Here is a 144,179-nt window from a genome sequence, read left to right on the forward strand (position 1 = left end):
TGCCGACATTTCTTTACGTTGACATAAATCATATCTAGCTTGTGGTTTTTCACCTAGCTAGTGCTTTTTCACCAAATGGCATTGCAGCCAATCCTCACACAGTGGAATGCCAGACCACTCAGAGTAACCTAGATCACTAGAGGTAGCTCTACAAATGGTTAACTATTCATGACATTGCTTTTTCTTTTTTTACCTTGTACCATTACAGCTGTCAAATTCTGCATTACCTTTTATCTGTAGATAATTTTATTAAGGATAATTCAATCTTGACTGCAAGACTCCCAGCACTCTGAAAATTATTCTTGGTGTAATGAGAACATGCATTGAACTTAGTTAAGTCAATTCAAAGGTCACACAGTTCTACCGGTTCAAGGAAAAGAGCCATGTTATATTTCATAAAGATTACAATACTTAGGATTAATAAAGAAGCAGAAGGATAATCTAGATTTGACTAATTTATCAAATCCTTTTTGTACATGGTAAGTAAGAACACAATTGGACAGTCAAAAACAGAGACATGCATTAGGCTTACTTTACTGGACATTGTCAAGGTTTTGCCTTATTAATTAAACCATCAATTTTCATTACCAAATCCACTTAATCCAATTTAAGATCATGGCAGCCAAAGCCCAGCCAGGCAGCTCTGGAAAGAAGGCAGCAATAAACAGAAGTCCAGAACTACACATTGTAACAGAAACACTCAAAGTCATTCATACTGGGCCAGATGAAGTTGGATGAGTAGTGTCCTTGGTGTTATGTTCACCCCAAGAAAAATGAGCCAAAATCCTAGAATTTTTTTTCCAACAAGAAAAAATGTTAGCAAAAGCATGTAAATACAAAAACATCAAAATAAACTCAGTAGATAAGGTATGTCTAGTGTTCACTGCCATACCAATGCAGATTTAGTGCATGTCCCTTGTGTGATATGCTTTCAGAAAGTCAACAACACAGAGAGGACAGCTGAAACGTGTTTCTTTGCATAGTGTTGCTTGCTCATGAGAGGGTAAAATGCCACTGCCTGACCTAACTGATTGACACACCCCTTGTGTTACTGTAGGCTATCATATCGCATGGCTTAGTGACTTTCCAATTTCCCCTTACACGGACATTTACAGCAGTCACATTATGAACAGTGCTTAGGGGTCTTATGTCTTGCTTGTCTTTGTAGTGGATTGCAATTATTTTGCCTTTTTTCACACAGCTACCGTTGCACCACACTGAAACTTCTTCACGGAACCAAATTCACTGGGCATGTCATGTCAGTACGGTTATACAATGCCATATCGTGCATCAATTTTTACTTTCCATATCAATGTCTGATGATCAATTCACTTCAGCCTCATTATCCCTCAATTCAAGCAATGGTTCAGTTTGAGTTCGTTCTAGAACTGCTTTTATTTTTTTCATTTGCTATTGTGTTTTTAGTTAAAGGATCCTCCCCACTCATGAATATTGATAAGTTACCACAGATTGGCAAAACACATATATTTATGATATTTTTGCAGCATGATGTTATTTCATTTACTAGATAGCAACAGAATGTTGCTCCAAGCATTATTCATGCTTAAAATGCAAACCAGATCATTATATGTTACTCGTATCTGATTCATGGTTAATCATACTTGCATAGAATTCTGAGGGCAAGTCACATTCGGGGTAACGCCAAGGAGGTTAATTTAACATCCATCTCATTGTGATAGCAAAAGAAAACTCTCTCTATTATAAAAAAAAATCCTGGGAGAGAAAGACTAGGGAGACCAGACATGATCTTCACGTGAAGATCATGGAAGACACTTAAAAGACCTGCAAGACGAAAGAGATTGGCCACGGAGCGTCTCGCGGGGACCTTAAACATGAGACTTTGTGCCAAGAAAAAAATGCAAAAAAGAAAAAGAATAATCTATGTACAAATTCAGAAAATAAGGTAATCAGCCCAAAGAGTAAAAGACAAAGTAGAATTTCATAAAGACGTTCAAAAACGCTGGTGCTATACACATGCAGAGCAGATTAGAGTTAATGAAAACAGTGGAATTCAAAAGACTCAAAAAAAACGTAGGCGCAAAACACACATGCAGAGCAAGATACAGAATATCAAAGCAGAAAAAAACGAAAGGGTCAAAACAAAGAAAGTAAAGATCGCATTAGCGCAAACAAACAGAAATTATTACTCGGAGAAATAGCGAAAAGGTGAATAGAGATTGAATATATGGACATAGGTGATATGTAATATTGTAAGGTTTTGAAGTTTAAGTCAGAGAATTTCAAAAGCGGGGTTTACCTCACATGCATTTATTGGTTACTTTGCAAAAAAATTCTTAACTGCTGATGATGTAGATCATTTTGTCTGTGCTGAAATTCAAAACAGAGAAACCTATCCTAAATTATGGCACAAAGTCATTAAACACATGTCTCATGGACCTCATTTAAAAGATTCAGCATGTTCAGACTCGAAAGATTCCAAATATTGTTTTTACCGAAGTTCTGAAATAAAATTGAAACTAATGAAATAGAAACAATTCAAAGAAAAAAAAATCTGGAAAACCAAACATGGGGGTTGGCAAGCGAAGCGAGCAGGGGGCAAAGCCCCTAATAGTACAGAAAGAAAAATCCACAGACATGGGGTCAGCATGCAAATTCAGAATAGAACAAGCCTGAGCTGGGAGTAGAACCCAAGACTCCAGCGCTGTGAGATGCAGTGTTAAGCCAAGTGACAGTTTCTAATATACTGAGTAATATTGAAAGCATTATCTATGCAATATATGTCCCACCTATGGTTGGTTTTGGATTGACTCAATGGGTTACAAGTCATCAATATGAACACTATTAATGGGTCAGTCAACACCATGATTCTTAAATGGATTAGGGAGGCTCAGTAAAAGATGGACGTGTTATGGCCATAAATCTACAACTATTTGCACTTAGTATTAGTAATAAAAACCATGGTGTCTTATTTTATTAGATTAAAAGTCATCCTTCTCTGGGCTTTTAAAAGTATTTTCTGGTTGAGGTCTAGTATACAATGCCAGAAATTCCAGTCCACCTAGGATCCAGTGATGTGTATCGATTATGTTTTTTGGGGTCTTTGTTACAGACTGAAGGTTTTGTGTAGCTGCAGGAAACCACACACCACATTGGAGATGAACATCTACTAATAGAGAATAGACAAACAATAATTAAATGGGAACTATTGTAAATAAGCATTTGTTATTTTAGAATATAACACACACTTAATGCACAACAGCTTTCAGTTGTATTGTAAACCATGTAAAAATAAAGTCACATTTCTGCCAGATGCATGGAACAAATGCATGGCTGGTGCCAAGAAACACAAGGGAAGAGTTAATTAAATACAAGGGGAAGAAACAATGAACAATTCAGCAAATATTCCCGTAAGACCAGAACATATTTACTACAGACCCATCAAGGAACCTAAGGAATGAATGAGTAGACCTTTAAAATATGTGCTCTCTGAGTCCATTTTCTGACCTGCTTAATTTAGTCCATTGTTCTAGAGGGGCAGAGTAAATCGCAGCAGCATCAGGCACATTGCAGGAATCAATCCCATCTGCAAATAACATTTTTTTTGTAAGGTTCATGCCAAAGGGCAAGTGAAGACAAGCAGCAGTTCCTGAGACGTGACAATCGAATCAGCTGAATACAATGACCTTTTCAGTCAGATGGAAAGGGTTATTTTGTGTACAGACTCACAGATCCTTTTGCTTTAATGACAGCCTTGAGTCTGTTGGGATACTTCTCTATCAGCTTTGCACATCTAGATTGAGCAATATTTGCTCACTCTTCTTTACAGAACTGTTCAAGTTCGGTCAAATTGGATGGTGAGCGTTGATGGACTGCTATCTTCAAATCTTTCCATAGATTTTCAGCGACATTTAGGTCTGGGCTCTGACTGGGCCATACGAGGACATTCACTTTTTTCTCCTCCGACCACTGTGTGGTCAATTTTGCTGTGGGCTTCCGGTCGTTGTCGTGTTGAAAGGTGAACATTCATCCCATTTTCAACTTTCTGGCAGAGGGTAGCAGGTTTTCCTCAAGAGTATTTTGCCCCATCCATTTTTCCTTCTATCCTAATGAGAGCCCTGGACACGGCGGGAGAGAAACACCCCCACAACAGGATGCTGCCACCTCCATGCTTTACTGTAGGTATGGTGTGTTGTGGATGGTGAGTTGCATTGGATTTCCACCAGGTGTACCGTTTGGTATTGAGGCCAAATAGTTTGATTTTGGTCTTATCTGACCATAAGACCTTTTTCCACTTGGCATCAGAATCTTCAAGGTGCATTCTGGCAAAGCTCAAACGAGCCTTAATGTGTCCCTTCTTGAGAAGTGGCTTTTTCCTTGCGACTCTCCCGAACAAGCCACAATTGTGGAGTGCTTCTGAAATTGTTGTCACATGCACACAATGACCACTCTTTGCCATAAAATCCTGTAACTCCTTCAAAGTGGCCATTGGCGTCTTGGTAGCCTCTCTTACCAATTTCCACCTTGCTTTTCCATCCAGTTTGGAGGGACGGCTGGATCCAAGGAGGGTCTTAGTAGTACCAAGCGCTTGCCTCTTCTTTATTATGGACTTTACTGGGCTCCTTGGGATTGATAAAGCCTTTGAGATTTTTTTGTAACCATCTCCTGCCTTATGTCTATCCACAACTCTATTCCTGAGATCTTTTGAAAGTGGCTTGCCACCCATAGCCACTTGTTTGCTGTCAGTTGCACTACCAAGCAAGGGAATGAATGCTCCAGGAACATCTTCACTAATCACACTGATTACAGTTGATCATAGGTGGAAGCCAGTAACCATGGTCTGCAATGGAAATGGTGGGCACTTACACCTGATTGAGTTTACAAATATTGTTTAAGAAGGAGGTGATACTTTATTAATCTCAGTATTTCTTGTTTTTTATTTTTTTAAAAGTCTTCTGAACTGTTGCTGTGATAACTTTCACTTGGATGTTATAGATTGCATTGAGTAAGTAAAGCTGGAAAAAATGTTGGTTTGTGTGTTTTCATTTAAGGTTATAAAGCAATAAAAAGGGAATATTTCAAAGGGGGTGATTCTTTTCTATGCCCACTGTATGTTTGGGAAGACAGTCAGTCCATCACACTGCACATTCTTACACACGTTCACACAGCAATCATTTAGTTGTACCAACTAATGCCCGTCTATGAGATCTAAGAGAAAATTTATAAATTAATCATTACCACTATGAAAAACAGTAGCTTTCGATTAATTACATTACTTTAACTGTTAAACCACTTAAAAGAAAATCAGAAAAAAATAAATATTAATTATTGTATGCTGTATTATTTTATTTTCATGGTTACAAATATATTAAGGTTCAAATCTGAAAAGATACATAATAAAAATATACATTTATATAGTACAGTAAATGTTTTTGATAATTTCAAACATGTATAAAGCAGCAAAATGAAAACGTCAACTAAACATTTTGTCAATGCTACAATTTTCCAAATGCTGTGAAAAGGACAGCACTTGTGGTCTACCTCTGACAGACCCAAGTTATAAATACTCTGAACCACAGAAACATGTTGGCTGAAGTGCCACTTTACAAAGCATGGCTACCACAGCCACAGCCAAGACTCCCAAGATTTACTAAGACAGTGATTTGTAGGGGAGTGTAATGCACTGCTTTATTTACTTTTAGTTCTACATGAAACTACAAATTCTACTTTGTCATTCATTTTACGAGATACTGCTTGCTTGCATGGTACAGTATTTGTTTACCTCTTCAGGTCCAATGCCAAATGACAGGTATCAGTATGAAGCAGGGAAAATGAAATGCTTTACCATTCAGAAAACAAAGCTATTATAAGTACTGTAATGCTAAAATATAATAAGGTGAAGACTCTTTAAAGCAATATTTAATCTTTGGATAAATTTTCTAATATCACAGACAATTTTACATTTAAGATCAGGAATAATAATTTATTAAAAATGTTTAATAAAGTCAATACCTAAACTACTGAATCTTTGAAAGTTTATAGAAGTGGTGTCTTGCGTTGCAAGTCAAGATATTGACACCCAAACAGCAACTCATAATGGAAGTTACATTTTATTTATATATTAAAGCTATGGCTAAATTGAGGTTCCTCTGAAAAGTATTCTTCATATGATGACATCCATTTACTGAACTCACTTAGGTTAACTCAATGAGCACAGGGTGTCATTGGGCTCAAAGCAGTAATCTATTCTGGGATGGGCACCCATGCACAACCCACATTCGCTCATACCGTGCCAGTTCGGAGTCATCAATTAAATTGACACACTTCCATTATATGGCCAAAAGTATGTGGACACCCCTACAAATTATTGAGTTGTTTCCGCGGCACCTATTGTTAACCAGTGCATAAAATCAAGCACATTGCTATGCAATCTCCATTGACAAGCATTGGCAGTAGAATGGGTTGTACTGAACAATCACCTATAAGTGCTATTATTGTGAAGTAGAAGAATCTAGAAGCAACAACAACTCAGCCACAAAGTGCAGTACATAGTAAAAAAAAAAAAAACAGAGCAGTGTCACCAACTGCTGAAGAGCATAGCATGTACAAATCAGCTATACACTGTTTTAGCACTAACAACAGAGTTCCAACCTACCTCTGGACAAACATCAGTACAAGAACTGTGCGCCAGGAGCTTCATGAAATGGGGATCCATAGCTGAGAAGCTGCACACAATCCTAATATCACTATGTACAAAGCTAAGTGTTGGCTGAAGTGGTGTAAAGCACAACTCAATTGGACTCTGGAGCAGTGAAAATGTAATCTCTGGAGTGATCCCCATGCTTTACTATCTGGCAGTCTAATGAATGAATCTGGGTTTGGTGGATGCCAGAAGAATGCTACCTTCCAGACTGCATAATGCCTATTGTAAATGCTTGGTGGAGGATGGACAATGGACTAGGATTTTTTCAGGGCTTGGGCTAGAGGTCTTGGATCCAGCAAGGGGTACTTTTAATGCTACAGTATGCAAAGACATTTTAGACACAATTGTGAATTTCATGTTTGTGGCAACAGTTTGGGGGACATTCTTTTCTGTTCTAGCATGACTGTGCTCCTGTGCACAAATCCTGGTCCAAGAAGACATGGTTTGACGAGTCTGGTGTGGAGGAACTCTGTTGCCTTATTTGGAGCCCTGATCTCAACACCACGGGATGAAATGAAACACTAGTTGTGAGCCAGATTTTCTTTTCCAACATCAGTACCTGACTTTACAAATGTATTTTTCTCTGAATGGACACCAATTCCCACAGACACACTCCAGAATTTATGAAAAAACCTTTCCAGAAGAATGGAGACTGTTATAGCACAAAGCAGGGAAAACAAAATGAATGCCCTTGGTTTTGGAATAGGATGTCCAACTAACTCATATACTGTAGGTGTGATGGTCAGGGATCCACAAAGCTTTGGCCATATATTGTTTTCTTTCATATAAAGGAGAAAATCTGCCCAGACACTCACTAGGCCAAGATTCAATTCCAAGCATACTGGCGCAGTGAAACAGAAATATCTACTGTGCTACCTGTAGACAAACTTTTTAAACCATAATTTATAAAATTGAGAAAAATTGTATATGTCTGTCACTGGCATTATAGTTATAATTTTGTGAAAAGGAACATTAAAAAAAATCACCTTAATCAAAATCACCTCATTAGAAACAGATTTAAAAAAAAAAAAAAAGATTTTCATACAAAATATGTTTCCTTGTTCATTCACATAAAATGTTTTCTACTTTATATGGTGCAAATGCTAATGCAACAACTGAATTTCTGTTTTATATTAATGTTTCATTAAATGAAACATTTTACAATATTTTTCATCTTAAATTCTTTTTCCGCTATCCAAATGTTAGTGTATGACTTTTATAGCTATTTATAGGAAGTGTTATAGCAAACGAAACATAAAACTGTTTTAGAGCAACAAAAAGCAAACCACATTTCCAATTGTCATAATTGTTTCTTTCTTCCAGGGTATATTTTTCAATAATATTTGAATATTAAATAATACTTATTTGATATGATATTTTGCTAATGTAGATAATCACTCAACAACAACATGCTGTATCTTCTCTTGCTTTGAAAAAGTGAGATATTTATCTATCATTCATAATTTCTGATTCTTCACTATCTAACACTTCCTTCACCTACTCATGACAGCTGTTTTTACCTTAACTCATGAACTACATACCTTAAGTTTTCAGTGAAAGATTCTTTCTCCTCTCACTGCCCAGTTAATTTCGTTCTAGCACAGAGAGGGTCAGCAACTTTGTCATTTTGTATTAGACTAATTAGAGAAAAATAATTATATCATTTCATGTTATATTATGTAAACATTCATAAAAATATTTTTTTAGGATTATAAAATCTTTTATATATGTCAAAATACAGAAATAAATATATAAATATATGACAGACACTGAAAGTAATGGAAATCAATTAGAGAGGATAACAGTTCCCTATTTTTTAATCAAAACAGCACACACTTTAGCTAATAGGGGCAAAGCAATTAAAGAGGCACTTTACAATACTTTTATTGAGATAATTTTGACTTTAGTAAGGCAAGCAAATCTTTATAACTTTAATTATTTAATTGTCATAGCAGTAAACTATACTACTTGTAAACTGTGTGCAAGATTCAATTTTGAGATGGAGAGAAGGTTGCTTATCATGTAGAATAATACCAACAATAATCCACTTTATTTCTGATTGTGTAGTTTGTACTGTATGTATGAAATTAAAGTGCATCCAGTGCTTTAATTGTTTCTCCGTTTTACCACAAACATCTGTAATTTACACAGTGAAGCAGAGGAGTGAAAATTTTAAACAGTATTTAAATTTTGTAGTAAAATATACTGTTTAAAAAATAACTTATGGTACATTATTTGTAGTCATTATCAAGCCAAGTTCAGTTTCCCTGTTACCACTGCAATAGCAGCTTCAAAAAGAAAAAAATAAATAATATATATATATATGTATATATACACACACAATCCACATAATTTATATATATATATAAATATATATATATATATATATATATATACAGTTATTTAAATCAAACTTCATTAAGTATTTTGATTTCCTTTCTATTCATTCCTTTGAATGTTAATTTACACACCTACTGAAATACCTTCCTTGAATTTAGTTAACAATAATAAAAATAATTTTTATCCATGAAAATATTACATGGACTACTTCAAGAAAAAGTGATGTATAAATGTTTGGCACTTTTGAAGAGCACCACAAATCACTGTTCATCAGGCTCATAAAATAAAATAGAATATGGGTAATACAAATGTATCCATTCCCAGTGCACAGTGACACTTCTGTATTACCTTGTTCTAAGAAACTCAAGCCAACATTTATCACAACATAGGCCGATGTTACATTTTTCACAGTATAATGCAAGTGGAGGAATGGGATTTCTTATCTTGAGAAACTGGGTTATGCTCAGTACTGTCCGACTCTGTAGAGTCTTTATTTTTACTGGAGAAATTATCATTCATGGTTTTACCATCAACTTGACTAGATGTGTTAAATTTTGGTTGTTCATTCTGTTGACCGTCTTCCATATTCAATTTGTTTCTTTTATCTGACGTTTTGTTTTCCATGGATGACTTCCTTCTGAATAGGGAATTCTACAGATAAAGAAAAACTTAGGTAAGGAAAAAAAATTACAGGTTTTTTAATAGGCTTGCACATGATATAACATTACCATAAAAATCCATTTTATGTTTGATGGCAATTACAAATTGACATCATAATAGATGGCCTGGATTTGAAGGTTGATCAGTCATGTTATGAACCAGCTTACTGCCTTCTATAACATACTCACTAGGACCAAAGATTATTCTGGGAGCAAGACAGCAAGCAGTAATATGGCAGAGGAAACCAGAACACTCAGGGAAAACCTATGTAAACTCTAAACAGGGAAGGTGGGAAATTAACCAGTATCCCTGAAACTATGTATAATGTAACAGTGCTAAAGGTTATTTTTGAATGCACTACCTCCTTAAACTGACAGTAAACAGACAAAAAAAAAAAACACAGACATCTTTTATAAAAAAAAATAGGTAGGAAATTTCACAGGTTAATGTTAAAGAAAGCACTATTTGATGCATTATTAGCTGTGGATGAGTTAAAGCACAATGCGTCTTTTATACAGATACGTGACAGGAAAGAGGATGTGTAAGCCTTCCTTCAGAATCAGTGTAAAAAAATTATTATTTTTAGAATATTAAAACAAGAGAACAACAAAAGGCCATTCAGTCCATCATAGGATGTCAATCTCTATTCAACTATCTCTTGAAAAGTAATATCAAGTTTTGCTAGTCCCCGAAGTACTACTGTCTGCCACAAAAATTGTAAAGTTTCAACTCCTTTAACTTTCTTCATTAGAACATTTTGTTTAAGGAAGTTTATTAGTGCATAGGTTAATGAAGAATTTATCAGATATATTTGATAAGAGGTAATATTCTGCTGCTTATGTAAGATTATGCAACATTAACACTATATCATATAATTTATAGGGAATTGAACATCTCATGTGCCATTCTTTTGTAAAATGCAGAACAAAACATCAATATTGTAGATGTGGCCTTACTATAGTGTTAGTCCATAGATTAACGATAACCCTTGTTTACCTATACAGTGGTGTGAAAAACTATTTGCCCCCTTCCTGATTTCTTATTCTTTTGCATGTTTGTCACACAAAATGTTTCTGATCATCAAACACATTTAACCATTACTCAAATATAACACAAGTAAACACAAAATGCAGTTTTTAAATGATGTTTTTTATTATTTAGGGAGAAAAAAAATCCAAGCCTACATGGCCCTGTGTGAAAAAGTAATTGCCCCCTGAACCTAATAACTGGTTGGGCCACCCTTAGCAGCAATAACTGCAATCAAGCGTTTGCGATAACTTGCAGAGTCTTTTACAGCGCTCTGGAGGAATTTTGGCCCACTCAACTTTGCAGAATTGTTGTAATTCAGCTTTATTTGAGGGTTTTCTAGCATGAACTGCCTTTTTAAGGTCATGCCATAGCATCTCAATTGGATTCAGGTCAGGACTTTGACTAGGCAACTCCAAAGTCTTCATTTTGTTTTTCTTCAGCCATTCAGAGGTGGATTTGCTGGTGTGTTTTGTGTCATTATCCTGTTGCAGCACCCAAGATCGCTTCAGCGATTGAGTTGACGAACAGATGGCCGGACATTCTCCTTCAGGATTTTTTTGTAGACACTTGAATTCATGGTTCTATCTATCACAGCAAGCCTTCCAGGTCCTGAAGCAGCAAAACAACCCCAGACCATCACACTACCACCACCATATTTTACTGTTGGTATGATGTTCTTTTTCTGAAATGCTGTGTTCCTTTTACGCCAGATGTAACGGGACATTTGCCTTCCAAAAAGTTCAACTTTTGTCTCATCAGTCCACAAGGTATTTTCCCAAAAGTCTTGGCAATCATTGAGATGTTTCTTAGCAAAATTGAGACGAGCCCTAATGTTCTTTTTGCTTAACAGTGGTTTGCGTCTTGGAAATCTGCCATGCAGGCCGTTTTTGCCCAGTCTCTTTCTTATGGTGGAGTCGTGAACACTGACCTTAATTGAGGCAAGTGAGACCTGCAGTTCTTTAGACATTGTCCTGGGGTCTTTTGTGACCTCTCGGATGAGTCGTCTCTGCGCTCTTGGGGTAATTTTGGTCGGCCGGCCACTCCTGGGAAGGTTCACCACTGTTCCATGTTTTTGCCATTTGTGGATAATGGCTCTCACTGTGGTTCGCTGGAGTCCCAAAGCTTTAGAAATGGCTTTATAACCTTTACCAGACTGATAGATCTCAATTACTTCTGTTCTCATTTGTTCCTGAATTTCTTTGGATCTTGGCATGATGTCTAGCTTTTGAGGTGCTTTTGGTCTACTTCTCTGTGTCAGGCAGCTCCTATTTAAGTGATTTCTTGATTGAAACAGGTGTGGCAGTAATCAGGCCTGGGGGTGGCTACGGAAATTGAACTCAGGTGTGAAACACCACAGTTAGGTTCTTTTTTAACAAGGGGGCAATTAATTTTTCACACAGGGCCATGTAGGTTTGGATTTTTTTTCTCCCTAAATAATAAAAAACATCATTTAAAAACTGCATTTTGTGTTTACTTGTGTTATATTTGAGTAATGGTTAAATGTGTTTGATGATCAGAAACATTTTGTGTAACAAACATGCAAAAGAATAAGAAATCAGGAAGGGGGCAAATAGTTTTTCATACCACTGTACAGTAATTTAGGCAGTGTGCTCTATAACACATCATCTGATTAAATCTTCTGGGTATTTTGTCTGGCAGTGAACAGTGACAAATCCAATGGAAGTCTAAAATCTATTACATTCAGTGTACTTTCTAGGTGTAACCTCCAATTGCACAAATACATTAAACACAGGAATATTTTTTCTTTCATGAACAACTTAACATATGTTTGCATTAAACCTTCATACAGTCATATGAAAAAGTTTGGGAACCCCTCCTAATTCTTTTAATTTTTGCTTATCATTGGCTGAGCTTTCAAAGTAGCATCTTCCTTTTAATATATGGCATGCCTTATGGAAATAGTAGTATTTCAGCAGTGACAATAAGTTTATTGGATTAACAGAAAATATGCAATATGCATTATAACAAAATTAGATAGGTGCAAAAATTTGAGCACCCAAACAGAGATATTGCTTAGTTGAGCCTCCTTTTTAAAATATAACAGCCTCTAGATGCCTTCTATAGCCTTTGATGAGTGTCTGGATTCCGGATGGTGGTATTTTTGACCATTCTTCCATACAAAATCACTCCAGTTCAGTTAAATTTGATGGCTGCCGAGCATGGACAGCCTGCTTCAAATCATCCCATAGATTTTCGATGATATTCAAGTCAGGGGACTGTGACACACATTCCGGAACATTGTACTTCTCCCTCTGCATGAATGAGTTTGTAGATTTCGAACTGTGTTTTGGACCATTGTCTTGTTGGAATGTCCAACCCCTGTGTAACTTCAACTTTGTGACTCATTCTTGAACCTTATCCTGAAGAATTTGTTGATATTGGGTTGAATTCATCCGACCCTCGACTTTTAACAAGGGCCCCAGTCCCTAAACTAGCCACACAGCCCCACAGCATGATGGAATCTCCCCCAAATTTGACAGTAGGTAGCAGGTGTTTTTCTTGGAATGTGGTGTTCTTCTTCCACCATTTTCTTATGACCAAATAACTCAATTTTTGTCTCATCAGTCCAAACCACTGTGTTCCAAAATGAATCTGGCTTGTCTAAATGAGTATTTGCATACAAAAAGCGACTCTGTTTGTGGCATAAGTGCAGAAATGTTTGTGGCATAAGTGCAGAAAGGGCTACTTTCTCATCACCCTGCCATACAGATGTTCTTTGTGCAAACAGCGCTGAATTGTAGAACGATGTACAGACACACCTCTGCAGCAAGATGTTCTTGCAGGTCTTTGGAGGGTTAGGGTTGTCTGTAACCATTCTCACAATTGTGCGCATATGCCACTCCTGCATTTTTCTTGGCCAGCCAGATCTGGGTTTAACAGCAACTGTGTCTGTGGCCTAGCATTTCCTGATTACATTCCTTGCAGTGGAAACTGACAGTTTAAACCTCTGAGATAGCTTTTTGTATCCTTCCCCTAAGCCATGATACTGAACAATCTTTGTTTTCACATCTTTTAAGAGTTGCTTTGAGGATCCCATGCTGTCACTCTTCAGAGGAGAGTCAAAGGGAAGCACAACTTGCAATTGACCACCTTAAATACCTTTTCTCATGATTGGACACACCTGTCTATGAAGTTCAAGGCTTAACGAGCTAATCCAACCAATTTGGTGTTGCAACTAATCAGTACTGAGCAGTTACATGCATTCAAATCAGCAAAATTACAAGGGTACCCAAATTTCTACACAGCTAGTTTTTCACATTTGATTTAATTCCATACAACTAAATACTGCCTCACTAAAAATCTTTGTTCAGAAAACACACCAATACTCAGATGTTCCTAGGAAATGAAACACATACCACTATTATCTTTTTTGTTGAAAGTAGAGTAAATTATAATGCAGGCTGAGAGGGGTTCCCAAACTTTTTCATATGACTGTATTTGCGCAAGACTGAATTTTTTGACTACATGTGCACCAATTTAACATTTTCTACCATTATTCCAGCTGCATTGTTTAATCTTGATATGCAGTAGTTCTTTTTCTCTACACATTTTTACACACTGTTAAAGTAGGTGCAACTAAACATGGCTGAAGATAACTTTCCCATACAGGAAGGTAATGGAGTTCTTTTCAACACAAAACCTCCCGTCTTTGTTAAGCAATAGGGGGCCAATCTGACTACTTTAACATAGTGCAAGTATAAACACTGACACTCATGTTCTTTCCCTTCTTTTCTTCTGGCTTTGGCAGAAAACTACTCAATTAAAATGCAAAAGCCAAAATACCTAAGATGATTTTCTTCTAGTAGGGAATATAAACTACTATTTGAGCTGTAAGCCATGTAATTCAATTTAAATGAAGTGTATGAATTAATGGTGTTTTTATATAGCAGGTAAATTATCATTTTCACCTCTTTCCAGGAGCACCTGCATGCCATAACTCTCCAGGGCAGCCCTGCTATCTGAAAGCTCACAGATGCTGTCACTGACTTCCCATTCTTCCTTGCTAGCAGGCAGATGCTCTAACTACACAGACCACAGCACAAGAAGTGGGATGCTGAGGGTGATGAACATTAGGTGATCAGTTATATTATAAAAAATAATTAAAAATAATTTATAGGCAATTTGAGTAACACCAGTGCTTACTGGTTAAAATAGCAGGGTGAGAGCAAAGAGTTATGTTTTAGATAGTTTAACAGAATACATACTGTACATTTGAAAAAGAGTCAATCATGACACTATAAATAACAATACTGACACTACATTTACTGGCCAGAAATACATTTCAGATTTATTTTTTACTACATTTTTTTTTTCTTAAAAAAGGGCAAAATAGCAGAGAAAGTCACAACATGTATATCTAGGACCAGCACAGTAAATAATTTTGTAAAATAGCAGGCTACCTGCACATATACAGGTTCCTTGAAATCATTACCAGTTTCAAGCATATATTTAAGTAAAACATCGGTTTTATATTATTTTTCAGCAACTGTGCAGCATACTTTCCATATTAAACCTGGGGACCAAAGTTTGCTTTTGCATGTAATCCTTAACAGCTGTTCTTATTTTGGATTGCTGCTAAAATCTATAACCCATCTATAAGGAATTTTACATGTTTTTTGGGACTGAAAAAAATGGAGTCATTTAGTGAATTTATATTGTAACACACCCCAGCCAACAATGAATGATGCAGCAGGCTGGTCTTTTGCACATACTGTAAACCCAAGTGCAGCCACTACTGCAGTTCCCACTGTTATGGCCACAGGAGAAATGTGCCATCTACTCATGCTCTAATCACACCAGAAGCTCTTGTATTCTCTCGTTCCCCCCATAGATCCATTACTATTCCCAGTTTTTTCCACTATCCTTGAAATCTTCCAGCTCAGCCTATATAATTGCATACCAAGATCCCTTTCTATACACCCACTGACATCATCTATGAGCACTTGATTAAACATCTGTTCTGTTCCTGCTTAGTTTACTATTAATTATTTTTAAAGACATTTTTTCCTTAACACGTCCTTGTAAAGGAGTTGCTTATTTCATAGAATTCTTTCTGTGACTTATTTATGTAAAATATAATACTGTAAGTCAGTAGGCTCATTATACTGTATGCTCATTATTTATGTTGTCAGCTATTAGTTAAAACAAGAAATGATGTCACAAACTTAATTTTTCATGGCAACACCCCATTCCTTAAAATATTTTCCAATGTTTCTGCCATAGACATGTAAATTAAGAACCCATTTTTCCCTACCCATCCATACATTGCTTAAAGTACAATTTGTAGTGCTGCTGCCTTGCTACAAGGAGAACAGGGTTCAAGTCTACGTGTAGTCTGCATATTCTTCCCATGTCTGTATGGGTCTCCTTTAGGTACCTAATTTTTCTCCCCAAGTCCACAGAGCAACAAATTAGGTGTATTAGCAATGCTATATTGGCCCTGATAGGTGTGTGTGTGTGTGTGTGTGTGTGTGTGTGTGTGTGCGTTTACCCGGCAATGGGTTGGCACACTGTCTGGGGAATGTTCCTGGCTTACACCCAATGCTTGCTGGGGCAGGGTCCAGTTTTCCCAGAACCCTGCAATGGATAAACAGGTTTAGAATAAGGGCAGATGTCTCAATTTCCAGTATTATCTTTGATAATATCTGTCGGTAATCTTCAAATTTATTCACTGGCATTAACAGAAAGTAACTTTAGGTCCCAATCTATTCCTTAAAGTCAACTGGACATATCATAGCATAGTTTATTATAAATTCATACAATAATAATGTCACTCTTTTTCAGAAACCTATTTGGCAAAAACATATAAGCTTATTTTACAATGTTTGCCTGTTTTTCTGTCTGCCATTAGATATTAGATTTAGTGAACAATGCCTTGCACAGATACAAAAGTGAATGCAGCAGTCACCACCCATCTTGAGAGAAATTTTGCAAATCTGAGCTAATACCACTGCCTCCATTTTCCATTCCAGTTAAGGAGTTAAGTGCTAAGCTGAAGAGTAGAACTGACAAGTTAGTCTTCCTTGAAGTTGTACTAGTTCTGCATGCAACCACAGGTAAAAATGACAAAATCAACATTTTCAATGTGTGTCTCAGATTTTAATGTAGGGTCATAGGTTTATGGGACATTGGGACACTTTCTGAAACAGATGAGACCAGTGCTGCTGTAATGGTAACCAGAGGGGCCCTGGTGTATTGAACAGATATAAGATTAGGTTAGCCAATTGTTTAAACTATGGAATGGAGAAGTTTAGGACAGGCCAGGTTAGTAACTTCATGAGAAAGTAGTATTAATACAAATACAAAAGGTACATTAGAAATTACTATTAATTAATAAGCAGAAATAAAATGTGTTATACATTACTTATTTCTTGACTTAATACTAGAAGCATCAAAAGTAAAAAAAACTAGTTGGTTATGTCTGAAGATGATACCAAACAAGGTGAAATGGCAGAAAATTTATAATCAGCCTAATCATTACAGGTGTACAGAATTCAGACTTGGACAAATCTGTGGCAGATACACAATGTGAGATTTGAAAATTAAAAGCACCTTATACAAAGGACCAATAAGTTGTACTGGACTTTTCAATTTCTACATCTAGACAATGCACAGAAGTGGTTAAGAAGGCTAATAGGATTTTATGTTACATAACCTGATGTGTGCAGTACAAGTCAAGGCAGGTTATGCTTATGCTATATAACACACCACTGAGACCTCAACTGCAGGATTGTGTGCAGTTTTTGTCTCCGTATTACAAATATAACATAGCAATGCTAGTAAAAGTTCAGAAAATAGCAACTAGGCTGATTCAGAGACTGCAGAATAGGGTCTGAGCTACGACAAACGACTAAACCTTTTTAGTTTAAACAAACTAAAAACCTTTAAGATGACATAATGGAAGTGTTTAACACTGTAGAGAGTTAATACAGTGAATCCAAGCTGGTTCTTTAAAATACATTTTCAACCAGAACACAGGAACACAGCTGGAAACTTATTGAGGGTAACTTTCACTAAAATGTTTGAATATTTTCCTTGACAAACAGATCTACAGTATAGGCAAATGAAATAAATTACCATATAGTGTGGTAAATACAGTATGGCTTTAGGGACTTTCAAAAGTTATAGAACACCTTGGTTTTTCCAGTTTATCTCTAAAGTTAATCAGATGAAATGCAATGAATGACCTAAAATGGTAAACAGGTAAGCAGTACATTTTCAGAGGTTTAAATTTAAAGTTTAGGTGGGCAAAAACTGAAAAAAAAAGTAGTACTTCAGAGGATGTAGTAACACAGTCTGTTCCAACTCCGCTTTTAGACAGAGGGTTTTAAGTAATCAGTAGAATTTAGGACACCTGTACAAATTGCTTCAACTTGCAAGGCTTAATTTACAACATCTTTAGGTTGTAACCTATTAGTTGTTCCCTGAAGAAGGCTTATTTGTAACACTCTGATATTTCCTTTCTGTTACACTAAATTTTAAATTTAAAACTCTGACAGTTTACTGTTTACCTTTTCATTATTTTGGATATTCATTGCATTTCATATGATTAAATTTGAAGAAAAACTGAGGTGTATTAAACCTACCAGTAGTGTATGTTCATGAATTCTTCAATAAAAATATGATCACAGAAAATGTCAAGAATTTCTTTGATATGTTAATGTATTATGTCAGTTTTATCTGGCGCCAATTTGCCAGCCACCCAGTTCTTCCAGGATAGGCTGTGGCCCTGCCATGACCTTTAATTGGATTAAGCTGGCTGGAGAATGTGATGCTATTTTTATGTAATGTTGCCAGTTTAAGTTTGACTAATCAGTTATCAGAAGTCTTGTTTTATAGACAAATACAATCAAGGATATGAGCTGACATGTATGTATGGCCTTTGCAAGTATACTATATACACTCACCTAAAGGATTATTAGGAAAACCTGTTCAATTTCTCATTAATGCAATTATCTAATCAACCAATCACATGGTGGTTGCTTCAATGCATTTAGGGGTGTGGTCCTGGTCAAGACAATCTCCTCAACTCCAAACTGAATGTCAGAATGGGAAAGAAAGGTGATTTAAGCAATTTTGAGCATGGCATGGTTGTTGGTGCCAGACGGGCCGGTCTGAGTATTTCACAATCTGGTCAGTTACTGGGATTTTCATGCACAACCATTTCTAGGGTTTACAAAGAATGGTGTGAAAAGGGAAAAACATCCAGTATGCGGCAGTCCTTCGGGCGAAAATGCCTTGTTGATCCTAGAGGTCAGAGGAGAATGGGCCGACTGATTCAAGCTGATAGAAGAGCAACTTTGACTGAAATAACCACTCATTACAACCGAGGTATGCAGCAAAGCATTTGTGAAGCCACAACATGCACAACCTTGAGGCGGATGGGCTACAACAGCAGAAGACCCTACTGGGTACCACTCATCTCCACTATAAATAGGAAAAGGAGGCTACAATTTGCACGAGCTCACCAAAATTGGACAGTTGAAGACTGGAAAAATGTTGCCTGGTCTGATGAGTCTCAATTTTTGTTGAGACATTCAAATGGTAGAGTCAGAATTTGGCGTAAACAGAATGAGAACATGGATCCATCATGCCTTGTTACCACTGTGCAGGCTGGTGGTGGTGGTGTAATGGTGTGGGGATGTTTTCTTGGCACACTTTAGGCCCCTTAGTGCCAATTGGGCATCGTTTAAATGCCACGGGCTACCTGAGCATTGTTTCTGACCATGTCCATCCCTTCATGACCACCATGTACCCATCCTCTGATGGCTACTTCCAGCAGGATAATGCACCATGTCACAAAGCTCGAATCATTTCAAATTGGTTTCTTGAACATGACAATGAGTTCACTGTACTAAAATGGCCCCCACAGTCACCAGATCTCAACCCAATAGAGCATCTTTGAGATGTGGTGGAACGGGAGCTTCAGGCCCTGGATGTGAATCCCACAAATCTCCATCAACTGCAAGATGCTATCCTATCAATATGGACCAACATTTCTAAAGAATGCTTTCAGCACCTTGTTGAATCAATGCCACGTAGAATTAAGGCAGTTCTGAAGGCGAAAGGGGGTCAAACACCGTATTAGTATGGTGTTCCTAATAATCCTTTAGGTGAGTGTATATACTAATAAAGTGTTAACATACAGTAGTGGTCAAAGGTTTTGGCAGTGACATAAATGTTGTATTTTGCAAAAAATGTGGTTTCAGTTTTTGTGGTGTCAATTCACATTGTTTTTATATCATTGTGTAGAGTGATCAGATACATATTAATTAATTGCAAAGAGTTTTATTAGCATAAAAAGTTAACTTTATCACAGAAATCCATTTCACTTATTTTGGTCCTGGCACAAAATGATCAGCTAAATTGTCCAGCTAGCTCCAGAACTGTCTCCTCCTGAGGAGTCAGCTACAGAATCATGTTGCCACCAGTGCAGCGCTTGCTCAGTACTGGCAGAAGGTGGGTGTAAGTGCATCTACACGCAAAGTGAGGCAAACACTTTTGGACAACGGCCTTGTGTAAAGAAGGCCATTTCTTTCCAAGAAAAACATCAAGGACAGACTGAACATCTGCAGGACGCACAAGGATTGGACAGCAGAAGACTGGTGCAAAGTTATTTTTTCAGATTAATCCTCCTTCTGACTGTCTGGGATATCTGGAAAATTGATTGTCTGGAGAACGAAAAGGTGAACTCTACCATGAGTCCTGTGTCGTGCCAACAGTAAAGCATATTGAGACAATCCATGTGTGGGGTTGCTTCTCATCCAAGGGAGTAGGCCCACTCACAATTCTGCCCAAGAACACTGCCATAAATAAAAAATGGTATCAAAACATCCTCCAAGAGCAACTTCTACCAACAATCCAGGTGCAATTTGGTGATGATCTGTGTATTTTCAAGCATGGTGGAGCACCATGTCATGAGACAAAAATGATAGTGAAGTGGCTTGGAGATCATAACATTGAAAGTTTGGACCCGTGGTAAGGAAACTCCCAAGATCTTAATCCCATTAAGAACCTGTGGTCAATTCTAAAAAAAATAGGGTGGATAAGCAGAAGCCCACAAATTGTGATCAACGCCAAGCGCTAAAAAGGCAAGAATGGATCACCATTAATTCAGGATTTGGCCCAGATGCTGATATCCAGCATGCCAGTGCGAACTGCAGATGTTATGAAGAAGAAAGGTCAACACTATAAATATTGACTCTTTACATAAACTTAATGTATTTGCCAATAAAAGCTTTTGAAACTTATGCAATGTTTATAATTGTTCTTCAGTATACCACAGAAACATGTAAAATAATCTGAAAATGCTAAAGCAGCAGTTTGCAAAACACAAAATTTGTGTCACTGCCAAAGCTTTTGGCCACTACTATATGTTAAAAAGGCTGTTTATGAACATACTACAATAAATAAAATGCTTAAAATGCTTAATCCACCAAATATAATAAAAACTGAACAATTATACAGTATCTTGTTTTAATTGAAAACTATTATAAATAGTGAAAACGTCTAATGGTGAAATGTAATCATCCTACAAAATACTAACTATGATTAGGCTAATGATTGAAAATGTACTTTTTTAATAATACTAGTTTCTGAATTTACAGTATATACTAATAATTAATTTGGATTTTCATTAATAAATCATTTTAAATATGTTCACAGCATCATGGGGTGACATATAGGCACAGTGAACCTCACACTCCCAAACAATTAATTTACTTCAGCATTCTTGTGTGCATGGGTTTGTATTCCTGTTCCCTCACAAATTTCAAAGATCTATTCATTTTAAGTCTTCTTTATTTAATTTTAGAGTTATACGTGGCTAACAGCTAACTACAGTATACTGGCACCAACAAGCACAAGGAATAACGCTACTCTCAATGAAGTACCATTAAAATTTAAAGGAAGTGCATGTTATAGCATTTTGTATACATTAGCAATGTCAACTCCAAGGCTGGCTCCTATCTTGAACTTAATTCAGCAGGGAAATACCCACAGAAAAAATGGCTTCATAAATGTTTGGATATATAAAAATAAATATATGACAATAACTTACCTTAATTATTTAGAAAAGAATATAAAGAAAAAACAAAAATGAAGATTGTAGGAAACAAGGCACTGTTTATACTTTCTTTTTAATTGCTAAGGTGTACAGTACTTTAAATACGTAGTAGATTTCAACAAAGCTGTCTGACTGTATTTCTTTAGATCTGGGTAAAAACTATAAAATCAGACCAAGCCTCTGTATTATTTATTTAATATTTAATCAAAATCAGGACACTTTAATTATGCTCTACATATTTTAGTATCAGGAATTTAATGATGGCTGAACAGGCAGCTAACAGTGTGTACTGTAGCTTAAAAATAAATAAGAAATATATTATAAAGAAGGCGGCACGGTGGCACAGTGGGTAGCGCTGCTGCCTCGCAGTTAGAAGACCAGGGTTCGCTTCACTCCACTCCCGTGGAGTTTGCATGTTCTCCCCGTGTCTGCGTGGTTTCCTCCCACAGTCCAAAGACATGAAGGTTAGGTGCACTGGTGATTCTAAATTGTGCTTGGTGTGTGGGTGTGGGTGTGTGTGTGTGTGTGTGTGAGCGCCCTGCAGTGGGCTGGCACCCTGTGTTCGCTGGTATTGGCTCCAGCAGACCCCCGTGACCCTGTAGTTAGGAAATAGCGGGTTGGATAATGGATGGATGGATGATAAAGAAGCATGTAAAATCAGTGAATCAATAAAGAATAGATTTCATAATTCCCATGAACTTTTCTTGCACACGTTATGCCAAAAAAAAAACCACTCACCCCTCTATGTTTTCCAAAGAAACCTTTGGATTTACTGTTCTCTGCTGGTGAATCCTGATTTGTATCTCTACCATTTTGTGACTTTTCAACCACAGTACTCTTTAATTCTTTAGTAAGAAAACAAACAAAAAAAGAATCTCTTTAGCACCTTATTATCCCAAATCAGTCATCAAAAAACAAACAAAATATTTTTTTCCAAACATTTCAGAATTTTAAACATTTATTGATAATATTTTAGTTAGGTATAGCAAAAATGTATCTATTACTCATATATTGTTATGTAATAAGACCTTAACAACTGCTTAATTTGGTCTTAATAACATTTAGAAAGCATCAGTAAAGTGGTTATTCATCTCTGTACAGTGTGGTATGTTAAGAGTCTTTAATGTATCAGTAAAGTTAATTGTGAATTTGAAGATTTATAGGTATTATACTGAAGTATATATGTTTCAATTAAGCCACCTCTGACCATTCCAAAGTCAAGTTATTTCAGTAGGTCAGAATGCAGAGATAAATAACCACTTTACTAAAGCTTTCCAAGTGCTATTAAGACCAAAAGAGTCTTTGTTAAGGTCTTGTTACATTATAGTTATATGAGTAATGCATGCATTTTGCAGTAGTTAAATAAAGTGTTACCTATTTAATCATAATCACATTTCATCATTGTCCTTTGTCTAGGATGAAGATCTTTGATCTAGGATTTAAATTAAGCATCCAACTGATTTATTATGTTTACATTTTAAATACTTTTGTCTTTGCTTAAAATGAAAAGACTGAACTTCTTTAATCTTTCCTTGTAGCTTACACCTGACCACTTAAGCAACAGAATAAACAACCTAGTGAACAAAAATAATTTTTCCCAGCTGGTCAATTGTAACCTAGGATTGGAAGTTATTATTATTATTGAGAAAGAATTCAGAATATTTGGTTTATTTAACATTTATGGTGCAATGATCGTAAGTTAATATATTTCACACTGTTTTGACAAACAGAATCTTCAAAATTAAATCTATCTAATTTAAATAAAAAGTTACCATTTGAACAGTCGCAAGAAAGTGTTCACACTGATAAAAAAATTCTAAGTTTGGGGAAGATTGAAGAACAAATAAATACATACATTTTTTATCTGTAGATTTTTTACACTTTTGTCCTTTAAATGAGTCTTTGCTGTTATGTGTTAGAAAGAGTAACTGAAGGAGCCGTCTTCAGAATTACAATTAGAATAAAATTTAAAAAGTACTAAATGGTGCTAGGCCCTTTAAATAGTCATTAATTAAGATTATAATTGTGAAAGAAGTCCTTGAAGCTATGTATAAAAAAAGGATGAATAGTTCCAATTTATACAGAAAATGCTGAGTAGTTCTCCAATTTGTACGATGTATACAGCAAGAAGTGAATGAAAAAAATAAATACTTAATGCCTTTCTATATGGTTAAATGACAATTATTTAACTATTTTAAGTGTATATTTTACTGCATATATTTATATTGCAAGCTGTTTGTACATTTTCAGTGTAATTTATTTCTAAAAATAGCACATACAACCCCAAATCAGAACAAGTTTGAATGGTATGTAAAAATGCAAAAAAAAAAAAATAAATAAAAAAATGCAGTGATTCTTAAATTTACATTTATTTCATTACAGACAGTATGAACCCAAGATATTTCATATTTTGTTTAGTGAAATTTAACAATCACATATATTGTGCATATTTTTTATTTGCATTTTCCATACAGTCCAAACTTTTTCTGATATGGGGTTATAGTATAGATTTATATTCCATAAATAAATAATTGTCATTTAAACCCTAATATTAAACTCTTATAGAAGAATTTTCCTGAATAAGTACTTCATTTAACCCTCTGTTTATGCTGGTCTTCGCAGAAAAGTTAAGATGAGATATAGTTTATGCTTAAGATGAATACACTCCACTATGCAAACCTCAAACCACAGTGAGTCAATTTTGTAAATTCCAGGACTACTAAAAGGGCCACTGTGAAATTGTTTGAACATATTTTATGTGCATCTGTCTTTAAAATATCACCTGATAGAAAAAAAAGAGTTACATGAGAGCATATTTTATACAAATTCAAAATATACAATAAATAAAAACATATATGCAGAGGTTGCCAGAAGTAAGGAAAAATCATAAAATTTCAATATAAGAAATAAGTAAATGACCAAAATATAAGTTAATCAGAAACTGACTACAAGCCAAAATATATTATTACAGTTTTTGTAAACAACAGCTGTAATGTAGTTAACAGCAATTTTTTGTTATGTTCATGCAAGTAAGCACCAGTGATCAAAAACACTTATTAACATTTCAAGCCAGCAAGAAACCTATTTACAAAGAAAAACCCATATTTACAGAGCAACTACAAAGAGACACGGCACTCTGTATATATAAATATAACTAATTTTACATCTCTGTAAGAGCAACAGAGTATAGAGAGAGGAAGATTAGCATTTAATGTGATCCATGACTCAATAAAACGTGTGGTCAATAAAAGCATCCCCCAGCAACTGTTTCAGCCACTACTCTGACAGATGAAGTGAAGTAATTATTATCACTAAACATCACCAAACTAATAACCTCAAAATCTATATCAATCAGTTAATCAATACATATAACAAAAGGATGCCTTGCTGGGAGGCTACCATAAGCAAGGGTATCACTAATGTGGCAAGGGGAAAATAGACAAACACACACAAACACACAGGCAAGGAGAGAGATACTTAAAGATTGAGAAGGGCTGTTAGGAGGTGATAAGTCCTAGTGCAAGAGAAAGAAATCTTGCTTAGTTATTAAGACCAAGGACAGGTAGCGAAAGGTCACAATACCTCCTGATTAACAAGTAACAGTAGATAGTCACTAGCAGGGAAAACTGGGGCCTGCTCCATCTTTTAATGGTGAGGTCAGGATGGACTGGCCAGAGGTATGTACTTTCTTGCCCAACCACTTGTGGGTAATCCCTGACTTAGGGAAGTGGACAGGTGAGGACCTGCCATGGAGACTCAGCCTTTAAAAGGGTTGCACAGTGGTCAGGAGTGCAAGAACATTAGGTATCACTAGATAGAATTCTAACCTGGTGTTCCTGTAGCCCAAGGAGGGCTTCCTTAATTCCAGAAGTGACGTTAGAAGGATTTTTAGGATAAACAATCATTGAAGAGAGGAAGAGGGGGAGGGAGGGGGGCGGAGGTGTGAACCTTGGTAGTAATTAAGAAAAGGGCAAGAGGGAGAGAAACTCCACTTAGTAGGAGTTCAGCAACATATGAATGTTGGCTAAGTGGAGCACATAGGGTTTAAGCTTATCTTTGTTTGATTTTTTTTTTGTAATTTGTAAACTACTTTGACCCACACTTATGTATTTTGCATTTAAAAAAAAAAAAAAAAACTTTTTTCATTTCTTTGAGTCCTTGACATGTTTCTGGGTATGGAGTGATGGCACAATTAATTTCTCTCCTGTTATAATATATGTATAGAAACATTACTTAACATCATCAGATGCCATCTGGCAATACTAGACCTTCAGTAATTTAGATTGCTATAAAATTACTTGACAAATAAACTGAAAAAATAAATGAAGGTTGGTTTGAGAAAGAAATTACAGGATAAAAACAATGGCTTGCTTGGCTAAACTGCTTCAGTAAATATATTTGTTGCAAACAGACTTAGACTGGGTAGGATGGCATGCAGTCAAAACAGGAGTTGCCAACATAAAGTTTTATTCCAAACCAGTTTAACAGTTTTATACTATAATCAAAGTAAGCGGTTAGCCATAAATTTCATACAAAGTCTTAAAGTCTGCTCTTGAGAAACATTAGCCATTTCTGTGCTTGTAGGAGGATAAACAAAAACAAAGCTAAATCTAAATCTAAAAACAATCACATTTGAAATTCACATTTTTTTTTTACAGAATCCAAGAAATCCAAAGTAATTGGTACCTACCTGGTTTTGAAGAATCAGTCACATTATTTTCAGGCTTCTGTAATAAATGCAAAGGTTCAATAAGTTTTAACAATAAAATGAGTTACATATGCTGTATATAGCAGGAATACCCAACACTGTGAACACAGGAAACTGTATATACACATGCATTATTTTTTAAGCAAATGGGATAAATTACAATAGATGTACATATACTACTAATATCCATATATTATTCTAAAAAATAAGTCAAGCCACTCTTGTAGCTTTGAGAAGCCAGGTCAAAAACAGTCTCTCATATAAACACATGACTGTACATTGTAAAGTATATTCGGTAGTGAGGTATATTTATATCCTACTGATATTTTCAGTCATATAGGGAAAAATGCAGAACTGAATAAAATTTATTTTTACATGAGCACTCTTCAAAACTGCTGCCTATAAACAATATAGGCACCTAATTGAAAGTTTATGCTTTTTCAGGTAACTGTGCAGAAGACACAATCCACGAGTCTGCTGGAGTTGAAAAATAAACAGTTTCTTATGAAAAGAAAATATTTTTCCTAGTCCAAAAACATTTACTCTATGTACGGGGGGTGAATGAGTGGAATTAACTGGGGAAAGAGCTCATACCTTCTCCTCATTTCTTGATTTCTTAGTCTTTATTCTATGTGTCAGTTTTGTTCTAAGCTCCTGCTACTGTCTATTAAAACAATCTAAATTTTTGTTTACATTTTTATTCTACTTTATTTTAATAAAGTTTGTCAGGTTGATATTGTAATCTTGTTCAGATTTTAAATTCGGCTTATGGTTTAAAAAGCCTTAAATAATCTCGCCCCATCTTATATATCGGAATGTCTGACACCTTATATTCCAAATCGTAACCTCAGATCCTTAAATGAGTATCTCCTTAGAATTCCAAGAACAAAACACAAAAGTGGTGAGGCGGCCTTCTGCTGTTATGCACCTAAAATCTGGAATAGCCTGCCAATAGGAATTCGCCGGGCTCATACGGTGGAGCACTTTAAAAAACTGCTGAAAAAACATTATTTTAACATGGCTTTCTCATAATTTCACTGCAATCAAAATCCTGATACTCTATATCTCCAACTCATTATAATAACTATTCATGGTGGCTCTAAAATCTGTACTAACCCCTACTCTCTCTTCTGTTTCCTTGCGCCACCACCATCTACTCTTTTTAGTGCATGGCAAATTCTCAGTGAAACATTCACAGTCACTGTACCTAGCTGTAACACCTGCAGAGTTTCAATTATTGTACTATTGGCTAATGCTCAAAACTGGGCTTTTTGCACTTTGCAACTTCTGAGAATATGTCAGCAATCAAATTCTTGCGCAAAAGATAGAGATGCTATACCATTAAATTTAACATGCAAACATGGCTTTCAAAGACGGTGTATCATGCATAGTCAGCCAGTCTGAGAACTTACTGACTGTCTAATTTCTTTCTGAACCTACTTCCTGTAGTCCATGCACTGAAAATACTTCTTTCACTTATTCTTCACCCTATAACCACACACCAACTTTACTTTTTCTGTAATCATTTTCATGCATTTTGCTTTTTTGCTGGTGTATTCTGCATTCAGAATAAAGTTCACTGATGGCATAACCGAGCACACAAAGGACTGTTCTTTCTGAGGAAGTTGAAGAAATCTGGCATGCCAACCAAAATTCTCACCAATTTCTACAGGGGTACAATAGAGAGTGTTATCACTTGCTCTATGATTGTAACTGCTCCTTGCAGGAAAAGAAGGCACTCCAGCGTGTAATTAAAATTGCACAGAACATCTCTGGAGCAAACTTCTCCTCCCTACAGGACATCTACACTAGTAGGGTCATCAGGAGGGCGCACAATATAATTAAAGACAATACTCATCCTCAACACATGCTTTTCATACTGCTTCCCTCAGGGAGACACTACAGGAGTATGAAATCACGCACCACAAGACTGACGCATAGTTTTTTTCCACAAGCATTAAGACACCTCAACCATGCTAAAAGTTAAAAGTCAATCCAAACCACAACTCATAGCCTCATAAATGGTACTGAGTGCTGTGGTATATCATCAGGCACTGTGCACCTTATTTTGTAATGTTATAATTGTAATTGCTATTTGTTTTAATACTTCTTTTGTCTTTCTGTCTTTGTATATGAAGGTTAGGGTTAGTAAGAATTTCATTACATGGCTTTAAAATGTGTTTTTACTGTGTATATGACAATAAACTTCTTGTATCTTGTATAAGTGAAGAAATTTACAAATGATTTCTGGGTTGATTATAAAGTAATCTCACAAAAAATGGGGCAGTTGTAGCAGTAGGTGTCCATCTTTTTTTCAGAGCTGCCTCCACAAAAATAAAAAAAAGTACTTGGCTGGCACAGGGGTTTCTGAAAGCACTCACTCCTGATATCCTGCAAATTTCTTGGTGACTACACTACCTATTGCATTCCACACAGGAGTTACTGTTGAGTTGGAGGTGCAGCTCTTGCCTTGTCATGGCATATAGGTAAATTAGAAAGCGTGATTAGTCAGCAGACGTCCAAAAAATTAAAAATCCATTAGAATATTCCAAAAGGTGTGCATTAGTATTATACATGGAAGTCAAGTCAAAAGGTTAGCAAGTGTGGCATTCTGTAGAGCTTGTAAAATGAAAGAATGTGTTGTATTCTGTATTTGGAGGGTCAATTCTTTGGAAATTTGAATCACAGTCTGAACACTACTATCTCCAAAACGGGTGTGATCCTGGGATAAACTTGTATATTTTAGCATAATAAGTACAATATGCTTAATAAGAATGGTGGAGGCTGGAAACTATCCATCATACTAAGTCAATAGTACTTATTATATGCTGGTAAGAGCAAACCAGAGACAATGGCTTTATACCTGAAGCTGCAGGTTGAATTCATTTTATGCTCCTGGATTAGAAATTACTGCTAGTAAACACAGTCTGAACTAATGAAAGACAGAACAGAGAGGTGATGCAGGAAATAAAAGCATCAGGAGGAAAAGAGAACAGTGCTTAAGTGCTTTCTGTCTATAATGAGGACTATACTCAAAATAAACTGATATAGAAATCCACTGGTAGATGGAATGAATAGCAGTTTGCATTCTACCTGAGACAGTAGCACTGGCAAAACACCTTACTCGAGAACCAAAGATGAGAGGAATGACTGCATCAGAAGTAATTGAGACATTGAAAATTATTAAATCAGAAGAATGGTTGAAATAGTTGTACTTTGCATCCATATGTTTTCTGTGCCTGCTTATTCCAATTTAAGATCTTAGGAATCCAGAGCATATCAGTGCAGCCTGGACCACAAAACAGGATTCAGCAATTGAGATGGAGGTAGATGTTCAGAGGACCCACTCACATACATACACACACACACACACACACACACACAATTTTAAGCCTTTCACATGTTGGAGGAAGTACACAAAAAAAATGCAGATCATAACTTGAAGCTATAAACCAATGGTGCAACCAACTGTACCACACTTGTTAGATTTCTACAATAGGTTACACTAAACATATAATGCAATAGATCACATGACTCTGAGAATGGGTACAATATGTTATTCACTGTTTATTTGCTGTACTACCTCTAAACACACCAGTATATTAAAAAGATATGAATGAATATTATTAGGTACCTGTCTTTGATCTATACTGGCATTCCTGGACTGTGGCTCTGATTCTACTTTTCTGGTAGGTGGTGTTTCTTCATCACCACTATCATCTTCATCTTCATCCTCTTCAGTCTCATCCTCTTCCTCATGATCATCTTCTACGTGAAACAGTTCCTGCTGCAATAAAAGGACAGCAACTGAATTACTCAATGCCATAGTTCATTTCCAAAAGCTGTAGCTTTGTTGCCCATTTAGAGGAATGGTTAGAAATGTGGTAACCAATCCTTAAAAAGCAGAAACACAAAGCAGTACTAAACCAATAATACTGATGCTGAAGGTATGTGATGTACACTGGTAGGGGGGAAGCAAAATACATAAGGAAGCAATTAACCTATAATAATAACCTATATCTTTTTAAAGATAATATTTTAAACCTGCAATACAGTATCAAAAGCACTCTACAATCTATTAATTAAGTATAAAAACTTGTAACTTAATTATTAAAACAATTTAAAATAAACATTTTATAAATTTATTCTAGATTTCTTAAAAGGAAAAAAGATATTTTTCTGGAATTAGGGTTGCTACTTTTTCTATGCTGGACAGGTTAATACTTACCCTTTACTGCTTTAATTACATCTTGTAGAAGAAACACAATTTATGAAGTATAAAAAGACAAAGATGTTAGTCAAATGAAATAGTGAATGATTTATATAATAACATGAACATAAGAATAAAAGAAACAGTTATGAGTGAGAAAGCATAGATGGTGAGAATTGAAACACAAATATAATTCTTTTAGTTACTGGAAGAAACAAACATAAAAAATGAGACATAAATGTAAAACTGACAATTAAGCAAGCTATAAATCAGTCTAAAATTTGTGAAAATCCAAATACTTACTATTTTTAACAAAATGTTTAAATGTCATTCATACATACTTCAGTTTAATGTATCTGCCAGATCCATTTTTGAGCACTGAGTACTAAGCATGCAGTTTAAGGTAGGGACCAAGTTTGAAATCCAGGAACCAAGTCCACTGCTAAAATCTCTTCAACTGGGGGCAATTTATAATTTAAATTTAACATTACACACTCATATTTGAAATGTGGGAGGAAAACTGGAGGAAATGGAAGAAGCAAAACCCATACAGACACAAAATGTTGAAGGAAACCCTTGAAAGATACAAAAACAGATAGGACATGAACCCAGTTTCTCATGGGGTAGCCATGTTAAACACTATATCATCATGCCACCTTTTAAATATCATGCAAAATTCGAACAATAAAATAAATGTTCAGCATTAAATTTTTGACTGAGGTAGTATTAAGAAGAAACAACTAAAGAACAATATATCCAGAAAAATAATTATTTAATTTAATACTAAACATTTTAATTATGTCACTGCCCAGAACTGCATACTTGTATGTTTCAAACTATCTGTACTATTAAATATACAGTATAACACATTCATTTTGCATTACTGTGCATTTCACAAACTGTAATCCATCACAGACAAGTAAAGATATACTCAAGGAGCAAAAGACAATTATGACAGTAAATGCATGACAGGAACTAGCTCTGGATTTGAAACCTGCACATAACATGGTTCAGGCACACAAACTGCCTCATTATTATATTTGGCCAATTTAAATTTGTTAGCCTACCAAACCTACATGTCTTCTAGAAGTGGAATTTAACTTGAATTCTCAGAGAAGTCACATGTATATATACAACATATAACAAAACATTTCTTTGAATATTTCTTGGATGCAAATTATATTTGCAAAAGACAATATATTAGAAATCTAGTGCAAACATAATTTGTAATAAACACATTTTTAAACATAATTTAAAAGCTGAATTAAACAAACCATTGTTAAGAAAGAAAACACAAATTAGTAATTTAAAAAAATATGCTCAAAAATTATTCAGTATTATGTTTTACAGGTTGGACCAAACTGTGAGTAAATCTTGAGAATAATAAATCTGTTAGAAATAATGCTTTAGACACAGTATGTGACAAAGCAAATACAAAAACATTATACAGTACACACATATTTAATTTAGGTCTAATTTGTATTAAGATTAATTTTTTACATGATTTCTTCAGTGGGTTCACAAAAAAGTCAAAATATCCCATAATCTTGTATTACCTCATACTGATTTAAGTTCGAGGACCAATATACTTTTCAGGTCTGTGTCTTTAGCATGGAAAAAAACACTTCTCTGGTATTGTATATGCCATTTAAACAAATAGCTCAATCTTGTGATGTAAAAAGCAATGAGTGGCTCTAACTTTGCACAGACCTTTCAAAGAGCGTAACAAAAACGAGTTCAGGGTAACTTCGAGAGGGTGGGTTTCTTTATTGTAACATGGTTCCTTTATATGTGATTAAAGTTAATCACAATGACACAAAACTTACTATTGAATTATGCATCAATGGGAGTTATCATGTAGTGTGACAGCAACATATTTAATGTTTTTTTATGCTTTACAAACACGAAAGACTAAGATTTAATGTTGCAAAACAAATACTCTACAGTATAATGGGAATAAATGCACTTCAGGAAAGCAGTCAAATATATTTACAGCTCAAAATTGTCTGCATTCCACAAAATTGATCTAATAGCTTGACTACTGTGAGTATCCATCAAAGTCAACAACTTAATGGTTAGTGCTAACAAATACTGAGTGACTGTTGCATTAGTTAATAAATATTAATATTTTACACTTAGTACAATAACAACTATATTAGAAACATACTATCGTATGTTTTGGTGAACAAACTGTATATTCCTTTATAAAAGCATTATGTGAATGCTTTAAAAAGACTGAATAATGATAACTAATTTCCCTTGGGATCAATAAAGTATCCATCTATCTAAAAATACAAGCACCTTGCTTTACTAATATGAAAAATTAAAATTCCCAATCTTCTGTTTTGTTTTATAATTTGGATGTCAACTATAAAATTATTTTATTTATGACAGGGTTATTACAATCCAATAAAAAAGTAAGTAACCTCTGGTTGATTTTCTACATTACTGCATATTTTAGATAAAGAAATGCTTATTTCAGGTCTTGCCTTAATATCTTAGTGATTTTGGCAAGGCTATTCTAAATGTGAATATACAATGACACCTGATTGCCAACAAACCTACAAGCATTCAAAAGGAGAATATGTTGCAATAACTTTTCATACATGGATACTGCATGTTTTATTTTCTTGCATACTGAACAACTTAACCAAGCACAATAGTTTAATGTTTTTTCCTCTTTGTACTAAAACTACAACTCCTGAAAATACTTGATCAAATTAACTACAAAAGACATAGCATATCCCAGGATATCAGAAATTATTTTTTACAAACATATGTAATTTTGGTTTAAAAATCCTTTAATAAATGCATACTGTATATTTAAAGTCACCAGATCTTCATTTGTAAATTCTAACAATAACATAATTTGAAAATTACAATAATATTTTAGTTAAAAATAAAACACACAATCCAAAATACATACAAAGGATAATGTACACAACTAGAATCTGAAGTGTGGCAAAAAAACATTTTAATTTGTTTTTTGTTATTGAGACTATTCTTCAACATACTGAATGAATGATAATTGCATTATTTGTTATGATATACAGTAATTCAGGCCAAACAAGGACTCAAGAGAGTAAAATTGCTATTCCTGACTAACATTTTCCATCTGTAATGCATTACAAATTATAAAATATAAAAGCTACATTTGGAAAGATATTAACACAAACAATGCTGTATTTACTGAAATCCATGTATTGAGGAGACTTGGAATTGAATAAATGTTGCTAACTGATGAAAGGAAAATGAGTTATGAACTATTACCAAGCATATCTGACTAAAGACTAACCAAAAAGTGAAAAGGAAAAAAAAAAAAGTTGAATGAAGGAAAGATTCAAATGGCAAATAAGTTGATTTTTAAAAGAAAAATATATGTATAACGCATGTAGATATTTTCAAACTGAACAAGATAACATTTTGAACTGGATATCACAGTTAGTTAAAGAGAATATCACATTTTTAAATCTAATTATGATACAAGGATCAAATATATATCAAAAGAGAGAACTGTAGATATAAACAGGTTTACTTCATTATATTGGTCATAAAACTGAAACTGAGCTGTACAGTGTTCACATTAAAAGAGGGAAAAGTACACTGAAATGTTCAAGGTCTGATTCATCAACCCAAAATGTGGCCTGCAGTAATAAAATATGAATGTGTTTTTGTTTTTTTTTTATATTTGCTGTACATACTAACTGCAATACAACAGGCCTTTTCATATAACTAAAACATTTTTAAAGTGTACTATGGTACATACAGTATATCCCAGAATAATGAATCTATGCACAATTAAAAAATATTGAAATATTTTTCTGTTGCTTTGACAAACAACAATTTTTAGACGACTAAATATGAAAGTAAATATACAGTAGTCCTCATCTCTGAAGATTTCTAGGTTACTCTGGTCTTATTAATTGTATTTTTGATACACTAATGGCTTAAGTCTAAGATTAATTACAGATTAAAGCTGTATGTGTTCTACCTTTAACGTTGTGCTCTGGTACCTTATAAGTTTTATTTTCTTGTTAGACACTAAAATATTAACATATTTCATTTGTACACTGATTTTTATTCTCTTGAGTAAAAATGGTTAAATATGCATTATACAGAAATAATCATTACCATCCTCATCATATTTTAAGGATAAAATAATTAATTACTTTATATAAGTACAGTATATACCTGATCTGGTTTTGTTTATTACGTATAGTGTAATTAAAACTCATGTTAGGAATAAATAAAACTAACATAATTATTTTATTGTGTAAACATTTACATTTAAAAAAAATATATGATATTCTAAAAGAAGAGTCATATTTTGGTTTACTTGTGCTTGGCATGCTTCAGTGATGAAGTGGCTAAGGCTTTGGACATTAAATCAATGGGTTTAATTTTCATTGACACACTTTGAGACTTTCAGCATGACAGGGAACAGATACTTATTCAGATCCATCCATCCATTATCCAACCCGCTATATCCTAACTACAGGGTCACGGGGGTCTGCTGGAGCTGATCCCAGCTAACACAGGGTGCAAGGCAGGAAACAAAACCCAGGCAGGGCATGCACACTCACTCGCACGCACACAAACCCACACACACCCACACCATGCACACACTAGGGACAATTTAGAATCGGCAATGCACATAACCTGCATGTCTTTAGACTGTGGGAGGAAACCAGAGTACCCAGAGGAAACCCACACAGACAAGGGGAGAACAAACAAACTCCACGCAGGGAGGACCTGGGAAGCGAACTGGGTCTCCTAACTGCGAGACAGAAGCGCTACCCACTGCGCAACCGTGCCACATACTAATTCAAATGTATGCATAAATGGGAATTAAGCTCACCACGTATCTTTAATTATGATCCTCTTTGAAAAGAATTGCTAGATAAATCAATAATATACTGTAGTATATTTTTCAGTTAGATGAGTATCATTGAGTTTATTAGAAAGGTTGACGACTTGCTAAGGATAAGGAAATATGTTCAGCTCTGCTTGCCCTGTTAAAACAGATAACCTTACCATGACAGAACATTACAGAAAATAATGTTCAGCTAAATGTGTTTTATTTTATTAACATTTAGTATAGATACAAATTGCTTAAATTAACAGAAGTTTGCAACATACTTTTTAAACAGATCTTAAGTTAGAAACAAGTCATGAACAGAATTCCAGTCTATGACAGAACACATTCTAGCAAATAGTCATCCTCACACACACACGCATAATGCGCAAAACTAAATGAAGGGGACATCTGCAGAAAAAAATAAAGTATTTAATTCATTACAAGAATCTGTTCAAATTTTTAACTCTGACAACATTTAGTGAGACAGTATGTGTGTCAGGAATGCAACACTTCTAATTTAAAATTAATTTTCCTTCTATAAACTATAAATTCTAGTGTGATAAATTACCTGTGCACCATCCAGTGAGGCATTGAACATCTTAAGATGCTTACCGTCTCACTATTTATGAGGCTCATCACTACACTGTTTGTGAATACACTTGGTCAGTATGCAGTTTTTATGAGTTACACAAGACATATTTTAAGACTTTGTACCTTTACAAATAAACAGCAATTACAATGGCCAAAACAGTGCAGTTAATGATGTATGCGGCTCCACAAAAAGCAACATTTAGTTATGAAATTAAACACATACTTCATATTGAGGAAGATGGGAAGTTTCAAGGCATGCCAAACTCAAATCAATTAAAAGGAGGCTAACACATAACTAAAAAATATATTATACACATAAATAGCAGGGGAGGGTAATAAATGGACAAAGAAATAAAGAGTAATCAAGAGATGAACAGTAAACACCTAATAATTATCTAGGCCTTCCTAATATAGGCTCCCCTTTTTCACTGACCATTTGTCCAATGGCTTGTTTACTTTCCCACGCAACAGAAAAGTCAACCATATACCAAAAAACCCTTCACCTTAGTTGATTTCCTTATCATCTCCTAATTCTGGCCTATACTGTATTTTTGTTATCAGTCGAGCCCTTATCATGACTCACCCAAATTCAAGAGTTTATTTAGAAGAAGGCACTTTTATACCCAGCTTTGAGTTGTCTTCTCATTGTTTGCTTTAGTATCTGCAGGTGTTCCTGTAATCCTAAACTACAGGAATCAATTAAAGGGACAGGCCACATACAGGTATAGCAAAAGTATACTCCCAAAAGTATAGCAGTGGTCTACATACAAAACAAAGGACTACTTTGCCACCATCTAGAGGTCAGGAGAACTTTGGTTACCTATCATTCTTCATTGCCAAACATGTTATGTTTGTTTTCCTACAGTAACTCCTCCATTGATATTTACTATAAATGCACAAAACTATTGAAACCTGGTTACAGTCTTTTTTTGCCCTTGAATGCTGATAATATTAATTCGAACAGAGCTTTTTCCTTTCACTTTATTGGGACCACATAAGGTCTTGCTCCTGTCCTTTGAAAGTTCTTATACACTGCACAAAGTCCAACAAGATACCATCTGATCAAAGAGAAGGCAACACTAGGATTTTACGAAGGTGATCTTCACACAGTTAGTATGGGAAGGAGAGATGTCACAGTGGGTCAGTATACCCTACATGCATGCTAGGTGCCTTGGAAGACCAATGGGTAGGGGCACAAGCACAAGAACAAGTGAAATGGGTGAGTCTACACCATGCCCCTTAAGGCAGGTATAGCTGAAACCAGTTTGCCCAATTGCAGCTAAATTCAATGATTGAAATTACTAAAAAAAAAAAAAAAATTCATACAATTGTCACTCTAAAGCCTGAACTGTTATGACATTGTTATGATTTTATTTTTTATGCACTTTATACATTTTCTTTACTGTAAACTTAGTTTTACTAACTTCTAACTAGTTTTGGACATTAGTGTTGTCGATAAAATTATTTTTTTTGGATTTGAAATGTTTTTCACCATGTCAAAAATAAATTAATTTTCCAGCTTCATCATTTTGTTTTTATTACTAGATCCCTTATTTTGTGCTCATCTATGTCTTTGTTGCTGGGCAGTTACTAGGTAAGGTCAACCAGAAATGTACAATGTGTGACATCATGGGTCACTGGTATAAAGGTTCATCAAACACTTGTGGAGATTTTGGTTACTCTTTCTAATTATATCTCTTTTTCTAACCAATGACCTTCAATTCTCTTCTTTGACTATGATTTTTGAATTCTTTATTTTAACAAGATGAAAGGTTGGTGTGATTAATTTGGTCTTTTGACTATGCTTCATTTCTGAGTCTTCAATTAATCTTCTGCACAAATGTATGGTGTTAGAAAAAAAACTTGGGACCTTTCAAATGTGAGATCCTGAAATGGAAAAGCTGTAGTTCAGATTACAGATATTAAAATCTGTAAAAAACGACTCAAAGAAAAGAAATTCAAGATCTTCCTACAACACTTTATGGCACTGTATGAATCTTTAGTGTCTTTAGCTGCAGAAAAAAAAAACCTTCAAGTAAAGAAAAATAGAAAGCCTCAACCTATCTTCATACAAAAAAAGTAGGGAAAGAATGATACGTTCACTTTCAGTTAGGATTAGTAAAGTGGGATTACATACTCAAGCAGCATTTTAGAACCTTTTGAAGGTGCCAGTTACAATAGAAAAAAAAACTTAGAAGCACTAATTGACTAAGTTGGATGTTTGTAGTGCATACAATTTAATATGTATTTGTTAAGGTGAAATGTGGAAATCAAATTTCAACACCACAGGGCCATGTCACTATGGAATGGCTAATGCACCAGCAATTTTTCACCAGTTTTGTTAATGACATTTTTCTTGATATTTTGGAAATGTATGTACCTGTTTATATCAATGATATTATACTTTCTACATACTTGTATTTGGGTATTACTCAAGTCAAACAGGCATTAAGCAGACATTGACAAAACAATATTTTTGTGAACTTCACAAAGACTTGATTCTGTTTTTGTGTTATTAAATCTCCCAGTCATGGAATAGTATGGACAGTGGTAAAGTAACTGATAGCCTGAATTGGAAATCACCTGATATTACCAAACAAGTTCAGATGTTTTTTGATTTTCTAATTATTACTGCTGATTTATCAGGAGTGTTAGTACTGGTACTGCACCTATAACATTAACTAGGCAAATTAATTAGAATTTTTTTGGACTTCAGAAGTCCAACATACTTTTGATTGGCTTTGAAATTTGTTTACTCAAGCTCCTATCTTTCCAGATCGGTACCGTTATCTATACTGTTTAGTGGAGATTTTTGCAACAGATATTGGTATCTGTGCTATTTTGTTACATAACCTTCAATTGCTCCAGGGGCGCTGTACAATGGCTGACCCTGCACTCTGACCCCAAGGGGTATGCGAAATCTAACAAATTCCTAATACAAGAAATTGTATAGGGCAAAATAAACAAAAAAAAATGTCAATTATTTACTATAAAACTAGTCTTAGAAGAGTAGCATCACTGGTAAAAATCTGATGTATTTAAAAACACCTAAAGGGCTCAAATCGAGACAAGCCAGATGGGTGCTGGTTTTATAGCAGGAATTGATTTTGTTATTTATTATAAATCTGAGACTAAAAATTGAAAAACAAATGCGCTGCTGTTTTTCTTGATTATATCTCTCCCTCAAAAAGATTTTTAGGGTTCAGAGCTATGGTATTTCCTCATACATTTTTTATTAAAATTAAGGCTATTAACAACTCTACTGATACGGATTCCCAAGGTATAATCCAGGGTTCCTCTAACTTTCTGTGAAGAAGTTGCTTGGGCATCCAGGTATTCTCAAACTAAGTAACTTATTAATAGGTATTTTCGGTAGAAACACATGTCTAAGGATATATGGGACACTGTGTTGGCCTGTCAACTATATGATTGTGATACGTTCTTGCAAGGTCTTCTAGTGGGATTGTTGCAGCCCCTTCTGTTTGCTTCCAGACCATGGGAGTCAATTTGTATGAACTTTATCACAGATCTTCCCACCACTCTTCATCATTTCAGAATAATAATAGTAGTAGTGGATCAATCTCCTAGGCGTACTCTTTTTTGTTCCTTTAAAGCAACTTCCTACTGCCAGGTCCCTGGTGGATATATTAATTTCTGATTTTTTTTTATTTTCACAGGTTTCCCTTTTCTATCACATTGGATAGGGTCCCCAGTTTGAATCCTGATTCTGCCATTTTGTCTGTGCCAAGATTACCTGTTGTTTGAATCTTTCTTCCGTTTTTTTTCAATGGACAAACTGAAAATGTTTGTTCAGTTGATGTCTTGCAGAACAACTGGAAACCTTTGCTTCCTTTGGCAAAATTTGTATATAATGCATTGTATCTCTTGGTACTTAAGATATCTCCTTTTGGATGTCAATATGGATTTAAACCCTCCTTGTTAGAAATGCATTCCTTGAACTTTATAGCTTCCTCGCTTGACTGAGTACTTGGCTAAACTGCATGAGGGATGGGAAGTTGTTCAAATGATTCTAGAGATGACAAAAACTACTGCTTTATGGTTTGTGAATCGTAAACATCATAAGGCCCCAGAGATAAGGGTCAGGCAGAAAGTGTGACGTGCAACATGAGACATCTGCCTGAGAGTTTCTTCTAAGAAGTTGGCACGAGAATTTATTGGATTTTACTATATTGTTAAAACGTAGTGGACAAATAGTTTACAAGTTGCTCCTTCCCTGTCATTTTGAGATCCATACAATGTTCCACATTCCCCATTTGAAGCCCATACATACTATTGGATATCAACGATCCCTCTCTAGTGTTGATTTTATTCGGGTGAATGGAAAACAGTGCAAAATTATTTAAACTCTCGTTGGAGGGGTTCCAGGGTTGAATACCTTTTTAACTGGAAAATTGCTTGGGTATGAGGAAAGACTCTGAGCACCCTTCCAGGATCTTCTTGATCCTTAGATACTTCAATCATTTTACCTTAGGCAACCTACAAAACATAGTGGGGATTTTGTTTGATTTTAATTTTTTCTGCAATTTATAATTATTTTTGTATGTTTCCTTTCATGTAAACCTAAAGTCATAAATACTGTTCTTACATAAATTTTTGAATCTGAAAAGTTTTTCACTATGCTAAAAGTATTTTTTTTTCCTGAAGTGCTATTTTGTGTTCTTTGTTGGCTTTGTTGCTAGGCAAGGTCAACCAGAAGTGTATGATGCAGAACATCATGCATTTGTAAGTATAAAAGTTGGAAATGGACAACAGAACATGCAAGCTGCACCAGCTGAGGAATTAAAGGCAGCTATAAGCTACCAAAGAACATGTGAAGAGACACCACACATTTGAGTGCAACTCTAGGATGAGATCATAAGCCAAATTCTCTGCCTTATGTGTTTGTACTGTGCTACCTAGTCAACTGATCTGCTCTCTAATATGATTTCCAAAATGGGTAGGGTTTTACATCCTAATATCTGTGAAATAGCCTTGAAAATCACTTAATATATACTGCAAATATTGGAAGCTAAAAATAATCAGTCAAATATAACAGTTTGATTTCAATGGACTATATAGAAAATCACTGAAAACACCTCAGTCTCCATATGCCTTTCTGGGAAAAACTCCAGAAATTCTTAAAGTTATGCATTTTTCAACAAAAAAAGCATGAGTAAGTAATGTCAATTAACTACATGTGCAACCAGGAAGGATGCTTTTGCTATGTAGATTCAAGATTTTTATTCTGTTTATGGAACTGCAGATGATCATAGTCGTCATTGGTGCAGTGTTTCCAGAATGAGAAAAAGTGAAATACTGTAATTGTTTAGTGTTTGGAAACTGTGTTTTATTATCAACAAAACAAAATGTGAGTACCCCATGTAATTATTTATATTTTTTATGGTTTGAGATGGATAATTTAATATTCAGTATTCAGTATTTCACTCAGTATTATCATTTATGTCATTTTAAGTTAAAATCTTAACTTAGTGAGTTAATTAGAAATTTGTATTATGTGAAACTTTCTTCTGTTTCTCATTCCATAATTCTACAAGAACTAAAGTAATGAGTATTTAAAATAATTTTTTTTAAGTAATATGTAGGTATTTCCTTACATGGTTAAGAAAAGTAGAAAATTGTTATAAAAAATTCTAGGACATAGCTTGTGAAAACAACTATCAGGATTGCTAACATTAGTAATTATATAAACTCAATGTTTGCAGAATGCAAGTAACTACCAGCTACCGTCACATATAAAGTACACAAAACTGGGACAGGTGATTTTTCAAGTAACCCTTCATCCCCATATTACTGACAAAAATTTGAACCACAGACAGCCATTTATACATACTGCATTTCAAAACTAATTATCTGTTTGCTGTTAGAAACTATCATCAATTTTTTTATGACAATGGCTGATTATACATTCACTAGACATTAAGCCCGTTACAATAACGGGCGCTAGAACAGTAGTGCATAAACATTAGTAGGAACAGTCTATATTAAATGGCAAGGGACCTTGTATGTGGCTGTAATATGCGTCACTGTATTGTGTGCCTTTAATTTTCTCTCTCAGTAATACTGGTTTGTATTTCCGTAAAATGCCTGTAATTTTGTCTGACAGTAATACAGTGGAACCTCGGTTCACAGCCATAATTCGTTCCAAAACTCTGGTTGTAACCCGATTTGGTCGTGAACCAAAGTAATTTCCCCCATAGGATTGTATGTAAATACAATTAATCCGTTCCAGACCATATGAACTGTATGTAAATATATATTTTTTTAAGTTTTTAAGCACAAATATAGCACAACAGAGAAAACTAACAGAGTTCGCGCTGTAGCCTTACGACCCGCTCACTAAAAACACTTTTTTTAAATGAGTTTTAAGCACAGGGAAGAAAATGAATTAAAAAATCCGTAATTTAACAAACAACCAAGAAAAGTAATATTGCAACAATTACGCGCGCGCCTGTGTGTGTATGTGTCTCTCTCGCGGGCCTGCGTGTGTGTGTGTGTCTGTCTGTCTCTCTCGCGTGTGTGTGTGTGTGTGTGTGTGTGTGTGTGTGTCTCTCTCTCTTAAGCGCATGCCTCTGTGTCTGTGTGTCTGTCTCTATCGCCCGTGTGTGTGTGTGTGTGTGTGTCTCTCTCTAGTGCCTCTGTGTGTGTGTGTGTGTGTGTCTGGCGCGCGCCTGTGTGTGTGTGTCTGTCTGTCTGTCTTGCGCGCGCCTGTGTGTGTGTGTGTGTGTCTCTCTCTGCACACACAGGGAATGCACAGGAAGAGACTGAACACGTGCCGTGTGGCCCCACGCATACGCACTTCACCAGAAGACACACACACACGGACACCTCGACGCACACAGGGGTTTTACTAAAGAGGATTATTTTAACACAGTTCATTGTTTAAAGATGAACAACATACAAATAGTGAATATTATGAAATTCACTATAAACATTTCATGACCCATCATTAATACATTTAAAGGAACGAAAAATTCAAGAGATTTTGCTTTTAACTAAAATATTTTCAACAATATTGTATTGTTTTAACCAATTAACTATCTGCATGATTTAAGCACAGCAGACCTACTGTAATCGAAAGTCCTCCTTTTGAAATGGCACAAATAAAACTATGGCAAATGTAGATTTTATATATAAAGAACAGGACTGTTACTCATTGTAATACAGAACTGTTTCATATTGTAATACTGTAAGCTGTTTTCGAAGGCACACATTCAGATCTCTGCAAATAGTTAAATAGACAGAGGCATATTACACAAAGTAAAAACTCTTTCATTATCTCAAATATTAGTTAACAACAAGAGATCATATAATCCCTGCACATTATCTGAAGGCATAACATGTTGAGGTATATAAGAAGTAAAGTAAAGATTATCATCATCATGAACAGGAGGTGCATTTCTTGAAGCCTGCATGAGTAACCAACAAAAGACTGTTGAGGAAAAGAATTATACTTCCAATTCTTAAGGCATTACCATTTCATTCATCTTCATTTGTACTTAATGTTTTTTACAAAACAATGTATTTTTTTAACGTTAAAACTGCAAAATGGTATTAAAGCAAGAAGGCAAAAGGAAACCCAAAAGAATTAGAAGAGTTAAGGCAGAGAGTCTATGCTGTGATGGCTGCAACGCTGGTGAAACCAACTGGTAAACAATATGAAAGGTCCATTATATGTTTGCCTACTTCACTCAGTATTAAAGAGTTTTGTGTAAGTATTTACACAGTTTCATTGAAGCTTGCACATTCTACTTACATTAAATAATCATCAGCATAAGTGTACAGTGCAGTGCTAATAATGGTGTCTACAGCAAAATGTGTCTCTAAATCAGTGCTTTGGACAGATCCGTTTCAAGTGTGCATATTCACCAAAACCTAAAAAACAGCATAATATTGTCATGATGAGAAAAATGGGTATTGATAAGGAACAATGTATTCATTCTGTTACACAAATCTACTCAGCAAAGGCCAGCGTTATTTGTGCTTACATAGGGAATCTTACTTAAGTGTTAGGTAATGTGGAAGCACATTTGTCCAAAACTGTTGTGAGTTGTGGATTCCATTTCCCAACTGCTCTTTTCCAGAAAGCTTCTGTTTTGTCTTTAAGGCTTGTGCAACCTCTCTGGTACCTTTTTTTGTACCTTGAATACTTTTGGTTGTTTTGGAGTTTTTCCTGGATTGTGAACTTTCTGTCACAGATTCCTCCTCTTCCTCAGTGCCCTCATTTTCACTTTCATCAGTATCCTCTTCATCTTCAACATCATCCTCCTCTTCATTCTCCTCTTCATTCTCCTCTTCATTCTCCTCTTCAATTTCTTCTGACTCTTCTTCATCTTTGTCTTCTTCTTCTTGTAACTCTTCCTCCTCATTCTCTTCTCCACCATACACTTCCTCTTCCTCCCTGTCCTTCCCTTCCCTCTCCTCCATTTCCTCTTCCTCCCCCTCCTCCCCTTCTTCACTATTGTGTGTTCCTTCTCCCTCTTCTTCGCCTTCACTCTCATCTTCTTCGTCGCTCTCTTCATCTTCTTCGTCGCTCTCTTCATCTTCTTCGTCGCTCTCTTCATCTTCTTCGTCGCTCTCTTCATCTTCTTCGTCGCTCTCTTCATCTTCAGAATTTTCACTTTTTGATTGGGTTTCGCTTACTTCTTCCTCTTGCATGGAAACATCTTCCACCTCTTCCTCACCCTGTTCACACATTTCTTCTTCTTCTTCATCTTCTTCTTCTTCCTGCAGTTCCTCTACCACTTCCTCTTCACAGTCAACATTTTCCTCATCTTCTATTTCATCTTCTTTTAACTCTTTTTCTTCATCACTTTCTCCCATATGCATTTCTCTAGATTCATCTTCTTCCTCTTTTTCTATATCACAGATTTCAGATCTATTTTCTTCCTCCCTTTCTTCACACTCACCTTCTTCTTCATATACAACTTTGTGATCTTTGTTCTCCTCCATACTACTTTGACCTTCTTCCATTATGTTACTTGATTCTTCTTCTTCTTCATTCGATGTGTGTTCGACTTCATAGTGGCAAACCTCAGTGACAGCTTGACCTTCTACTAAAGAACCTGCAATCACTTCCATCACTTCAGTGTTTTCCTCTTCAGCCATTTCCCCAGCTGCTGAACTAAGCTCTCTGTTGTTGCTTCCCATATCAACAATATACTGAAATTCTGCCTTTAAAGTATTACAGGCATTGCCCTCATCCTCAGAATCACTCTGATCACTTGAAGAAGACAAAGTAACTGCCTTTTGTTTTGTGAACCTTTCTGCTTTGCTTGGTCTTCTAGCATTTAACTCATCACAACTTTTTTCAATAGGTCCACTTTCTGAAACAACTTCTGCTATATCTGAGGATGGTTTTGCCTTCTTTTTACAAAGGTTTGGATTACCAAAATGCTCATACTTTGAATTCAATTTAATTTTTTCATCCATATTTTTGTGGTTTTGTTTTGACTTTACTTTGAGTATGTCAAGATCTTTGGTTTGTTCTGAAAAACCAGTAGCAAGTGTCAAATCAGAGCTATATGTAACCTCTTCATTCAACACTTGTGGCTTACTTTTTACTTTAAACGTTTTACCAGATTTTATGTTTGTCTTATTGAATTCATTCATGCTTTCAGGAACATGTGATGAACCTTGTACTTCTATCAGTTTGCGTTTCCCAAACATTTTTTTCTTTGTAGCATTTTTATGAATAGTCCTACTGACTCCTGGCTTGGATACAAACAAAGCTTCTGTTGGTGGAGGACTGCCTGCAAATTGTGATATCACCTCATTAGTGGATTTCTGCTTTTCAGGTGAGAGATTGGGGCTTATTTCCAATTTCTTACCACTTCTGACAGTTTTATTTGTCTTCAATTCCATAAGGAAGCGGAGAATAAAAGAGACAGAATATTAGAAAATTAACATGAAAAAATTAAGAAACAAGAAAGGAGGTGTAATTAATTTTAGTTAATAAAATATGCGGATGTAATAATGTATGGTTAATAAAATAAAGCTTTGTGCATAAAAATTAAGACTTTAGTTATTATTTATGCATTTTTTCCATTTCCAGGCAATGTAAAGCCTGAGTGTAACTTGTCAAATGCAAGACAGAAAGCATCGCGGGGTACCAAGGGAGACAATATACACAAACAGTGACCTCACCCCTGAACTACTGTGAAGCCCTAGATCATGTACCATAAATAATACAGATAAGTGTTGCTTTAATTTGCATTTGTGCTAACTTATCATGTGGAAAGCACACTTGGAAAAAAGAAATTCATATGCAAGGTATGATAATAGCTAAAGTATGAACATGATAACAAACAGTAAAGAGTACTCAAATTCTAGGTTTGAACTTTAATGCAATATGAGGTAAACATTTTCATGTACAAATATAAGCACACCAGGATAGGCCCCAGCTAAACACAAGTATGATAGGCTTTAGACTCGTTTCAGATAAAATTGTTAATTTGTTTTTTTTTTTCACAAAAAAAATTAAAAAGTAAAAAAAAGTTACTCATATATCAGACAATTTTGTTGACTTAAAATGGAAGATTAAAATTTAATAGATAATATAATTTATACAGTTTTGTTCTAGTGTAGTATTTCTTAAACCTGGTTCTGGTGGCTAATTGTGTTTTACTGTTTTCCTTTTTATTTAATAAGGTACATGAATATAGTAAAATATATCCAATATATACTTTAAAATTTCAAGTCATGTTTAAATTTTATAATTAGTGATATATTATAAATATGTTAATTTCTAACGGAATATGCATAAACTGTCTAAGCCAGCCTATTATGAAGAGCACTGCGTAAGCACATCATTATCATCTGCCAGAGAGCAATAGTGCAAACTGGCCACTTCAAAAAAATCTTCCAAGCCGCCACCACCACCCTTCCATCTTCAATAGTTTATTTTTACATAATACACGTGTAAGCTTGAAAAATTGGAATTATTTTTTTCAAGGATTGCTAATTAATTTTGGGAAAAGTTAGTTTAGCAGTTCTGGATTTTAAGCTGAAGGTTCAAATGAAAACAGAAAATGCACAAAAAGGTAAATTAGCTTACCTTTCGTTTCTGAACAGGTGATAATGTTAAAGACTTCTCACTAGCATCCAGCTTCATTACATGTGTCTAAAGTAAAAGGAAAGACAATTAAGCCCAACTTTCTAGCAAATTATAGTAAGGAAGTATAGACCTCAAATGGGTGGATCATACTGTTAAAAAAGTTACAGTATAGCAAAATAATTGCCCATGATTATTTAATAAAATGATCATTTTTTAGTAAAAAAGTAAATGATACAGTAATAACATTTTAAAATTTAAACTCACAATATATCACAGAGAAAAGAAAAATTAAATATAGAATCAACTTGGCTAATCATGATGTAGAGAGAAAAGAAAAACAACATATTTTGCAACAACACTTTCACAGACTTTAATGGTCTTTAGCTTGATAACATACACTGGAAAAGTAAAGTGCATCACAGATGCTTTCAGAGAAAAAGATCACAAGATCAGTGATAGGAAAACTGCAAGAAAATATGATTAGCCAATAGAAATGCATTTTATTCCCAATAATTATTTGTGAGACAAATAATACAAGTAATTAAGGGTCTCTAGTCACATTTTTAACCAAGTTTTCTCAAAAATAATATTTCTTAAAGCATACAAACATCATAAAATTTCATATTTACTCAGTAAACACTCTGAAACAGGCTTAAACTGAGCCTTTGTGGCCTTTTATGAACTATTTCATTCAGTAAAGCTTACAGTTCAGGCAATATTCCCTCTAGGCTGAGTGTGTGTGTGTGTGTGTGATTGCTCATATATTTTAGAAGTGTAACTCACAGATTTTACATGGTCACGCACAAAAAGATCCAACTTTCAAACAGGATTAAACTATAAAAATTTTAAGAACATGAAGACAGAAGAGCTCTCGCACCACAAACAAGCGACACCTGATGAGGTAAAAGTTTAAATTGATAATATTTTGCAGTCTGTGAAAATAAATTCTTCAATATTGGCATTCCAGGATATTTGTGATCAAGTTGGCAAATACATGAAAATACAAGGTACTTAGGGATTTAAGGATTTCAGTTCATCGAGTGCATAAATTCAACAATCAAAACTGACATGTTGAATGAAATTAAAAAATCAGCCGACCACACTTTAAAAGTTGATCGACCAATTCAATTAACAGTTTCAATAATGAGGTCAGGTGGCTATCCAGATATTTCGCAGTAAATGCTATGATTAGGAACTACAAAATATTAGTGGAATACTCCAAAAAATTGATGAAGAAGACAACGACTATTCAGAAGTACTGCTTGGATATATTACAAGGATATATTACAAAATGCAGAACACCATATTGCCATCTTAATACTTAATAACTTTCTAGCAGACTAATGCAAAATTCTGCAAAGAATTGTACTTTTGACTGTTTTTCAGATGGAAAATCCACAAATCAAGAAACTTTGCCACAGTATCTAGGAGAAAAGTCTCATTTCCATGAAGAAACATAATCTGCTCTCACCATTTCAGTGTCCAGTTAAAACAAACACAAAAAACAATCATCCAGCAGACATGTGACCACATTGACAATTAGTTTCCAGGCAAAGAACTGAAAGATTGGTTTGTCTTTTTCAGTTGCACTTGAGCAGATAAATAGGCTTGCCAACAAGTACCATGCTCTTTTTAATAAATTATAATTTGTTTTAAAAAGATATTTGTGACCAGTATCCATTGTTCAAAATACTGATTAAGGAAAAAATAAAACCTGGAACTGTAAAGACATTTTTGATATGGTTAGATTTAATAAACAAAAAGATTTCTTCAAGGAGTTATTTTCATTTTTGGACATTTGTGGCACATTCCAGGACTTGAGTGTTGACTGTGGAACAGGATTTAGTCTAATGAACAATATAAAAACAAAATACAGAAATCATTTAGATGTTGAGCATTTGGAAAATTAGATAAGAATTAAGCTCTTTTTAAATTCTGGAAAGAGAGAAAGAGGTTAGGAGCATGTACTGATACAGTGTATTGCCGCACCCACCACGCAATAAACCACCTCAGGATCCCAGATTAGGACCTGAATGCAGCCATGCAATGGGTGACACCTTAATACCACACTAGTTCAAAAGGAATGGAACAGTGTGAGGTTCTTTTACAGTGGCTGAAGTCCCATACCCCACTAACCCTCGTGTTCTCCCTGCAAGTAGGAGGACCTGCTTGCAGGACTGGATGCCAGGATGGAGCAATTTCAAGGGCCAAACAGAGTGGAATCACTTCTTGCATTTACAGAATTCGACCCCTAGCCTAGCCACAGAGACACCACTCCACCTCAATTCTGGACAGACTGTTCATTTTCATTGAGTTTATAACTTAAGGAAAACAGAAAAGGTTACAAGAGAATTAATTTGAATATTTCCTGAAATTCTGAGTAGAAATAATGTTTTTATAAACAAACTTTGCTAGATCAGTTTAGTTAATTTTTTCTTATATAACATTAAATATGCAATACAGTAAATAATAATATGCTTGAATTTTGTGCTATATACAAAAACACATTGTTAAAACTGGTGCTCAAAAATTGTTTTTTCTAATGTAATGCTCACATGACAAAATATGTGTATACAATAAGCCAACAGACTGCACTGATTTATTTTATGTGCTGTACACATGAAAAATATACTCTACAACAAAGTCAGGCATGTATAAAAAATCTCTAAATTTCATACCTTTAAAGTTTGTTTTAAGACTGTGGGAATAACTGGACTAAAACACACAGCTTAGTCAAGTTTCCAAACATTGAATATATACTTTAGAAGAGAACAACTACAGTGCTCTCCATAACGTTGGAAACAAAGATACATCTTTCCCTGATTTACCCTTTGCTCCACAGTTTAAATGGCAAATAAAACAATTCAGACATGACTAAAGTGCATATTGCAGACTTTAACTTAAAGGTATTTGCATACATTTCCATCATACCTGTTGAAATTGTAACACTTTTTATGCATGCTAACCCCTTTTCAGGGCACCATAGACAAGACAGGGTGGTTACACCTTCTGCAGCTACACATAGTACTGTCATAGATGTCATGGACCTTTTTTATGAGCTCTACTGTGCCACATCAAGTTACAGTGATTTTCCTTCTGCTACATTATTTGATCTGATATGAATTACTGTGCAAAAGCAGGTTGTATTACAATATCATATTGGACATTTGCTGTGATGTGCAGAAAGATGGCCATTGCCTCAATTTTTCTTAAAAATGCTGACTGGGATCCCATTAAAACCAACCACACTCACTTTGACAGCTGATATTAAACAAATTTTACAGGAGAAATATATATTCATTCTATTCATTAATGATTAAAGGCTAATGGTGTGAGAATCCCACTGAATTTGCTTAACATCCAGTTCACCTAATTTACAGAAATATTCAGGAACGACAAAGTACTCAGGGAAATGGAGGAAAAACCTTTCACTGGGAAAGCTTAAGAACTTGTGATAAATTTGAACAGGACTGTGAGGATGATCAAGAAAAGCAGAAAGTACAGCTATTGGTTTCCACTTCAAGCAACGTGTGAAATCGTATGAGTTCATTTGTGACAGTATTTTTTTCCCCATGCCCTGACCCATCTCTGATGACGATGAGATAAAGCAGGCATTAAACTCATTAGAATGGATGTTATGCATGGGCATATAAGCTACAAGTGCCCCCAGTTTAGGAATTTAAATAATCTTTTCACTTTATAATTTACCATCAGAGTGCCACATTCACCTGGCATCATCAAGAGTCAGTCACTGAGGTAAAGTTTGCCATTCACCAAGATTATTCCCTAACATTTGTCATAACTGAACAACTTTGTAAGTCCAACTTCATGAATATTACAATATCCATACATCCTCAATCTAAGAATGAATCAATTCCTAAGGTTTTTATTTATTTATTTAGGTTATGTTAACTGCTAATTGCAAACTGTCCCTATGTCTGAATATACTGTGTGTGTGTGTGACAGTGGTTCATGTGATGTTTCCAACATCCTGGTGTATATTGATCTTAGTTTCTTTTGTCCAAAGAAAATTGCTTCAGAACTGGACAGGCTTTTAACAAATGTTCTCTGGCAAAATCTAATCCGTCCTTCCTATGCTTGAGGTTTACCAGTGTTTTGCACTTTGTGGTAAACCCTCTGTCTTTACTATCTTGAAATCTTCTCTTGATTGTAGACTTTGGCAATGATAAATCTACTTCCCGGAGAGTGTTCTTGGTTTGGCTAAATGTTGTTTAAATGATTAAATCAGTGTTTGTGTTGCAATTAGTTATTACGTTTTCTTTAATTTTTCACTTAAGCTGGCACAAATCTTCAATCTGCCTCAAAAATGATTTAAGATATGAAGAGGTAGGGGAAGTGACGGTGAAGGTGAAGGGATAACAATGGCGCCCATATGCATGCACCGCATGGCTGCCCTGCTGGCCAAAGTTGATTCTACAACAAAATAAAATAAAAATAAAAAGAGGAATAACCTCAGTGGTCAATCATCACCCCAAAAGTGAATGGTAGATGTCATGTAGTATATGTGTAACAAATTTTGGGTCAATAGGTCAAATGGTTTGTGAGCTACAGGTGATTTAAAATCCAGAACAGACAAATGGACAGCCACAGTAGCATATTATACTGTATAAGAAGATATTATGTCTCCAGCTTAAAATGGCCTAAACAAAACCCATTTGCTGTCCAATTGCTTTTAATTATAACTCCTAAGCTTACTTAATTCAACACCAATCATGGATGAACAATAATACTGTTTTCACTTCTCCATTAGAAAAAGGGTGAACAAATTTCTTTTGTTTTCTGCAGTTGCATGCTTCTGGGCCCAAGTCCCTTTAATATTATTATTATTATTACAGTATTATTAATAATATTAATATAATAATAATAATCATATATTATATATAATTATAATAATATAATAATATATTAATATTATAATAATAAGTCCCTTTAAAGCTGAAAGTCTACATTTCAATGAAATGGTGATTGCATTATTACAAATCCACTCTGGTGGTGCACAGAGCCAAAATTATGAAAATTTTGTCACTGTCCAGACACTTATGGAGCTGACTGTTTAAGAGCAGAGAAGCAAGAAGTAATAACAAATTTGAACATAACAAGAACCAAAAGCATGCAAAATCAAGGCAAGATTAACATAGGGTATTAGTAATAACATAAGAAAACACAACAACCATACAATCAGAATTCTAGAGGGAAGCTGGCACCATATCTAAAATTAGGGAGACTACAGTGTTGACATAAAATGGCAAAGCATATAAGTTTATAGGATTCATCAGTATAGGTGCAGCACTCAAGAGTCCACCACAGGAAGGTAAACTTCAGGGCACACAGCTAAGGCCTTGCATCCACAAATATAGTGTCGTCAAGGCTACAAGCTCTATTTTGATTTAATTAATAGCTGCTGTCTTGTTAAGAAAAGCCTCCAAACAAAATATCTCTAGCAAGTTCCAAACTGCTGTCAGAAAATGCCACTACAAACCAAATATCCTTTTGTAAAAAATTAACGTGTCAAATGATGGGAACAATCTTACCAGATTGTCTTAAAAGAGGATGTTCAAAGCTAACAAAGTGCACATCAAATTTAATGAAATGTTGTGAAGAAAATTACGTTTTATACCCTCATAGCCTTTCTCCACCATCCCAAACAATATTGTTAATATTAATAATAAAATTCTGTCTCTGTTTGATTCTGAATTGCATTAAAGGTCATTTCAGATCTCACAATGGTACGAGCCATGACTTTATTACCAGGACAGCATGTGCCTTGTGCACAGAAAATTCTCTTTTGGTTTTCCCTTTTAAAGTGAAATTCAAGTAAACTGCTATGTCTTCCGATTAGCCATGAACCACCCAGTCTCATTGAGATTGCACAAGTGGTGAACCAGCTGAGGGGTAGGGAAGCCTACAAGGATCTGTGGTATCCAGGGTGATCTTCACCAGGCTAGTAGTTAACGTTATCCTCCTTGCATTGCAAGTAATCTTTGTTTCCATTTGGGAGATGGGCATCATCCCAAATGACTGGAAAAAAGTACTTGCAATCCCTATCTGGAAAGCAAAGGGTGATCGCCTGGATTGCTGCAACAACAGAGGGATAACACTGCTGTTGGTGCAGAGTAAGGTCCTGCTAGGGTAATTCTCAATAGGATCTGTGACACCTTGCTCACCTACCAGCTATAGGAGCAGTCTGATTTTACAACTAAGAAGTCTACTATCAACTGCATCCCAGCACTGACTGTTCTCACTGAGCACAAACAAAAATATTGCAGTTTCTTTGCAGCCTTTGTCGATTTTCATAAAGCGTTTGACTCAGTTGATCAAAGTGAGGGACATCCTGAGACTTTGCCGGATCCCCCGAAGTTGCTGGAAATCATGGCTGGCCTGTACAATGGTACTGCAAGTCTGGAGCACAGTGAAGGCAGTTCTTCCCAATTCATTCTGGGATTTGTCAGAGGTGTGTTCTTGCTCCTAATCTGTTCAATGCATGCATGGACTGAGTGTTGGGCAGGGTCGGGTCCAGAAGTTGTGGGGCATCTCTTGGTGAAGCAAGATGCACTGATCTTAACTTTGCCGATGATGCTGTGATCTTTGTGGAGTCATTGGAGGCTCTGATCAGGACTCTCGAAAGACTGAACGAGGAGTCTGAGTGTCTGGACCTGCAAGTGTCCCGGATAAAAACCAAGATCCAGACCTTCAATGATCTCTTGGGTACAGCCATCAGAAGTGTGACTGTGACAGGTTTACTTACCACAGCAGCGATATTCATGTCTCTTGTGACTCTTCCTATGTAGATGGATTGGGAGAGCATGGTGGGGTCATGAGGTCACTGAAAAGGGGTGTGTGGCACTCCCGGTATCTTTGCAAAGGGATGAACGTCCAAGTCTTTAGAGTCCTGTTGCTGCCGGTTTTGCTAAATGATTGCAAGACATGGATGTTATCCAGTGACCTGAGACGAAGACTAGACTCCTTCAATACTAAGTTTCTTCTGAAAATCCTTGGGTACCACTGGTTTGACTATGTGTCGAAAGAGCGGTTGCTGATGGAATCCTGAATGAGCCATATTACCTGCATTGTGAGGGTGCATCAGTTACTGTTCTTTGGCCATGTGGCAAGATTCCCTGAGGGAGATCTGGCTTGCAGGATCCTCATTGTTGAGGACCCTAGAGGATGAACCAGGACAGGATTCCCATGTAACACCTGGCTGCAGCAGATAGATGGTCACTTCCAGATGGTGGGTCTGGACCACGTGTCCGCCTGGGGGGGTTGCCAACCAGAATCCCAAATGATTCAAACTAATTTTCCATTTCAGAAAGCAGTAAGTTGCCACTACATACCAACTAAGATGCTTGTGGCAACCTTGACTTGAAAGTAGGAATTATTTCCATTGGCAGAATACAAGTCACATAACATTTACGGTTGGTACAAGAATCGAAAGAAAGAATGATCAAAGGCTTTTACTGAAAAGCTTATATTTCTAACCAAATGTCTCTTTGTCTTTGGTGAACCTCTCTTAGCTGACTGTTTACTGAATGTTTTTAATAATTCCACAAGAACAGCATATTTGTTATCACGTAATATATTTGCATTACTTTTAAGATGGTGGCTTTCAAAATACTGTTTTATATTGACAATCTACAGTGCTAAACATTTTTTCCTGATTATTATTAGCAGAATATTCTTCAGATGTATAAAGCACCTGAAAAAATATTTATTCATGAAACTGAACAGGAATTAACCATGTGGTGTTTTATTACCTAGACTTACTTTCAGCTTACAAGGGGTAGCGTCACTTAACAGCCAAGACTTTTTACTAAAACACAGAGCTGCTGAAGCAAAACACAGCATTGAATCGGCATGACACTAAGTAAAGTAAATTCCCCAAACCATAAATATGTATCATAATAGGATGATTATTTTCACCAGCGTCATTTATGTTTTCCTATTGAATGTTTATATTTATGCTGAATTATTGCAATGCTTAGTGATACGTTGGACACCCAGGTGGGTAAGAGTAAATGGATTTGGTGTAGACTGAAATTTTGCATTGTTTTAATTTGTTAATTTTAGTTTAATATCCCTACATTTGCAATATATTAATAATTTTTAAGAATATTAACAACCTAATGTGTCTAAAAATTCTGAATGTTTACATATACAGGTAAAATTCTGTTACAACGAACTGCCAGGGACCTGAAAAATATTTCGTTGTAATGAAAATTTCGTAGTAATGAGATTCTGTATTTGTCACTATAGTGCTTTCTTTAACTTGCATCCACGTGTTTACAATCATTTCAATAGCTACTTTCGCATTAATTTTAATCTCCTCCTCTCTACAAGTTATGCTGATGAGAATGTTTCTCTGCATTTCCTTGCGATATTACCCTTTCAGGGTGCGAATAATGCCAAAACCCAATGATTGCTGTGATATTGGGTGGAAAGAATTCAACACGAACATTATCTAAATGTGGAAGAGTGTTGTGGGCAGCACAGTTATCAATCAGAAGCTGAATCATCCTTTTCTTCTTCCTCATATTGTGAGGTTTCTGAACTCTTTTGGGATCCCCCCCCAAACGGGAACGACACACTGAGTGCCTCCCAAAGTGCGATTGCCGCGTCTGTGGAGGATTGTTTGTCCGTTGCCAGGGCAGGGCAACAGTAGGTTCACAGCGTTGCAGTGAGACGCCACAAAGGCAAAATCCTAAAAGATTGTGGTCACGCTGTAAGTCCTGGTTTTGCACCCCAAAACACGGGACTGAGTCTCAGTACTTTAGCAAACCCAGCTTTATTCAGCTTAAAACAGGAACATCACGGTTATTTATTGTAACGTGATCTACCCCTCTCCTATACACAGACACAGCAATAAGGCAGGGTCGTGGCCAGGTTAGTGGGCAAGTAATACTGTTCCCTGCATTTACAATGTTCCTTGCATCACCCATTGAGATCTTTTCTGTTTGCTTTGGTGGCGAGCCGCAGCAGAGCTGTGAGCCTGGTGTTGCCCCGGCAATGGATAAACAGTCTTCCACAGACGTGGTGATCGCACTTCAAGACGCTCTTTGGCATGTTGTCCAGATATGGGAGATCCCAAGAGAGTTTAGAAACATCACATTTTCTTGAATGAGTGCTGCATTAATAGTAATGTTTCTTTAAGGAGCATTACTGAACTGCATAAAAACTGATTTTTTGACGTCTTCAAATGTAGCAGTTTGCATACATTTGCAACCCGAGATTGTTCTTCCTTTTTTGCTCAGTCTTTCAAGAAAGTTGACAGTGTCGATGGCAAAATTCCATTTTTTTTCTAATATGAACTGTTGTCGTTTTATCGTGTCTGCCATTTGTATAGGAGGTTAACAATGACTTAAATTCCAATGGATGTTTTTCAAATGTTGACGAGCAACAGTAAAAAACAGTACAAGGAAAGTTCGAAGAAAGAAAAAAATTGACAATGTTCCTGTTCAGGGATCGTTGTGCACAACTGAGCTGCGACCACAGAACTAACTGCGCTGTGGATGATTCATTCAGGCATTTCAATGTCTTTTGGGCACTTCGTTGTAATGAAAGTATCTGCTGAATGTATTTCATAGTAACGCAATTTCTATAGACTCGTGTCATATGAGGAAACTGTCTGGACCATAAAAATACTTTGTTGTAATGAAAATTTCATTGTAAAGATATTCATTGTAATGGAATTTTACCAGTATTTCTTAATTTCTGTTGAAATAATTCATGGGAAGAAACCTAACAGAAAAAAAACAGGATATCCTAGAGCATGTTCTTCTCTCTTTTCATGAGAAGACTAGAAGCACATGGAGATGGACATACTCTTTAAGCATGCCAGAAGGTTCAGTTATTTTACCATGACTGAGAGAGATGTTAGGTTAAACCCATCTCTTCCACTCATGAAACTTTAATTCAAGAAACAAGAGAGGATCAAAATTCTTCCTTATTTGCAATATAAATTGAAAATGGTCCCTTACCCCATCAATCAGAACATGACTACAAGAAACACTAATATAACATAGAATAATGTGCAGCTGGAAAATACAGTGATGTAACAGAGAGGTGGTGAATAATGGTATACATGTAGAAAATATGAAAGTTAAGGCAACTTAGGAAGAATGCCTGTGTTGCAGGGAGTAGGCTATCCTGCTTCCACAGTGCAAAACTTAGATGTATTAGGAGATGAGCCCATTTTGTTAATTTAGGATGCATCATGTTCAATAGACAACTACAAAATTTTCAGTAATGATCATCACTGTGTTCTGGAGACATTTTTCCACTTTCTAAAATTAAACTGGAAGAAACAATCAAAACCTAAAGGATCAAATGGGCAGATTTCATTAGAGTAAATTTACTTATTGGTCTTACTGCTTGCACTGTTAAATGCTTACTTAGCACTGATCTGTGAGAGATCCAAATAATCATATGGAGATTGTTGTTATTATTTACACAGACAATAACCAGGCACACAATTCAAATTCATAACGCTACTTCCTTGAAACTACAGAAGTAAAGATTGTTCTGTCCTACATAAGAGTAACTAATTTGTATTGTATTTAGCTTGCTAACAATGATTGCTACTGTTATTATTTCTACATCTCTACATTTCAGCCCACTTCAGACAAAGATGAAACTAAATGACTCACATGAAATATGTTTTGAACTGCTGTTGGCTTTAAAATTGGGCAATCAGGAACAGTATTTAGCTGCAAGTACTTTACACAAAGAAATGAGCACTACAAACCCACAGGTCCACTTTTACAGTGTGCTCCATTCAAGTGTTCAAATCTAAATTAAGTGCTGCAAGCCATAACTTTAAGGTATTGTGGTTACCATAAGGAAGTTGATGAAAACTGTAAACACTTTATTTTCTAAAGTTTGTTCATATCTTGAATATGCATATTTTCTAACCATTTTCTCAAAAGACAAAATTGCTCCAAATAGCTTACTACATGTATTTGGTTTCATATTCATCAGCTTACTTATTTAAGTCAAAACTGTACCCACAGTGGCAGCTGTGAGCAGACAAGTGAACAAGAAAAGTATTCTTCAGAAAAGTATTCATATATCAAGGAGAATAGTTGCAAGAAACAGTGATAAAATTGCTTTTAGTTTCCTTTAATTACCACAAGAATGACTCATAAACACAGAATGCATATTTTCTTAAACTTAAACCTTTCCTGCTTCAAAGAGGATATATTTGCTAAATTTAAATCTTTTTTTAATGCTTGGACCAGAGCATACTTTAGTCAATTTCATCCAAAGGAGTAATGAATGCATACATTGAGTTGATTTGATATACAGTGGTGTGAAAAACTATTTGCCCCCTTCCTGATTTCTTATTGTTTTGCATGTTTGTCACACAAAATGTTTCTGATCATCAAACACATTTAACCATTAGTCAAATACAACACAAGTAAACACGAAATGCAGTTTTTAAATGATGGTTTTTATTATTTAGGGAGAAACAAAATCCAAACCTACATGGCCCTGTGTGAAAAAGTAATTGCCCCCTTGTTAAAAAATAACCTAACGGTGGTGTATCACACCTGAGTTCAATTTCCATAGCCACCCCCAGGCCTGATTACTGCCACACTTGTTTCAATCAAGAAATCACTTAAATAGGAGCTGCCTGACACAGAGAAGTAGATCAAAAGCACCTCAAAAGCTAGACATCATGCCAAGATCCAAAGAAATTCAGGAACAAATGAGAACAGAAGTAATTGAGATCTATCAGGCAGAAGGCAAATGTCCCGTTACATCTGGCGTAAAAGGAACACAGCATTTCAGAAAAAGAACATCATACCAACAGTAAAATATGGTGGTGGTAGTGTGATGGTCTGGGGTTGTTTTGCTGCTTCAGGACCTGGAAGGCTTGCTGTGATAGATGGAACCATGAATTCTACTGTCTACCAAAAAATCCTGAAGGAAAATGTCTGGCCATCTGTTCGTCAACTCAAGCTGAAGCAATCTTGGGTGCTGCAACAGGACAATGACCCAAAACACACCAGCAAATCCACCTCTGAATGGCTGAAGAAAAACAAAATGAAGACTTTGGAGTGGCCTAGTCAAAGTCTTGAACTGAATCCAATTGAGATGCTATGGCATGACCTTAAAAAGGCGGTTCATGCTAGAAAACCCTCAAATAAAGCTGAATTACAATTCTGCAAAGATGAGTGGGCCAAAATTCCTCCAGAGCGCTGTAAAAGACTCATTGCAAGTTATGGCAAACGCTTGATTGCAGTTATTGCTGCTAAGGGTGGCCCAACCAGTTATTAGGTTCAGGGGGCAATTACTTTTTCACACAGGGCCATGTAAGTTTGGATTTTTTTTTCTCCCTAAATAATAAAAGCCATCATTTAAAAACTGCATTTTGTGTTTACTTGTGTTATATTTGACTAATGGTTAAATGTGTTTGATGATCAGAAACATTTTGTGTGACTAACATGCAAAAGAATAAGAAATCAGGAAGGGGGCAAATAGTTTTTCACACCACTGTATATGGTCCTACTCAGTTCTGCATCATTGATGTGCTTGGTGAGTCATTGCTGAATTTTTGTTTATGTTAATGTGTCACTCATTAACTATAATTTTATCGCAATGCTTCTTTAGAAATTTAAGATATTGGTTTAAAATGATCTTAGTTCAGAAAGCATAGAGTTGCTTGTTTTTATGTTTTAATTTCTAGTATTTTTCTGGTTTTTGGACTAGGATTATTAAAATCAAACTTTTTTTTCTAGCTTCTTCTACAGAACTGAATTTTATTGTTGATAGCGCATACACAATGTAGAAAGCTTTTGTATGTCTATCTGATAAGAGGACATATAACTCATGTGGATATTAAAGCTATTCCATGTTTAAATATTAATATTTTTGTATATTAGCAAATTTTTTTTGATAATTAGGCATATTTTAACTTTTTTCTATTGTTCACAGAGCTTTGTTGAGGCTTACACCGAGTTTAAAATACAGGTGGAGATATGCTTCTAGGGCTTCTTCCACACTAAATTCTCATAATTTAATTGTGTGCAACTGTGTATATACTTCCCCACTCTCTCGTTTATTTAGTGTGTGTCTATGTGCAGAAACCATAATACGCTTCTACATACAGCACAAATTACACATCCAGTGTTTCTATCAGCTTTTGAGTTATGTAAAATCCCTTTTTCCCCTAAAACATTGTAAAAACCAAAATAACATCAAGGGCCCAACTTAATCATGGACAGGCGTTTGCGCTGTAATCACTGCAATAATAATGTTAGTGGTTGCCATATCTACACTTACACACTTGCAGTAAATAAAAATTGCTCCAAGGCGAACTCTGTTTTTTATCAAGAGAAAGAGTTTTGTGTGCCATCTAAAGGATTTTAAAAATAAGGCATTATTATGCAACTACCAAAATGGATAAAAAATACATAATCTTAAAATGCAAAATAACACCAGTTCAATATGCATGTTCTAAATGTATTTCAAATCCTAAAATATTGCAATACTATACTATTATATTAGGAACCATTAATTGAATGACTAACATAATAGTACTATTCTAAACAAAGACTTGTGATAATTATGCCATAGGTAGTAATATAATATTCCAAAAAATAAAGAAGAGGCAAATTAAAATTAAGCAAGCTAAGCTTTAATTTTATAGAAAAAACAAGTCAGTGATTTGTTATAATACAATTAAAGTCAAATATTCCACTAAGTATAGCCATGGTTTACATTGTAAATAAATCATTCACAGTTCCAGAAAAAATTTATCATTTGTTTCGTGAATAATATTTGCCATAAATGATGGAAAAGTGATAAGCAATATATTTTTATGACTATGATTCTTTCTTGAACTTAAAATTATATTGGTATTTGCTAGTCAGTCTGCATTAAATCCATTATTTGCTTTTCTGATAATGTGACTATAGACTTCTTGTCTGCTAAAAGCAATTTAATATTTTATGGGATTTGTGCAGCTTTTGACAATTATTTAAAACAGATGTCTGGATGAACACAGTGTTGTGTCCCAGTAATAATTAGATTTTTTTTAATTCATGATGTTTTTATGAAGTTAGCTGTTTAAACAATTGTCAATTCAGTACTTAAGACTTATATTATTCTTACAGTACAATCAATCAATCAATCAGTCACTAAAATAAATCAATTATTATAGTTAAATACAGCAACTTTCAATGTGAGTGACACAGCGGTATACTGGTTAGTGCTGCAGTCTCACAATTCAAATCCTGGTGCTGACAGTGAGTTTATGGAGTCTGCACATTTTTCATCTCTCTGTATATAAGCTTTTCATCAGGTACTGTGGTTTTAATCACAGGCATACAGATTCGATTGACGAGCAATTCTAAATTAACTGAGCGTAAGTAAATGTGCCATGTCCATTGTTGGATACAGCTGCCTGTGGTCTTAAATGTGATTGAGGTAGTCAAAAAATGGATACTTACTTCTACTAAAAATAAATTAACAGAACTTTAGAAAAAGTAAAAATATACAATTAAAGTGCATATTCCCTCAAAACCGATATTTTTGAATTAAAATTTAGTAATATTAAAGCGGGCGGCACAGTGGCACAGTGGTAGCGCTGCTACCTCCCAATAAGGAGACTTGAGTTCGCTTCCCGGGTCCTCTCTGCATGGAGTTTGCATGTTCTCCCCGTGCTCCGGTTTCCTCCCACTGTCCAAAGACATGCAGGTTAGGTGCATTGGTGATCCTAAATTGTCCCTAGTGTGTCTGTCGGTGTGGGTGTGTGTGTGTGCCCTGAGGTGGGCTGGTGCCCTGCCCGGGATTTGTTACTGCCTTGCGCCCTTTGCTGGCTGGGATTGGCTTCAGCAGACCCCCATGACACTGTGTTAGGATATAGTGGGTTGGACAATGACTGACTGATATTCAGAACTCATACTTTTTATTTGTTCCATAATAGTGTAGTCTACACTGAATAAGTAAAATTGGTATAAATACCTTAGTCGTCAGATTTCCTAATAGTCTGAGATGGGTGCCAGTGAGCCCCAAACCCCAAACACAAAGACACAAATACAGTCCCAGGATCAAATAAATGGGTGTTTATTGCAAAAAATACCTCAGCATAAGCACAAAAGTACAAGTTTTCTCTTCTTAGTACCTCTCCTTTCACCACCGCACTTCCCTCCTCCAGTTGAATGTTGATCTCTGTCCTCACGGCACTGACTCGCCTGGACAACTGAGTACGGTCTCTTTTACTGAGGACACGGGAATACTTCTAATGCCTTACATTATGTTCAAATAAAAGCTATGAAAACCTAACTTGAAACATACCTAAAGCTAAGCATGGGTGAAGCTTTCAGGCACTGGCCAGATGAGGATGAAGAAGCCACATGTAACCATTAGATGGCTGTTGAGTATGCCAGGCCTTGGTATAAAAAAGTTAATTTGGGACAAGGAATATCTGAAATATTTGAGACTGAAATATACAAGCAAGTTACTATTATTGAGAAAAACTGTAATTGTGAGGAATGGCTTACATGATGCTGATTAAATTCAAGTGGTGAAATGTTATACATGTAGACTTCAAATGATGGCCATAGATTGACTGTATCAAATATCACATAAGAATACTTGGTAAAAGAATATTTTGAGTTGCAATACAATGATCAATCTTACTGTTGTGTCAGCTGATATAAGGACTTATGTTCAGAATGTCCACATACTAGGAGGGGTATTAAATTGTTAGATCACAACTTCACGGTGAGTTGTCTTGACAAATTTGGAACCTCTGCTGGACAGTCTAGTAAGTCCCAAATGAGTGTCAGTACCCGTTTCAAAACTTCACTAATCTAATTTTGAGATTATATAAGTAGGATACAAAGTGAAGTTAACCAACCACTAACACAACAAATAAAAAATAAGCAGCCGATGCCTACAACAATGGAAAATCCTCCTACACATTACAAATACAAATGAAAGACCAATAACATGCCAGAACATATCACAATGTGGCCTGGTACTATTCAATATTTATGTAAATGTTTACAAATCACATACATTCTTTGACCCAATTGCAAAAAACAAAATAAAAAAGTACAAACAAAAATGTCTTGTCATGACATTCATTACAGAAAGGTGCTATATAAAAGTGAAACCTACTCATTTAAACACCATCCTATTATGTTCTCACCAATATAATCTGCTACAGATTGGGTCAGGTATAAAACTAAAGGCCATTATAATTTACCCATTTTTTTTAAACATAGCATTGTACATCTTCAATATAAAGAATTGTCTGCATGTTTACAAATATATCTTTAATGTCAGTTGCTTTTTTGGAGATGCAATTTTCCCTGCCGTACTTGCTTTGGTAAGAAACTGCATTTGCAGATATATTTCACTCAAAACAAAACATCAGTATTCACTGTGATCATCAGTAGATGAAAACCTGTGTCCAAATGAGCTGCTGTAAGCATGAAAACCAACTAACATACTTTATATAGAATAATCATTGCCTTTTGATTTTTTTAAATGCGTAGGAATGTTCTGTGTCATGACTGCAATGTATGTCTTAGGTATAGTAGATAATCAACAAAGTTAACTGGTAAAAATTACATTTAATGGAATTTCTTGTGCTATATTAAGCACTTATGACTAAAACTAACTTGCGCTCATCTTGACAAAATATTTCAGTTTTACTTACAGCATATAACTGAAGTCATAAACCATATACTTTCTTCAACTGAAATCCTATTAATCTAATAGCTGTATGGATGTATAGTGAAAGTTGCTTTAAAATATTATTTTACATAACAGCAGACTTACCATATTAAATAAATCTGTTGTTTTTCCAAGGCCTTTCTCATCACCACTGTCATCATCTACAGAACTTTTAGTCAATGACACAATTCCATCACCAGATGAATCTTTATTAAAAAAAGGGATAAAAATATCTATTTTATATATGTATAACTTTTCTGGTCATGCAAATTACTTAATTTTAAGCATTACTAGACCTACTTACAACTTTCCAATTTAAATAATATTATTTTATGCACATTATTTACCAAGAACAGACATGTTTTTCTTGATTTGTATTAAGTATATCACAAATGAAACTGTTACATATTGTAGAAACCAAAATTAACTTCTGTATACAGTATTTATTTTTAAAATATGAATTAGAATGGTATGTATAAAATAGTATGACCCAATTGTTGCTAATATGCTACAGTGACATACATAAATAATTAAATAATGGATCACTAAAAAAATGACAGGAAATGCTGATATTCAAAACAAAATTTCCATCAGATCATCCATCCTTTTTTACATCCACTTATTATAGCTCATGGTTGGAGCAAGCTATATTTAATTCTGGCAGAACCAGGTAGTAGACTGTAAGAAAACTGGGAATGGTGCTAGCCCATTATAGGATACTAGATGAATTTATGCATATTTATCAAATGGCAAGGCTTGGTTTTACTGTGTTAGCACTGAACTATAGACAATACTTAATGTACTGTTCAGCATTAAAATTGAACTTTGAAGATTTTGAATTTCCAGTAGTACATACATTAGAACTTATGAAAGTATTGAAATATAATATTTGAAGTAATGTTACTTTATATAAAAATAACAGTCTTAAAAGTCAACAGAGCACCAATCAGTAAATGATAAAGTTTAATTCAAAACAACATAACCTAATGCATCTCTAATATGTTACTTCACTGTTACAAACAACCAAAAAAAACAAACATACCCCGCTTTAATAACTTTGCCTGTTGGGGAACTTGGTTAACTGGCTTAGAGTCAGGAACATCCATACCAGGAAATCTCGCTGGTACAGTACGACTTCCAACGGGCAGAGAGGAGTTCAAGAAATTAGAGCCTAGAGGAGGCAAGGTAAGCATCATTGTACCAGGCTTCTCTGGAGATATTTCCTGAAATGGATAAAAATATATATATATCAGAATGTTCAATACTTATAAGTACTCTTTTTCCCCCAAGTACTATATTCTTCTTAATCTCTCTCCCTTGAAGTCCAAAATTTTGAAATGAAACTTTGCAAGACTTTACAATTATTATTGACGGGACTTGCTACTGAATCAAGTGCAAAGAAAAAGTTTTCTCATATTTAAAACAGGAATAGCCTTTTTTATTATATTCTGTTTTGTATTATAACTTAGGGGAAACACAGCAGTGAACTGTTAGCCCTGGAAGTCAGCCATTTGTTGCTGTTAATGAACCATTTTCTGTAATTTTATGGCTTGTTAGTGCTTTAAATCCGCCACTCCAGACTTTTCCAGACTGTTGGATTTTACTCCAGAAAAAAAGTACAATCCAAATGTTTTGCAGACTAGAACACATCAACACCACCACCACATCACCACCTGAGGCAACAGGTCCGCCACACCCTTGAACCTCTGCAGTTCGCATACAGAGATGGGAGTAGATTCATACCTGGTAGCATGGATCGTGGACTATCTTACAGACAAACCTCAGTATGTGCGTCTCGGGAACTGCAAATCCAACATTGTGGTCAGCAACACAGGAGCCACAGGGGACTGTACTTTATCCGGTCCTGTTCAGCCTATATACATCGGACATCCAATACAACTCGGAGTCCTGCCACGTGCAAATGTTCACTGATGACACTGCTATTGTGGGCTTCTACGCGGTGGTGTGCTGGGGAGGCAGCATAAAGAAGAAGGACACCTCATGCCTGGACAAACTGGTGAGGAAGGCAGGCTCTATTGTAGGCATGGAGCTGGACTGTTTGGCATCCGTGGCAGAGCGACGGGCACTGAGCAGGCTCCTGTCAATCATGAAGAATCGACTGCGTCCACCGAACAGTATCATCTCCAGACAAAGGTGCCGCTTCAGCAACAGGCTGCTGTCACTGTCCTGCTCCACTGACAGATTGAGGAGATCGTTCCTCCCCCACACTATGCGACTCTTCAATTCCACCCGGGGGCTAACCGTTAACATTATACAAATTTATTGTCTTTTTTACCTGCATTTTTATCACTCTTTAATTTAATATTGTTTTTTATCAGTATGCATGCTGGAGTATGTGAATTTCTCCTTGGGATTAATAAAGTATCTATCTATTTCATAATCTTCTTTTTAAATATTTTATTAAAGCAGATATTGTAGGATGAACACAAAGATGGCATTACATTAGCTGGTAATCTGTTAGCTCACTTTTCATCTTGTGATTGTTTAGCTGATGGTTACAGAAAATGGAAAAATTAAGGGTTCTGAAACTATGACAAAGGAAGTCTTCTTCATTAGTAGCAGCAATTAGCTCTTTTCATACATCCATATTTTCCTTCTGAGACGAATCATTGACAAGTAAACCCTCTTCTGGTTATTCTAAGCAATGGCAGAATCATGAAAGAAGAGCTTCTGTAGAGTCTCTCAGTCTTTCAGATTCTAAATGAAAACATCCTAGCTGGAGTTTGAACAGCTTTTCCACTGTTGAAATACAATATACTAAATAAAATGGATGTATGCAATCAAAAGAGATAAAGGACCAAACATTTTATGTGGCATGCCACATTTTTTCAGCCAACACTTTAAATTTTGAGTATATGAAGTTTACGTAGTGCCTCAAGATTGACACTGTGCCTTTTTGACTGGAATAACTTTGGTGTCATACTGATACACTAATCAGCTTTTGAAGGGGCAAATGCTTGTCTTGAAATTAACACATTCAAGTCTGTACTGATGAGAAAACAGCACAGCAGGTCACTCCTCTATGGACACGAGCATGCAGTGGCACCTGGTCCTGGTCAGCGTCAAAACTTAACATAACTGCTATGTACTATTGTATGAGGTTTCAGACTTTAGCCGAGTGCTTTATTTACTTTTAATAATAAATTAATTAATGTATTAATCATAGTTCCCTGCAAGAACTTGCCTGCTGCCTCCAGCTTGTATCACTGCAGTGCTTTCTGCGACCTGTTCTACAGTGATGAGTTATTTTTGGACCGGAGAAGAACCAGCATATTGGGAAGGCATGTGAGAAGGTTAGTTGAGGAATGTTTAAACTACGGAATGGTTCAGCAGAGAGTTTAGGGCAGGCCAAGTTTAGAGGTACACATAGAGGGACAAACAGTATTATTAGTTGAACATTACAAATTTAACTTTTCTACCCAAATGCAAAACATTGCCAGCATGTTTTTTTTTTTTAACATAACAAACCAAACACAAAAGAACCAGTGTGTATTATGTAACATAGCAAAGAAAATGCAACAGAATTTCCTTTTACAATCAAGTAAAACAACCAGGGTAAATAGCAGGTCCAACCTTAATGAAGAAATTTCTACAGTATCCACCTCTAATTTTTTGTGGTTGTGAAAGCATTAATAACATTCACAAAATTCACTTGACGTTCAAGCTCCTGTTGAAAGGGCCAGGATCACAATCAAATTCAGTTTACTAAAACAATGATCTGCCCTATCCACAGTATAGCACACATACATGGTAAAGTCTCTGAAATTTTGTTTAGTTTTTTTAGCAATAAGTGATTGAAACAATGTCTGTTCAGTTTTAAAACTGGTATAGTAGATATTTTCAGGAGCTTCGTTTCAAATCAAATGTAGTGTTCAGAAACCAGATATTTTAAACTTTTAGTTTATTCTTTTTTTGCTAGTTTTTATTTCCCACACCAAAAAGCCTCTATATCAAGGCACTATTTAGGGAGTGGATGTAGACATGGTGCCCTCCGACAAGTACTTGGGAGTCCACATCAATGACAGGTTGGACTAGTCTTGTAACATAAAGGAACTATACAGTATATAAAAGGGCAGAGCAGGCTCTTTTTCTTATGAGCAAAGCTGCACATCCTCTCACTGACATACTGTGTACTTTCAGCCAACGAATCACTTAGCAGAATCGTGTCAGTAAGCTACTGTGGCACCTTTACACCAACAGCTTTACACCTGTATAATGCCTCAGTGTGATTGTGACTGCCAATTAAGAAGTTTTCTTTCTTTTTAATTTCCTTCCTTTTAAGTGTGTGCTCAGACCATAGTGTCGATCTATCTTTCTATCCATTATCCAACCTATATCCTAACTACAGAGTCACGGGGGTCTGCTGGAGCCAATCCCAGTCAACATAGGGCGCAAGGCAGGAAACAAACCCCAGGCAGGGCGCCAGCTCACCGCAGGGCACACACACACACACACACCCACAAACCAAGCACACACTAGGGTCTGTCTTTGGACTGTGGGAGGAAACCAGAGTACCTGGAGGAAACCCACGCTGACACGTGGAGAACATGCAAACTCCACGCAGGGAGGACCCGGGAATTTAATGAGATTCTGTAAAAAGCCAATGTTTTCCCTTGGGACAATAAATATCTACCTATCTATCCATCTATCTATCTGACATTCAATGATATGTATTTGTGAGAGATATTTTTTAGTGTTATTTATGCTTCTGGTTGTCCTACATTTTATTTTTTAAGCTCAATAAGCAAGGCAACTTCACAGTGCTCTCACTAGCTTTGATCAAGAGGTACATGGTTTAACTTAATTTCAAGATTATTTGCTGTTTTTGGCTATTCAAGCAAGATGCCTAGTATAGAGTTTTTTCAAAAATGAAATAAGCAGACATGTCTATTTACCATAGACACTTTAAGGAAAGACAACGATTGTGAAACATCGAATGCTGTGTTAATTGTTCTTTTAAGGTACTCATAAGCAAACTATAAATATCACAAAACTAGAAAGACAAGAAAATCAAGGAAAAACTTTAAGAATAATATTTATAACATTATGGCTGAACAGGGTGAACACTGCTGCCTCATATTCTAGCTTGACACTTGTTCTAAAAACAAAGTACAGTATGTGGAGTTTCAAAAGATTACTATGTTAGGTTACTTGGTGACATTATATTGATCATGTAGAAGCGAGTGTAGGTATTTGCATCAGTGTGCCTTGTGACTGGCTGCCACCTCATCCAGGATTTTTTCCTGCCTTGCAAGGCATAATGAAGGATAGGTTCCGAGTCCCACAACTCCCTGAACTGGATTAGGAAAGCTTAAAAAGGAAGAATGAATAATATTTATGATTTTTTTCAAGTAATTCAATGTATTGTGCTTTATGATGTCTTACATTTCACCCAAATGCCAGTTCTTATGATATTTTATATGTATCCAATTATTTGTAAACCTGATATGGAAAAGGCAGGCAAGTTGGATGAAATGGTATGTATAGCCTACTGTATTTATGGCTAAACGGCAATCAGATGACATGATGTTAGACTGCCATCTAGTGGCTTCTTAAATGAGTGCTTTTTAACAGATTATAAGATTTCTTTCTTTTAACACATATTTTTATTAATTTAACAAAATGTCATTATTCTTTATAATCCTTTCTTCTTTTCATTAAAATAATAAATACATTATTGATGTGAATATAAGCATACAGTTAAAAAACATACAAACAGTAGGGCCATACATAGGTTGTGAATCCAGGTAATGAATTAACACAGAACGTTAGTATATCTCTAGGTGTGTATGTAAGACTTACCACTTGGAAACATTAATACATTAATAGACCAATAGTTTAAAAATAATGATTTATAAATTGAGTATTTGCCAGATACTGAAAATTACATTAAACCAAATCCTTCTTCTTAAAACAAAGAGACAAAACTTCCAAAAATGTAAACCATCAAAATTAATGGGCCAAACTAAGCTCAAATTTCATTTTGTAAGTAATATTTTCTCCAGGGTGATGGAATTATGACATTACTTGTGCAAATTTCATAGAAATAAGCAATGCAATGATCACACTATTATATCAAACCAGTAACGGTGCACTGCATGATAATGCGCAGTGAATACACTTGACTTGAGCATTCATAGTTTTCATACTCTTTCTCTGTACATTGAAAATTTGTTTGCTCAGAGGCTGATGCGCTTGCTGCTTCCTAAGTAGCTCTTCTTTTCTCCACCCTAGCAGCCCGCTTCTTCTCTTCTTTTGTCTGCATCTTTTCGTATTAAAACTGATTAAGTCGCAATTACTTAGTACGTTTTCTTTAATTTTTTATTTAAGCTGGAACTTAAGTCTTCAATCTGCCTTTTTAAAAGTTGCATGCATGTGTTACTGGTCTGCTCTTTTTATTATTGAGACAAAGTTTCATATGGCCTCAATTACCATTAGTTTTTTTGAAAAACGCGATAAAAAAAACAAATTTAGTATCATTAAGAAGAAAATAAAAAGTAAAATACAATAAATAAAAATTGAAATATCATTTACTGCTATTTATTGATATGTATAGACTTGTGTATTTTTATTATTTATTTTCTTTTTATATAAATATTATTTATTTTTTTTTTTTTAAAATTACATATACAAACCCTTTCCCTTCGCCTGTCACGTGCAGATAATGTCCTCCGTAGAGTACCGGGTGAAGCAGTGTCCCCTTTGAACTCAATATAAGACTTTTCAAGATAGTTGTCATTTATTTCATCTTGCTGGATAATGACAGGTTCAGCATCTTTAGGTCTTGGGACAACATGAACAAGCATGTGGCATCCTCCACAAGCAACCTTAAAGAAATGCAATAAAGGAGGAAATTAGGATTAATTGCAAAATGCATTATAATATGAAGACCACAGGTCATTTGGCCAAACACAATGCACTGATATATTGAAAATATAATCAAAAATCAATACATTTCTGTGATTAATACTTTATTTTTATATTTATGCATACATTTTGTTTGTAATTATACACATACGTAACATTATTTGATCTTGTACCAGAAATACATGCTATAGGAGAATTACTTTTTTAAACTATATGAGTATTGTTTTTTAAGTGTAAACATAAAGAAGCAAACTATGAAACAAGAAAAATGTGAAAGCTTATCAGAAGATGTTTTTATATAATTAAACTTGCGAGCATTTTCTGCTTACAGAGAAAGACGGGGAAAAGAAAGGCTTTTATGGGGAGCTGCATCATTTATGGACTCATTTTGTAAGCAATATTTGATTAAGATGATAAAAAAAAGAGCATCATCCTTCTCTCTACTGTTCATCTGTCTATATGTTTTAACACCAGACTGTTCTTCAGACATTCTAACTAACATTTTGGTGTATTTTCTGTAAACCAAGACATTGGGACAGAGTTGAAGAGTTAAGAGCACAGCAAAGTTAACCTTCTTTCGGTTTCAACTGCTAGAATCAAGATTCCAAAAATAATTATGATATCACCTTATTTCTAAGGTCAGTTCTATGTGTGATGTTAATCAAAAATTAAAAGGCAAAGTAAGTACTATTTTGTCTCTTATAATTATGCATTTTGTTCACTGGCTTGGTTTGAGGTTTGTGTGTTTGTGTACTAGAAGCTGGGTACAAGTATAGAAACCAGTTTGTTAGGGAGTATACAGCCATACAAAAGACACATCGCTCACCAAAAATATTGAAAATACCTTGGAAAATGCCATCAAATATTATGCGGTCTCTGTATTATATTCCTTAGGTCCTACAATATACTGTACAATCAAAACTCTCCTAATGCTGCTCATTTTGAAAACTAAAATGTACTAAAATTACATTTCAGTGTATCTTTCAGTGTATTTAGCTTATTTAGTTGGGTAACCTGGCACTCTACCAGAATCAACCAAATATTAATGTTTATTTGTCAAATTAAGAAAACAGTAACATAAAATAACAACTGAAAATAAAATATTTGAAGTGAAGGTGGAGTAAATCATGTGCATAAATTTCAATTATTCAGAATATTATGCACAAAAGAAAAACGAATTCTTACCAGCAACACTGAATATTTCATAAATCTAGAGCATAAAGTTGGTTTGAACTGGTTAGTGAAGTTTTCATCTCCAAGACCAAGCTTGCCATGTCGCCCATCTCCAAACGTATACAGAAGGCCATTTTCTACAAAATGTGATAAATATAAAAATGAATTTTCATAAGTAGATATTATTCTTCAGTGAAAATAGGATAACCAATATCTGTTACTAGTTCCACAAAATAGTATTTTATGACATTAATGAGATACCCTACAAATGGTTTATATATTTGGATGCCTAGAAAGGACAATAGCCTGATTCTATGCATTTGTGTTTTAGGCCTAGAAGTATGAAAAGTAAATTAAACAAATCTAATAAATTTCCTTGCACCCAGGAATGCAGCAAAAATTCTTTATTCGATGAACAGATCTGGGCTTACAAAGGTTGGCCAATAAGGGAGTGATAGAATTTCTGGGCTACAGAATTCTGCAGAGAATTAGTATGGATCGCTGTGCCACTACAGATAGTAAGTTAGAAAAAAGAATGGGGGAGATGTATAGTCTAAGCTGGAAGGCAGACTATTCATACTCGTAAGAATAATAACAGAGTCTATTAAAAAACAATAAGAAGTGTGTAATCAGTATATGCTGTCATCTTTGAGCTATCAAGTACTCATGACAAAATAAAGTTACTTGAAGCATATTCAAAGAATTACAATTGTCAAGCTATTCAAGAAAGAGATTATAGAGAGGAACCCCATAATTAACCAAGTATTACAACATACCAGAAATCAACTTTTTGCTCATAAGAGTGTGACAAGGCAAGGGCTTAATCGAATGCAGCATGCATGTGCTGGTGTGTGACATTCAGTGGTCTTTTTTCCAAAAAAAAGAAGAATATTGCAGGTATGATGTCAACCTCTGCTACTCATATTACAGAGACTGGCCCTGTCTTAATACAGTTTCTTGTTTGTTGAAGAGTTTTTTTTGTTTATCCTTCTTTATTGGAGAATTTCTAGGATAGTTTATTTCTGGCTGTCCACACAGATGCCTGCCATCATATATAATATAATATAATGTATTTTTCTTCGCTACCTAAATGTATTAATTATGCTCCTCAAACCTGCCAATTAGAATTTGCCAATGGAAGGCTACTAGAATTGTAAAAACACTGTTGCTATGTTGATTATTTAATGTGGTTATTTAATATATTTTAACTTTGCTCATACTGTATGAAGAGTAAAATCAAAACAAATTATGACAGATCTTTTACATTTAATAACATTTTGCATACTGTATAATAAAATTGAAATGACAAACAAAATAATAATTTTTAGAAAAATAATTTAAAACAACAATAAGCCTTGGTTACATGTAATGTTTACAGACACCAAGTGAACACGGTTTAAAAATGCTTGCAAATTTTTATAATTTTAACAAATTCAAACTGTAATAGAAAAAGAGGAGTAAGATCAATATGACTATGACCAGAATTAAAAATTTAAAATAAAGTAAACAAAAGCTCTGTCTACTAGCTGCTGACCAACAACTGATACATGTGATGAGTCTTTATGCATAATTTCCAAATAAATACTACTAGGGAGACAAGAATTAGACACCTATTAAAAGGAGTTATCATAATATTACAATAGATGAAACCTCCCAGCACATACTGAATTAGACACATATACAGTGTGACATAAACTGAAGTAGACTCAGTTTTCCTCTGCTTCATAGTTTTTGATTGAGATCCTAATGTAATGTTAAATGTAACATTAAAAAATAAATGCAAGCAGAATAAGAAGAACATTTTAGAAAGAGTCTTACCGGTGATTACAGCTGTATGGTTCTCCCCACATGCTACCCGTTTCACTTTTTTCTTCTGAAAGTGTGACACAGTTTTTGGTAAGGAGGACTCAAAAGTAAAAGTGCCATGACCTAATTGTCCATACTGACCAAAGCCAAATGTGTATACATCATCATCTTCAAAAGAGAAAAAGGTGTAAGATGCTTAATTACCTTTCAATGTAATAAGATGTTTCTATGCATAACACGTTTTGTTTTGAAAATATAAATATGACTTGAAGTTTAATTTTTTTGCTTTACAATTGTGAATGCAATCATGCTGTCTTGAAAGTTCTGTAAAACAAATACCACCCCCTTTAGATTCTCTTTTTTTCCAAGCAGAGTAGTTGGCTTTGATTATCATCTAATGTTAATCAAAATCATAACTATTAGTTACATTTTCAAACTTATTATTCATAAAAACAAGGCTGTGGGGAACAACAGTCCATTGGGAAACATCTTGTACAAAACAGAAACCAATCTTGGATGGATAAACATTACACAGCTAAAATTCAACAAAAATAATAAAATATTGGTGCTGGTGCAATGGAATAGTGCTGCTTTAAACCTCTAAAGTACTGGTACTGACTGTTTAGACCAGTGGTTCCCAAACTCGATCCCAAGGACCCACTGTGGCTGCAGGTATTTGTTCCAACCAACTTCCGTTTTTCATTGGACTCTTTGCCTAATCAAGTGAGTCATTATTTCCCAGTTTATGTGTTTTGGAGTCACTGTAGAAATTACAAACTAAGTTTGGTAGATTTTTAATAAAATGTAATAATCAGTTATATGAGGAATATGTATTTTTTAAGTCATTAACAGTATTTTCAACCTAATTTTCATTCTGCTTTTCCCGGTGTTCTGGTTATTTAATTGATTATTTACTAATTAGTGAGTCTGACACTGAAGTCGTTGCTGCTTTCGTCATCCCGGGTGTCTGCTGTGCTGGTTGTTAACTGTCACTATTAGGGTTAAATTAAGGGAGCAAACTACACAGGAAAATAAAAAAAGATGGTTAAGCATTTATAGCTTTAGAAAAAAATAGAAATATTTCTAAAGGTCTTATAGAAGTAAAAATCATACTGTTGCTTTTGTCTGAATGTAGAATAAGAGAAGAGTAAAAAATATGGCCAGCTAATTAAATGAGATCAGTTGTTATCGATTATTATCACCGATTGCAGTGCAGAGGGAGAGGGCCCAGGCATCCATATCGGGGGTCGGGTTAGAATTCAGTCCCAAGAGTGTTGCTCTCTAGGAGATTTCTGTTTCAAAAAAGATTTTAATTTAATAAGAACACATTTAAATTATTATAACTATACTATAACTTCTAAGCACTAGAAGTGCTCACACCGGGCCCCGCACAGCGAAAAGAGGCCTTCCCTTGAAAACATTATAAAAACTATGTTTATTTCACATGGTACAGGAAATTGAACCCACGAGTCAAACAAACCTTAAATAGGGCTTCAGCATGGCAGAGATGCTCCGCTCCCTCAGTCCCACATGCGCAGTGAATGTGTTAAGGGAGAAGAAGAATAATAATGCCGGGAGAATCAGCAGCAGATAGTGGACTGACAGCACGGCAAGAAATGAATAGAGTTATGGTAGAGATTATGAACCAACTGAAACCGGAAATTGAAGACCGCAGTGTTCATCTTCAAGACCTTTGAAACCGATTTTCATTTATTCTGGATTTGCATTCAGTCACAATTGAAGACGAAAAAGAAAGAGAGAGATTAAAAGAGGAATGTTCAGCCTTCATCGATTACTATAATAATGATGTGACAGGATTTCAACTATATGTCAAAATGTGATGTTCCTTCGAGCTGGGTGGAATACAGTTCCCCCGATCCAAAGGATGGTCTCCTGTGCAGGCTAATACAGTTTGGAAGGGATGTCTTTCCCACGATTTGCATTGTGTACAAATTACTGCTAACCATTGCATTTTCAAAACTGAAATTAATAAAAACTCATCTGAGATCATCCATGTCACAAGAGTGTCTGACCATCCTGGCTTTAATCAGCATTGAAAAGGAATTCCTCACACATGATGTAAAAAATGAAGAAGTACAATTGTTTTCGGACAGGAGATCTAATTTGGGGAAACAAACTTAAATGAATATTTAATTTGAATAAAGTGTTCATTTCTTATTTAATATGCCTTCTTTACCACTTACTTTGACAGCACCTCACCTTAGAGGGCATACAATCAAGGAGTTTGTCCCGGGCATCTTATAGCCTCTGCACGCCACTGACAGTGGGTCCCCAGGCATCTTCACGTGCCACAATAGCTGCAGAACATCATCTGGGGGAGCCATCCCCACTTATAAATTTGTCACTGACTGCCATTCCTTTACATTTGGAGATTCACCACAGATCTTAATTCTATGGGGAGGGGGGCTGGGGGGAGATGTTCTTTCACTGAATGAAGTGTCAGTTTCCCCGTGCCTATGACGGCACATCACAAAGCATTCCGTAAAGCGTTCTCAATCCTTTCCTGTTCAATACTATTTTGATTCACGATTCTGCGGGACTCAAATTCAGACATCACACGACCCACAGTTTAAGAAGCACTGGTGTAGAGTCTAGGTAATGTCACTTTTTTGTGCTTTTTTTTTTTTTTAAACTCATTCCACACTTGTAAAATTTAAGTTGATTGATGACAACAAATTGGCCTGGTGGTAATGACTGCATTGTATTGTGCAGGGCTGGGACTTGCCTTGCACCCAATGCTCCTATAATATGGTATGTCTCCTCATAACCACAGGAATGATATATTTTACAGCATTATTACTCACCTGAAAGTGCTACTGTGTGGCCTCCTCCACAGGCAACTTGTTTAACTCTATCAGAAACTCCATTCACAACCTGCGGAACTCTGGTGTTATTTAATTGCTCAGGGAGTAACCCAAGTTTTCCATTGTCAGACTCTCCAAATGTGTATAGCTTTCCATCAGCTACAACAAATCAAATTAATTAATGGTAAAAGCTTACACTATCACAAGACATCAAACAAAGCTATTTACATCAAAGAATAATATATTTATTATTACACAACTGGTACATGATGGGGTACAATATGGGGTATTATTATTTAGATCTATAAGGCAGTACACCTCAAGCTCCTCTCATAATGTTATTTCAAGAAAAAGAGCAGCTTATTTTCCATGACTTCAGGCCGAAACTCTATGAGGTGTGAAACTTAATAAGCCAGTTTGTTGAATGGTTAGAAATATCTCACTCAGTGAAGGAGGTTTGGTTTCACTATTTAGGCTAAAAAGAGAAATTCCATTGCTTTCTTGTCTCCTATCTCTTGTTACACATATTTATGTTACCGTACTTCATATCTTAACAACATCATGAGTCCATATAAAATGATGATTTTTTTTATCAAGCACTAAAGCACATTACACTAATTTTTCTTTTAAAAGCAACTCTTGTGTCATATTCTTCATATTATATGTTAGCTTTGAATCTGTGAGAAATGCCAAAACAGATCACAAAATTAACTGGAAGCAGTTTACAGAATTTTTTTTTGTGTAAAAAACAACCATCCAAAAAAACTACTGTATAAAATGCAGTTTAATTATCCAAGTGTTCATTTTAATTTTTATCCAATAAAACCAATCCAATAAAAAGTAGTTGATATCTAACCTTCTTAAGTTAAGAATGCATTATATTATGACATCTATGCAAATGTCTAACTTAAAGGATATACTTAAACAATACAAAATGCACAATGCTGAATTCTGAAGCTAGCTAGTCTGATAGATAGCATGCCCTCTTGATGTGATTTGACCTTATATTTGCCTCAAAAGTTTTAAACAATTTGTCCACATAATAATCTAAAGGTCCACCTTAGTAAAAGGATAAGTGTGTGTGTGTGTTCCAAAAGATGGTGCATCACAAACATTTTTAGTAATGAAATGCATTGTATTTGTCTTTCTAAGAGATGGCGCATCACAAACATGAACGCTGCTTTCACAGATCCCATACCAAATGGCATATAACAGAGACAAACAAATTGCATAATGCATTGCAAATGTTAATGCTGAGGTCTATGCGGATTATTTATATTTCAAACTGTCTTAGAAGGGTAGCACAGCTAGTAATCTTAAATTATTGAATTTAACTTTCATACATTAATATTTTAGAGATTTCAAAAATTATATTACATTTGCAGTAAAAATGACTGCTTAAAATGTTCTTAAAATACATACAGAAAACATAAAAAATAAAAAAAATTACTGTAGATCCTGTTTAAAATAATCCCATTTACTTAAATTAACTATACCTGTTACAAAAGCTGAGTGATAGTAGCCACAGGAAACCCATGTCACTTTTTTATTAATGTCTAGTTTTTGAGGAACATAAGCTCCACTCTCATTGCCCAAGCCGATTTGACCTTCTGAATTGTCACCCCACATATAAAGTTGCCCATCGTCTAAGTTTAAAAGGATAAGAAATACAATACAAATGAAAACATGTATAAAATATATAGTACAATATAATATGTTAAGTAAAAATACAGAAAAGATTCAACCAGGAGAAATTAGAAACATCGACTTCTCCATTGAGTTCACTTACTCCACAGGTTTCAGACAGTTACAAGTTATACTGTATTCAACGCACTCAGAAATGCAACTGTAAACCCTAAGGATGTGAACAGAATGTTCTCAAAATGTTAGCATAGCACAACTGGGTAAACCACAGCTTTAAAACTGTTTTCTTATTTTTGTTTGAAAAGCACTTACATGTGCACAATGTGCATTTCACAAACTAATTTATTACATATCAAATTATTACATAAAATGATGTTACCCACACACCATGACGACATGTATAAACCAAATACTGCTCTTTCTTTGTTAATTTGGAAAAAATTCCACATAATTACAATGGCTGGGGATACTGATCCTAATAGCCTATAGATGCTAAAATAGCCTCTAGGGCCATAAGTAAAAAAGTGATTTATTTATTACTACTAGATGTTAATAACTCCCTCTTTAGAGTAATATTTCACTTCCCCACCACAAATGAATGTACAGTTAGGTAAATAATTGCAAGTAGAATTATTATCATTTTTTGTTTGGTTAGTTGAGCTAGGAAATATGAACATACAGCTCCAGATCTTAAATGGATAAATTCTGATGCAGCTCATATTAAAGCCAATTTTAAACTCCTCATTTTGATATACAAAGTTATATTCCAACATTCCTGGCAGAACCTATGATGTCTACTGCAGATCATACATTGATAATAACAAGATGCAACACTGCTTAAAATTTGAAGGATAAATTAAACTAATATAAGTGGTGCTGCCTTTAGTTAAAAGGGGCCACAATCTCTGGAATAATATACTGTATTAGAATTTAACAATCAAGACTGAGCACTTACGATTTAAATACTTTATAATACACTCTTCTGGGAGCTGCCAATGACACTGCTTGTAGTGCTTACCATGGCTATACTGGTCAGTTTTACTGGCTCATATTTGCAACTTTGTTCATGCCCCTTTCGTTTCCACCACGTTAACCATTCTGATTTTGTAATAGAATCCTACAGTGGCTCTGTTATTGCTCATGATGAACCCAGTGTGAGACCTTAATAGTCTTTGGAAATTATAGGCATTTGCCTGTGCCGTGATGTATTGTGAAATGTAAGACAGTATTTATTACAAGAATATTGTTTTTCTCTATTCTGTTGTAATTTTGTTGCTTTAAGAACATAATTTGTATTAAAAAAATGTAAACCAATATATACATTAACAGGTAAATTTTGTACTGTGATTTTATATTACATGTAATTTGGAACTTTACTTTAACTTAGCTCTGTTTATAAATGTAAACATAGCTAAGACATATAACTGCAAATATAATTTATAAGAATACAATTAACTAATATGAATTACTGTAGTAAAGTGTGAGATTTACTCTTTTAAACTCATTTAATGGGAAATGAGAAGTAAACAGAAAGTGTATATATTATTTCACTGTAATTTCTCATCTATGCACCCTTCACAGTTCACCATTTAAATCATAGCTATAGCATTTTTTTCAAAACATAAGAGTCTAAAACAATGCCCATGTGAAATAAACAGCATAAAAGGGGGTAACATATCACATTTAAAAGTTAATACAACACATAATTTCAGATATGCACTTGACAAAGTATTAACAACAAAGTATAATCAAAGCATGTATTTATATAAAATTAAAAATGAATACCAAAAATGAAAGTTTAACCTGTTAATGCTGCAGAGATGTTGGATCCTGCGGCAAGTTGCTTAATTTTAAATTTTCCTGTAAAGAATTTTATTTGATGGAAAGTGTCTCTCTCCTGAGCGTCATCTAGACCCAACTGCCCTTCGTTATTACCACCACATGCATACATTTTACACTGTTCTAAAAGAAAAGAAATCCTTTTAGTAGTTCTGAAAAACATCAACATGAACTAGCAAACCACCACATTTTTCTTATTTCTAAAAACGTACACTGCTGTTTCTTGAGCAGCAGGTTCAGCAATGAAATCCCTAAGCAAGCATTTTCATACACTGGTATAAAATCTATTTTTTCAAGTTAAGTAGGTGTTCACTTTACAGCACATTTTACAAAACAAAACAGAGAGAAAGGCTACACAGATGAGTAGACCAAAAGAAGGCAGGACATGCTTCAAAAACAAAAACTTCAAAATGAACAATCAACAATTGTTGACAGTTTTTTAATGTTAATTTCATGTACTGCTAATTAATTGAGAGGGAAAGGTTTGTGCTTATGTGTAAAAGATCCATGTAGAGAGTATTGCATCATAAAAGCTTTAAAAATAATGTAAATAACAGGCAGAAAAGAAACAGTAACCTCTTTATTGACATTTTTAAGTGCACTTTCCAAGTTAACACAGTCAAGTTGGTCTCCAAATATTTCTTGACTAGACTGTATATGTAAAGTATTATACAATATAGAATGTTGCTTACATTTTGCCCTCATTACTCTATGACCATGATTTGAAGATGACGATGATTTACTGGATTTACTTATCAAGCACTTGACATGGGTTATATTTTACAATTGTGTCATACATTTATTTTCCCCAGAAATGTGTACTATTTAGTGAAACTTTATCTATAAATTAAAACTGCACCCAGTAAAATTAGAGAAGAAAAAGGAAACAAAAGCCTTCAATTTTAAACAAGATGACCACGTTGATGCCAAAAATTTTCTTGTGTGCTGATATATGTCTTGAGATTGAATCACACAAATGTATTTACCCCTTGGAGGTGTTCACATTTTATTATAATACAACACAGAATCACTGCAGATTTAACTTGGTTTTATGACATTGATTAACAGAAAAAGGATCAAAGTGTAAACAGATCTCTGCAAAGCGATTTAACTTAATTGCAAATTTAAAACATGAAATAATTGATCACACAAGTATTCACCACCTTCAAGTCAGTATTTAGTAGATACACCTTTGACAGCCATGATAGCCTTGAGTCTGTGTGGATAGTTCTCTATCAGCTTTGCTCATGTGGGCATTCTTCTTTGCAAAATTGCTCAACCTGTGTCAAGTTGCATGGAAATCATGGGTGAACAGCCCCAAATTCTCAGTTGAAGTGAATTTTAGGCTCTCACTCGGCCACTCCAAAAAACTGACATTTTTTAGCTACTCCTTTGTATCACCAGCTCTATGCTTGGAGTCACTGCCTTGCTGGAAAACAGGTTTTAATTAGCGGCACAGGTTTGTTGCACACCATATCAGGTTTACATTTAGGATTTCCCTGCATTTTCCTGCAATCATTTTACCTTCACCCTCATAAGCTTCCAAATGAAGACTGCAAAGAAGCATCCCTACAGCATAATCCTGCCAACACTATGCTTCACAGTGGGGAGAGTATATTTTTAATAATGTGCAGTGTTTCTTGTACGTCAGACGTGGCATTTAGTCAGAGTTATCATAGGTCTGTTGGTGGCCTCCCATACTAGTCTTCTTCTTCCACGGTGTATTGCCTGCTCTAGGCACATTAACAGCTTTACTATATTTTTTCCATTTTTTAATGATTGATTTAACTTTACTCCATGGGATATTCACTGGCTTTTTAAACACTTTTTTGTGTTTGTGTTTTGTTTGGAGTCGCTTAGAGTGTTATCTTGTCTTTATTGTGTTGTTTAGGCTACTACAGCGACTCTTCAAAGTGTTGGACCTTCCAGATGCTGATGCATTTACATTATAATCTAAACCTCATGACTCCTGGCCATTTAACTAATTTTAATTTAACTCATTTTCTGTTTTATATTTGCAACTTATTTAGACCACTTTAGAGATATGTTTTCACATTGACATTAAAACAGTCTTCTTTTGTTGATCAGTGTAAAAAAAAAAAGAAAAAGAAATCCAATTTTAAAAAATGAGTTATAAATGTGCACTTAACAAATAAAAAAGGCAAACACAAAATCATGTCTGCCCACCTGTACAACTAACAAACCTGACAGTCAACTTCAAGTGTGAGCAAGCGGAATGTCAGTCCAGTACATGAAAAAAGGAAAAAATGGCATTATTCAAAAATTCAATTCATTATTAACCATTGCAAAAATTATAATGGCTGTGCTTATTCCAAAGGACAATGGTCAGATACAATACAGGTATGCCATCTTAATTTATACACATTTTTTAAAAAGTCCAGCTTGACTGTTCTACATTCCTTTCCTTTACTGCATACACAAAACATTTTCACCCTGAAGGGATGGTTACTTAAGTTAGCCTAGACAATGCTAAAGTTGTACTTGTACTATTGCAGCAACATAAACTGTAATTCTTTATTGTTTTGGTTTTTTTTTTTTCATGTCCTGGGTATGAATTTAAAACATATTTTAGTTAAAAATAAATGTAATGCAAACAGCCACAGACATGTGTTTCACTTCCAGATTATTCTTTACCACTACATACAATTAGCTATAGCAGCTGTGAATAAAAAAAGAGAACAAACATCCTTTCCTCAAGAAAGAGACTGCCAAGAATCTGTGATAAAAATGGATCATTTCCAAATTAATTTTGTTGTCTTAAACATATACCTAAAACAATGAAAGGTTCTTTTCTTTGAAGTTAATGTACTGGGTAAGTTTTAAAGTTTCTGGTTAAAACAACTGTCCACAAATATAAGCTTATGGAGAAGCATAACAAAAAAAATTAATGTATGACACAATTGTAGAAAAATAACTCCTGCTTCAAAACAAAATATTTATTGTAAAAATAAGAATAATCTAGACAGGCTACTTAAAATATAATATGAAAAAAGGAATAAAATTAAACTGGAAAACAAGGACAACAACAATACAGTACAATGCGGACAACTGCATTTAGTTATCAAATACTATAATATATTGTATTATTGGATAAGTAGCCTGGTCCACAACATTTATTTAGTCAAATTATAACTCAAGTGTGTAACATTGGACACCCAGAGGAAAGTTTAACATAACTAAAAGAAACAAAAGGTTGATTGGGAAAAAACAAGGGTTCAAGTACTGAACTCATCCAATATGAAGGAAAATACATAAAATGCCAAACAGGAAAAATCTACATGAAAAGTAATTAAAAACACAAAAAAATCAAAAGCAATTAAAAGCACAATCCATGACCAAGAGATACAGCGAGTTATAGAGCTTTTCTAAATAACATCAGAAAGTTCACCACTTGCAACTGTAAGGAATTTGACTTTAATGTAGATATGTGAATATTGCTGTCAAATGCACAGTGATGAATGAGTGCAATCAGATGGCATGACAACTAGTTAATATATTAAGTTGTTTATCAGTTTTGATTCATTTTTATTTACCTGTGCAAACTATCGTATGATTTCTCCCACAAGCAACCAGTTTCACTCTTTCAGATTTTAATTCTAAAAAAAAAAAACCACACAGTTATATTAGATTTAATATTCTTATACTTTTCTTGGACTAAATAAAATTTTAAAGCAGCAGATACAGCATTTAGAAAATGTAGCTTTTATTCTAAAGTGTTAAAAAGAAGGTATGAACATAATATTTTTTCAAAATATGTTTCTCATGCAGCACATATATTGTAGTTGTTATAAAAAATAATCAGTCCTTACATTTATTTACTTATTTGAATATATGAATAACAAGAAACTGTATAATGTCAAAAGCTATCTATCTATCTTTTGTCCATTTTTATATATTTTTTTTTTAGTGTCACATTATAAATGGGGCACCTCAGCCTTATCTTTAATCACAGTCAATAGTTCAGCTCTAGGATATGATATCTGCAACATGCTAAATGGTCCCCAAGGCTTAAACGAAAAGGTAGTACTCAGACATCAAAGAGGCAGTCCCAGTAGCCACCAAGAACACCTCAGCCGCATTAGTATTCTATGATTTCATTTATTCTTATTAAACACATTATAACATAGACACCTAGAGTGCTACCCAACAACAAATGTAAATTGTGTAATGTTGTCAAACCCCATTACTATTAAACACATGACAAATGCTGCAAACAAACCACATACATTAAAGATTTCATGCAGTGTCACTGTTATGGTCCCTACTTGTATCTTACTAACATAAATGTCTTTATAACAGTGATTCCCAAATTCAGCATTGCAAGACTGCTGTTGCTGCAGATTTCTATTCCAACCAATGTGAAAATAAGTGTATCAGTCTTACTTTTATTTGATCCCATTGTTTACAGAGTAGACTTTTTATGTTCTCCTTTTCAAAGAAATAACAAAATATTTATAAAATTGAAACAGTTCCTTTTGAATATTCATTCTATTTCAACTTGTTCTAAAGTTTTGTTCCTTAATTGTATCCAAATGTTGACAATATTGAAGGCTAAAGTAGAGTAATTACTTTAGTGCCATATTGAATTTTCTGCTATTTGTAAGAAATATTTTTAATAAGCTACTTCACAAGTGAAACGGGCAGGGAAGAATTTCTCTAATTTACAGTATCATTCCTTGTTGTTTGCAGCTGTGTCTTGGCTGACCCTTGCTAATCACCAATATTTAGATACGATTAAGGGAGCAGATTCCACAAAATAGAATGAATTAAACAGTAAAAATAAGGCTATGGCAAAGCAAGCAGATATTTCTAAATGCTAAGAAATATTTTAGCCCAGACAACTAAACTAAATGAGATCAATTAAAAGTAAGAGTGACATTGATTGTGGGGAAAAAAAACATTAAAAAGTAAAATCTAATTAAAAGGATTAGATTATTGTGATATTGCACAATACTATTACAGAAGTTTAAGCCTTCATCCACAGCTTTACTGGACAGAAGCAGCTTCACCCTAAACAAGCCCAAATGTGCAGATACCAAGACTGGATAAACGGAGAGTGGTAGCTTCAGGAAGGACATTCAGTTGTAAAAACCTTTGCCAACCATTAATGATTTGGTACAACTAACCAAGCAATTTAAAAAAAATAATATTCATATTAGCACTCAATAATTTGATTTGAATAAAACATTAATTTACTTACTTTATCAAAATAACATTGAATGTTATAATTATTCAAAATTTTTATATATCTAGTAAATAACTAACCTTTGACACATGTGGGTTTGTACACTGTGTCCTTTGTTCCCAATCCTAGTTGGCCCCAGTTGTTACTGCCGAACACGTATAATTTCCCATTTTCTGGAAAAACACGTATTATACAAAATATATTAAACACAGAGCAGCAGGGACCTCTTTAAATAGTCAATAATAAAGACAGACTAATTCTACTGAGGCATTTCCATGTCTTTTGACATAATAAAAAAAAATAAGTGCGCCTGCAAAAATAAATAAAGTACTAGGTGGCACCATGGTGACACACCACGTAAAAGACATGTTGTGAAGTCAAAAATTACCAGAACAGCAATAAACCTAGGTAGCATTTTAAGAAAATGTGCATATTCAATTTAGGAGACTACCAATGTTCATTTTCTCATTCTAAGACTACTACACTCTTCACAAAAGTTCTCACAGAGGGAACATTGATCATCTTATTTTGAGTATCCTGTAATTATGTCATAGAAGGATGATAATAAAACAAATCATAGTTTTAATTACCTTTGGAGTAGTAAAAAAACATGTATATAATTATTTTCCTACATATGATGCTGGACAGAATTCAAATTGAGACTAAAGGCAAAAGTAGTCTAATGTACAACAAATGTAAAATGCTATCCCATAGATGCAGGAAATAAAAATGTATAAAATAACTGTAGGCTTGAAGCTATAAGCACAAGTAATGAATAATGCTTGTCACTCTCTACTACCAGAAAGTCTGCAAAAGAAATACTGTAGCTGCTAGACTAACTACAATGATCAGGATTTGTTAGTAGTCCTGGGCACCAGACTTAAAACTGAAGGAGAAAAACTGTGTTTAATGGCCCCTATATTGTGGAACTTTCTTCCTGTAGAAGTGAGATCACTGGGTACGAGAATATTTCTGAAAAGAGCCTTAAGATCCAGTTATTTAAGCTTCCCTTTGGGTAACCTTGCTGTGTTCTACGCATTTTATCTTGGTTTCAATTTGTTCAAACTTGCTTTAGATTACTGATGCATTTTATTCCTGTTCTTAATTTGTTGAAGTATGCTTTTGTGTATGTCTTATTGTGTATGTTTTTGCATTTAAGTCCTGGTTTAATTTTTTTAAGTTTGCCTTTGTCTGTTACTATGTTTTATTGTGTACATTTATGTATTTTATTCCTGGTTATAATTTGTTGGCTTGCTTTTGTGCAAGTACCTGTGATAACTGTTTCTAAAGCACTTTGAGATATTTGTTCTTAAAAAGTGCTATATAAATAAAATGTGGCTACTTACTTACTAGTAATATTATAAATGCAGAAAAATATAATATGTTCTGTATATTCCTTGAAATCAAATAAATTCTCTATCAAGATATGAAGTAAGCTATGTTTCTTTCTGTCATTAATACAGTATGCACCTGACATACATTACCCATGTATTTAAATGAACAAGAACCGACTTGTGCTCAAATGACAATATTATACACCAAGAAAATAAAAGGAAAATAAAAGTAATGCAAACTTGCCTGTAATAAGAGCTGTATGTTCATCTCCACAGGAAATATACACAGCTTTATCATTTTTCAACCAGAATTTGCTAGGCACATTGTCAGCAAACTTGCTTTTTCCAAAGGTGAAAATGGCTCCAGATTCTAAGGGGAAAAGATATCCATCTCATACATATTACATTACTGGGTTTCAATTATGTAATAACCTTCATTAAGCACTGAGGAAATAACAAATCTATTTAAAAAAATCGCAACATTGAGTTTTCAGTTATCTTCAGAGCATCTTCATGGAAAACCACAGAAATACCAAAACATCAAAGTATATAGTGTCTTGCAAATATCTTAAATATAAACAAAGATCTAAATTACAGATAAAAAATGATTAAAATTTTAATCATGATTAATCACAAGATGGCACTTGATTTTTTTTGCATATTTAACATTCAGAAATGTCCAGTAGCCTATGTGAATAAGACTGCTGTACATTTTAGCTACTCAAACTCCAAATACTTGTGTCTTTCATATAAATCCTTAATACATGATGTATTTGTCCCTTGTGAAGGTAATGTGTAAGAACTAGTAGACCTTGCTGAATGATTTATCTCAGCCCTGTATCTTGAACTGTATTTAGAGGTTTGCAGCCTCATGCACTCCAGTTTACTGTATTTTGAGGTTTCTTAACTCCACACCTCCCACTAGTACTAAATTTGTGAATCTGAACAAATGATTAGAGAGAGTTTTTTTTATGAGGTTGTGAGTTTCTTTTAGTTTTTCTTGTGCACATTAAATGCCTTCTCAGTTAATTACTTTTTAACTAGCCGAATGCCCACCGTAGCATACAGCGGTATAAGAATAGGAACGGAAAACGGTGAGAAAGGAATCCAGTGAAACAAAGCTTAGGAAACCACCATCGCAGTATAATGAAAATAGCAAGGAGCGAAACCAATGCCAATGCTCGAGAGAGTACCTTCCTGTAGCAGGCTACAGAAAACATAGACATATAATGATAGATGGCGCATTCACTGTGTTGCCCAGTCGACACGATAAGTCAGCACGTCCGCTCTATTGTGAGTGGTAAAAGTGCCATTTAAACTAATACATGCAACAGATTTTGGCGAATCGTTTACATGCAATTATTTATATCCATTTATACACTAATAATGGCAATTATTAAATAATTATTATTATTATTAAATAATTCCTCCAGTATAAGTAACATTTCTCGGACTGCTTTCTTCCATCTCCGAAACATTTCTAGACTTCGTTCTGTTCTTACGCATCACAGTACTAAAGTATTGGTTAATGCCCGAGTCACCTCACGTATAGATTATTGTAATGGTATTCTATCTGTCATCCCACAAAAATGTATCCATCGCTTACAATTTTTTCAAAATTCTGCTGCCAGGATAATAACCTGCTGTTCTAAATCCACTGAACATACTACACCTATTCTCTCTCGGCTTCACTGGCTGCCTGTTAACTACAGAATACAATACTAAATACCGCTCTTAACATTTAAAGCTCTCCACAACCTCACTGATCTCCTACAGACTGACACTTCTCTCGCTCACTCAGATTCTCATCTGCAGCTGTACTTTCTGTACCATACATCAAACTCTGTGCTATGGGAGCTCAAGCGTCTCTCATAGTGCTCCTCAACTCGGGAATTCTCTTTTCTCTCATATACATCAGCTCGATTCAATAACACATTTTAAAACTTATCTTTTCAAACTGGCATACCAATTGTGAATTTTGCACTGTTACTGCCAGTTACCTTTGTTTGTTTGCTAATTATTATTGCTGTTTGATCGAGAGCGACGGTGGATGCAGAAGTAGGATTAGAGATGGTGGGTGGGGCTCTGTCGTGTGTACCCCATGGTCTTAGTTGAGTTGGTGGGCGGGGCGCTGTGAGTTGGCAGGCATGGCTCTCTGTCTTGCTTGCCCTTAGTCAGAGTTGGCGGGCGGGCTTTGGCGGGTGTGGCTCTCTGTCTTGCTTGCCCTTAGTTAGAGTTGGCGGGCGGGGCTCTGTCGAGCATATCTCATGGTCTTAGAGTTGGCGGGTGGGGCTCTGCGAGTTGTCGGGCGTGGCTCTCTGTCTTGCGTGCCCTTAGTGAATTATATATATAGATGTAAGAACAGTAGCAAGGAAGTTTGTTAGGGCCACTATGGAGATCACTGAAAATAGAATGTCTATTGTGGGAAGGGCCAGTAGGCACCAATACACATATGTTAACTGCCAATTAACATACATTAACATGCATTGCAGCTCACTTCAAGCACTGGTTACCTGTATATTTATTGAAAAACTAGGCAATTTAAAGACAACCTTTAAAATTGGAATTGATTTTTTTTCTTTTTCAATAATGTCAATCTCCCCAGAGCCACGCTCCTCAGTTGGAAAACCACTGGCTTAAATAGCAAGTGATGATCATTAATGCAATTAAGGAAAACCAACGCATTATTCCTTTGAAAAAGAATCGCATGCATTAACGCATTTACTTTGACAAACCCTGTCTAAATATTTTATTCTTGAAAATATGAATTTGAAACAAAATACAGAATGGAGTACAAGATGTTTAAGTCCATCCATCCATCCATCCATTCTCTTCCGCTTATCCGAGGTTGGGTCGCGGGGGCAGCAGCTTAAGCAGAGAGGCCCAGACTTCCCTCTCCCAGGCCACTTCTTCCAGCTCTTCCGGAGAATCCCAAGCTTCCCAGGCCAGCCGGGAGACATAGTCCCTCCAGCGTGTCCTGGGTCTTCCCCGGGGCCTCCTCCTAGTTGGACGTGCCCGGAACACCTCACCAGGGAGGCATCCAGGAGGCATCCTGATCAGATGCCCAAGCCACCTCATCTGACTCCTCTCGATGCGGAGGAGCCCCTCCTTGAACCGTCACCTTATCGTGGTGGAGGGGTTTGCGTGTCCCAATGATCCTAGGCGCTATGTTGTCCGGGGCTTTATGCCCCTGGTAGGGCCACCAAAGGCAAACTGGTCCTAGGTGAGGGATGAGACAAAGAGCGGTTCAACAAACCTCTGATGAAGAATAAAAACCTTGGACGACGTTTTCCCTTGCCCAGACGCGGGTCACCGAGGCCCCCCTCTGGAGCCAGGCGTGGAGGTGGGGCTCGATGGCGAGCGCCTGCACCCATGGGGCTCGGCTGGGCACAGCCCGAAGAGGTAACGTGGGTCCTCCACCCCATGGGCTCACCACCTATGGGAGGGGCCAAGGAGGTTGGGTGCAGTGTGAGTTGGGTGGTGGCCGAAGGCGGGGACCTTGGCGGTCTGATCCTCGGCTACAAAAACTGGCTCTTGGGACGTGGAATGTCACCTCTAGATGTTTAAGTATTTTTTGCAATTTAGCAACATTTTAAAATATTATGATTACTACTGCAGTACAGTGAACTTAATAATTTTAGTTAATGGCTTTTTCAAAAAACCTAGGCAACAGTAAAGAAATATGATTACTAGAACATGTTTTCATCTTTTTGAAGAAAATATTAACAAAAACAGCACAACTCTTTAACTTTAGGGAAAATAATAGCAATTACAAAGCTTTAGGTAATCTATACTAATAAAAGGCAAAGCCCTCACTGACTCATGACTAATTCTCCAACTTCCCGTGTAGGTAGAAGGCTGAAATTTGGCAGGCTCATTCCTTACAGCTTACTTACAAAAGTTGGGCAGGTTTCATTTCGAAATTCTACGCATAATGGTCATAACTGCAACCTATTTTTTCATCCATATACTATAATAGACTTCTGCTCGATGCCAGTACACATTTGATCACATTTGAAAAAATATATCTTTTCAAGTTCTATTTAGTCCATATGTGTCAAGCTCAAGGCCCGCGGGCCACATCCGGCCCGGTGTGTAATCGTCCCACTTAATTTAGTGCCTGCCCATATAAGGTTGTCCGTCAGCAGAAATCCAATAGAAACACTGCCGCTAAATATTTACGGGTGAAGGAATGTGCTTATGCAGAGGAAGATGAGATGGTCAGGGTGGTGTTTGGCACAAACTCAGCGAAACTGTGAGAGAAACTTTTAAGTGCCGGGTCTTAGCTAACATTAAATACAGCCGTGAGGTGGAAAAAGTCAATGTCCCGCTAAAGGAAGACAGTGTAAAAAAACCCGTGCATGCAGTGTGTCACGTCTCAGATAAAGAGGAAGACGAGCTGTTTATTGATGCAGTAAGAAACGAATCAATGAATGAAACCTGTTAACTTTACAACGATTGACAAACACGGAATGTAACTTGAACACAACACATCCTACAAATATGAACCTGATTGAAAGAAATAATGATAATCAAATCCTTGATGACAGCAACACTCATAACACTCACAAAACAACTATATTGACAATCATGTTACGTTATTTTTAAAATGTTCCCTTTTCTTTTGCATAACTTGTTTAACACACTACTTCTCCGCTGCGAAGCGCGGGTATATATATATATGTATATATATACCCCGATCTACATACGCTCAAATAGACAAACCACACGCCGTGGCGCAATGGTAGAGGCTTCGCCTCTAGCGCCGACGTCCGATTCCCGAGACGGGGTGCACTGAGTATGTACGCACACTTCCCGATTATTTTACCCTTGCATCCCCTTGGTTTGAGACATGAAAAAATATGCGGTTAATGCAGAAAGACAGATCACCAATTGAAGCTTTATGAGTAATGGATACTTTATTCGCCATCAATGATTGTTTTGGTAAAGCCATACTCAGTGTATTCATTAAATGAACGGTAAAAAAGTAAGAGCCAGGGGAGGGTGACTTATTGAGGCACGCAGGCAAAACCACAATAGCACGCGGGCTCGATGTAGTGCGCGTCAACTCGATCTGAATTGCGGGATCACATTTGAAAAAAATATATCTTTTCAAGTTCTATTTGGTCCATATGTGTCAAGTTTAAGGCCCGCGGGCCACATCCGGCCCGGTGTGTAATTATATCCGCCCGCGAGATCATTTTATATATTATTGTTATTAATGGCCCGGGGATATGAAGCGCTGGTAACACAATAAACTACATATCCCATAATGCAGTGCTTCAGCTGCCTTGCCGAACACTTACCGCGTTAATCAAGTCTAGCTTATGATGCTGCAAGTTATTGCGAAGCTAGCACACACGATGTCGAAGAGAAAAGCTGATTCTGAAAAAGGAGCCTTTAAATACCAATGGGAGGCTGAGTATATGTTTACTGACATTGCCGATAAACCCGTGTGTCTCATTTGTGGAGCTAATGTGGCTGTAATTACAGAATTTAATCTAAGACAGCACTTTGAGACAAAACATCAGGATAACCTGAAAGACCCGAATGCAATGCACAAGATACAGAAAGCAGAAGAGTTAAAGAAGAATCTGACACTTCAGCAGACGTTTTTACCCGTGCAAAATCACAAAGTGATTTCAAGTGAAGCTGTTTTTATGGGCGATGTGGAAACTGCACCTGTGCAGATTCAGATGGAGGTGATTGAGCTGCAGTGTAATGGCACACTGAAGTTAAAAGTACGATACTGCAAGGCCCGCACAGTTTATTCACTCCATTCCCGCAGAAACGCTCCAGCTCCATCTACATGCGTCTCGAACCTTGTGCATGTTTGGTAGCACATATCTGTGTGAGAAGCTCTTCTCAGTGATGAAGACTAACAAAACAGCACACAGGAGTCGCCTCACTGATGAGCACCTGCAGTCCATCCTGAGAATCACCACAACACAGAACCTCACACCAAACAAACAAACGTGTTGCCAAAAAAAGATGCCAGGCGTCCAGCTCTGATAAAATGACATATGAGCAAATACAACTGAATGATTTGATTTGTTATTGCTGAAAAGAACAAATTTTATTTATTTATCCAGGTTTTGTTATGCAGCATGTTCATACTTGAATTTGTATAATTTTGACAGGATATATTTTTATGGAGAGCAAAATCTTTTGGGATATTTAAAATTTAAGTTTATTTTTTATATAAAATTACATAAGAGTAAAGAAATTTGAATGTTTGTTCTTTTAACGTTTACTTTATTTCTAACTTGTATAATTTAGACAGGATATATTTTTATGGCGAGCAAAATATTATAAGTTATTTAAGGTTTGAGTTGATTTATTCCGGAATAATATTCTTGTTTGTTTTTATTCATATTTATGTTCAAAAAAGTCAAGTTTTAAAAGTTTTTAAAGTTTAGTTTTAGTGTGTTCAATAAATGTTTATCCTGTTCGGCCCGCGACCTAAAGTGTGTTTTGGATTTTGGCCCCCTGTGCAATTGAGTTTGACACCCCTGATTTAGTCGACACAAATATCTTTGGTTGGATTGTAAGGTGAATTTACTCTTTACATTTGTATGGTTAAGAAAAATTTATGCAATGATGCCTACATTTAACTTACATTCCTACCAAAGATATTTCTGTCGACTAAATAAAAATTCCTTCTATTTGAAATTTAAATAGAACTTGAACAAATACGATAGTTCATAATATCCACGCAGACTTGCACATAAGAGCGGGAGTCATCCGTTTTAACAAACAGCGTATTGCACTGATACGAAATAGCCTGCCCATTTAACTATTTAGGAATGGATAAAAAAATTAAAATTTTGTACAAATAATGTTTTTTCATTTTTCTTCCTTGATGGATTCTGCCACCCCAAGCAACAGTTGCTCGCACCCCAAAGATATGTACAGTGGTGTGAAAAACTATTTGCCCCCTTCCTGATTTCTTACTCTTTTGCATGTTTGTCACACAAAATGTTTCTGATCATCAAACACATTTAACCATTAGTCAAATATAACACAAGTAAACACAAAATGCAGTTTTTAAATGATGGTTTTTATTATTTAGGGAGAAAAAAAAATCCAAACCTACATGGCCCTGTGTGAAAAAGTAATTGCCCCTTGTTAAAAATAACCTAACTGTGGTGTATCACACCTGAGTTCAATTTCCGTAGCCACCCCCAGGCCTGATTACTGCCACACTTGTTTCAATCAAGAAATCACTTAAATAGGAGCTGCCTGACACAGAGAAGTAGACCAAAAGCACCTCAAAAGCTAGACATCATGCCAAGATCCAAAGAAATTCAGGAACAAATGAGAACAGAAGTAATTGAGATCTATCAGTCTGGTAAAGGTTATAAAGCCATTTCTAAAGCTTTGGGACTCCAGCGAACCACAGTGAGAGCCATTATCCACAAATGGCAAAAACACGGAACAGTGGTGAACCTTCCCAGGAGTGGCCAGCCGACCAAAATTACCCCAAGAGCGCAGAGACGACTTATCTGAGAGGTCACAAAAGACCCCAGGACAACGTCTAAAGAACTGCAGGCCTCACTTGCCTCAATTAAGGTCAGTGTTCACGACTCCACCATAAGAAATAGACTGGGCAAAATGGTCTGCATGGCAGATTTCCAAGACGCAAACCACTGTTAAGCAAAAGAACATTAGGGCTTGTCTCAATTTTGTTAAGAAACATCTCAATGATTGCCAAGACTTTTGGGAAAATACCTTGTGGACTGATGAGACAAAAGTTGAACTTTTTGGAAGGCAAATGTCCCGTTACATCTGGCGTAAAAGGAACACAGCATTTCAGAAAAAGAACATCATACCAACAGTAAAATATGGTGGTGGTAGTGTGATGGTCTGGGGTTGTTTTGCTGCTTCAGGACCTGGAAGGCTTGCTGTGATAGATGGAACCATGAATTCTACTGTCTACCAAAAAATCCTGAAGGAGAATGTCCGGCCATCTGTTCGTCAACTCAAGCTGAAGCGATCTTGGGTGATGCAACAGGACAATGACCCAAAACACACCAGCAAATCCACCTCTGAATGGCTGAAGAAAAACAAAATGAAGACTTTGAAGTGGCCTAGTCAAAGTCCTGACCTGAATCCAACTGAGATGCTATGGCATGACCTTAAAAAGGCAGTTCATGCTAGAAAACCCTCAAATAAAGCTGAGTTACAACAATTCTGCAAAGATGAGTGGGCCAAAATTCCTCCAGAGCGCTGTAAAAGACTCATTGCAAGTTATCGCAAACGCTTGATTGCAGTTATTGCTGCTAAGGGTGGCCCAACCAGTTATTAGGTTCAGGGGCAATTACTTTTTCACACAGGGCCATGTAGGTTTGGATTTTTTGTTCTCCCTAAATAATAAAAACCATCATTTACAAACTGCATTTTGTGTTTACTTGTGTTATATTTGACTAATGGTTAAATGTGTTTGATGATCAGAAACATTTTGTGTGACAAACATGCAAAAGAATAAGAAATCAGGAAGGGGGCAAATAGTTTTTCACACCACTGTATGTTTATATATGTATTTGTGTGTATGTATATGTATGTGTGTATATGTAGATATGTATATATACATATGTATATATATGTGGATGTATGTGTATATATATATATATATGACAGCAACACTCATCACTCACAACAGTGACAAAACAATTACATTGACAATCATGTTACGTTATTTTCAAAATGTTTCCTTTTCTTTTTCATTACTTCTTTAACACACTACTTCTCCGCTGCGAAGCGTGGGTATTTTGCTAGTTTAATATAAAATAAAAATGAACAACTAATTAATTAAAAGTTAAACAATGAAGTTGTATTTAAAGTTGCAAGAAAAAGGTTGTGAATCTGTTGGTAGCAGCTGGATTTCTGCATTAGTACACACAAATGTGTACTTCTTGTTAATACTGAATTAATTTTTTTAAACATTTACAGTTCAGGCTGACAGGAGAACCTTCTTTATCAGAAAAAAACTCCAGAAAACACCTCTTGTAGCTGCTGTTCAGATGTAAAGAATTTGTATTCCTTTTTACAAAACTTCTGATTCATTAATTTTTTTCTGTTTGTTTTACTTCATTGATATTTCTGGCATTCCTTCCATGAGCAGCTCTCTTCAGGTCATTGCCATAGTATCTCAATTGGACTGAAGTCTTAACACTCACTTGCCATTTCAAAACAGGATTTTTATTGTATTTAAGCTATTCTGCTGTTGATTTACTCCTGTGTTTCAGATCATCGTCTTGTTTCATCACCTACTTCTATTAAGCTTCAGGTGACAGATTGCTACTTTGAAATTCCCCATAAAACTTTCTTGATACAATTATGAATTCATTGTTTCCTCAATAATTGCAACCGGTCCATACACCGAGGCAGCAAAGCAGTCCCAAACCATGATGCTGCCTCCATCATGTTTCACTTTTCTGGTTTTGGCGTTGGCATGCAGGGCTTTTTTTTCCTCCAAGGATTGTGTGTTTCAGCCATAGAGATCAACTTTGGCCTCTTCTCTACACAGATCATTTTCAAAAAGAAGCATTATGAAATGTCCACATGGTATTTAGCAATCTTTAGACATGCAGCAGTTCTTCCTTCTGTGATATGCTTCTATGAACAACGTTCTTGGGTTGTGTTTCCTTATAGTGGACTCATGAACAAAGCAATTTTCACGTTCAACAGATTCTGAAGATACTTTCTTGATACCTTAGGATTCACTTTTGTCTCCTTCATCACACTCTATTACATTGCTGTGAGCTTCCCGGGGTGGCAACTATTAACAAGAGTACCGAATTTCCTCTGTAGACAATTTGGCTTACTGTGGACTAATGAACAATCGGACCATAGGAAATGCATTTGTAGCCTTTTTCAGCTTTAAAATTCTACCTCTATAGCCTAGATTTCCACTCCTAATTTTTTGTTCTAACTCATTTTACATTAGAGCAATTTTACCTCTAAATGACTACATTGTTTAATTAATTGATCTATTTTTTCCTCTGCATTTACAAAGGAGCAGTAGTAGGAGATTTAGATTACTGTATAAGAGAAATTTAGAAGTATTTGATTTTTGGCATATTTTGAAAATCTTAACTCTCATCATATTCCTTTTAATTCATCTTTATATGTAGAGTTTGATTCCTTTTAGTGATGTTACCAGTCACTATTCAGAACAGAAATAACTTATTTCCTACTACAGTCACTTTGATTTAAAAAACTGTCAGATTTGTCTAACAAATTGCTCTAATATTACTAGGCATAAGTGCAATTCTGTATTGTCAAATTGCTTAATATATTTGCCTTTTTGTTCAATATACTATTATTCACCACTGCTGAATATAATGTTGTGCTGGTGTCATATATAAAAATTAGAAATATAATTATTAGTTTGAAGCAGATCTCTATCACTAAGCTGTATTACAAACAAGTTAGAAAGAAGGTCAACTCTGTTTTGTCAGACAATATTTCTCCTCTTTTTCATAAACTTCAGCTGTTGCCATCAGGCTGCAGATTTAGATCTCCGATGGTAAAGAACAACATACTGTATTTAAGAGCTCTTGTATTCCAAAGGTTATAAGCATTTTTAATTCTGCTATTGGAATGTTGCTGAATTCTGAATTATTATTTTGTGCACTGTTAAAGGTAATTGGTCTTCTCTGTACTAATTTTTAATATGTATACTTATTATAACACTGGTTCTCAGTTGTGTCTTGGCTTACTTTCTTGTATCTGTGTAACAATTCCTTATGGTGTGTACTTTCCTGCTGCAAACAAATTCCCTCTGGGACAATACAAAGGCTACCTAAAATGTCTACCTACAATATATTATTTACTGTGCTGTTAATTGAATTTACTTTTTAAAGTGTATGATGTAACACCAAGTGAAACTCCTGGCTACTATGTAAACTGGCAATAAAGTTTTTAATAGCATCCTATTGGAAAACCACTGCTCTAATGTCCTCTAACATTTATTTTGATCAGGGCTTGATAAGGGCATGTTTCACATGAACAGATCTTTCCTGAGGAGAACAGACTGTCTGGCATCTCATCTCAATGACTGGAACAGACTCCAATCAGCTTTTGTCATTGGTTTTGAGGTTCACATAAATCTTCCAACGTGCCAGTTGGATGTGTTTAAATTATGTGCTTGGCACATTGTATGTTCTCCTCATTTGTGGATGGATTTCTCTGTGGGTATTCTCAGCTTACCTACTTATTATGACAATACAGTATATCAAACTTGTTTGTCATACATCTTCTTTGCATCTGAAAATATCTCTAAATGACTTTCTGTTGTCTTTCAATATTTTAATAGTTTTAAATGTCCTTTTAGAGACATCTCTAAATGACAATTTCCTGTACCAAACAGCAAATTTGGCAGTGTCAGATTTTAAATCACAATGGCTGTTACTTTTGTTTTTGCTTCAGCAAAGCAAGATTCCTAATTTGTGAGTGTAACTGCTATGAATTTCACTTTATATAATAAATATTAATTTCTTAACACCTTTCTCTACACATACTGTAATGGCAACACATGAAAAAACATTGATTGATTCTGGGAGTAGGGCGGCATGATGGCGCTGTGGGTAGCACTGCTGCCTTGCAGTTAGGAGACCCGGGTTCACTTCCTGGGTACCTGGGTCCTGGTGGAGTTTGCATGAGTTTTCTCCGGGTGCTCAGGTTTCCTACCACAGTCCAAAGACAGGTGGATTGGTGATTCTAAATTGGCCCTAGTGTGTACTTGGTGTGTGGGTGTGTTTGTGTGTGTCCTGCAGTGGGTTGGTAGGAACCAGGATTGGTTCCTGCCTTGTGCCCTGTGTTGGCTGGGATTGGCTCCAGCAGACCCCCGTGACCCTTTAGTTAGGATATAGCAGGTTGGATAATGGAAGGATGGGTTCTGGGAGTAACATGGTGGCATAATGTGTGGGTTGCTACTTCACAATTGCAAAATCCTGAAATCAAATTCACGCAAATGCCTTGCCTCTGTGGAATTTTCATGTTCTCCCCAGGGTCACATTGGCTTTCTCGGAGTAATCACTTTCCTCTCAAATCCCAACAGTTCTCTAAATCAACCCAATATAAATCGAATGTGTGTGCCCTGTGATGGTTTCGGCCACACGCACAGTAGGCTCCAAACCCAATCAGGTACTCGACCATGACCTTAGTATCCTAACCTGAAATAAATAAGTCTGTCAAATAAAAGAACTTATATTACTGCCTTCATATTTTCAATGTTCTACAAACATCCGAAATATCCATCCATTCATTTTTTTTAAACCTGATCCATGGCTTGGTCATGGAGACACTAGAGCTTATCCCAGAAAGAATCGGACACAAGATTGAAACAAGCCTTGGATAGGTCGCCAGCTCACTGCAGTAGAATGCACACACACATAAACAGGAGCAAAGTAAGCATGTCAGTAAATTTAACTTTCCATCCAGACACAGTGAGGAACACGCGAACCCCATTCTCCTTTGTGGAAAGGCGAAAAGAAATGATCTTTTATAAAGATATTCTTCAATCCAGAAAAATAAACGTTATTCGAGTATAATACAATTAACAACAAAGAGTGACATTAATGATGTCTCTAGGTATTTATAGTGAGATTGCTTTAATCATCACAACTCCGAAAAGTTAAAGACAACGCTGTCAAAAAGTAATGCATTCAAACGACACACATTAAAGAGGTGAAAACAAACTGTTAATGTTTAACGGAATGAATTAACAGACAAAGAGAGTTCAAATTAAGGCGGCGGAATAAATAAATTATAATGTCAGCATGTAATTATTCAAACAATACACACTGAAGTGGCGAAATCAAACTGTTAATGTTTAAGTGAATCAATTAACAAATAAAGAGGGTTCATATTAAGGCGGCGGAATAAATAAATTATAAACGATGGAAATGATCTCGCGGTGGGAGAAGCAAGGAAGTACAGTACTAACTCACCAGGAATCTCATCTTCGGTTTCATCTGCCATCTTCTTCTTAGCGGCTAAGACTCTGCTAAGGCTTGGGCGGGCATGTGAACACCCCGGAAGTAAACAAAATAGGCTCCGCTAGCAACCAAAGGTCATGGGAGCAGCGGCGAAAGATTGGTTGTAGTGATCAGCTGCACAGTGCGGATTGCTAGGGTGGCAGTATGAGGGTTTATTGTACGGTATTTTATACAAAGGACAAAATAGGATAAATAGATAATCATCAAAATCGATGAAGACTGTATTATTTAGAAGTCAGAAAGTGGCATGTGAAAAATGCGACGGGACTCATACTCACTGAAAAACAGATTAAAGAGAAACAGATTTTCAGTTTTGAATCGAATACCGTTAATTAGGTTCATTATAACTACAAATATATTCAAGAATGAACGGCCAGTACATTTTAATGTGTTTGGTAGAATATCACCTATTTTTCCTTTTGCTTATTCAAAAATATTTTGACCAAAAAGCTTATCTCTTATTCCGTGTAGATTGTTTAAAAATGCTAATCATGTCATAAAGACATGCTAGTTACTTTGTAGTTCTAACTTGGCACAAATGGTGGGTGTATGCGTGAGTGAGCCCTGTGAAATAAGACTGATCCTCACCTTGTGCCCAGTCAGGCAAGAATAGCCACTGTTACGCTATTTATGTGTTGTACAATATCACAGCAGGGACAGTTGCTATAATAGGGTGCTTGGGACAAGTATTTGCTGTACAAGTGCCATTCCCATGTCTGTGTAGTCTCCCTGTGTTTAAGTTTCTTTTTCATCCACAATTCAAAGACATGCAGCCATGAACATGTCATATCTGGCTTGGTGTTTGTTGTGAAAAAGTGTGTCCTGCATTGGATCTACGGGTTATCCAAGACAGAATCCTGCTGCATGACAGACTAATGTGGTTCTGTGTGTTTTCAAGTAGTTTTTCATAATTAGTTGAGTGATTTCTTTTTACTTTTAATTTTTTTACTGCAGTTTGAATCATTTTAAATTATCTCAACATTTATATATCCATCATGGTCATTGGTGTCAGGAGGGTGGAACTTTAGAAACTTTATGATAGTCCCTTACATATTATGCCAAGCTCCTAATCTTTTTTATCTGCTTTTTATTTATCCAGAAAACTTGAAGCTCCAAGGGTAACACTCGCCCCCAATTTTCTGCAGTGTTATATACAGTACTTATATCAATGTGCTGTAAATGCCATGGGGAAACTGCCTCTTCGATTCTACCTAGACCCCCCACAAAGGGGATTAAACATTCTGACACCATAAAATCTTAGAAACATCTTGTGTTTGTTGCCCTCTTGGTTCAATTCAGCTGGAGTCTACCTGCCATTTTGGGTGTAATGATTTTGACATCCTCAGTTCCACAGTACTCTGAATTTAAGGCTTTGTGTGTCAGGCAAAATAGAAGGAGAGAAAACAGATGTGTGGAGTAATAATGTGTCAGTCCTCACTGGCACTCAAACATTGTGCGGTGGAGTACTCAGATGGCAAGGACACATAGAAAATCTCCAAGATTGATTCACTGGCTATCAGTGCAAAATTACTGATTCTGAGATTTAAATGCAAGGGACTCTAAGGTATTATTTGGGAACAGGGTACATTGTGTTATGTGCTCTGAAAGGGCATTAGGTAGGGCAAAAACATGTGAAAGGTGACTTGAGTGGATTCATACAGTCTAACCTCCAGAACACTAGATGCCAATGCCTTGTATTAAAAGAAAGAGTCCTGTGAATGAAAGCCAGAGATGGAAACATCTCATGAACACAAGACAGCCAACAATTTCAGAGTGGAACATAAGGAATTCTACATTGTCTTTGTCACAGAGAGGAGGTGTAGTAGCTGCCTAGGAGAAATGACCATTTAACTGGCTTAGCATTTTAGGCTTATTGGTCATAGACACCAGAGGCCCCCAGAGAGAATTCTAGTGTCATGTTCCTCAAGAAACAATATGGTTATCATTGACCACTAAAATGATTCTAAGGCTGCATTTTAAGTGACATCAGAAAGAGGTTTAATGCTTCCTCATGCCCAAAGTACAGTGAAATCTGGAATTGTGAGGAGAGTTTGTGGTGAAAGGTCAACTGGCAGTAGGAAGGGTCAAATCAGTAAGAGCAAAGGAAATGACAGGCAAGATAAGAAGTGCTTTAGAGTGGTATGCAGGGTGAGAAGTGGCTCAGATATCCCATTTGATAGACAGGATCATAAGTAGTGCAGTCAGGCCCAATGTATGCAAGATATTTTTTTATTTCTGTTTACTTATAATTTATGTTGTCATATTCTTGACTTCTGTTCTAACAAATGTCTTATTTTTGCTATTCTTTTGCTTCCAGGCTTTTGTTTTGGGTGCAGGTGTCTGCCACATAGAGCAGCTCCAATCACAGTGTTCCTTCATTTATATTTTAAGTCATTTGTTGGGTTCACGTTCAAGCGATAACACCTGTCCAATCAATATACAACCTTGGGGTGTTAATTAATGAACAGCTATCTTTTTCTGTCCACATTTCTACTGTTTCTTGTTTATGCAGATTCACGCTGTACCACATCAGCAAGGTCAGACCTTATCTGACAGACTATGCAGCACAACATCTAGTCTAGGCTTTGGTCTTGTAGTGTATGGACTACTGGAACTCGCTTCTGGCTTGAGTACCTGCATGTCCTATCAAGCCACTGCAGATGGTCCAGAATGCAGTGGCCCATCTTGTAATTAACTGAGATTAGCACATATCACTGTTCTCTGCAGCTTGCTACATTGGCTCGTTATAGCAGCACACATTAAGTTAAAATCCCTGATGCTTGCCTACATAATTGGTAATGGGTCAGCACCTGAGTATATGGAAACACTGATGAAGTCCTACACTCACTCTCACCCAATCAGGTCTGCCAGGGAATAGCATCTGGTGATGCCGCCTCTGCGTGGTATCAAGTCTCAATCCAGATTCTTTCACTGTTTAGTTCCTAGTTGGTGGAACGGGCTACCCACCTACAGCCGTACTGCTGACTCCCTCAATGTAATGTAAATAAAGAAGCAAATGAAAACAAATCTGTTCTATGAATATCTGTTTAATTGATAGAAGAAAAAAAAACTTTACTCTGTAATATTTTATATTGTTGGTTAAGTGTAATTGCTTTAGTGATTGTAAATTCATTAGTTATTATATCTTTAACTTACAGCATTTGAAATAAAATTCATTTTCCAATTGAAGCATAGATGGGTGAAGTGACATGCTTAGGATTACAAAGTGTCAATGGCAGGATTTGAACCCACAACCTCAGGGCTTAAAGTCCAAAACCTTAACTACTGCACCCCACTTTCTGATTTTCACTGGTGGTAATCAACTTTTATTACCCCTACTACTACTCATGCTACCAGTAGTAACAAGGACACTAGCAAAACAAGAAGAATCAGTCAGGAAGGATAAGGAGAGAGCAATTGACTGTGGTCACCACCAGTAAAACCATTTCTTTTTTGGGGGTAGTCTTGCTGTTTCTTCTCCAGTGCACCTGTTGTCACTTTCATTTGCACCAAAGTAGGTAAAGTTAATTCACAATCTCTTGTGCTTCCAAACTGGACAGATTTATAACCCTGAAGCTTAACTGACTTGGCTTTAGACTGTGATGATTAAGTGTTTCATTAATTTTTTTGAGCAGTGTGTATACATAAATAGTATCCATCCATTATCCAGCCCGATATATCCTAACTACAGGGTCACGGGGGTCTGTTGGAGCCAATCCCAGCCAACACAGGGCACAAGGGAGGAAACAAACCCTGGGCAGGGTGCCAGCCCACCGCAGCATTAATAGTATATATTTCATAAATTGTATTCACTGATCATCCACAACTTTAAAACCACCTGCCTAATATTGTGTAGGTCCCCTAGTGTTGCTAGAAACAGCTCTGACTGTTATAATATTTGAGAATTCCCAAGCACAAAGACCCAAAAATGTCCAAATATGCCCAGATCAAACACAGAAACTTTATAAAATAATGGATTTATTCTTAACAAAAATGCTGTATAATTACATGAAGCTCGTTGGAGCACACAAAGCCAAAAAAAGAATTGCCAGCAAAGGCAATCCAAGACAAATAAAGTCCCAATACAGTAATCCTATTGCAAAGACTAAAAATAGAGCAAAAAGGACAAAATTCCAGAAATCACAAAAAGCACAGAAATAATCACAATGAAACACTCAACAACTCCCAAGTACATTCAAATGAACTGCAAGGGACTGTAAGTTCCTCCCACCTTTACAGGGCTGAGGGAAGTCCCATTTGGTGATAGGCAGGTGACCTTACCTGTTGGGGAACCACCCATAAAACACAAGGAGCACAACATAAGCATAAGGAATAAAGCAAATAAGCAAATGTAACATTAGCATAAATCAAAGCCTCAACAATGAATGAACAAAAAAAAACATATCACAAGAATCTGACCTCTAGTCGTAGCTGGAATTCAGGCTGAAATAAAACTTTGACCCAACAAGCCATGGACTCCACAAGGTCTCTGAAGGTGTCCTATTTTATCTGGCAGAGACATTATTAGCATCTGTTCCTTTATGTTCTGTAAATTGCAAGGTGGGGTCTCCAATGATTGGTTTGCTTTTCCAGCACATTCCACAAATGTTCAATTGATTTGCGATCTGGGGAATTTTGAGGCTAAGTCAACACCTTGAACTGTTTGTCATATTCCTCTGACCATTTCTGAACATTTGGTGCATTATCCTACTGAAAGAGGCCAGTGCCATTAGGGAATACTATTGACATGAAGGAGGTGTACATGGTCTGCAACAATCTTTAGGTGGGTGGTATATGTCAAAGTAACATCTACATGAATATCAGGACCCAATGTTTCCCAGCATAACAATGCCCAGAGCATCATACTGTCTCCACTGTCTTGTCTTCTTCCCATAGTGCATACAGCGTCCCATCTTCCTCAAATAAATGACACACACACAGGCTATCCACATGATCTAAAATAAAACATGATTCAACAGTCCAGAGGCCTCATGTATAATGCCGTGCGTAGAATTCGCACTATAACATGGCGTAAGCACAAAAGCCGAAATGTGCTTACGCACAGAAAAATCCAGATGCAAGAATCTGTGCGTACTCCAACTTCCACGTTCTTCCTCTACATAAATCACGATCAGCGTGAAAAGTAACGCTCGTGCACACGCTTTATGTAACGCCCCAACTCCTCCCAGAATTACGCCTATTTGAATATGCAAATCAATATAAATCGACCTTAAGCTCAGCCTCCTGTGAAAAGACAATGGGAAAACCACGGGGAAAATATAAGAATTTCAGTGATACCAAGTGGAGGCAAAGGAAAATCATACTATTTGTTCAAATAAAGCGTGGTATAATCAACAAAAGGAAGTTGATCGAGTGACATAGCGTGTTGGAGAAACTTGAAAGCTCACGTTCACAAAATCGCACAGTGCCAGAAGTAAAGAAGTCACATATCAAAGTCACCGTGAAAAGGCAAGTTGTAGCACACTGTCTGAGTGTCATATGAAAGCTTATTAGGGTACAGAGAAAAAAAGGCACACAGTAGGAAAAAGCACGAAATGTCAACTTCAATCACGACATTTCCACTTTAATCACGTAGTTTGTTTTAAAGTAGAACATCATAAACCATCTTAAAATCGTTTAATTAACTAGTTTCTCAAATCACATCGTAATTAAAGTAGCACGTTAAATGCTTTGTTTTGTATTTGATCTTCTATGTGCTCTATGTGTGTGAATTACTACTTGCTTCTTAAACCAGCTCTCTTCCTCCAACTGGACACAGAATCCATTACATTCGTGATATTACAGCTCTCTGAATAACTAAAATACTGAGATGTATACGTGATATCATTTTTATGATGATAGGAGTTAAAGAACGTTATTAAACATGGCTTTCACGGTGCAGTTTTTGTGTGCGACCTTCGATGAAATAATTTATTGCAGCAGTACTCAGGGGCGGCTCTAGGCTTGTTGTGGCACTGGGCAGAGGAAGAATCGGTGGCTCCTTCGCCCACCAATGTCAGTAAGGTAGCTTATGTATAACCGCATAACTGCATAGCCGCCTCGTGCTCATGACACAAGCATTTAACTTTTGCCGAAATTTGTCGCTGCGTTTTTAGCTGTGTTGTTATTTTCTCTGTTTTATATTCAATATATATTGGCGTAGCCGCCACTGCAGTCCTTACTTTTCTTTTCCCAAATACCCAATCACCACACAATCAGCTCTGTAATAGAAGTTAAGCCATCTGTAAGCATAGAGTGCCGATTCTTCAAAACGTTTAAGGAACATTGAAATATGTTCATAGTACATGTTTAATTATTCTATCCTTCACGACACTCCCAGTGAAGAATATAGATTATTTAAATGAAGTTAAAGTTTAATCTGTATAATATTATAAACATATTTTGCTGCATTTCACCTTAAAAATGATATCATTATCATATGTAAATACGCGTCCGTACAGGAAAGGCTTTGAAATGTTTTGCCGTGGCTGAGGCAGCGTGTGTTTGAAGCTGTATACCGATAATTCTCTTTCCGATCAGCTGCTGCTGTGATTCACACTCAGATACAGTGATATAAATACTCCGAGTGGTGCAGTGAGAGTAATATGGAAAAAGATGATCCGCTGTGGCAACTCCTAACGGGAGGAGCTGAAAGAAGAAGAAGAAGGTGCAGTGAGAGTAACAACGCTAAAGCAGTTATGGTATTTGGAATACTATGGCTATTCCCTGGACCATTATATTGTTACAAGTTAATTACAATCAGATGCGTTACACTAATAAACAGTATGCAGTTAGCTTCAGTGTATTTATAAAGCTGCGTCAGGAAAATAAGGTGTAACCACACAGGAACAGTAGCATTGCTTTGACGCTGGGTGCCGCCAGTCTGCAAAACCGAGCAGAGAACATGCGTACGACAAAGTATGAGGTACCGTGGAAAAGTGCGTGGCTTTACGCCAAGTGTAGGTTTTATACATCGCGATTTGAACGTGGAAAAGTTCTTACGCAACATTTCTGTGCGTACGCACCGTTTATACATGAGGCCCCTGCCATTTTGGAGTTGCTCTAACCTGGTCGTCTAGCCATCACAACTTAGCCCTTGTCAAAGTCACTTAGATCCGTACACTTGCCCGTTTTTCCTGCATCCAATACATCATCTTCAAGAACTGACTGTTTACTCACTGCCTAACATATTCCACTCCTTGACGGGTACCATTGTAACAAGATAATCAATGTTATACACTACACTTGTGTTTTTTATGTTGTATCTGATCAATATATAATTGTATATGTATGTTGTCTGTAAATGTTTTTGCTGTGTCTGTGTTGGTGTTGTACTATTCCGGGGAAACATGCAAATAACAATGTCATTATACTACAGTGGGTGCACACATTGTCCACACCAAATTCTAAACTCATCGTCTACTTCCAGTGTGGAATATCTTAATGTATGGCTTTGACCAGTTATACATCAACTCCTGCAAGTGTCACCTAGATAGTGAAAAATAAGCCTTTATAAATTCCAAGTTCTAAACTTAAACATTCATCTGTGAATTATCAGCACATTGAAAACTGCTGAATCAAATGTGTTGTGACTGAACAATGCAGCTGCAGTGTTAGCAATTTGCATGCTTAGCATAAAAGTTTAATTGTACTCCTGAACCAGCAGGATTATTTCAGTGCCATCTTTGGGCCATCACTTTATTTACTCTTTATTTTTAATTCATGTACTGTATTTTCTCAAAAATTGTTACTTTAATAATTTTTGTAAAGTTGTCCTTTCTCTTTCAAAATGCAGGGAACTATAATAAGAATTATAACGATAGTTAAGTGATGAGCTTTATTGAATGTATTTCCAAATGTGCATCCTCTCTTTGTTTCTATGTGGGTTTTTCTCAGCTACTTCAATTTTACACCCACATTCCACTAACATGCTTTAGGCAAATTGAAGGTTATAAATTTTCCTATTTGAGTGACTTTGCAATTCTATATAGTTGTAGTGTGTGCTGCTGGGTTAGTTGCTAACTCCAAAGCCCCGAAATCAGATTAAGAGGATTATGCAAAAATGTGATGGATATATTTTTTTGTGTTGGAGGTTACTAACAATGGAGGAAATTACACATTATTAAAACAAAAGGTTAGTGTATTATAAACATATTACTTCAGTGAAGATTTTGCTTGCTAAAGATTGCCAAGATCAAGGCTACCACCAGGATGGCAGAAGACAGAATAAACATCTGCGCCACTCCTCTAGGGAAGAGAGAGCATCATACAAGCAGAGTACACCTGCCTGACTGTGTGAAAAAACAGACGTTACCAAGGGATGATAATTCCAGTAGATGCAGTGTTACCAGCAGTAGTACTGTCATGTGTACAGAGTACAGGGATAGATGCAATACATCTCTACTGTCTGGTGCCATTAAAAACAAGAATGTGTTAAAATGGAGAACACCATTTAATTTAGTAGAACTCATAAATCAGCTTACCTGATGTTCTGCGTCTATACTATTTCTGTGCTTTCATGTCCTGAAACTTTGTGAAAAATCCAGAGAAAAACCCCTGTATTATTAACAGTATAAGTAGTTCCTCCAGGGAAGTTGCAGAGAGAAAAAAAACTATTTGTATCGTTATACTGACTATATATTGTAACAGAATAAGATGCTTCTCGCACCCTTGCACCCTCAGACACCACGTCAGACACTAGGTAAAAGTCCAATAATTATATTTATTTTATAATAAAGTGCACAAAGCACCCTCTACTCCCAAATACTCCAATGAACAATAACAAATCCTCCACTCCCAGACGCTTAGCCACCCTGCCTCCCAACTCAGCTCATCGTCTGGGAGCCCCCACAGTCCTTTTATATTCCCTGACCCGGAGGTGTTCCTTCCCAACAGTCCACAAGTCCTTATTCCTTCCGGGTCAGGGTAAATAATGTTTCTCACCCCGGAAGCCCGTCGCTCTTCCTATGACGAACTTCCGGGTCATAGGGCATGAAGAATTCTTCGGTCCTCCCTGCAGCTCCCTCTCGTGGCCCCATGGCATCCAGCAGGGCGGTGCACAAAAACTACATGGTCCATAATGCCCTGCTGGTCTTCTGGGGACCTCCATGCTGCAAGGAGGGCTCCACCTGGCGGCTTGGGGGTATTGGCCGGGGTACATGGCCGGCCCTCTCTTACAGTACTCCCCAGCGGCAATTATAAAGATTCGGGCGGCCTGCCCCGAGAGGGAAGTCTTCCTCCAAGAGGACGCGTCATCCGGGCTCTGACTGCGTTGCCCTGTCCTCGAGCAAACCTTGGGGGCGGTGTACCTCCTGTCTCCCGGGACATTGGCCACTCGTGACCCGTCGCTGGCAATTGTAGCACCGGAAGTCCTCCTGGTTGGCTCTTTTCTCGAGACCTGAAACATCTCGGGAACTCGGTCAGCTCCACCCTTTCCCCCGCCAAGGAGGGTTTTCTGGTCGCCTCGCTGCTCTCCGCCCTTTTTCCCACCTTGTCAGGAGACCCCCTCTTTATTCTAAGGATCTCCAGTTTACTCTGGGGCTTGTCCACAGTTTGGTCTCTATTAAGCAAGAGAGCCTCTTTGCTGTTTGCATGCCCGTTGACTTTAAAGAAACCAGAGGCGGCGTCTTCAGCACCGCATCGCTCCGAGACAGCACTTTTCAGCTGCTCTGGTACGATCAGTGCTTCCACCGCCCTTCTGTCATCACACCACACTCGTTTGTAGGGCTCGTAGTGACTTGGCACCCGCTACTAATTAACCGCGGGCCCGCGTCACTCTGTGTCCCCTTATTCTGTACGGTACCGGTAAAACTCACCTGTACCGCCAAATCAATCATAATGGGAGACTCCTGACCAAATCGCCGTAGGAATTCATCCACCCTCCTTAAAGGCGCTTCGGCCGCTGCTCCCAGATCCCCAGTGATCTTCTTTATTGTCTCCACCACCTGTAAAATTTGTGCACGGGCTGAAGCAACTTTTCCAGCTCGTGCACGTCCAAAAAGTTACTTAATTCACCCGGAGGCATGCTCGAGCCATCATTAGCCTTACCCTCCGGGTGGGAGCCAATAAACACGGCCGCTCCTGGCACGTGCTCAGACAGGTCCCGCAAGGGAGCCTGGGATTTGGAGTTCTTTTCGGAGGACCGCGGTGCCGCTTTTGGCTGACTGTGATCCGTCTGTATCAATTTATCGACGGACCGATCAATCATTTCCGGACCTCCTTACCTTTTGTAGGGATAGCGGTACTTCGATCGCCTCCCCTTTCCCCTTCGAAAAACTCAAGTCCGTCTTTTCTTGGGCGAAGCCACAAACAGCTGGATATGGAACGTCACCTTCCTGGAATCCCTTGTGGTAGGTCACGTGTCCCTCGCCGCACCCGTAATGCGGAAGTGCTTCGGGTTACTCGTTTGCCTGAATGAGAGCGTGCCATCGCCGGGTCTGTCTTCTGCCTCCGCAGAGCCTTGGATGGACATCTGGGAGGTATGTACATGGGACATCATGTGTTAATTTAAAAAGATTATTCAGTACATTCCCCGTACATACCTCGTCGGTGACGTCCTCCTCCGAAATCTCTCCCGAAATGCGTAGCCGCTCCATAGCTCCTCTTGGCGCAGGCAATGCCGGCGCTAGACCTCCGCTGTTGCTGGCGCTCTGCTTTGTCTTCTTCTTCCCATGACGGACTTGATAAAGATGAGGTTTCTGGCGATTTTTCTGTGTGTGTCGTGGCGCTGTCTTCCGGGATATTCTGTCCACAATAAATTTTTAAATTCAGGTCCTCTGCCAAACTGACGGCCAGAGAATCCTGCCGGAGCTACGCCAATTGTAACAGAATAAGATGCTTCTCGCACCCTTGCACCCTCAGACACCACGTCAGACACTAGGTAAAAGTCCAATAATTATATTTATTTTATAATAAAGTGCACAAAGCACCCTCTACTCCCAAATACTCCAATGAACAATAACAAATCCTCCACTCCCAGGCGCTTAGCCACCCTGCCTCCCAACTCAGCTCATCGTCTGGGAGCCCCACAGTCCTTTTATATTCCCTGACCCGGAGGTGTTCCTTCCCAACAGTCCACAAGTCCTTATTCCTTCCGGGTCAGGGTAAATAATGTTTCTCACCCGAAGCCGTCGCTCTTCCTATGACGAACTTCCGGGTCATAGGGCATGAAGAATTCTTGGTCCTCCCTGCAGCTCCCTCTCGTGGCCCCATGGCATCCAGCAGGGCGGTGCACAAAAACTACATGGTCCATAATGCCCTGCTGGTCTTCTGGGGACCTCCATGCTGCAAGGAGGGCTCCACCTGGCGCTTGGGGTATTGGCGGGTACATGGCGCCATATCTTACAATATATATATATATATATATATATATATATATATATATATATATATATATATATATATATGAGAATTCTGAAAACTAGAGTGAATAAAGACTTAAATTGCAGGTTTTTCTGTAGGCTTTCATTGGGAGTATTAAACAGATGGATGCAAGAGCCAGATGTACAAATATAGTTTGCATAACAATAAAAAAAAGTATGCTCATACCATCTCCTTTTAGGTGCATTAGCATATAATGTGAGATGCACTTACTGCAATAGCCACGTCTATCTGTCTGTCTGTCTGTATGAAACAACTCGCTTCGAGAGGGCCGATTTTTTTTTTAATTTGGCACACTTATTCTGAAAGGACATTTGTTGTGACAGTTTTTTTGATATATCATGAATGAAGCAAACAGTACAAACTCTTTGGGAATTTCAAAACTTCCTATCTATATTACTAAATGAAGGTTGTATATATGTACGGATGCCAGACACACTGATAGCACACACGCACTGTGCCTCAATGCCCCAGAGTCAAACCGAGCGGCTTCCCAGAGTCAGTAGGTGGCGCCCAAACAACACAACACGACCTGTAAACCAAACCTGAGGTAAAGCGTGCACGCCAGGTTGTATTGCACAGATGCCAGAGGCCACAAGCATGCCGTACACCAGGGGTGTCGAACTCCAGTCCTGGAAGGCAGCAGTGGCTGCAGGTTTTCATTCTAACCATCTTCTTAATTAGTGACCAGTTTTTGATGCTAATTAACTTCATTAGCCTTAGCTTTAATTAGCTTGACCTCAGGCCTCTTAGTTGTTTTTTTCCTTAATTAGCAGCCGGACAGTAATGAGACATAAAACAAGCAGGACATGACCAGCTCACCTGTACCCATCAAACAAAATCTGAAAATAAAGATGGAGGTCTCAGTATTGGTTGATCCCTTAGGTTACTAAAACATTTTAGGAGTTCTTATAAAAAAAACAGAATATCAACAATTTTGGAAATGTCTGCCGTGGCAAAAAGAGAGCAGCAACAAGCCATGGAATTGAATAACGGGTTTAATTAACAACAATCAGCTTCTCATTAAGGAACTGTTGGCTTGTTTCATGTCTCATTTCTGTTTGGCTGTCATTTAATGAAGAAAAGAATCAATTCAGAAGAAAATTGAGGGAAATGAAGTTAATTAGCAGTGAAAACTGGACACTGATTAGGAAAAGGGTTAGAAAGAAAACCTGCACCCACTGCGGCCCTCCAGGCCTGGAGTTTGACACCCGTGCCGTACACACTACCACTGCCGCCCAAACGCGACCGCCCACACCACCGCATATACCACCTTCGTTTAGTAATGTAGTCCTCCAAGCCCAGATCCGCCGCCATGGTCACCTCAGCAAGTGAATTTGCTGCCGTCAGTAAAACGATTTCTAGTTAACGACACAACCATAGAAAAACAAAAACGAGACCGCATGGATATAAACAATGAACGCAGGCGCCTACAACGTGCTTCTGAAACACCAGAACCAGATAAGTCACGGCTCCAAAAAGAAACCGCTTTAGTACAAATATGTTTATTTAATTAAATGAAAACTTTCCCAGGACGCACCCATCCTCCATGATTTTTCTTCCTTCCAAGTGATTGCCATTCTTGGATTTGCGATTTTTTCGAGAATCACAGATTTGCTGGTTGAAAAGAATTGGCGCATTTGCATGCTTATCTATTTGCATTCTGTGCAATGTCAGTTATGGATTAGTTTTTCTGCTTCAAATTTACCTCATGTAACTTTTGTATTTCATACATTTTTCTCAAATCTCCAGTACAAGTTAATCAAAGCCGTGGGGGGATGCATACATATGCAAGCCACTCTTAAACCAGGTCACACCTCCTGCTGTTTGAGGTGTTGTAAAATAATCACAACAACAAAACAAAAAGGTTTGGGGATCCACCCTGTATACTTGAAATCAGTGGTTCATAGTGATAGGCCTTTACTAACATGCGCTCCAAACAGAACTAGGGCTTATTACAAAATGGCTGCTATATGTAAATATTGTCACACATGTGCGAGTAGGAGGCAGCTAAAGGGTCTGAGTAAGTGTAATAAAACATCTGACCAAGGGGCAGCGGAAGACTGTCTTTCTCAGTTCCCTACAGACCTTTCCCGTGAAATCCTGCAAGGTTCCGGCTCACGTCAGAAGATTTCACTTCTGAAGCCGGTCCCTTTGCTCACGTCACTTCCGAAGCCGGCCATTCTCCAGACCTTTAAAGCCTCCACCTTGGGCTACTATAGTCAGTTCTGTTGTGGACTTTGTTATATGCACACCATGCTTCAAAAACATAACTTTTTGCAGCTGGGAAAAACAAAATACGGATGGCTGCCCCAAACCTTTATGATGTCTTTGGCGTATTATTGACACTATATATATATATTACTCAGCAAAAAAAGAAACGTCCCTTTTTCAGGACTGTGTATTTCAACAATAATGTTTTAAAAATCCAAATAACTTTACAGATCTTCATTGTAAAGGGTTTAAACAATGTTTTCCATGGATGTTCAATTAAACATAATCAATTAATTAACATGCACCTGTGGAATGGTCGTTAAGACCTTAACAGCTTACAGAAAGTAGGCATTTAAGGTCACAGTTCTAAAAACGCAGGACACTAAAGAGACTTGTCTACCGACTGTGAAAAACACCCAAAGAAAGATGCCCAGGGTCCCTGCTCATCTGCGTGAACGTGCATTAGGCATGCTGCAGGGAGGCATGAGGGCTGCTGATGTGGGTAGATCAATAAATTGCCATGTCTGCACTGTGAGATGCCTAAGACAGCGCTACAGGGAGACAGGAAGGACAGCTGATCATCCTCGCAGTGGAAGACCACATGTAACAACACCTGCACAGGATCGGTACATCCGAATATCACACCTGCGTGACAGGTACAAGATGGCCACAACAACTGCCCGAGTCACACCAGGAACACACAATCCCTCCATCAGTGCTCAGACTGTCCACAATAGGCTGAGAGAGGCTGGACTGAGGGCTTGTAGGCCTGTTGTAAGGCAGGTCCTTACCAGACATCACCAGCAACAACGCCGCCTATGGGCACAAACCCACCTTCGCTGGACCAGACAGGAGTGGCAAAAAGTGCTCTTCACTGATGAGTCACGGTTTTGTCTCACCAGGGGTGATGGACGGATTTGTGTTTATCGTCAAAGGAATTGAGCACGTCTGGGACCTGTTGGATCGCAGGGTGAGGGCTAGGGCCATTCCCCAGAAATGTCCAGGAACTTGCAGGTGCCTTGGTGGAAGAGTGGGGTAACATCTCACAGCAAGAACTGACAAATCTGGTCCAGTCCATGAGGAGGAGATGCACTGCAGTACTTCAAGCAGCTGGTGGCCACACCAGATACTGACTGGTACTTTTGATTTTGAGCCTCCCTTCATTCAGGGACACATTGTGAAACATTTTTAGTTTATGTCTTATGGTGTTGACTCTTTTAGTGTTCATACAAATATTTACACATTAAGTTTACTGAAAGTAAAAACAGTTGAAAGTAAGAGGACATTTCTTTTTTTGCTGAGTTGATACTGGGGTGTTTTCTGAACAAAGATTTTTAGTGAAGCAGTACAGTATTTAGTTGTATGAAATTAAATCCAATGTGAAAACTGGCTGTGCAAAAATTTGGGTACCCTTAAATTTTGCTGATTTGAATGCATGTAACTGCTCAATACTGATTACTTGGAACACCAAATTGGTTGGATTAACTCATTAAGCCTTGAGGTTTAATGACAGTCATGAGAAAAGGTATCTAAGGTGGTCAATTGCAAGTTGTGTTTCCCTTTGACTCTCTTCTGAAGAGTGACAGCATGGGATCCTCAAAGCAGCTCTCAAAAGATCCGAAAACAAAATATTGTTCAATATCATGGTTTAGGGCAGGGGTCCTCAATCCCAGTCCTGGAGAGCCGCAGTGGCTGCAGGTTTTTGTTCTGACCTGGTTGCTTAATTAGAAAGCAATTCTTGCCAATAAAGCACTAACAAGCTATGAAATTAAATTAACTCTGCTATGTCAGGTCATTCTCATATCCTAGATTTTCTTTCCCTTTCTATCATGCAAATGATGTGAAGGCTAAAATGGACAAGTAATTCTCAGTCCTTCACTTTTTTCTCTTCATTTTTCTTCCAAGTATTTAATTAAACCCAACAGTGCAGATAAATACACACAGGTGTAAATGTAAATAAGCTAAATGGAGAAATGCTGCTCTCTCTTGCCATTTGCATGTTATTGATAATAAGGAGCAATTAAAATCACTAAAGTGAAGCAGAAGTGTTACTTTAGCAATAAGTGATTTTTATTAAGCAACTGGGTTGGAGCAAAAACCTGCAGCCACTGCGGCTCTCCAGGACCGTGATTGAGGACCCCTGGTTTAGGGGAAGTCTACAAAAAGCTACTGTATCTCAGAGGTTTAAACTGTCAGGTTAAACTGTAAAGAATGTAATCAGGAAATAGAAGGCCACAGGCACAGTTGCTGTTAAACCCAGGTCTGGCAGGCCAAGAAAAATACAGGAGCAGCATATGTGCAGGATTGTGATAATGGTTACAGACAACCCACAGATCACCTCCAAAGACCTGCAAGAACATCTTGCTGCAGATGGTGTATCTGTATATCGTTCTACAATTCCTCGCAATTTGCACAAAGAACATCTGTATGGCAGGGTGATGACAAAGAAGCCTTTTCTGCACTCACGTCACAAACAGAGTTGCTTGTTGTATGCAAATGTTCATTTAGACAAGCCAGATTCATGCTTTGGACTGATGAGATAAAAATTGAGTTATTTGGTCATAACAAAAAGCACTTTGCATGGCGGAAGAAGAACATTCCAAGAAAAACACCTGCTGCCTACTGTCAAATTTGGTGCCATGGGCTGTGTGGATAGTTTAGGGACTGGGGCCCCTGTTAAAGTCGAAGGTCGGATGAATTCAATCCAATACTGTATCAACAAATTCTTTAGGATAATGTTCAAGTATCAGTGACAAAGTTGAAGTTATGCAGGGGTTTGATTTTCCAACAAGACAATGACCCAAAACACAGTTCGAAATTTACAAAGGCATTCATACAGAGGGAGAAGCATAATGTTCTGGAATGGCCGTCACAGTCCCCTGATTTGAATATCATCAAAAATCTATGGGATGATTTCAAGCAGGCTCTCCATGCTCGGCAGCCATAAAATTTAACTGAACTGGAAAGATTTTGTATGGAAGAATGGTCAAAAATACCTCCATCCAGAATCCAGACAATCATCAAAGGCTATAGGAGCTGTCTAGAGGCTGTTATATTTTCAAAAGGAGGTTCAACTAAGTATTGATGTAATATCTCTGTTGGGGTGCCCAAATGTATGCACCTGTCTAATTTTGCTATGATGCCTATTGCATATTTTCTGTTAATCCAAATAAACTTAATGTCACTGCTGAAATACTACTGTTTCCATAAGGCATGTCATATATTAAAAGGAAGTTGCTACTTTGAAAGCTCAGCCAATGATGAACAAAAATCCAAAGAATTAAAAGGGGTTCCCACACATAAAAAATGAATGGAACACTTTGAAAACACATCAGATTTCAATGGGAAAAATAATCCTACTGGATATACAGGTATATTTATACTGATATGGACTGGGTAATGTGTTATGAACAAAAGGATTCCGCATCATTTGATGGAAATTATCAACCTATATGGGGTTGAGTGAATAATGATGTGGCAGGCTAATCCATTTTGCTGACATTTCATTGCAGCAACTCAAAATCAGTAGATTGTATGGCCCCCATGTGCTTGTATGCATGCCTGACAACATTTGGGCATGCTCCTAATGAGATAAAAGATGGTGTCCTGGGGGATCTCCTCCCAGGTCTGGACCAGGGCATTACTGAGTTCCTGGACAGTCTGCGGTGCAACCTGGCGGCCTTGGATAGGCTGAAACATATCCCAGAGGTGTTTTTATGATTGTTTAGTCAGAGACATTCACAACAGTGGCCTGCTGGAGGTCATTTTGTAGGGCTCTGGCAGTGCTCATCCTGTTCCTCCTTGCCCAAAGGAGAAGATACTAGTCCTGCTGATGGGTTAAGGACATTCTACGGCCCTGTCCAGCTCTCCTAGAGTATGCTGTCAGCCTCCTGGAACCTCTTCCATGACATTGAGACTATACTGGGAGACACAGTGAACCTTCTGGCAATGGCATGAATTGATGTGCCATCCTGGAGAAGTTGGACTACCTGTGCAACCACTGTAGGGTCCAGGTATTGCCTCATGCTACCACTAGCAACACTGACCATAGCCAAATGCAAAACTAGTGAACAAACAGTCAGAAAAGAAGAGGAGGGAAAAATGTCTGTGGCCTCCATCTAGTAAACCATTCCTGTTTTGGTGGTCGTCTCATTGTTTCCCCTCTTGTGCACCTGTTGTTAATTTCATTAACTCCAAAGCAGCTGAAACTGATTAACAACCCCCTGTGCTACTTAACTGACCAGATCAATATCCCAGAAGTTTCACTGAGGTGATGCTCTACTCGGATTAAAAAGTGTTCCTTTAATTTTTTGAGCAGTATATACAGTATATATAATGACAGACAGGAAATGATGTAAGAGATGAGTGTAGTCTTGGAACCAGAGTCCAGTACTGGAAAAGGTCCAGAGAAGAGTGACTATGCTGATTACAGGGCTACATGGGATGAATTATGAAGAAAGATTAAAAGAGCGAAGCCTTTTCAGTTTAAGCAAAAAAAGAATAACTGGTGACATGATTGAAGTGTTTAAAATTAAGAACTGAGTTCAGTGGAAAGAGACTGTTATTTTAAAATGAGTTCATCAAGAATATGGGGACACAGTTGGAAACATGTTAAGGCTAAATTTCGCGTAAATATTAGGAAATTTTTCTTTACACAGAGAACCGCTTGGAGTAAGCAACCAAGTAGTGTGGTAGACAGTAAGTCTTTAGAGACTTTCAAAACTAGACTTGATGTTTTTTTAGAAGAATTACGTGGATAGGACTGGGGAGCTTTGATGGACTGAATGGACTGTTCTGGTCTAGATTATTCTAATGTTCTTGTGTCACCTTTAGCATTCCCATTGTACAACGAATTAGTCACTTTCCAAGATTTTAGTTATTTATTTCATTTTAATGAATTATTGTATTTTACTAATATTAATAGCTAGAAGGTGAACTTAGTGAAATTGCTTTTGCATTAATAGTTTTATTTATTTTAGTAATTTCATTATATTGTTGGTATGTTGGCAATCTAGTGGAAAACTGAGTGGTGTATTCTTATTATAGTTGTGAAACAGGAGATTGTATTTACTGCACTAAATATTTGTTTGGGTGGTTATTGGGTTTCTGCTTTTTTGGGGATTCCTTTTTTATTACTATTAATATTTTTACATTTTTAAGTAACTTACATTACATAATAATTCAATATTTCTCTGTCCCAATAATTTATCAGCACATCTCCATCTTGGTCTTCTAATAGAAGACATGAGTTAACTGGCACCTAAGCCAGGGTGGATAGTTCCTTACCCAGCTAGGATGCCATGATAAAAGAAGCATATAGATATTGGTTAGGGATACCTTTCCTGGTCAGTAGGCCATTATGAGGGAAGAACAGAGGCGACTGCCTGCCAAGGCTTTGTGTCCTCCCAGTACACTGGGTGGCAGTATTCCCCTGCTATGGATCCTGTTTGGACATCCACAGGGCTACATGGGGTTACAGTTTTTCAGGGTAGCCCTATTGGGGTTTTCAGGTGCCACCATGGAGCTACTAGGAGCAGGCTCCACTGTTACAGAGAGGTTCCACCAGACATGGAAGTGCTTCCAGGTGGCAATCCTGTTGCACCTAAAGTATTCCAGGGTTCGCATTGCAAAGCAGCCAAGGTACCTCATCCAGCAGCCAGAGTCAGGAGGAGGTGGATAAGGCTTACTCAGAGGAGAGTAGAGGTAATAGAGGAAAGAAACTGAATTGTGACTAATTTACCAGGTGATTCAAACCAGTATTTTGTTTGAATAAAAGCATCATTCCTTGAACTCATGACTGTGTGGTAGGTGAACCCCTACAAATCACAGTCTGAAGCAGCCGATAACTTTACCTTGAGACTTCAACACAGATTTTATCTTATTCGGAACTGCTCTTAAAAATGTTATGTTTAGGAGTTTGAACAACAGTTAATCACAGACCTTCCACAATTAGCAATATAACATGAATCATTGCCAAACTATTGGGTCACCACAGGGCTACATTTTTAACTACATGATACTGTAAGAAAGTGCTGTTAAAAAGCATGTACATCATGTAGTCTTCTAATTCATGTAATTTCCTATTTTATATAACTATGACTTATTCTTACAAAAATTAATAAACCAAAATATGCTAAGTAACTCTTTGATGAAGTAACTAACAAATGTAAAATGATTCAACTTCCAAATCAGTTAACTAAGTCCCCTAACACAATGGAATGTTATGCCACATGTGCATTTTCAAACTTGTTTATTAAAAAATGCTGCCACCATGAATATTAGTAACTTGTAAATAATTAGATTACATGTGAATTCAAAAAAGCACCTAGATTTGCCTTTTTATCACCATTTTTAACTCCAAAGCAATGTATCAGGCAAAGAAATATTTTAAAGTAGTTATTTTTCCATTTCAGTATGCAAAATTTGAATTAAAATATAGGTATAGGGTGGGGTAGGATGGGATATTACTGAATGAAAAAAGACTATAAAAATAAGACTTGACAGGAACACAGCATTAGACTCATATTAAACTGCATCTCTTTGGATCTGCTAATAGGAATATAATGTTTAAACATTCATATGTGAGGCTACAAAATACCATGGTTTACACGAGACATTTAAAGTAATGTAGTGATAAATGAATTCTAAATAAGAGCAATAAAATTTTTCACACATTCATTTTTCACTTTTTTCCCTAAAGACATGAGTTGACTCTCTGAATTTAAGAATGTATTGAATAATGAACTTCATTATTTTGGTCTGTGTAATTATTTAATCATTAAAGCACTATATGCATGTACAGTAAACCATATAAATAATTCTGTGTACTGCAGTTAGACATGCCACCATTTGTGCCATTACGCAACTACAGTACACAGCACTACGATTATCCTTTCTAACTATTAAATGCTGAAGATCATTGGAGTTTTCTATTATTTTTTTTTTTTCACTGTTACCTTAACTTTTCAGTGAGATTGTGTTCTCACAACACAAGGACATCTGTCATTGTTAATATTCTTTTACAAATTATGTAGTTTTGGATCATATAGGATTAGGTATATTCACAATGAATTAGCCCAAAAATTGTTGCATTAGTCATGTTGCCCAAATGAATTACAGTATATGCTTTCATCTATTTAGTTCCTCTCTTCAAAATATTTAGGCATGTGTGCATGGTACATGCCATCACATGCAAAAATGTTAATTCAGTTATTAGAAAGGTTCCTTCAATGGTGAAGTATAAAGGAAATAGTTTAAAAATAGAGGTTTACGTGGATGATAAAACCTGTCCAAATGTATGAGGCATGGACGGAATATAATAGAACAGAGAGCAGCGTGGGCAGAATATAACTATGTGTACCACAATATTTGAGAAGGGCTGAGTATACACATTCCTGTAATTGGATACTACAACACCCAGCATCTACTGGCCTTCTTGGACACCCTCTTCAGGGTTCTCATTCCTGAAAATGAGGTGGGTTTAGTATGGCCTGCTTGCTCAGTTATATTTGTAGTATGGGATAATATAAGCTTCCACTGCTCAAATTCAATAAGGGAATGGTTTGATGCTCACCAGAGAATACAGATGGAGTATCTTCAACCTTATTCTCCATTGATGAATCCTATCAAATAATATTTTTCAGCATTGAGTTGGGCAGTATATGATTACCAGCTACACAACCATGTTTCTTTAATGGCTACAATGAATGCTGCCTGTGATGACATCCAAACAGATTGTTGTAGTTGAGGCATGCAAGAAGATTTTTTCCTTGATGTATTGCAAGGGAGGATATCAAATGTGATGAATGTATGTGGCCAGACCAGCAGGAGCGAAAGGATAACCCATGATGTAGAACTGGCCTTGTTCATTTAAACATAACTACTTAAATACAGTTTACATTTTACTGTAACTTATAACTTATTTTTTATGAAGGCTTCCAGATTTGTGTTTGGTTCTCTGTGTAGAATTGTAATTTCTGTTCTCTAAAAAAAAAAATTCACTTTACAAATGTTACAATTTTCCTGTCTTGCAGAAAATACCAATGTGGTAGGACCATGGTTTCTAGAACATAGGTACAGTGGTTTTTGTACACAAGCAAATTTAGATGGCTATAGAGAAATTATAGTGAAGTAAATTGAGCAACAGTTGAATATTTTTAAATATTAAAATACTTCCATAGTACTGTATACTTAAATGTTGACAACATGAGTAAACATTATGACTGGTATTTCTCAAGGCAGTGGTTCACAAGAGAATTGCATTCTGAAACATGAATGAAAGGTTTTGAATGAATTACTTCATTTTGCTGGTTATCCAAATTATGGTGCTGCAGTGTAAATACCGTTTTGTGAAATGCACAAGCAGTTGAGAGAACCTCAGTACTGTTTAGAGAAATTGTCCAAAGCAACTGAGAAAAACTATAAATAACTATAAATATCCGTTAGAATTTGTCACTTTTGTTTTATTTCACTCCCAGCTAATCAGTTCCCTCCATCATACCATGTGCAACCTCAGTTTTACAATATTTTTTATTATTTATGCTCTATAAACTGTTTTTAGTTTAAGGACAAGTTCCACCTTGTGTGATATGCATTACTATTATTAATATTATAATTAATATAAATTTTATTGAATTGCATCTTTCAAAACACACAGGGTCACATTACAAAACATAAAACAACTCTCCAAATATTAAACACTATTAAAAACATAAAACAACCTATATATTGTATAGAAATAACAGAGAAGTCCACCACATAGAAAAAGTAAGTTTCAAAGGATAGGTTTTATGTTGCTTGTTGAACAATAATGTAATGGAAGTGAATTCCAAAGCTTGGGTGCATCATAGCTAAGAGCTCATCCTCCCAGTGTGGAACATTGGAAAGAAAACCAAAAAAGCCAGAATCAGAGGAACAAACTGACCAAAAACTAATTTAATTCTTAAGAAAATCCAGTAAGTGGCCCAGGGCCAAGTTATTGAGTGCTTTGTAAGTAACTGAATCTTATAATGGATTTTATATTAAACTGGCAGCCAATGAAGTTTGCAAATAACATATTATATATGATTGTAAGTTTTAGTATAACTAAGTAAATGTGCTGTTACATTCTGTTTGATTAATAGGGCTTGATGTTACAATCCTTGGCGATTCAGCACAGCACTTGCCTCAAGTGGAGTTGGAGATATCTTCGATGTTGAGGTGACACTGATGATGACCACTTAGTGTTGTTTCCGCCAGTATGACACATTATCAGTTGTGTACCCCGGCCTCATAGGGTGTTTCAGCCTTTACCACAAGACACCCTTAGCAGAAGCAGGTCCACCACAGGCTGATCAGACCTGGTTTTGTGTCGCATGATTACTAAGTGTCATTTGGCAGCCCATACTGTTTTCTTTTGCTTCATTCACAGCCAGTGACTGCTTCTTTCAGTGACAGTGGCAAGTTCCTTAATTGCCTTTTGCTGGACCTGCCCTTTGATGCCCACTTCTTTCAGCAGACTTGTAATAGAACTGACTACAAAGCTGGTGCAGCCCACCTCCACTGGGGAATTAACTGAAGACTGTTCAGAAGCTTGTTAGGAATGTGAATCAAAAGGGCATTGCAATAATCTAATCTTAAGTAATGAATACGTGAACCAATATTTAAGTTGAATGATAGGACGAGAAATGTAATTGAGAAATGTTTTGAAGATAATAGTAAAAAAAAACCTATAGTATAGAATTAATATGAGATGCAAATGAATGAATACTGTCAAGGATAACAATAAAAGTTTCAACCAGGGTACGGAGAACTATCAATGTAGATACTCATGCTACAAGATTGTAGTAGAAAGGATTTTGAGCCTATAAGGAGAATTTCAGATTTCTTGCTGTTTAGTTTAAGAAGGAGGTGTGGCATCCATGTTTTAATATCATGAAGACAATAAATCAAAAAAGGTCTGGCTTTTGCTGTGTGTTTGCTCCTCATTTGTCACTTCACTTGCTCATCAGTTATGGGCAGCCCATACTGATGGTCAGAGGTGGAATCATCATTGGCCATACTAGTAGTAGTAGGAGTAAAATACATACAGGGAGTTGTAGATACAGTAGAGATGGTGTGGGGATGCCTGGACATTGGAAGAAAGTAAGTGACTTCCTCAATAATTTCCAAGTCTGTCATTTTGAAACAGACATTCAGAGTTATTTCAGGTTCCAAAGTTCAGTTTCTCACAGGTTGCTGTCTAATATCATGCTTCTGAGAATTCACTTAACCCTTGAGTAAGACTAATGTTCACCAAAAAAATTAGAAGAGCAATCTTAAAAGAATGTATTCAATTATAATGTGATAAAGTGGTAATTCACTTCTGTGTCTTGGTTCTTACGCTATTATTAACTAATTACTTTTCCAATCTTCTCATCATTTTCTCTTTATCAAAGATGGCTGAATATCACCAGCTCCCTTGCTCAGCCCTGAGCTGCTCTGATTTTTATCTTGTTTTATAAGCTTGCATTGCTTGTGGATCATTCTATTAATTTACTATCTGATCTTTAACCCACCATCCAGATCTTGGCAAACAGTTTCACTCTGTTTCTTTCAAAACTAGTTTTAGCTAGCAGAACAATATGTAGCTTATTTGGTTTTATCGTGGAGTAATTCATTGTGCACTTCTTATTTATGGTATGGAAATATGGTACTTTCTTAATCACAAAAGCACCATTTCTTTTGGGTGAAATGGTTGTAACACATACTACAATCTTAGCTATTCAGCGCATTAGTATACAGAGAACTTAAAGAAAAATGTAATCGGAGTTTGTTTTCCAAATGAGGTGCTCTGCAAAGTTGTTCACATTCCCATATAAGTAAGTAATTTATTTATACTTTACAGTATATTCTGTTACAGTTTTGTGGTGGACAGTACTAAGCACACAGCCTAGCAAGAAGGACGCAAGTCAATTTCACACGCTCAAACAAAAAGCCATACTCACCTGCACAGAACCGATTCAGAATTGACAGATGGCCTAACCTATACATCTTAAGGAAGGTAAGCCTAGCCAAACTCAGTAAAAATAGTGAACTGGCAAGGAATTGAGCCAAAGTCCTTTAAACACCAAGTGCAAATCACTAGACCAAAGCACATCCCATATAACTATCAATTCCGTAAGTTAAATAAAAAACTTGATGTTGTTTTTAAACCTGAATAAAACATTGAGAAAGGTGGAATCTGCATATTCTGTCCCTCATTATAAGTTCATGATGGAATCATTTACTTCAATTTTATGTTCATAGAGTGGTTATATTATGTCTTGGCAGCATCATGTGCACATCAGACATCAATTCTTAATGTTGTGCTAATCTTTGTGGAATTAGCCCAATTGATTAACCTTTGATATTGATGATTAGAATGTATTAGTAGTGGATAAGCTACTTGTATAGATCATTTAAACTTACAGTATGTATTAATGCATTCTCAATCAAGATAAAGCAAAATGTGTTTTATTAGCTAACTTTTGGTTATGTAAGAGTTAATTATTAAAGGCTTGTTTGCCAGCTTATTCAGACACTAGCAAGAGATAATGACAAATTAAGGACAGTGTGTAATTTAAGAAAACATAAGGTCATTGTTTTAGAAATGCAGCTACTAAGACTTTAACCTTGAGAGATGGTTGCAAAGTAATTATTCATTTGAGCGGCTTGTATCTTATGTGTGGGTCCTTCTAGTTTCGACTCTAATGGTGAGAACTGATCAGTAAATAAGTTGCGAACACCTGCACAGGGTATGAAGTAATAATGGCCAGTTACAGTCAGGTGATGGATGTTAGGTAATTGTGGACATGGATGGAAGTGGAGGGAAGAGCTAGAAAGAGGAGAGTACTTTGCATAGATGACAAGAAATGTAATATAAACGGATGGACTTCCTAGTTTAAGTGCTTGCACCATGGTGAAGTCTCTTTATTACACTGCTGTGTATTAAAATTGCAGTATATGATTTAAAGTTCCTCTTGCCTGTCTTTGCGTAACAGTCATTTATACCACATCTTACTCATTCATACCAGGGCAATCACCAATCACAGTCACCAATCAACCTAACATACAGGGAGTTATATTACAAGGCATTTTTGGCTGATTTGATATGTCTTGTATGTTTGTTGCTGCATTTTATTGTGCCGTTTGGGCAAATTTTTTCACTAAATGAGATGGTGAATTTCTCCAGGATGGGAAGCCCATCATACGGAAGAATATTTCAGACAAAATAAAATATCTAAATAAATAAATGTGTTGTTAAATGTTTCAATAAGTAAATAATGAGATAATAGGTAGACATGAATAATGAATTGTGCCATTTTTTGTTGCTAATTCTGGTATGTATTTATTTAGTGTTTTTTCATTTATTTGCTTCATTAACACCACATGCATCATGAAATACACCATAAAATGAAAACTTTCATTTTAACCATCAAGGGCTTAGTGATTGGTGAAGCAATTCTGAGTGGCCCGCCTCCAGTGGATGCAATTTAGTCCTCTGAGTCACAGGATTCCTAAGATAAGCAAAGCACTTCCTCAAACGTATGCCTGTATGCATCAACGATGGACACAAGTGCAAGAGTAAGATGCCCAAAATTACTGTTTGAAGCAGCTAGCTCATTTCAAGATGCTCTGAATTCCTCATCCTCTCAGGAGTCTCACTGTAAATGTGGCCTTTGACGGATGAAGATCTACCATCAAACGTCTTATGGTTCGGCAATTAATAAACAGTATTTACTAAAGCCCACTCCCTTACCTATGACAGGTAAAAATGACAGTTTTCATTTCAAGGCATATTTCATATTGTATATGGTGCAGGGTTGGGCAACATCGGTCTTGGAGGACTGCTGTAGATGAAGGGTTTTGTTCCATCCCAATTGCTTAATAAGAAGCACTTATTGCTCAAGTAACACTTTTTTGCTTCATTTTAGATGTCTCGGTTGTTATGATTTTGAACCCTTATTGCTTATTTTAATCTTAAACAGCTGTATTCTTGGTTTTAAATTGCTCCTTATTAGCAAAAAGATGCAAATGATAAAGGAAACCAGCAGTTCTCCAATTAGCTTCTTTCCATTTTCACCAGTGTGTATTTGTTGTGCATTATTTGGTTTAATTAAATAAGAAAAAAGAAGAGAAAAAAGTGAAGAACTGAGAATTACTCATCAAGTTTTTGGCTTCAAATCATTTGAAGATATCCTTAGAAAAGAAAAAATTCTAGGAAATGAGAATGACATGATGTTATAATATGTTTATTATAATATTAAGTTTAATTTCACTGTCTCTGTGCATACTGTTATGGATTCATTCATACAGGCAGACCAAGTATGGTACACAGGGGCTCAGCATTTAGAATTGCCAGCCAAGCATAGGACTAGATAGCCAAAGACACCTGGAGGATTGTATAATCAGCCTAAAAGACAGAATAGTATACTTCTGTCCTCTGTCAGCACAAAATCTTCTTTCCTTGTTGGGAGAATGAGAACTGCATGTAGGCATTGTGCTATTACTGTATTTTTTGGAGGTGGAGTTGAGTCCTTTCCTCTCCTTGTTTGGAGACCAGAGAAAGAGCTTGCATGTGGAGCAACCAGTATATAAGGATGGACTTACTGCCAATACACTTTGAAGCTGTCGGGCGGAAGATTATGTCATCCGTCCGGAAAATCCTTTCAGCGTGGTGACGAAAGATGGCAGACTGCATAGATCAAGATCCCACCTTGATAGAGTCTGTCATAAGCTTCCCGTCTGTAACTACGTAAAATTGTCAGTAAAGAAACCTAAAGTATATCTTTTTCTCTTGTGATTTTTGTACCGCCGGTATTATTATGGGAGGGATATCACCTTTTATATCATATTTCTATATTTGATAACTTTGATAACTTAACATGCCGCAATTTCAAAAGAACACATTTTCAGAGAGCTAGTGCCTCCAAAGGAAACACATGACATGACAGAGTTTTTTTTTTTATTTTTTTTTTTTTTTATTAATTTTATTACAATCCATACAAAGCAATCGAGTTTTTACAAAAAGAAGAATTGAGTTAAGAACAGATCGATCCCCACCCCTGAGAGAGAGAGCAAGCCAAACGGCGTTAAATTTAAGGCTTGTAAACATACCTAAATTAATAAATTCTCTGTGCTTTATGAACTTATTTTAAAATATTACTAATTAGATCCTGCCATGTTTTGAAAAAAGTCTGTACGGATCCTCTAACTGAGTATTTGATTTTTTCCAATTTCAAATAATATAACACATCGGTTTCCCACTGACTTAAAAGAGGAGAGTTTGTGTTTTTCCATTTTATCAGAATCAGTCTGCGTGCCAACAGTGTAGTGAATGCAATCACAATTTGTTTGTCTTTCTCCACTTTAAGCCCCTCTTGAAGAACCCCAAACACAGCTGTTAATGGGTTAGGAGGGATTGTGAGTCCAAGGCTATCTGAAAGGTAATTAAAAATGTTTGTCCAGAATAATGTTAATTTGGTACAGGCCCAGAGCATGTGACCCAGTGAGGCTGGGGCTTGGTTGCAACGTTCACAGGTTGGATCATGCCCTGGAAACATTTTGGAGAGTTTTAGTCGAGACAGATGTGCTCGATATATAATTTTGAGTTGTATAATTGTATGCTTTGTGCATATGGAGCTCGAGTGAATTCTCTGCATTGCTACTTTCCACTCCTTTTCTGATATTGTATTTATTTGTAAAACAAAAAAGAGGTTTGCTGTTAGTAAATACAGTACAGTTTTGGGATTAGTTGGTAAGTAAAGGAATTTTTGAAACTGATTATTATAACAATGCATTATGCATGAAATTAGATAAAGAAGCATGATGAGATTAAAGTAAAAATAACACAAACGTAACATGTGCAGCTCAGCTTGAGTAGTGTGCCTCAAGTATACAGTCTGGTGGCCTTCTATAATGTCATTTAAATATTTGATTTACTGTAAATATTTGATTTGTAAGGCAGCTCTTATTAGTTTACAGAAAACAAAGTTGTTTTTCAGTATTTGAAATTATCAACACATGTTATATTAAGTAAAACAGAAGGCCAATTTTATTACTAAAATATGTTCAATCCATTTGTTGTATTGGGAGCAGGCCGGGCAGGTCTGACCAGGCTTCCCTAGGCTTAGTCACAGTTTCCTGGAATAGCTCAGGGCCATCTAAGAGATGCTGCCATAATGGTAAAGTAAAGAGGGCTGCACCTGAAATAGGGTTTCCTGCAAGCATCTTTGGTGTATGTGTGGAGTGACAGTGCATGCACACTACTACTAGGATAAAGGACTAAGGTCGGGTCCAAAACTGGCCAAGTGACAAACATGCAAAAGCCTAACTCAGACAGACTAGGCACTAAAAATCTTACCCTTATAAAATTCAGTGTCTTTCATTTAATATGATTTAGATATTAAAAGATATTTAATGAGGTAAAACAAATCACAGCCAAACTGTGCTTTTTTGGTTTTTCATCCTAATGTAAATGATATTCTTTAATGTATTGTGTACTATTTTATAGCTTTGAATATGATTGGCAGTTGAAACAGGACTGCAAGATAACATTTTGTTTTACTTCTCATTTTTGGTCAATTACCCTTTCATAATGGCAAAGTAAATTTGTCCAGCAGACGTGAATGAATGTTGACCAAAGCAATGGGCAGTGGAGTGGCAGGTATAGTATTTAATCACATTCTGGAAGTGGAATTCCACTAATTCATCTCACACGCTCAGCTTCACAGAGCTGACCGTGCTTAGTCCCCAGCTAACAGTCAACGCCACTGTTGCTAACATTATTGGCAAATCCTGTCAATTGTATTCTCATGTCACATTGGCTAATATATGAACAAAATGCAAGTGTGAGCAAAAATCATAAAAAAATAAAAGCAGTGGTCAGGGTGGGTGGGATGTCATCTGCTCATGCTTGAAAGTTACCCCTGCAACCATTCTTGGCTTCTTTGAGCTGACTGTTTTAGATAGTATATTACCGGCAGAGCATCTTTTCTTCAAAATGCAGCTGCTTTGGACCAAATGCAGTGATCACAGTATAGGCAATGTGGCTCATTTACTGTGACATCTTGTGAGACACTGAATTGTTGTCTGCATGGTAGAAGGTTCTCTAGTACCATCTTTGAAGTTGGAATTAATCCCACAGAAGCTGAAATGATAAAACAGATTATGTTAACAAAAGTAGAATGCATTGAAGAAGAAACACATGAAGAGTATCTAATTAAAAATAAACCAGCAAAAAACAGTCCATGCTATCCTATTAGAAATACACCACCATGACCTTGTTTTTTCTCTCACCAGTGAAACTCTTGCCTCCTCTTACTTCTCAGTTACACACATTGTTGGATAACTGGCTAAAAGAAGCATAATCCCTACTGAGTCAGGACTAGCCTGTGGAATTTATAAGAATGAACTCACTGCTGCTGTCTACCAGACTGGAAATATCCCTTAAAAAAATCAGAATTCTCCTGGGTCCTCTCCCTATATCTTTACCTTTGGATTACTTAATTCCAAACAGGCACTTGGTATGACTAAATTTGTTCCCCTTATTGGAGCTAAATATGTAGTTTTTATCATATCAGTTTTTATCTTACCATAATATTATGCTCTACAGTTGCTAATAACTTCCAAAGCTGTTAACCTCCTAAAAACATTCACAACTATGTCATCATGGTGCAATCCATAAAATACAAAACATAAACAAAATACTTTAAGCAATAAAATGCAAAGATGAATAAATATATATTATTGTGAAATGCATGCTCCAAGTGCCATTCGCTGTCAGCAAAAACCTAATAATATGCCAGTACTCTACATGGAAAAATTGTGTTTGAAGAACAAACATGGCAACAATTATTAGCAAAGTGATTTTTGCAAATCAAAATACAGTAGTGTGTTACTGACACTTGATTTTTGTACTGTAAATACAAACCAAAATGTTGAAAAATTATGGAGCATTATGAATATATAAATGTACAAATTTACATAAACATTGAAACTTTATTGTGTAACCCTAGCACAGCTCTAAACTTAACCACTCTTAAAAGCATGTTTGTGGGAGTACAACTGTGGCTTCTGTTTTTTGATTTCAACTAAATGTTTATGTAAGTGGCACAATTTCTTGAAATCATTCTTTTATTTCCTTGTCAGCTGAAAATACCCATCCTTGTTCTTTTTAAAGGCGCATAAGTGTTTGCTGTCATTTTATTCTTTAAATGTGAAACCTACATATTGCTGCATTTATTCCCTAAACACCTGATGGCACCTATTTGTGAAAGCAGCTTCTGCTAGAAGATGGTGAGTATGAAGGTTTTGTCTTAAATTCTTTACAAACTACTCTAAGTGTCATTACTGTGTTCTTGTTTCAGCTTGTACTACTGTTTGAGCTTATTTTTCAATGTTGCCTTTCTGAGTTTAAAATTTAAGACAGTCTTGTGTGCTTTATGATAATGCATACTATGAAAAGCGCTGTATAAAATTCAGATTAATTTAGGTACTGTACGTATATGCTACTGCCTCTTATATTATTAGTAGCTGCTGTTACATGTTACATGTTATAGAACATTTCCTGACCGATATCACTTTCAGCAACAACTTCCTCGATGTACAGTTGGAGATGTCAAGCTCTTTGGTTCATTGGGGTGGTCTTTTTACCACTTGACATTTCATATGCCTTGTAGCATTTAGCAGAGGGTCTGCAGTATTACAGACCGACAGACTGAAAAACAAATCTGAGCTTTTATGTACTGTTTTTGAGCAATAGTCATATTGTATTTATCTGTCCTTGCAGTTTATTGTGTCATGCGGTCTACTGAATTTCTTCTTACTGTTGATGACTTTATTTATTTAGTTTTCCATCCACCCATCTATTTTGAAACCTGCAAAATAAATTTCAGGGTCATGGGTTCAATGAGACCAGTTGTAACGTGCCTCAGAAGGGATACCAGGTGGAGATGCAGGAAAAAAGCATCCCTTGAATTACTTAAGAGCTGTAAATATAGTGGAAAAGATGGTGGGAAATGCACAAGACAAAAGTGCACATTCCTCAGTCCTGGAAATGCTGGCAGCAAAAGATACTATTAAGGCCCCTGCAAGCTTGTCTTTTTAAAAATGGACTAGCGGTTTGGCAGGAACACCTAGAGCCATCAGAGGGAGCTCTGAGCAGACTACCCCAGGGATTTTGTAGGGCTATGCCTAAAACTGAGGTAATTCCAAAGAAACCAGAAGTAATATCAGAAATAATTTGGAGATCCATTAAGGAAGAGGCCAGTGGCCATTGCTCCAGGGAATTTGGAAATCAGATGGAGTGTGGATGAGAGTTCAATTGGCAGAAGTGGCGTGCAAGAAAGAAAAAGAGTAGAAGATGTAGACATGGGAGGTGTGAAGCTTATTTTCATTTTGCTTTACTGTCTCATTTGTTGTGCTTTTGCCTCCAGTGTCCTGTAACCGTCTAATGTGCATTCAGTTATAATAAAACCTTCATTCACTGATATTTTTAGTTTCATCGCCATTTTTTGGGTTTAAGGATGAGAAGAGCACCAAGAGTTAAAGAGGTACTGTGTGCATTGTAGAGATTTTTGAAGATTATTGTATTAAATAAATCACCTATTTAAACCTATGAATTGTGTTTGTGTGGTGGTGTCTGAAGTTTAGGGTGCTGCAGTGCTCTGTACTGTCCATATTATCTATCTATCTATCTATCTATCTATCTATCTATCTATCTATCTATCTATCTATCTATCTATCTATCTATCTATCTACTTGCTGGTCCAATATGCTGTTAAATTATTTATCAGAAATGACTTACCTGTAACAGCATAGGAATTGTATTGGTATGGTGTTGGTAACAGATACATGGATCAATATGGGCCATAAGAAAGGAAAGCTAAATAAGTGACATTTATATAAAAGCATTTTTCACAGGCACACACACATACTCTCAAACACTGCTGTTGTGATTTGACTTTTTGTTCTTTTTTTATGAGTTTTCCTTGACCTCAAAAATTAACTGAACTTCATTCTAGAAGTTTTAGAGGTCAAAGAATCTAGTGGTCACATTTGTTTCTAGATTTTCTGTGTTTTTAACATTTGTAGATACTACATGGACTGGACTGGCATTACAGCCAGAAGAAGGGATGGTCCCTTACCCAGATGGGAGGCTCCTCGAAGGCAGACAGGTATCCCGAGCAAGGAAGAGAGAGAAAACGAGACCTGCACTGCGCTTTAGCTGTTCCTGAGTCTGTGTGGGTGGTTCTTCCACCACACGTGGTAGTGCAGCCGGTAGTGGGGCAACAAGTACCTAACCTATAGCACTTCCAGGTGACTTATATAAGGGGCCAGCAAACATTACTTGGAGAGCCAGAGACAGGAAGCGGGAATCAAAGATTGCTGGGAGGAGTGGAGGAGAAAAGAGAAGAGAGAGAAAGTATTGTGTGTAATCATTGTGTTTATTGGGACTGTGTTGCGCCTGTGGGAAACGGGGAAGACGTTGCCCACAGGTGAAGAAAAAGAAAATAAAACATTTGTGTTTTATCAGTGTGCCTCCTGCGTCTGTCTGTGTTGGGTTGAACGGCTGCTGCATCCTCTATCTTTATCATAATATCTAAATCATATTTTTCTGCAACATCATTTTGAAACAGTTATTTTAATGGTTGCATTCCATTGTTAGGCGGGACAACTGGAAATGTGAGACAGGATTGGAATAAAAGGTCAGTATCATGCAATTCTTAATTTGTTTAGGTTGGTGTTAATTCAACTAAATAATTATTTTTTTGCATCATTTTTATCCCTGTTTACATTTTTTTTCTGTCTTTTCATCCACTTCCTATGGCTTACATTTCGGTCAGTTTACATGCTCATCCTGGTTTTCAACTCTCTTGCTACGCCTCCTAACTACGATTTTGGTTTTGTACATAAAGCTTGCTTTCTAGATTCTTCATCTCCTGGTAGTTGACCCTTTTCTCCTGATTTCATTTCCTTTTCAAAACTCCTACCACCCTCTGCTTTGTACACAATACTTCATCAATGGTCCATACCCTCTCTAGATGAAGCCAGAACAAGAGACTATTGTTTTTCTGATGAAATGTCAGATATCAAATTAAGATAATTATTTAATTCACTTTAATTAACTCATGGAATAAATTTTTTATAATCCGTTCAACACTGTACCAGATGGAAGCAATAGTAAGAGGAGAAAAAGCCACAAATGACACTTAAATAGTAACTGGGATAGAGAATTTATAATGCAGCAGCAGTAACAACTATACCACCATACTACGTACATTACTTCACATAGCATTCTAAAATCTACTGACTGGGTGCAAAATTGAAAACAGAACCCTCTGAAAACAGAAGTGGCTGGAAAGAAGCTTCCAACAGGACATGTACAAAAGGTGTCTGCCCCAGGGGACATCTAAGAAAAAACAAAACAAAAACTTTTAAATGATATTACATGAGAAACTCCACTTAAACAAAGGGTATTTCCTTTATTTGAAAGAAAGTGCAACGAAATAAAGAGTGCAAGGCTTGCCCTTAAAAAAAGATGAGCTCCAAAATCTTTTTTGCAATGGCACACACATGTATACAGTATACAGTATGTAGGAAACACACAGTAGCATTTCATAGCATCTTAGCAACAGTAATGCTTGTTGACATTACTAACAAATTGACTCATTATGGGACGAATATAAAATAATAATAATAATAATGAAGATGAAGAAAAAAATATTATTACCAATAATAATAATAATAACAATAATAGTAAAAACAGAAATATATCACTGTATTTAGTGTGTGATCCCAAGATAATCAAGCACTTTGATCGTGCTTTATTTGTAATATATATTTAGAATATAGTTTTAAAACATCCTTTGTAGTGTCAAGTAACATTTTATATGAATGAGCTGTTATGACAAAGTTATTTTATCATGTGACTTTAATGTTAACATAAAACTGGAAATCTCAGTTTCAAAAAAGTTTTCTTTCACTTCTTAATTCTTTGGGGCTTCTCCAAACTGTAAAAGATCCAGCACACTTTCATAATCTTACCTTGTGCTTACTCATATGTTAAAATTCAGAAGGAAATCATCTCTAATACTAATTAACTATTTATAATCACTATTTATTTATCTTTGATCTGCTCTTTCTCTTACCATAAATTATCACTTCAGAATCACAAAAATTAGCCATTTGTTATGATTTTGCCAGGGTTTTGTCCCTGGCTTAATTAAAGTTTTCTTTAATATAACTAGGGGGTTTCGCCCCTGATCGCTTCGCTTGCCAACCCCCCTGGCCTGCACTACACACCAGCAACTTGATTTTATCTATGTGGATTTCACTTTCACCGAACAACAAACTTTTAATTCTTGTGGATATGCCTCTTCATTGGGAAGAAACACTACTTTTCCCTGATGGCAATATGAAGTAGAAGATCTACAAGTCTCCGACTTAAAGTTTAAATCCGAACAATATATTCAATCTCTTTTCACTGTTCTGTTATTTCACCAAGTAATAATTTCCGTTTGCGCTAATGTGATCTTTACTATCATTTTTTTGAGAGTTTCGAATTTTCATACTTCTATTATCTGCAACCTGCTCTGCATGTGTATCGCGCCAAAATTCTTGAATTCTTAACGACAATCTACTTTGTCATCTACTCTTTGTCTTTTATTTCCGGCCCCGGGCCTGGTTAAATCTCTTGGCACAAATTCTCATTTCGCGAGACGTGAAAGTGTCTCTCTGAGAAAGTCATGTCTCGTCCCAAGATTTTTTTATCATAATAGAGAGATATTTTTTTGTGGCAGTATAAATATTTTGTTTTTGGTTTTGTCTTTTTTTTTTTGTATTTATGTCATATTATGTTCTATATATAAAACCAAGCTGTAAAAACCTTTAGTTTGTACTAAAGCTTTGGCATTGCAGTTTTGATTCATACTTTGGTTTTTGTTTATTTATTTATTTTTTTTGCATTTATTAGATTTGAAGACCTGCTATCTTTCAAGGTACTGTTATTAGATTTGTATTAACGCTTCTACTACATTTTCCTGCTTGGATTTTTAAAATAAAATCCTTAATTTAGAAAGGAGCTTTGTTTAGCTATTTTGTGCCCAAGGTTTGATGCTGTTCCTCTTGTCTGTCTTAATTTTATTTGTGAATGTCTTTTAACTTAAACGTCTTTTAACTTTAAAAGATTGTGTCTCAAACTGAGCCTGTAAAAGGTGAAGCCTGCCTGCTGTACTTTGGGTTAGCAGGAGATAGAACAAAATAAATTAATGTAGGAAAATTCAATATACTGTATGGTTCCACAATGAATTTTCTTGATTCCTTAGCATTTATTTAATGAATACTGAAAGCTTTGCAAGATGCATTGACTCATTGACTATTGATTATTATGGAAACCCATCAATACAAATAATCAAATAAGTTTGATTTTATCTGGAGTGCTTGTCAGTGTTTAGCACTGCTATCAATATATTTTGATATTTTTATATATAATTGCCACATTTTCTCTGAGACTGCAGTTAATGGGTAAGTCTCAATTGACACCATGTATGTGTGTGTGTGTCATTTTGAAATAGTTGTATATCTGAATGGGAAAAGGAAGATGGCTTTTGATTCATTTTTTGGATAATCTACAATTTTACAGCAAATTTTGCCAACATGTGAATTTCTTTTAATCAAGGATAGTGTAATTTTAGCGCATCAGAAATACTATTCCATACTTAGTTCTAAGGAACTGTTCAGCATAACCCTTTGAGCCCTACTCAATATTTCCCTTCTGACTAATGTTACTTGAGGGTTTTATTTTAGAATTCCTAGGTCAAACAACAGACTGAAATATTCTTAGAGGCATATCTAAGTTACCCAGATAGGAACATTACATTGTAAATGCATTTTAAAATTTGAATCTACACCGTATATTATTTGCAAGTTAAATATTAAATTCCCTAAGTTCACAAAAGGTGCAGAAGTTAATTTGAAAGCACTGAAATTTACCTACCAAAATGCTCTTTTAAATGATAATTAAATATCAATTTTTTTTTCCTTTTTATTTACACCTGAGTGTTCTGATCTGACTGACATGATATATTAAGGATGTAAAAATATTGTACTTTTTAGGTTTTCAGGTGTCCAAGAGAGTATTAAGTATGATGCTAAAAAATAGCATTTCCTGGAAAATGTTTTCATTATTTTTGTTAATTATTTATTTACAAATCCCAACCACCAGAATATTTCAGACTTCAATTAATGTCTATCTTTAGTGCACCTACTTTATCTTGACCTTTTGCTTGATATTTCTGGCATTTAGACCTTTATTGTTTTGAACACAATGAATCTAACTAATTCATGATCCTGCAACCAAAACAATACAAAAAAGAAAAGCTTAGGGGAAAAAGCACATTCTAATGGGAAAAGAAGGATGGTCAAGATGTAGCCCTGAACACATGTACTGCAGGGTGCACTCACATTGTCTCATTCCAGGAAAATGAACAAGAAGGCCAATGACAAATGACAATCCAAATAAAATTGCTCTTCTACTGTAAAAGTCAGTTTTATATTGATGAACAAGATCAAGGTTATCACTCAAATAGAAAAATAGTACACTATTGTAGTGTAGTGGGGGCACTTAAACCTGTCTGACCTTGTTGTGATAATAATAATAATAATAATAATAATAATAATAATAATAATAATAATAATAATAATAATATTAAGAAGAAGAAGAAGAAGAAGAAGAAGAAGAATTTATGCTAGTCTCACAAGATCAAGTCATAAAAACAGAAACTATAGACTATATATTCCTGAGGATGCTAACATTACAAATGGTATATGCAGATAACGGCCACAAGGAAAAAGAACCAATTCAACATGCCACTTCAGGCTGTAAACTACTGACACAGACAGACTACATCCACGGACACAATTAGATGGCAAACATTTTACATCAAGAACTGACACTACAACAGAAACTAGTCAACACATACAAACCATATTGTAAGTTGTCGGAGATGGCTGGGGTGGTGACCTGGCCGGGACGCCTAGGAAGACCAGAGGAGGGCTTACACCTTCCCCAGACCATATGGGGGCGACCACCCTGGTTCCTTTGGGGGCCATGGGTACAGAACATAGAAGCTCAATCCTGTAGGGGCCCGTGGTCATCGCCAGGGGGCGCCCCCGTGCCTTTGGAGACCTGGACCACGGCACATCCGCCACACCCAGGAGGGCCAGGGGGAAGAAGACTGGGGACACCTGGAGTGCTTCCGGGTATGCAGCTGGCACTTCAGCCACACGGGGGCGTGTCGGTGCGAGATTGCCGGGAAGCACCTGGAGCACATCCGGGTGTGTATAAAAGGGGCCGCCTCCATTCATACGATGGCGAGAGTTGGGAGTGGAGTTGGAGAGAGCTTGGTGGAGGAGCCAAGGAGGCGGCCTGAAGGAACTGAGGCATTGTTGTTGGCCAGGACTTGGGGGACTTTTGGGGTTTGTGTGCACTTGGAAATTGTAAATAATTATGAATAAACATGTGCTGGGTGACATTAACGTGCCCGCCTGTCTGTGTCCAGGCCGGCTTCCACAAAGTGTAACTCCACCACATCACTAGAAAATACCGAACATAACTATACTGCAAGACAAACTATACACCATAACAGAGTAGACATAACCCTAGTAGACAAACACAATGAAACTACAAATATTACTGAAATTATCTTGCAAAAAACACACACCTTGCAAAATACACACACAAAAATGAAGTAGTACACAGAACTGATAGAAGAAATGAACTTCTGGAGAATGGACAAGGTGATTATTATGCCAACTGCTGTATCCACCACTGGTCATCCCACATACACTACACAAAAAGGAACAGACATTACGTATAAATCAATAGTAACTGGAATATTCCAGCAAATACTTTGAATACTACTACTACTACTACTACTACTACTACTACTACTACTACTACTACTACTAATAATAATAATAATAATGTGTTTAAAGTGATACATGGGCTCCTCTCTGTTGCTGCTTTAACTTAAGCATGTTATATTCAATAGTGAGTACCAAGAAAAGTGCATGATGTGCACGAGTGAGTGAATCTTGGATACTTTTTCTTCTTTCAGCTACTCCCATTAGGGGTCAGATCATCACAGCAGATCATCTTTTTCCATATGGTCTTGTCTTCTGCATCTTCTTCTGTTACACCCACCATCTTCATGTCCTCTCTCGCCACATCCATAAACCTTCGCTTAGGCCTTCCTCTTTTCCTCTTGCCTGGAAGCTCCATCCTTAACATTCTTTTCCCAATATACCTAGCATCTCTTGTCTGCACATGTCCAAATCAAAGCAGTCTCGCCTGTCTGACTTTGTCTCCCAACTGTCCAACTTGAGCTGACCCTTCAATGTACTCATTTCTAATCCTGTCCATCCTCGTCACACCCAATGCATATCTTAATGTATTTAACTCTGCCACCTCCAGCTCTGTCTCCTGATTTTTGGTCAGTGCCACTGTCTCCAACACATATAACATAGCTGGTCTCAATAATGTCTTGTAGACCTTCCCTTTCACTCTTCCTGATAACCATCTTTCACAAATCGCTTCATGATCATCTTTCTGTCTGACACTCTTTTCATTTCCAAAACACTCTAGACATACTGTTCCTTCAGGATAACCCTTACACTATTTCTCCTCCCATCCACACCATGGTAGAACAATTTGAACCCGCCTGTAATACACCTGGCCTTACTCCCCTTCCATCTGATCTCTTGCATGCACAATATGTCAACTTTTCTTCTCTCCATCACATCAGCTAACTCTCTTCCCTTACAAGTCATACTACTAACTTTCAAAGTTCCTACCCTCACTTCCACTCTCTTTAACCTTCCTATTTTCTCCCTGTCTCCAGACACACCTTCCCCTTTTTCTTCCCCTTCTTTGGTCAACAGTAGCTTAATTTCTGCCAGCACCCTGTTAGCTAACAGTACTGGTGGTAATCGTTGTTAAACCTGAGCCTCAACCAATCCAGTATGGAAATCTGTATTGTTGTCCACATATTGATTTGGCAAAATTTTACACCGGATGCCCTTCCTGACGTAACCCTCCCTATTTATTCAGGCTTAGGACCGGCATGAAGAAACACATTGGTTTGTGCATCCCCTGTGGCAAGGCTGAGTGAATCTTGGATATAAAAATGAGAATATAGAATGGTCTTTTATTAATCACAATATCTTCTAGAATAGGCAAGGTCCAAATATTCCTGCCATGTACAATAAACTGTGTTTTGTTCTCTCCTTCCATTTTGCCCTCTTTCTCCTGACTCTGACTCACTTGGCAGAGGGGTTCCTTTTATATAAAACCCAGAAGTACATCCAGGGGCCAGGGAATAGTCTGTAGGAGACATTTCCCAGTGCATTGCAGGAACCACATATACACCTAGATTCACAATGGGCCAAATTATACTCTCTAAACCCTAAAACACACATGCTTGGTAATAAAATCAGGTTTATGGAAAAACTCACCCACCCACACACAAGGGAAGTGCAGAATATATATTAATAATATATTCATTTTATAAATCTTCTTTACATTGTTTTCATAACTATTGTACTGCAACAAAATACTACTGTCAACCTTGCTGTGCTTTTAAAGATGTACCACTTTAACTTCGACATTTTTCTTTCACTGGGAAAATTCAACACAGTGTTCAAATTTTGTATTGTTTGTCACTTTTGCTGTACCCTGTGATACACTGGTGGCCCATTTAGGGTTGGTTCCTGCCTTACAACCAATTATACTGGTATGAGCATCAGCACCCAGTGACCTAGAAATTAGGGAGGTTTGTTAATGGTGGTCTGGGTTAGATATGTAGGTATTTACTATATCTACATCCAGCAGCTTTAAAATGCTCTTTGTTCCACCTAGGAAATACCTATATTGCTCCTGCCTCATTCTTGATCTTTTTATAACCAGTAACTGCAAGAATCTGAAATGTATAAAATGATAGGGAAAGATTTTTAAACAATTAATCTTTACATATAGCATTTTAAAAAGAATTGCCATAAAAAATTTCAAAATCATACACAGATGCTGGTGTTCTGAGGAAATGATTGGCCACAAGGGCAAACAGCAAGAACTAGGAGATGAAAAGAAGGAAAATAAATAACAATGGGTCAAAACTGGGAAGCTTAAAAAAATAACTGCATCGAAGTCCACTATATGAAACCAAAAACAAAGTTTGAACAGCCAAATGAGAACATTAGTAATCCTTGAATTTACACATGTGAAAATTTTTTGTAATAAGGATTCTCAAACCTGGAAGAGGATTCCCATGTGGCGCCAGTTAAATGTCATTGGATTGATGACATTTCACGTTGCAGCATCTGGGAAGAGTGATATTAGTAATGGACTTGAGTAACTTAGCTTAAAATGGCAGAGCCCACACAAAACAAAATGGCATTATGATGAAATCATAAATATAATAAAATAAAGTTGCAAGTCCAAAAACAAAACTCAGAAACGAACAAAACTTAAAATAAAATTGTCATTATTTGAAATCTAAGAAAGAAATAACATTGCACAGAGAAAAACAATATCACAACATTACAGAATCATTAAAGCTAATACCCCACAAAGAAATACAGAAGTACATTAAAAAAGTATGGTGAATAGGATTCTAAATTAATTCCATGATAATTATTACAGATTAATATTTTTATATCAGTCAAAACAAACTATGCAATTAATAATATAGATTTTCAATGCAAAAGTGTCTGTTTTTTTCGCATTTTTATTTATTCAATCTGCATATGCATAACATATACAGGTTATGTATTTTAATTATTTAAATTTACAGTCCGCAATTAGCCCTATTTACAAAATTTGAAAGTATTGCTTCAGTGAGTAAATCTACTGCCTGTTAGTTTGTCAGCAATGGGTCTTGTTTATTCTACGTCTCAGCTTCTACTTCCAATAATTAATTTGTGCAATGCAAGAAGTGTTGTTGCAAAGCACTAAACAACAAGAGCATCAAAACTGGACAAAGAGTGTAAAATTTTGGTGGAGGAATTTTTTTATAATTTCAAAGGACAATTTCTTCTCCCAGTATGCTTTCAGTTTTAGCTGGCCTGTTTTTATATACTGTATATGGTTTGCTTGCTCCTTTGAACAGATGTCAGTATATTATACTATAAAATAAACAGGGTGAAGTAGTTTTAATCTTTTGAAATAAATATATCTGATCTATGTTTACCTAGTAACCATTTATCTTCATATTGTTTTCAAAACTTTTTCATAATTGTTATATGAGCAATATGAGTTATTGTCATGAACATACATGGACATGCAACATTTACATTTACAGTTAATATTGTTATTAAAAAAGATTAATCACATTACAGTTACTTTAGGTTATATACAGTATACTGACCAGGAGCAGGTGACATTGTATAGTAGTGTTCAATAGAGGAGACACCTCCTGTGCTGTATTCCATCAGCGCAGACACTTAACATGTCAACTCCCAGACAACCATTTGCCCTTTCACAGTGTAACTCCCATGTGAGTACAACATCAAAGTTATTCCATTCAAAAAGGCACAGCATCAGTCTTAAGATAGCATGCAAACTTTATTCACTTATCAGATTTGCCAAGGCATATAAGAAATTTGGTTCTTTATCTCTCTGTATTGCTTGGATCAATTTTCCTCACTATGTTTGGTCAGTGGGAAAGTTGTTGAGACTCAGGCAAGAATCATTTTGATTAGAATTTAAAAGCAGTGAGACACAATAGAAGCTCTTCTTTCACGGTTCTGCCTTTGTTTTAGGATAACCGGAAAAGAGTTTATGTATTAATGACACCTCCAGGAAACAAAATACCGAAGTTTGAAAAAGGCAAATTCAGTTATTTTTTTGATTCTGCCGTGGTAGGTAAAAACAAGAGACATCAGACAGATGAGCCTCTTCTGTTTGCAAGGTCCAAAACATCCACGTTCCTTATTCACTGTAGCTGCAATATGTGCATTGTACTTTCAAATGAGTGCTCAGTTGTTCACAATTCTTGCACACCCTATGACTTCTTGTTGTCGGGATGAGTTGTGGAATAGTTGGACAGAGTCACTGGAGAATTTGAAACTACACAATTGATGATCACAGGGGTCTGCTGTGATTGGCTTTGATTTATTAAGATTATGTAAATGAAGTCTGCAATGAATGGATAGAAAATTGATATATTTAGAATGAAACAGAACCACTGTCAGAGACTGACTGTCAGAGAAAGATCAAGCCTGACAATGCAGAAGTCTAATACTTTTTACCCTCAAAATACAGTATTCCAAATTTGAGATATGAATATTGATCACATTAGTAAATATGTACTGTAAATTTTATTTATATAGTGCCTTTCCCATACTCAAGTCATTTTAAAACATTGTTCTGATTGTAAATTATGAGGCTACCTTTTCATTGTACTTTTAGTTTTCTGTGCAATCATGAGAAAGTCTCTTAAATATCTAGTGATTGAAATTTACACTGGAAATTGATGTACAGGGCACATTGAATTTGTAAAATTCCTTTAGATAGAAACGTTAAATAATTGTAAACATAATGAACATTGAACGCCCTCAAACAGCTCTGTAAGATACAGTAGCTAATTTTTTGCTCTCACTTTTTACAACTGTGACCTTCCTTAAATAGTCTTCTGCATTGTGTTTCTTTCTTTGATTTTCTCTATTAAGGCCTCATCAAGAGCAAAGGAGGCTGATTTTACTAACAGAAAATCCTTCTGTTGCATCAAGAGACAAGTACAGATTAAGATCATTTTTGCACAAATCTAGCTGACTGAACTAATATGGATATTTATTGCGATGAACAAACAGAAAATGTACTGTTTGAATCCCAACCATAAATCTACGAAAACACTTCATGACAGACGCCTGATTAACTGCCACCTTCAATTGGGATCATATAATGATAAGTATTCATCACTGTCATGTTGTCCGTGCTATCAGCTAATCTGTGATTTTTGGTGTCACATCACTGAAGCAAAGAAGCTGGGATTCTTCAGAGTGTTGCAGGTTTGCTTTTGTACAAATGTAATCATTCATTGAAAGAAACATGTTCAGATTCTAGTAACCATTCCCTTTCAAATGATTTTGATGCATTTTTTAGTGGGTACACGGAATATATGTCTCATATAAACAGAAAGTCGGTTTTGTTTGCCTATTTTTCAGTTTTACGTCAGACCCTTTGATAATACAGTATATTCCAGAAGATATACTGTAAATGAGATTAAATATTATGAAGACGTAACATTTCAGCTTGAAAGATCTGCAATACTCAAGAATATAGTGATGCAGTCAGAAGTGTTGCACCTGGCACAGCTTAGTGTCTGTTTCCATATAACTCCTCATGAGTATTGTATTCTAAAGGACCTTTTGGCACCTGTAAGGGGGAAATTCTTGCACAAAACTGTTTTCAGCCTGGCCTGCCATTGGATGAGAGGACTGAGTGTCCTGTGCTCCTAAAGGATCCGTTCTGAATGAATGCCAACATGGTTGCATCCAGCCATTCATGGAGTACCAAGAGGAAACTGCAAGCTCAAGTTCAAATTTACTGTGTACATTGTGGTATATGGCTGGCAGTTTATTCCGGCCAATACCCCCACGCCACTGGATGGAGTCCTCCCTGCAACATTGAGGTGCCCCAAATTCCGGCAGGGCATCATAGACCTTGGAGTTTTTCTTTACAGCCCTGTTGGATACCATGGGGGCCGCAAGGGGACGCTGCAGGGAGGAACAGGGAATTGTATTTTCCAGATAGCCCAGAAGTACTCCCTAATCACGTGGACGGAAGGAATGAAGTACTTCCAGGCTGAAGAAAGGAAGGAGTTTTCATCTGACCCGGAAGTGTTATGAAATCACGTGGACTGAGGGACAG

At 36.3% G+C, this 144,179-nt stretch overlaps 1 protein-coding gene across 2 annotated transcripts; it reads right to left on the reverse strand.

Moving 5' to 3' along the window:
• Positions 1 to 43,540: 43,540 nt before the first annotated feature.
• Positions 43,541 to 99,688, reverse strand: LOC120523620 (X-linked retinitis pigmentosa GTPase regulator-like). Of its 2 annotated transcripts, XM_039745082.1 has the most exons (14): positions 99,614 to 99,688; positions 86,902 to 87,027; positions 85,404 to 85,496; positions 83,672 to 83,734; positions 80,082 to 80,240; positions 78,131 to 78,280; positions 76,635 to 76,793; positions 73,822 to 73,977; positions 72,016 to 72,140; positions 70,599 to 70,790; positions 64,985 to 65,165; positions 64,048 to 64,148; positions 47,239 to 47,304; positions 43,541 to 46,034 (listed from the first exon to the last, which is right to left on the reverse strand). In XM_039745082.1, the coding sequence occupies exons 1-14, from the start codon at positions 99,642 to 99,644 to the stop codon at positions 44,181 to 44,183; spliced, it is 3,456 nt and encodes a 1,151-aa protein (XP_039601016.1). In that variant the 5' UTR covers positions 99,645 to 99,688; the 3' UTR covers positions 43,541 to 44,180. The 2 variants fall into 2 exon arrangements, with proteins under 2 accessions (XP_039601016.1, XP_039601017.1); XM_039745083.1 differs by lacking the exons at positions 85,404 to 85,496; positions 86,902 to 87,027; positions 99,614 to 99,688 and having other exon boundaries at positions 80,082 to 80,235; positions 83,672 to 83,736.
• Positions 99,689 to 144,179: the final 44,491 nt, after the last annotated feature.

The sequence above is a fragment of the Polypterus senegalus genome, chromosome 2 (genome assembly GCF_016835505.1).
Source record: "Polypterus senegalus isolate Bchr_013 chromosome 2, ASM1683550v1, whole genome shotgun sequence".
NCBI classification, from domain to species: domain Eukaryota; kingdom Metazoa; phylum Chordata; class Cladistia; order Polypteriformes; family Polypteridae; genus Polypterus; species Polypterus senegalus.

What these genes read in the sequence shown, in the direction of transcription:
- LOC120523620 (XM_039745082.1), bottom strand. Translation starts at nt 99,644, where the DNA reads ATGGCAGATGAAACCGAAGATGAGATTCCTG. An exon ending in TGAAATATTCAGTGTTGCTG is followed by an intron (nt 70,791 to 72,015) that starts GTAAGAATTCGT and finishes CATTTCTTTAAG; the next exon opens with GTTGCTTGTGGAGGATGCCA. An exon ending in GGCAAAGTTATTAAAGCGGG is followed by an intron (nt 64,149 to 64,984) that starts GTATGTTTGTTT and finishes TTTTTAATAAAG; the next exon opens with ATTCATCTGGTGATGGAATT.